Here is a 103,048-nt window from a genome sequence, read left to right on the forward strand (position 1 = left end):
CAGTTGGCCTTGGAAGAAAGGCTCTGTTTGCTAACAACAGATATTAAGAAACTAAACTTATTTGTGTCTTTAACAGCGTAACATTAGGAATTCAGAGAACTTGAACATTTACATGTGCACAATTTTGATGCAAAATAAAGTACACGCATGAAAAAGCAAAGCAAGTATACACACCTCTGCAAAATTCTCATCTTGCTCAGTAACCTGTGATATTGGCATGCAGTAAACTGCAACTGCCAGGCTGAGTAGAATGCTCAGGTTGAAAGTCTTCATGTTTCCTTTTTGAATGTAATTTGTCTGCGCTGGAGGCAGCGACTATATAAGCTGGGTACTGGCCATATTGAGCAACTAACACCTTGAGTCAATGATTTAGGAAATATCCCTTTTATGGATAATAGAGGAAGTCAGGCTCTGATTGCTCATCCAATGTAAATGTTTCACAAAACCAACACTGTAATCATTATGACAACACATTTGTTTGTTACTTGTAACAGATGATGCTGGTGATTGTCCCAGTTGTATTCGATGTGGGAAAATGGCTCAATTGCCACTTATAAATGAAAACAAAATGTTTTCCAAAGAAAAAAAAAGAAAAGTGTACCACATTTAACCACATAAAATAAACAATTTTGAGAAGTGCATCTGCATCCAAATGTGCATCAAAGTACTGAAAACAGTGATAGCACTGTAATGGTAGATATTTTCATTCTAGAAACTGCAGCTCATGTTATAATATGTCAGAAATATGCTCTACCATGCAATGTAAGGAAACCCAAAATCCATCTGTTGAGGAACATTGTATGATATGATTAAAAGCTCCAGAATCACTAAATGGACCTCATTGTGATCTTGTTTTTGATTTAAAAAATGTCTGGATTTGCAATAGATTTTTTTATTGTGATATTAACTAATTTAATTAAACAGGTTAAGTAGTTATTAAAATAACAAAGAAATAATCGAAAAACACGTAATCCTGACCTGAAATGTAACATTTTATGCAGCAGCAACAAACGAAAAAGCACATACTGTTTGTTACATTAAGTATCATGCACTTAAATACTGGAACACAGTGTAAAATGAATGATGACTTTGGTTCCAACAACGTTTTTCTTATTTAATATCATTCTTAGTCCAAGTCAGTCTGTCTTCAATAGTCCCACAAACTCTCTCCTCCAGCCCTCATGCCTCTGCTGACAGCAGTATGCCCTGTGAGCAAACAGACATGACGTGTCCCGTCATCATCAACAAAAGCCCTGTTATTGTACATTTAAAATTAAAAGTTCTGCCAGGTAAGGGAGTGTCTTATTGATGCCAGTGATTAGTCATCAAGATGCACAATATTATTCACAAACCACATCACAAAAATCTAGCAGCCTCTAGAATAATATTTATCAACATGAGATAAAAGTTATTGTTGAGACTGCTTGACTAATATGAGTCACTTGCAGGATATTATGAATATGGCTTCGTCATCTTTTCTGCTGCAACTTCCATTGATTTGATGAAAAAAATTAATAAGTTCAGTCTATCACCTGTTCCTGAGTCAACTGCAGGTGGTTAATGTCTGTAATATTCCATCACCTGATTATACATTAATGTTAATGGAAAGCTACATTGTGGTCAGTATTACCTAATATTGGACACTGAGAGGAACAGTAATGATGTTGTGCCATGTATTGTCTCAGGTAAATTAAGCAACACCCATAAATGAAGAAACTCAGACAGAATGAAAGTGTTGTGATAAAAAAGCAACGATTACGAAAAATGTGATGAAAAATATAAACCTTAACAAATTTTCCTCAATATCAGTAAACCAATGCATCACAGTGTCATAGTGGTGCAAAGGTAGAAGCACATTTAATATTTTGTGGAGTATATTTAGAAGAAGTGTAAATGCAGAAACACCGACAGAATAAATTTGTGATATTAAAAAAAGCAAGTGATGAAAAAGGATATCTTTCGAAGAAGTGTTGGTATCATTAAAGAAAACATCTAGCAGCAATATTTGAGTAGAGTTGAGATATTGAGAATTGAGTATAAATCCATATTTCAGATCAAACACAACAAAAACCTGTATTTTGATACAATGTACACATGCTTTTATTACAACATTGTATAAAACACTGAGGTAACACTTTCAACCACTTCCCTACATTATTCATCAGTAAGCCTATTAGGTACATTGTGGTTATTGCTGAATATACAGTTTTGTCACACATTATGTCACGACTTGAGGATGTGAGCCAATGAAGGGAGTAAGGCTGTCAGACAAGACGTCCAACTAACTTCAAGGTTAAGGAATGTATAGTCCACTTTAAAGGTGTCTGATATGGTAGTACACGATTATTGTAATTCTTTTACCTCCTTTGTGTGTGTGTGTGTGTGTGTGTGTGTGTGTGTGTGGGGGGGTAAACTTAATTTCACTGTAAGACCTGTGCGCAGCACATTAATTCATTCACTCAACCCCTCCTGCCCTGTTCACACACACTCTCTCTCTCTCTGTCACTCACTCTTTCTCACTCACACACACACACACACACACACACACACACACCTACACACACACACACACACACACACACACACACACACACAAACACACACACAAACACAAGCACATTGACAACAGACACATGTATCCATTGACTTAAAAACAAGGAGGCATGGAGGCACATTTTAAAGCCAGGTGTGAACTGACTTAGAGCTGACCACTTGTGATAGGATCAATGGAGATGCATGTCAATACCAGGTGTGAACAGTTCTTATGAGTGTGTCGGTGAGCTCTCCATCATCTTCTGCTGCTCATTACACAAAGAAAACAGGGTGGCTTAACTCAAACAGGAAATTTACATGGTGTTAGTATATCAAAACCGAAGAAGGGACTAGCCTGGCCTGGTCTGGTCTCTTACTGTATACACAGCAACATAGTTATAGAGCTAATGCATAGCAATATGAGAATCATTCAGAGCATTAAAGAACTGTGGCATTATGGTTATAGTTAATGCACCACTAAGTAAATAAACTTCATTAGAATAGACAATTTATTATTGGCTTAACTTTACTGGTGGGTAAGAGAGATTTCTGTTCTGTTTCCTGAATTAACTCATGTTTAACCTCACTGTTAATAGCTACAGTATGTTCCACTAAAGACTCACAGAGACAAAGTGTGGTTTACACAGTAGATCTACTAGTATTGAGAATAATTGGTAAGGTGGAAACCTGGTATTTGACACACATGTGTTAAATCAGTACTACCGTACAACTGGTCCACTTCAAACAAAAGGTGATGTAGCTGAAGCTTTTAATTACCATTTAATGACAGTTGGACACATTTGTGATAGGTTAAAAGTAAATGCATTTTTCTAGGGATACTCATATGTATATCACCACAACAGCTTACACCCCTGTGGCAGCAGGAGGAGCCTTTCCTGCTCTCCAGCTTTTTCTACTCAGGGCCATCACCAGTTCTGAAATATTTAAAGAGGACCTATTGTGGCCATTTTCAGTGTTCATTATTTAATTCTTGGTGTCTACTTAAATAGATTTACATGCTTTAATGTTCTGAAAATATTTAATTTTTCTTCTTCTGTACATCTTTTACTGTTCTCCATTCACCCTCTGTCTGAAACGCTCTGTCCCCTCTGAAGCTGAAGTTTGCTGGTAACTACCATGGCAACGATAGAGACGTTAAGCATGTCTTGTGCAAACAAACGGTTGTGACGGCTTATGACCTGTTTATAGTTTTGAGCAAGAGTCCCGATCTGAACCAGAAGATTACAGACCTGATCCACCTTCACAAGCTGGACTTGTGCAGAAAACAAGCATACCCACTGTCAGGCAGCTGGAAGGAGGGAGAAATATGAAGAGCACTGTGAATCAAGACGCTGGACAGTCTGCAAAGACTTCGGACGACATTATTCATAACTTGCAATACTTTTATGAGAAACCCTGTTGATTTTTTAAGTGTGGACACTTCCGGACTAAAGGAATATAAATAATGGAGAAACAGACAGACAGTGGACAGGTGGAGAATCTCCAACATTACTCCAACATTCATCACTGTTGAGATCCTTTCTATGAAAATCAACTCTGGTCATCATTTTGCGTAAAAGTAGCTCCATTGGTTAAAGTATATGAAGATCTCTCCCACCTTGCAAAGATAATTGTGTTCTCCAGACAACAGCAGTTTTAGGTGATGGTTTAGTGCTGTTACAGCGACTGACTTTTTATTACAGTAAATGATATACATTCTCTGAACAAGAAACATCGCTGTGCTGCCGTATTTTTGGACGGCCACTTCACTGGATGCAGCCGTCATGGTTCCAGTATCTAATGGAAGCACTTCAGAAGCAGAGCATCTTCATATTGTATGTTGCAAAGATTTTTCGTGTTTCACAAGCCAATTGTATACACATTTGCAGGTTGCTGGGGATTGATATTATAAAAGACACTTGTACTTGTTCTGATTATTGCATGCTTTCAAGTCTTTATTTGGTATCTGTACTTCCCCAGTAGTATATTTTAGTAGAAGAAAAACTGGCATTCCTTCATGAGCGAGATAAAAAACAAACAAGAAAAAATTATTTTGCTTTACTATCAAGTAACTTCTGAATAATTATTAATTAAATTAAATATTAAATATAAAATAAATGAAAAATAATAAAATAAATATTAAATTCATGTCTGTTGTCATTAAACATCGGGTTGAATTCTGTTTTATTTCAGTGTTTCCTGTTGATCCTGTTGCCGATCCCTCCAGGTTGATCGCCTGATTGACACACACCTGTGCTGACTAGTGTCTAAGTAAGCCATTCCTTTGTTTCAGCTCTCGCTCTCTCCCTCCTGCTGCAGCAGCACCTTTGTGGTGAAAGGTATCTGTTTTCTTTTCAGTTATACCCATCTATTCAATAAACTTTAATGTAGAAGACTTCCGTCTGGTGTTGTATCCATCATTATGTTCCGGGGGTGAAGGGGTGAACAGTGAAGTTATGGAATCAGAGCACTGACCATCACAACTCAGCTGTTATCACAAAAAATATTCAAAATAATCACAAACAATGACTGCTTAAAAATGCTAACATGTAACTTTTCCACATTAAAATGTTTGAAAATGACAACACCTATCTTATATATTTTTGGAGTTGTGTACTTACATTATCCCAAATGTTTCCATCAATTCTCAAACCTAGAGAAATCCATGGTTTTAATCATGGTAACGGTACATGTCATTTGGTTGCCTTTCAATGACATCATATCCCCTATACCCATGGGTTGGGGGTTTTTTAATCCCCTGATCTGTTTGATATGGTGAGGAGGGCACGTCTGCGGATAATTCGACTTCTGGAAAAAACCTGCCGATTGCCTGGGTCATAAGTTGTTAAAGAAACAGAGATAAGCAGTCTCAGTTTCCAGATACTCCCGTCTGCCGAAGAGCTTCGATCACTTGGAGTTAAAGTCAAGTCTCTGGATGTTCATGATGTGCTGCAAGTCCCGGGTCATATCGAAGATATTACAGTTCCCCTCATGATGAATTTTAATAACTTTTGTGATACATAGACATTTCACAGAGCGACATAATCAAGTCAGTACTTTGGTTTATGACTAAATAACTGCAAGAACGTATCACCAGCCTCAGCCGTACTATTATATATATATGTGTGAAACTATAATTAACAACTTATAGCATGCTAACACCATTGGAAATAATACGCTTCAGTACAGTTAGATATTAAGGTGCAGTGGTTCTTGACATCTGTATACTGTATACCAATTTCATATTTCTGTTGATGGAAAACTACTCTATTCAATTTTAAATAGCTAACATTTGACTGACCAGTTTTGTCAGCAATAAAGCAACATCCCAGCAAAGAGTACATTGTCTTTTTATCTACAATACTAATAGAAAATAACAACAAAGAATAATTAAAATGCACTTGAACTACCTTTTATTTGCTAATTCATGTAACAATTTCCTTTGACTGTGTCACATTTTTGTAAACAATTTGCATACATTCATATGTTACAATTAAGTTCCAAAGTTCAACTTCACTAAACACAAAATTAAAACAGCAACAAAATTAGCAACAACAATACTTAAACAGTGGACACTATGTCAATGAAATAAAATAATGTAGAGTTAAATTAACCTAAAGTAGCAATGGCTGACCTCACAAAATGCTATTCTAAAAAAGTTTAAAAAAATATATAAGGTGCTGTTTTCAGGAAAGGCAAAAATCCAGTGTATACCGCCATGAATGTGTACAATCCTATATTATAAACTATGAAATTATATATTATGGAACTTTGGTGCCTTCATTGTCATTCAGAGGAGCTACATAAACTGCCTGGGCAATGAACTGGTCTAGACATTGGTGCAGGGTAAGAAGTAGCTGTTCCTCAGCCAACGGAACAACCTCCCGCTCCCCAGGTCATACTCAAACATGTTGGGTCCGCTGTAGATGTAAGTAAAACCTGCAGGACACAGATGTCAGATGTTAGTCCCCATGTTGGGTTAAGGCTGGAAGGACTCAGAACTGTAAACATTTTGTCATGGAAGTGGTCTTGACTCGGAAAACTATGAAGAAACTTGAATGTTACTCACCTCTCAACTGGAAAGCTGCAGTCACCTGGCCAGTCAGTCTAGAGAAGGTCTCATCCACCCGTTTGGGGGATCCCTGGTCCATGGCCTTATTGACCTCATCATAACTAAAGAACAGACAGTAATTAGATAATAATTAGATAGTTCATCATCAAAACATACATCCACATCATACCGAAATCAGTCACCTAAATGAATTGTGGTTCAAGTGATTTAAACACACCTGTAGTAATTGCTGCCTACAAAGAACAGAGTCTTGCCACTGTCCACGTCATAGAGAGCAGCATCGACTTTCTCTACGGTTTCAGGCAGACCAAAACTGGAAATTGACTTAGGATAGCCAGGTACCAGATCGTAGCCACTGAAAGCCCACACTCGACGACCTGCAAAAATGAAGAAATTAAGGATTTAAAAGAAAAAATATTTTAGTGACTATGCGTACAGGCAAATAATCTAGACCTGAAAATAGAATGACTTTAGGAGCTTTGGGTGGACACACAGATCACGTACCCTTAAAGAGTAAGATCCTGTCTGTCTCTCGGCTCTCATAAGCAGCATCGATATTGACCGGGGCATCAGGCCAGAAGTTTGTGATGAAACTTTGCTGAGGTGTATTGCTCTGGGGGTAGCTACGCCAGAAGAAGCTGAGAAAAGACACAACACAAAAATCAGTTCAGAGGCCTGCTCTAGTGTAAAGGAAAAAGAAGAAGTAGAAAATAAAACTTTTTGGATTGGACATTTAGATATTTGAACATTGAACATGTCTGCAATACCTGTCCTTGAAGAAGTATATCTCTCCTCTGAGGGTGGTAACCGCATCCAAGACCATGGTTGAATCACAGGCGTCAGGCGTGGTGGGAGATGTGGGTCCAGGACCAGGGTTCAAAGTGTTTTCCCCTGTAGGTTAAATGAAACCAATGTCACATGTCATTGTAGTCATGTGGACTCACTGAAGTTTGTGCAGAAGTTATTCGTCAGATATTTTGACCAAGTGCTGTTTGTGCAAACAGGCAGTGATTTAGTTAGTTAGTTAGCACTAACCATAGAGAGACTGGATGCCGTTGACATCATCCTGGGGCAGAACAAAGGTGTCAGGGTCTCTGGATGAGTACACAGGGTACATGAGGGCACCAGGATCAGTAGAGTGAGACAAGCCCAGAGAGTGGCCAAATTCATGGGCAGCTACCATGAAGAGGATGTAGCCTACAAAAGAAAGGACAGACTTACTGGTAAGTTACAGCTCCCCTCAGGCAAATCAGGTCCAATCAGGTCACATACACTGAGAGACAAGACACTATTCTCTGTATAAATAAAGGACTTACCTGCATTTGAGCGGTAGGTGAAATTCTCATCATCATCAAAATGAGCATCTCCTCCAATGCCAGGAGCTGGGGCGAAGGCATGTGCAAGAGTGCCATGAGGGCCATCAAAGGGGTAATAATCTCCATGTTCTGTTGAGCAAGAGCATATTCATGTCAGGCTTTCTAAATCAAATACAGATACAAAGAAGTAGTTGAATTAATGTAAAAAGCAAATGAGCGCTGGGTTTTTAAAAAGCATCTTCCTGCTACGATTGATCAGCTGTCCAATGTGATTCAAGACTCAGAAAACATACATCTAAGGCTTAGATGTTTAATGGGACATCACAATGAAGTGAGTGAGAGTTTAGAACTGGCAAAGCGCTCTGTTTCTTTTGTAATCACCTCTGATGCCAAAGGAGATCATGATGTCAGCAATGCCACTGTAGATCCTTGTGAACCTCAGAGGAGTGACTTTGGCCCAGACCTGCAGCGCTTTCTCTATGGAGTCATCCACCTCTGCCTTGGTCATGTCAGGTGTGTAGTTCTCAATCCTGTAGGACAGAAAAACACAGAGTATACTTATATAATCACATGCTCTGCCTGTAGTTAGTCTCTCTAACACACTCTTCAGATCACTCACCTGTAGGTAAGGCTGTTTTTCTGCCACTTCAGGTGTTCTCCAGTTATGGCGTATAGGGAAACCTTGACGTCTGGAACGCCACAGCGAGGTTTCTTCATCATAGCCATGGTGTCAGCATCCAGCATCCCGGTGACCCGGAGTCTGAAGAATCTCTGCATCTCACTCACTTTCTTGCTCTTTGGGCTGAACTCCCGTCCGACAGTCGGACCGCTCTCCTCTGTTAGGTTGAAGAATTTCTTCAGGTAGCTCTGTAAGAGAAAACAAGAGTTAGATACATATGTATGTATCAGTTGGCCTTGGAAGAAAGGCTCTGTTTGCTAACAACAGATATTAAGAAACTAAACTTATTTGTGTCTTTAACAGCGTAACATTAGGAATTCAGAGAACTTGAACATTTACATGTGCACAATTTTGATGCAAAATAAAGTACACGCATGAAAAAGCAAAGCAAGTATACACACCTCTGCAAAATTCTCATCTTGCTCAGTAACCTGTGATATTGGCATGCAGTAAACTGCAACTGCCAGGCTGAGTAGAATGCTCAGGTTGAAAGTCTTCATGTTTCCTTGTTGAATGTAATTTGTCTGTGCTGGAGGCAGCGGCTATATAAGCTGGGTACTGGCCATATTGAGCAACTAACACCCTGAGTCAGGGAAATATCCCTTTTATGATTAATAGAGGAAGTCAGGCTCTGATTGCTCATCCAACTTATTTTTCCCAAAACTAACACTGTAATCATGATGATATCACATTTGTTTGTTACTTGTAATAGATGATGCTGGTGATTGTCCCAGTTGTATTCGATGTGGGAAAATGGCTCAATTGCCACTTATAAATGAAAACAAAATGTTTTCCAGAAAACATACCAAAACCTTTTTTAAAAGAAGAATAGAATTTTGAGAAGTGCATCTGCATCCAAATGTGCATCAAAGTACTGAAAACAGTGATAGCATTGTATAGGTAGATATTTTCATTCTAGAAACTGCAGTTCATATTATAATATGTCAGAAATATGCTCTACCATGCAATGTAAAGAAATCCTTTAAAAAGACCCAAATTCTATCCGTCGAGGAACATTCAGCAACAGATGGACCTCATTGTGATCTTGTTCTTGGTAGCCTTCAAAACATTTCTGGATCTACAAATTAATTGAGATTTGAAAGAGATTTGTTTTTTGTGATATGACCTAATTTTAAGTCAACGAAATTATACCGGTAAAATAGTTATTAAAATGAGAAGAAATAATAGAAAACACATAATCATGACTTGAAATGTACCATCATATGCAGCAGTAACAGCTGAAAATTCACATATTGTTATTAAATTAAACATTAGGCACTTGATGAAAAAAACTAAAATCAGTTCAGTCTATCATTTGTTTGTGAGTCAACTGCAGGTGGTTAATGTCTGTAATATTCCATCACCTCATTATACATTAATAGTAATGGAAAGCTACATTTTGGTCAGTGTTACCCAATATTGGACACTGAGTAATGACGTGGTATGTAATGTACTGCCTCAGGTAAATTAGCAACACCTGTAAATGCAGAAACACAGACAGAATAAATGTGTTGTAATATGAAAAAAGCAAGTGATAAAAAGAATATAGAATATCTTTAGAAAAAGTGTTGGTATCATTAAAGAAAACATCTAGCAGCAATATTTGAGCAAAGCACATATATTTCAAAACATGTAGAGTTATATTTCAAATCAAACACAACAAAACATTTTGATAAAATGTACACATGCCATTAATCCAAAATTGCATAAAACACTGAGGTAACACTTTCAACCACTTCCCTACATTAGTCATCAGTAAGCCTATTAGGTACATTGTGGTTATTGCTGAATTTACTGTTTTATCACACTTTTTCTACTGTATGCACGTAGAGTAGATACACAGCATCATTGTCATCAAGCTACATGAACTGCCTTCCTTCACTTATCTCTTCTCTGTCAGTATTTCATTGTTGTCCATCTTGCATTCCAGCAGGTCGTTAGCAGGGCTGGTGGAGACCACCCGTTTGAAGTTTGAGTCATATTTGTAGTGGGTATTTCCCTTGAAGAAGTGCACAAATCCTGTTGGGCATCAAGATTCATCATTGCTATTTATGAATCAAATGTATCAAATACATAATGCTATGTGTGGCATTTTTTGAACGTCAGTGTTCAAAGTAAGGTTTCTGGTTTACTGGACAGGAACTCACCATATTTAGCCTCGATTTTCTTCTATTTTTTTGTGCCAAAAGGTAACGTAGTAGAAAACCACCCAGTGTCAGTGAGAAATATACTGTATATTCTTTTGTTCACATTTCATTTAATGAGAGTGTATTGTTGAAATGCAACTTTTTCAGTAAAAACTGAAGACAGAAAAGGAAGGTTATGTAACTACCCTCATAAAAGACTGCTGCATCTATGGGAGCTGGAATCCCGGGCCACAGCTTCTCCATGAGTGTCGGTGATCCCTCCATCATCTTCTGCTGCTCATTGTACCTAGGTATGATACACAAAGAAAACAGGGTAGAACTTTGTCTGTGTTTGTCCTGCTGGCACTTTAAAAAAACCCACAATGTATGTGACATAGCCAACTCAGTGACAGCAAACAATTCTAGTTAACTCAAACAGGAAATTTACAAGCTGTAATTACATCAAAACCCAAGAAGGAAGTAGTCTGGCCTGGTCTGGTCTGTGTATACTGTATACACAGCAACATAGTTATGGAGCTAATGCATAGCAATATGAGAATTTTTCAAGAGCATTAAAGAACTGTGGCATTATGGTTATGGTTAATGCACCACTAAGTACATGAACTTCATTAGAATATGTGCGCCTCATAATAAATGGATTATTTTCAGCTTAATTTTAATGGTGGACTTTTGGAAAAGTCTATTTTTTTCTGTTTGATAGAAGAGCTTTTTCTCCTCAGGCACATCACCAGTTACAGAATATTTAATGTATTTGCTGGTTTAAACGTATAATGCAGCACTGCACTTGTATTAAATAATATCAGACATTCTCTGAACAGGAAACATCACTATGCTGCCCTATTTCTTGATTTCCAGTTCAATGGATGCAGGCATCATGGTTCCAGTGTCCATTGAAAGCATTTCAGAAGCAGAACATCTTCAAATTGTCTTTTGCAAAGATTTTTCATGTTTTACAAGTTATAAAATACACCTGTATCTGTACTTCTGTGGGTTGATTGCAGAAAACAGCAAGCTGTCATGTTTACAGTTGGCATTTGTACTTTCTGAATAGTGTATCTTAGCAGGAGAAAAATAGTGGTACTCCTTCAGGAAAAAGATTAAATGAGAAGTATTTTGCTGTACTAACTGTTAATCAATAATTAAATATTAAATGTTTATTGTAAATAAACAAAGGAATGTATATTAATTTAAAAGCTTATTTTATGCTATAGACCTAGAATATAGCTGCAACAGAGCCAGAAAGCAATGCAGATGCATACAGTGGTCCATTCCACTAGACTAAACAAAAGACACTGTCTTGATTCTATCATCTGTCTGGTGGAACACAGACAATCTCCACTGATGGTCTCAGATCACCCTGCCATGTTGCAATTATTGGGGGTACCCCAGGGATCTGTTCTTGGTCCTTTATTATTTCTTATCTGTAAAAGCAATAGTAATACTCTAACACAGAACTATATATCAATTTTTATAACAGTTATATAGGCTGAAAATAGACATCAAGTAGAACAATTCCCAAGTGGAAGCGATATCTCGCCTTACATCTGTACAGGGTTCTGTAGTTGGTTGTTTGACTCTGCTTGCCTATCTGTGAAAGTCACAGAACGCCACAGATTTATATTGATTTTTCTATGTAGATGATACAATCTTATATACATTTTAGGTCTTCTTCAAAAGAAGTCATGTCTACATTCTGCCCTAACATTCTTCAGACATCTCTGTAATCTTAAATTTGTCCTGAGGGGGAAATGCATTTTATTCTCAAGAAGCCATTATATTAAATCATACATCTCCCTGCTATCCATACACATTATGTCACTACGATTGAAGTTATTCAGTCTTGTCACCTGGTCTGTAAGACATTTCCACCATAATATGATGCACAAACTGCATGAACATTCACCAGAAAAGTGTTTGATTCTCAAAATAGTATTCAAATGAAACCTACACCATGGGTGGTTAGCTTAGCTTAACATAAAAACTGGAACCAAGGGGGAAACTGTAGGATCTTACATACTTCCAACACTCATGGCCAGTGAAGAACACAGTGTAGCGGTCAATTCGGAAATGAAGAGCAGCATCTACAGATTTTATTCTGGAGGGGAAGCCCAAGTCTGAGATGTTTCTAGGATAACCCTCCTCAAGTTTTAGCTGCCTCAGCACCCAGTGCTGATTACCTGAAACAAAAACACTGCTGTCACACATTTCATATGCACTACCCATTCAGGTATATCTGCTTTTTCATTATAAATTCAATTTTAAGTGCATATACTGTGCAACTCATAATGGTCTTTTGGGATATCATTTAATTTTACCTTTGAAAAACACAATTACATTCCTCTCCACATTCTCATAGACAGCATCTAAGTAAGGAGGTACCGTGTCTGGCCACAGACTGCTTATCAGAGTGATTCCAGTTTCATCAAAATGAGGATGTCTGCGCCACATAAATCTGAAAAGGCAGAAAGTTATCTCAAACATCATTTGAATAATTGTTTCTTCCAATATTACTGGACCAAGGTGACACCAGGTAAGAATCAAGTCTACCTGTCCCCCTACATTATGTAGGCATACTGTGAAAGTTTTCATACCTGTCTTTGAAAAAAACGACCTCCTGTTGTAATTCTGATACGGCATCAAAAGACAAATCTGGATCACATTTGTCAGGTGTTCTTGGAGGAGGCTTTTTTGAGAATAGTGAAGCAAAACTGGGACTGATACCTGCAGGCAAGTAAATAAGTCAATAAAAGTTGCAGACGAATGCAAGTGTAGTGTAATTTACTGGGCATTTCTGTGCTGTTTGTGTTATGCTCTTATCAAATTTATTATTGCACAACTTTGACAGAAACCTATTTTGATGCTTTCTGCCAACAGATTTCATTCTTCGTAATGAGCTGCTTTCGTCAGCTGTTTTATCAGCCTGCACATAACATGCAAAACTGAATGTCTAATGTAATAAACTGCATATATGTTGATGTGATTTAACCAACACGCATTTATTACATACTACAGCTATATATATATATATATATATATATATATATTTTTTTTTTTAGATAACAAGAAACCTTTCAACCTGAAATCAACTGAAATGCAAAAAATTAGTCAAATTCTGTCATACTCATGTAGACTGAGAATTTTGATTTTGAAATAAATCTCTGATGCTGGCAATATAAATAATGACTTCACTGTCACTGAACAAATTTCAGTAGTATTGTGTTGAAACATTAAAAAGAGGATGCTGTGGTTTGAAGCTGTTTGGCACTGGTTTCCCACACTACTGGTGTGTGAACAACGGACGTTGTTATCTGCAACAAATGACTGTGTAATTACTCACATACGTTCAAGTTCATGTTCAGTGGTACTGAAGTGATGTTTCAATATTTTACATGCAAAAACTATCCAATATACATGTGTACATTGAAAAATGTGAATACATTTTTGTTTGAGATCAAAGCTGAGGTTATTTTGAATCTCACATCTCACAATGCAATCACAGGGTTAGCATGTTTTTCATTTCTATTCGTCTGCTTTGGAAACGAATCAGCAACCTCTCTGAAACCAGTCATTGAAATAATGCCCCATCTTTTGAATCCAGCTCAACTCACCATACAGGTGTTGGACATCTTTGACGTCGCGAAAAGAGAGCTGCAGGTCATAAGTGGGGGCAAAGTTGTATACTGGGTACATGATGGCTCCCGGGTCAGATGAGTGGGGCAGGCCAAGTGCATGGCCAAATTCATGGACTGCCACAGCAAATAGGTTGAAACCTTGAGCAGGAACACAAGCCATGGGAGGTTAAGGTTAAGCTGCACAAAACAATTAGATAGATGTAAACATAAATGTAGTGTAAGGATTTGTGGTCACTCCAGGTGTGGTTAGTTTGTTGATCACATTTGGTTTCCCAAACAAAATATCATGCACAGTATATGTCAAATCTTAACATTTATATATATAACCCCCATATAACCCCTGTAAAACTGCAACTGGTCATTTTTACACTTCAGTATTTATATGGGTTGTATGATTTTAAGAAAAAAAGACATGTACGTAAAGATACCGTGTTTAGTGAGCTTTAGAGCTGTTTCCAATGTCAAACTGTTCTTTTAGCTACCACCAAAATTACACTAATCCTGTTTCCTGCAGGTTTTTCATACACCTACCATAGAGCCTACATGTTTGTATCGAAGAGGATTAGAGGGTTTTTTCAATTGTAGTACCAGTAGTATTAAAGCTCCAGTCTTCATCAGCATCAAAGTGCACATCTCCGCCAATACCAGCCCCAGGCATAAAGGCATGAGCCAGGATTCCGCCTGTGCCATCAAAAGGTGCGCCATCCTTATGGTCTGCAAGAAACAGCACAGTTAACCATTCCACTCAGTAAATCCTTAATGCCACATGTCAGAGACAGGACTTCTGTGCAATACTATTTGACTGAGGAGATCTTTATAGACCTCACCGCCATTATAGAAGGAGATGACAATGTCAGCCTCTTTCCTGCTCCGCTTGCGAAATTTAACAGCCGCGACACTGGACCAGAGTTTCCATGCCGCCCTGATGACTTTGTGAACATTTGAGGCTGATTTGGGGAGGTTGGAGCCAGCTATCCTGAGGAACAAATACAGAATTGTACTAATTAACGGTGGAAAGAAAGATAGCGTAGAAATTTCAAGCAGTGGCAGCGTGACAGCCGAATGTCATCCTCAACATAATTGCATCCTCAAGATGGAGATATCAGAGGAACAGCAAAAGAGGAGAAGGTAAGATGAACAAAAATTGAAGAAGAAGAGCAGTGATCAGGCTGCGTTAACATTGGTAAGGCTTTTCCAGTGGTGGAGACTACAAAGTCAAACTGGTAAAGAGGCCAAGAGTGAAGAGACTGGTAAAAACTAACTTTGCGGATGTTTCGACGGTACACTGGCCGACAGCGTGTTTGCCTACTGCTAACAGGGATTGGCGCAGAGTTTGCTCTGTTTCTGTTTGACAGGTGGGTAACATTAGTGTTGCCAACGGTTCAGTTTTGTTTTATCTTATTTACCCAACTGGTTAGTTAGCAAGTAGGTCCCGGTGCCACTTTTCTTTTTTTCTTTTTTTTTTTGGTTTCTTTAAATTACTTGCCCGCGGACATTCGGATGACTTTCAATTTCGCCAAAATATGCTGTTGTGATGTTAGATAGTAACAGGAGAGATGTGAGTATCACTGTCCATGCTGGCTACGAGAAACTGTCTCATCCTCTTTGTATGTTAGCTATGCAGTTTGCTATCTAGCTGTTGTCTCTGTATCATGTTATTTGTTTGTATAACGTGCAAAAGGTTTTACAGCCACAAAGACCTAAAAATACATGTTTGCTAGCACAGTGGAGTTTTCTGGTTTGGATGCATTGGTAACGATACCTTCCTTGTTAGCTTAGCTACAAACCTCTGGCCCTCTCCTCTGACACTGTAGGTATGTAAAAACAATCTAAACAACTAACTCTCTTTAGTTTTTATTCCACTGTGTTTATGGTGCTGTGTTTGTGTGCCTGTCAGTTGTTTGATGATGTTTTATATTATAAGATTTGTTTTGCTTCAGCTATGAGAAAGAGTATTCACTTCCCCCCTGTATAAGATGCTCGGGACTCTGGCAATGCCTGTTCATTCATTTTGGAGGTGGAGTTTCGAAAGAAGCACTGAGATGAGGGGCGTATATGTTTTGCTGTTGCGTTCAAATATCAACAGTCTTTCTCCAGCAGTGCTTACTCTACCTTTAATGTAAATTCATCTTTACTAATCTGACACATTTAATGCTTTTTGTCACATTTGTCACTTTTTTTTCTCAGCTGTTACAGCGTAGAATAACCTTTATAATGGCGGCGTATGGCTCTGTGGATGGTCATGACTGTTCCTGAAATATCTCAACAATTCATTTATTTTATATCATCATCAGAGGGATTGCCATGAACCTTTGTACAAAGATTCCAGGTACCAGGAAAATGAATCCTACTGACTACGGTGATCGTCTTTTCATATTGTGCCATCAGAGGGTCAGAGTCTTCCACTCGATACACTGAAACATTCATGGTTCCAGAGAATGAGTCTTTAAGAGTTTGGTGATTTTCTGACTGCACCGTCATGGGGTGGACATTTGGTACAGGCATTAATGTCCTCTTCAGGTCAAAGTTTCAGTTTGTCCAACACCTGGTTTATGACCAAATACCTGAAAAAATGAATGACATGTTCATCAGCCTCAGCTGTACTTTGTGTTAAGTGTTAGCTGTAATGTTAGTATGGAATATGTATATGTAATTTATATGTGTATATGTATTGTGGCCCTGAGAGCTCAACTCACTGCAGTTTTAGAAAGCACATGCAAGTAGACAAAACAAAAACCAATTCAGAAAACATCATCAATTTGACAACACATGCTGCAAATACTCACAACACAACGGACGTGTTTCCAGGGGGCACTAAAAAGTGATGAACACTGGCTGCAACAATGGTGCGTCTCATTTGGGCATTTCTCCTTTCCTTTTGTAAAAGAAGATCCAGTGTTTCCCACGCTAAAGGAGATAAGCTGGGAATCACTGAATCACCTTTCCTTATCATTTCAGAGAATGGGACCAGCTCTTATCATGGCTGCCGCTTAGAAACTTCCGGGTCATTTCACTCAGTTTCAACCTTCCTAAGCAAAAAAAAACCTTTTCTTCCACAGCAGTTGACGTGAGTTGTGTGAGATAGTCATGCATAGTCGGTACATTACCTGCATTAGATGTTCATTTTGAAATTGTTTTCTGAATTTGTTTTCCTTTTGCTGTTTGCCTGTGTGTTCTTAAGTTGCAGCTCTCAGTGCCGCCCTAGCAGTGATGGGATGTGCTTGCATCTCAGTAGAAAATCAGCACCATTTACCGCACTGCTTTCTGATCATTTTTCTAACCTGTAGCTGAGGGTGCTCCTCTTCCAGCGAATTCCGTTACCAAATCGTTCCACATCTGACAGACCACATCGCGGCCTCTTCATAACCGCCACAGTCTCTTCGGTCAGCTCTCCACTTGGCGGTAAACCAAAGAAGCGCTGCATGCCTTGCAGTTTATCACAGAGTCCGGTATCCCAGTCAGCATCACCAGCCGTGTCTGCATTCCTCTTCTCTCTCTCTGACTTGGGCTGGTAGCCGTAGAAGTGCTGTAGATATTCCTGAAGATGATAATTCAGTCAGTGCGCAAAATGGTGCGTTACTACAGTCAACTGAAAGGTGACACACGTTTGCTGAGATCTGACAGAAAAAAAAAAAAAAGCCAGATGCTGCCACACGCAGCTTGAAAACAATTTGTAGAAGGTAAACTCCTTATTTTCCAACAATGTCACGTCAGTTGAGGAGTAACACTAATGTTCAGCCATTCATGAAATGGCGTCAATCTTTACAGTAAACATTCCAAACATTTTCTCAAACCTTTAATAACAGTATGCGGCAGAAAATAACCATGTAATTTTAGGTGCAGACAACAGTCACACAAAGTCTAAAGACTCTGTAGCCTGCAGCTCTGCAAACATTTGTATAATAATCTTCAAGGCCAGATGTTCTTTCCTTTTTTTTTGACTCCAGCACCTCTGTAACGTGAGCGCTGATTGTTCCAGACGGATTTTGTACGTGAGCCCAAGTGAAAGAAAGTGTAATACAATCAGAGATTTGTGATGATATTTTTTAGAAGTATTATTGTTAATAGTCCATCTAAAGATTCTGATGGCCGTCCACTGATAAATCCTTCAGTTTAAAGCTGATTCCAGTTTGTTCACAAAATATATTAATGCAATTTGACTACTTTTGGGCCAACAAATAAAAACTGATCAAAGAACTTGCACCGGGGGCCGATAGTGAGGCCTATATGATATATTTGAGACACTGTAGATTTGATATATTTTAGAAATATTAACACATTTGACCTTTTTTTTTTATAAAAACATAAAATAAATATCAGATTTAAAAAAAACCTTTACCTGAATAAAATATACTCTTAAGTTGAAGAAGTTTTCTATTTTTTAATAAAGGAACTAATTGATCAAACAATACATAAAAAGACTAAGTATTAACAAGCATTTACTACCAACTTTCGACATTTCCAACACTTCATGCTGCAGACATATTCAGTCAGTATTCATAATGTATTAAGTTTCAATACCCAGACTTATAAGAGATTAGACTCAGTGACCAAAATGTTTGTCCTGGAAATGTTGGGCAACACAAAATTTACAGAACATATTATTTAACATCTTCCTGAACATAAGAAACATGAAGATAAAAATGCGTGATCTCAGTTAATAAAGTCAACATCATGATTTATCAGAAGGTATTTAAGTTAACTTTCTCTCCATCATCAAGCTGACATAATGACAGGACTGATATTAATAAAATATATTTTACTTGGTAAATGTTGTAATTAACACAGTGGCAGAAATGTCAAGCAGGTATCTGATTTGAACCTGTGCACTGGAATGTTTTCCAATGTGTTTACAACTCTCATCAAATCCAAGTCATTTAACTTGAACATAACTTTTTATAATGTAGTGGTGGAAAAAATAATAGGAATACCAGGCTTCCGTCAGTCACTATCATGAGAAAAAAAATGCCAATATAAAATAAAAATCAGTTACATGTCAAGAGAAATGTTTGTCTGTGTAACTGATAGTTTCCATATATGTTGAAGTATATCCCCACAGCAACAATTCTACAAGCAATTTCATGTTGCCATAAATTCGTGGACCGGTGGAAAAAGATCCCTGGAGCCATATACAGTATTTTTCTGGAAGCAAAAACTCAGATCCTATCAGTGGGTCAACAATGAGGTCATTAATGAAGCTTTTAGGGACACTTAGTTGACCTTACAAATCTCTACCTGAGCAGGGCTCCACTCACGCCGAGGTATTGGGGCTCTAAAGCTGTCCAGAGCAAATCTCCCATAAATACAACAACACAATCCGAGCACAGAGACCTGTAAATCCAGCAGCTGGTCTCTCAAACTTTTTTACATCACATGCCATGTATAAAGTGATAAATACCTTTGCAAACTCCTGGTCAGCTTCAGATGAACCAGCATGGGGTGGTGTGTGCAGGTCTGGGTTTCGGAGAGGCAAGCTCATGACGAGAGTTTGGCCGGGCACCAGAAGAGTCAGACGAATCAGCCAGAACATCTTCATGTTCGTCAGGTCTGGAGTCCCAGTCAGTCAGACTGTCTTTGGGAGCTGCAGATACACAGGGCTGTGTGCAAAGCTGCGGTGACCACCTGTTAATTATGTGTGGCTGCTCCTGTCCCAACAAGAACAGCAAGGGGGCTCAGCGCATAAATAGGGTCTTTTTTAATGTTGTGTCCAAGTGACATAAGACCCACATTTATACAGCGTCACAGAGTAGAAAATCAGTCATAACCTGCCCAAAATTCCAAGAAACAGTTTTGATCAGATTTAGAGATAAAAGTTATGGACCATATCTCATCCAGGGTTCATGCGAACTGCAGAGTTGCTATAGGCTGCAGATGACAGATGAAAAAGACAGTATGAATATGCTAATTCAGAATTCGAAGGAAGAATTCCTTCGGATGATTCTGCCAGGGATAATCCTATGTTGGGATCTACGTAACTGTCTACTTTGCCGAAAAACAACTCCTTTCATTTCACACACAAAAGAATTTCTGAGTCTTTTGTTCATCTGTGAAAACAACCCCTGAGAGGCAAGTGAAAAAAAAAAAAGAAGTCTACTTTTTTTTTTCATCCATGAAAACAACCCCTGAGGTACAAGTGAATTTTTTTTAAATTCTTTTTTTATTGTATTACTTCCTGATCCATTTAAAGACTTCTATGAGATTCAGCTGTGAACAAAACTAATTTAGGACCAGTGAAATAAATTAAATTATAGGCATCCAACAAGAAGAAAAAGGAAATTAGATTAAATGCAAAAACATAAATAAAAAAAATACCTAGTACACAAAACCCAAAAAGTTTGGATCTACCTGCCTGATACTCAAAACCACTTATAAAATAGGGTGTACAAGAGAAAGAAGGCATTTGATGAAAAAAATAGACATTTTACAACTGATGGACATACAGGTGTTATGTACCTTATCCATCTTTCCCATTTTTTCTTCATCCATTTTTCCGATGTTTCCTTTAGTCTGTCAGCCGTCTGTTGGAGAAGACATGAAAAGAACTGAGACTTCACATGATATAAGACCAGCACAGTCTCCAGACTGAAATGACATGGAGCTGGTTTGGGATGAACTGGACAGAAGATGAAAACAAAGCAACCTGCAAGTGCAACACATTAGTGGGACCTTCTGCAACAGTGTTGGGACCATCCCTCTGAACAATGTTTGATTTCCCTGCTAGAAAGAACACCATGACTGTGTTAGGCTGTTGACTAAAACAAATAAATAATATTGGTATAATAACGTTTTTGTTTCATCTTTTATTTGTTCGGTACCATAGTTGCAGTAACATGTAACATATTGGGACAGTTGGACCATGATGCAGTGGATTTGCATATTTGAACTGTTTAGTGTTATTTTTATGGTGGTGGATAATTTACGGGTTAAAAACCTAAATAGAATTATAGCCCAAAGGTGTAAATTAATTATAGTCTTTTCTTTTACTGAACTGTCTGCAGCACGTTCCCGTTGTTGTATTTGTTTTGTATTTTGGTATGTTTTTGTCAGCCCGTGTAGTAGACAGCCGACAGGATGGAATACTTAGTCTAACCTTGAAGATGGGCATAGAAGAGATCCATGACTGCTGGTCTGGCAACTCCAAAATCAGGACTGATCAACCAAAACAAACACTGTTAATTCACAGAAATGTGATTAGAAACCTTCTATTGTAAATATACAATACAATTTAGTTATGTTTACTTCATTTTATGAAGTTTTTCCAACTTAAAAATGGCAACTAAAGTTTACTTATCCCCTTATCCTCTTACCTATTTAACTATTCAGTATTTCACTATTCAGTTTTTTCAGCTGCCTCTGGAACCACAATAGGCTTTATACATTTTTTCACTTCACCTTTAACTATGCAACAAAAAAAAATTAATTTGCCCAATTAGTATTTGGTTTATCACCAAAATCCTGCAAAACTAATGGCATGTCCATCAGCTTCAGCTGTACTTTGTGTGTGCTATTTAGCAAATTTTAGCATGCTAACACAACAAACCGAGATGGTAAACATGGTCAACCTGTTAAATATGCTAAATATGTTAGCAATTAGCTCAATGCAGATGACTGCAGATGAAGTCTTGTTAATGTTTTTCAGTTTTCATTTAGAGTTAAGGAAGAAATGTGCTTTATGTGTGAACTGCTAAAAGTCTGGTGCAGTTCTTTTTTTTTAAGTATATTTTTTGGGCATTTATTGGACAGGATAGTAGAGACAGAGAGGAAATGGGGAGGAATGACATGCAGCAAAGGCCGTCTGATGCGGGACTCGAACCGGGGCCAACTGCAGCGAGGACTGTAGCCTCTACACATGGGGCGCCTGCTTAGACCACTATGCCCCAGTGCAGTTCTTTGATCAAATTTTCTTAATAGACAGTTGGAAGTGAACCATTGAAGTGAGTTGAGCATCATCACTTCAGGATGATGTGCAACAAAATCCCAACTCCTTTAAAAACCTGCATTAGTGAAAGACAATCTAAGTAGGCAGGAACTTAAGTAAAACTATAACGTTCTACATTGTTTGTCTTCACTCGTGATTACTGTTAAAACAAAATCTAAACTAAAGTTGGAACCTAAAGTGCATTTTGAAAAGAGAAAACAAATGAATATTTATGTACAGGCAAATTTAAGTGAAATACACTGAACAATGGATAGGCCTACCCATTCTACCTTAAAAAACTGTGCACTAAAATTTAAAGAACAAACAACTACTTAAAAGTAGTCCAAAAAAGTGTTTCAGCTGTAACATCAGAACCAGCAGCCTTTCAGCAGGTGCTTTCGCTCAGCCGATCAGCCTCTTCAGCAACTTGGGCATTACCCAGCATGAGTCATCTCTGCACTGAGGAGGCATCAGCCAGACTCAGTCTATTTTACAGTTGGTAACAACACCCGAGCCAGGACTGCAACCTCAGTGACTGAATACAAATCTAATCATATCTCAGACATAACAATCCTGCCTCGAAGGAAGTTGGAGCAATGCATGGGAAAACCCTGCTAATGACGCTCGTAAAGACAACACTTCACTCAGCTTGAAACTGACTCACAGTCGCTGTGCCTTGCGGCCAAGACTGGATTTTATGTTTCCTTTACAACCTGTAGCATTATATGAATGAGTGTGTGGGTAATGATTCATACTTTTCTCTTCCAGATACTGTGTGATGTTTTTCCAGTATACAGTATACACCATGGTTCATATTACATTGCACACTGCTCTGATCTTAAAATGAAAATCCTTTTGAAAGGATTTGAACACCAGTTAACCATTTGCCATTTTCTCCCTTTGTCAACATAAGGAGGAATTAATAAGTCATGTAAAACCACAGTGAGGAACAGGTATGTATCACCAAATATCAAAATCCAAACTGTTCCATTTCTGTTGTAACATTGGAAATAAAAACAGACGTTTATGTGCAGCCAACTGCGGGAGGAAGGGGATTTTTACAGATTGGTCAACACATTTAAGTGGTGTCTTCCTTCTTCTCTCAACAGTCATATTTTCACTATTGAAAATACAGCTGTGGCAGGGGAGTTATGTGTGTTTTTGCAAAAAAGAAACTGAAAGGTGTGTGTTTCAGGTAATGACAGTTCAGGATACCTCCCTCTGCTACATACTCTGATCGAGAGTGTGTGTGTGTGTGTGTGTGTGTGTGTGTGTGTGTGTGTGTGTGCGCGTGTGTGTGTGCGTACCTGTACTATGGTATTAATGCAAAGTCTGATTGATGTGTGTACAGCAAAATAACACAATCAGGGTCAATGACAGCCATGTTTTTATAGCATACCAAATACCAAGATCCTGTTGATAATGACTTGACAGTGACAAGATGTTTCCGTTGACAACTGACAAGAACATAACAGCATTTATATAACACTCAGCATCAACTGCCCTTACATAACATTGTTTTCTGTATGATGACCAGAGAGGTATGTGGTGTGGCCTATGAATGTTGTCAAAAAAGACGTCAAGACCCCGACTGTCAAGGATAATTGCAGCCAAATAATACACAGCAAATTTCTGGAGTTGAATAATCTAGATTGAGACAAAAAGTGTGGGGGAGTTAGATTTTTGGAGGGTTTCTTTGTCATTCATATTAGTGTTGGTGTTCTGTCTTTGGGGGGGTAATATTTAGGTGTTCATTCAACACTAGAGCTGGTGTTAATCCGTCTTTGTTGTCATCAGCAGTTTGACTTGAATTCAGTCGTGAGGCAGGAAAAGGTGCTCTGTGTTACACTGTGAGGGATTATCTGTCAGGTAGCTTCTGAAGTTAATGCTTGCCCTCATCTTGCTGAACGTGCTGAAAATAACTTGGTGGCTTTGCGCACTTTGCTCTGTGATTTGATCCATTAAAATTAACATTATACTCCTCATTACTTCTACTTTTGTGTGTATTGTTAACAACGTTAACAACGTGTTAATTGACATGTTGTTTACGCATTACTAAGCGGATGTATTTGAACTGTTTGGCATTCCTTACAGGGATGTTGACAATATAACACCTCATTGACACAACACACACACACACACACACACACACACACACAGGAAAAAAAACATTTTCAAGCAGATCATCACACAAGGCGTCCTGGTCCTTTTAATGTCATGGTTGCAGTAGAAGTGACGCCCTGCTTATCCAGGAGCACATAAAAAGCTCTATGTTATAAATCCATGAGGTTATAAGGTCTGCTCTATGTGTGATTAAAAAAAGAGCAGAGGAGCAGAACAGTATCACCTGCAAAGAAATACCAGTTTGCAGTAGCTTATCATTGGGAATGATTGACTTTAAAAGCTATTGAGTCTGGTCTCGTCAAAATGTGTTGAAACACTTGAAACACTAGAGCAAAGAGAAGATATATCTGCACACATACACCATCATTGACTCACAAGCCGCTGTCAGCGTGGTAAACTGGCTAAGGCTTGCTTTCCAGATAAGTGAAAACATCCCTAAGAAGATAAGATTCAGATCATTTCAAATGTTTTGATACCCACGTCCTATGGGTGTGATTAATAGTTTTATGTTGTATTATTTAATATGTCAACATTGTTGGCGTAATGGAATTGATCCTTGCTTTTATGTACATGTTTAGTAACATGTTTAAAATCAACAGTCAATCTAATGTTAACAAAATCCTGCATTGTGCAGAAGTTCTTTTTGTTATCTTATCAGGCTTCTGTACAAAGAACAAGGTTTTTTGTACAATGTTTGCACTTCCTGCATTTTCCTGAGAAATGTTTATGTAATACAAAGGAATACTGTTTTGTTGAAATATCCAAATTTTTATTGTCATTTGCATTTTGAAAATTTCATAAATGTTAAACTGCTTTATAGCAGTTTGTGTTAACTGTGAGACGCATTCAGAAAAAGTTTTAGTTTGAGAGATTCTGAAGTGTACTGAAAACAAGATGAAGATAATCTTTTATTCTCATGAAAATGTCCCTTTGTAACAACCACTGCAGTGCTGGACTGTATTCTGCTCTCTACACAGAAGCAACTGTTGATGATACATTGTGCATCATTGAAACACGTACGATACTAAATATCCAAATCCTGACCACCTCACAGAAAAAAGCTTAAAAGTCCCATATTTTACACCTTTGCTGTGTTTTAAGTTTTGATATCCATAAGAAGATTAATTAGTTTTAAGTACCAAAAACCATCTCGATCTGACTGTTTTCTGAGTGATCGAAATAAAATATAGCATCCCACCCACCATCCTGCAAGGCTGCATGGTGGGGCCCAGTGGGCCTTGCTGGGGGGCTTAGCTGAGGACAGTGACTATAGTTGTGGCGAAGTGAAGGAATTCCTGACGGCTCATTTTAAGGCTCAGTTTCTGAATACAGGCTGTGTGAATTTGTCTGTGGACTGAGCGCTCTGATATTTTCACAGTATTAATATAGAACCTAGACCTGCTTTATAATCAAAAAAAGACATGGAAATATCACTTTATCCAATACAGACCCTTTAAGTTTTCCCATTTAAAATATACTAAAAACAAAAGGATGTAATGTGGGGCCCTACCCCGTCACATGTATGTTCACTACTCATTCCTTGAGCGGAAGGTGGACTCTGTGAACAAACTGTGGCTGTGTGTTACAGATTAAGCACTTACCACAAGTGCACCACAAGCTTTATTTAGTAAAAAGTAAATATGTTGGCACTTACAATTTAGGCTTTTCATCCAGACATGAAGAAAGAAAACAGGCGGTGAATATTATGATAAGAAAGAACAGCAGAAAGGAGAAGATCAAAAGCATTAAAATAGCACTTCCTCAAAGTGCTGCCAGTTTCCTCAACGTCTGCAATGAGTGGGTTGCACTGTTTGTTGAGTGGGTTGCACAATAATGTGCCAGTAGTGTGACATTTGCGCCAGAAAACTATCCTTATCCATGAGAGTCAGAGTAATGGAACCATGCCAGTGTCTGTAGTGAGCTGTGCTTGTGACACTGCCAGTAACTGATTGCCACACCTTCAAGTTGTACGAGTCAATTCAAACCCCTAACAACATAACATCATCCACTATGAGATGCACAAAACTGCATAAAAGCAATTCATGAGTCATATATTACTATTTCAGTGGTCGTTGACACTGTAGTTTTCAGTGTCAAACTCAAATTCCATTAATCTGTAATTTGAAGTGAAATGCAGTCTATGGCTTCAACGAGAGGAAACACACAAACTGTCTGAAACATTTTCTTTTATTTGACAATACAGGGCATCGTTAAAGACTGGCACATGAACAAAGTTCAACAAAAACAATTGCTCTTCTGGCCTGAACATGTAATTATTACCACTTTGAGCTACAGTTAACACCATCAGAACAACCTGTAACTAATTTGTTGGACACATGAAATGAATGGAAGGCCAAAGAATCAGGCACAGACTTTGCATTAGAAGCTGTTATTGTTCGTCCTCCTGATGCCTTAACTGCTAATAATCAGCGGAAGGGCTCAATGCAAAAACACAAGGGACAACTTGAATGGTTTATCACAAACATCAAGGCAACTTGGGATTACACTGCAAGGATAACAATAAGGCACCCTCTTTGATACGTGCTCACCTCTACTGATGAGCAGTGATAACATACATTGAAGGTTCCACACAGACATTTGAAAAATGTTAATACATATCTTTCATACGTTATACTTATGTGCTTATGAACGTTTGTAATACTGGGTTTAAACAGCTGTTATACCCAAGCATATCAGAGTTAGTGATACAGCGTGTGTGTATAATGAAAAACGAATGTGCTGTCTCAGGAGATAATACAGCAAAAAGCAGCTAAGGAGGCCACACTAATACAGATATCTCCATACAACAATAATGTTGTGCATCTTCCAGTTTACCAGTTACTCCATCACATATCCACAAGTTCACAGTAGCAAAATAAATATTGTAAATAAAAAGCCCTTCATTTAACACCACATGAAAACTGAGGCCTAAACGTTTTACAGTAGGTAGGTAGTTTGTCAATGCACTATATGGCATGCTTGGCAATGTCTGAAATAAGCTGGAAATATCTGCCACCTAGTGGTTGTATCATAAACTTCACAACAAGGATTGTGCATGTGCCACTTGACTCTTCATCTTAATGTCATGGTGTGAATAAATTAAACAAAGACTAATAAATAATAGAGAAATAAATAAAATAGTGTTATTGTGGGGAAGCTTTAAGTACCTGTAGATAGAGGGAATCTAAATACTTTTGACATAAATCAAGTGGTTTTTTTTTTTCATAAGAAAGGGGAACATTAGTGTTTACTGTCATGACAGATGTCAATTCCTTAACAGCGTGAGACAAGAGCAACCCAGAACTGGCTGTGTCTAGTACCTGATTCCCTACAGTTTATGAAGAAGCAATTATTCAGATATGTCCCATTCATTCACTTGGTCCTTTGACTGAATATTAACAATTAAGATTCAGAAATGTATTTCTTTCGCAGGTAATCTTTGTTAGCTGGCTTAGTTAGCTGGGTTTCAACTCTTACTGCGCTCCATGTGAGCTGAACACATCAGTTGCAATAATCTGACCACTGATCATGGCTTGAGATAGAGTACAATCACACTGACATCGGGTCAGTGTGATTGTACTATATCTCAAGTCCATCTCAAGCCAAGCATTTCCATTGATGCTTCTGCATGTTTGCCTGATCATGTCCTCAAGATATTTGTAAAATCCAAACAAAGTGGTCTAACACACCCTAAAGGAGGGTCATTGTGATTCTGATATAAAACCAATACAAAACCCACGTGGGCCTGAAAGGTGGCTCTAAAGTCCTCGTCCTTCACGGTCTACAAATTTGTGTGGACTATCACTTTAACGATTGTGACAGCACTGTAAAAGTGTCCAGAGACCCGAGGTGTAAATAGTGGTCCAGCTTGCTCTGTGTAGCTGGGCAAAGTTTAACCTGGTCCTAAACACAATTATGAGTCAGTGTAATGATGTTTTGTAACAAAATTATATGTAGGTGCTGGATTTCTTGTTTGCTTTCAGTGAGGTAAAACATTAACATTTCTCACACAATCCTTGACTGTTTTAAATCCCAGAGGAACTTTGGCAACAACAACAACAACAAAAAAGAAATGTATAATTCCAGTCTTTCCATATTTTGATAGGAAAATTTCAAGGAAAAATGAAGCCTGTGGCCAAACAAATGAATAAGGATCTTCTGGTAAAGACAGCTGAGCTACAATAACACAGTACCACTTTCACTTTCTAGATGATAGTTACTATCCCATAAAATGCAATATGATACTCCTTGAAAAGGGATAGGACAGCACTGAGTTGTAAGAACAGCTCCCTCAGCTACTTGTAAAACTACACATAAGCGATAGTTATACTTAGTTATACTTTAGTTTAGGGATCTATTTAAATATTTTTAGGCTTAGGAGATTTAAACTTTGACAGAACCGAACATATGATGATAAATATGTTAATGTGAATTCTGAATTAATGACACTGTTTTCCCTTTTCCCAAACCCCAATCAAACTAATATCCATGATCCCTTCAACAGTTTCCACTGCAGTGGACTACGTATCATATTTGCATTGGAAATGAAGGAGAAAATAAAATTATTATATTTCAATATAATAATTAGTTAAAGAAAAGCTAGTCTAATAAATTATGACTGATGAAAAAATCTCCCATTTCTTAAAACTGGAATCAGTGCTATACTGTACCCACAGTGCAGAGCCAAAGGCTCCCTGGGGTGATGTCTTGGGGTCCACCTGCCCCCTGCCTGTGGGCTGTCGTGCCAGCAGTGGGTCCCTGTGCCGATGGTGTTTGGATATGGCAGTCACCATCCTTAAGCTGGTACCAATCCCTTCACTTCAGCTTGTCTTCTGTGGTTCAATGTGCAATGTGGGCCAGACTCCACACAGGAACTGAGCAAAGTTAAGATAGAACCGGATAAATAAATAATGATAAATGAATAAAAGAATGAATGACAATAAATGAAAGCTACAATATGTGCAAGTGCTAAAAGCGAGACATACCTTTACTTTTGGTCTGTACTTGAGGTAGGTTGACCTGATCTGAAGGCTAAAAGAAAACAAACATTCAATGTGCATGAACATATCTCACCACAACAAAACTCACTGCAGCTGTAATCTCCTGCGAATGAAGCAGAAGCTTACCTGAGAAGTATGTGCAGGTAGGACCCCAGGCCTGTGAAGATGTGCCACCATGCATGGAACTGTGTTACTACTCCAACACCAGGGGGCAGTGTTTGTCTACTGGCTCTGAGATACAAAGAAAGCGTTGACCCAACAAATTAAAAACATGACAAAAGAGGTACTAAACACTCATCACGCATTTTAAATTAAAAATTGACATTACTTTGATTTTGTCTGACCTTGCAATGAAAAACATGCATAACATTCATTATTTTGCCTCCACAGGTCCTCACCTTAATGAGTCACAGAAGATGTTGTCAATGTTCCACAGCAGGAACCCCAACATAAAGATAGATAAGGAGGTGTAACACAGCGGTCTGAGCCATGGGTACACCCTAAAGATGAAACATAAACAATAAAGAAAATCCTTTAGCAACAGTTCCTTTGTTATGGTAATGATTTCAATTTAAATGGTCCTTTTGCAAAACTTACCATGTAACAATGAAGATGGATCTCATCACTAGGCAAGCTACTAAAGCACCATACATGACCTAAAAGAAGAGGCAGTGATGTGGCTTTGAAACACTTCAGTAAAGAACTTGTGGAACATGACAGATAAAACATTCTACAACTATTCACAAATTTCCATCAAGTCACCAGAGCTCAAAGTGAGCCAGGCAGCCTCAGCTGCACACTGAGAGTAATGCTGATAGAGCCTGTTCATATAGTCTTAGACAGCTTTTCCAACAGAAGCAAAGTTGTCTCTAAAATGTTCTTCCAACTCACATTTTTGTTTCCTTGTAACTTACAGCCAGAGCTGTAGATCATGACTCTTTTTAAAGGATAAATGATTTTAACTGTCAACACATTTCTTGTGTCAGTGAACTGACTCATCTGCAAACTGATCAAACTAATAAAGAACCATTAACCCGGTTTTTTAAATTTTTATTTATTCTGCTACAGTACATCACTGTTTTCTGGGACCCCACAAAGGGTCCTAAAATGAATCTGAGCAGTCACCAGATAAATGAAGGAATAAGAAAATAATAATCCTGTAGCACAAATTATGTTTTCATTTTTCTGACTCTTCAGTTTTGTTTTTTCTTGCCTTTCAGATAGCCTGAAAATCAGACTTAACTGTCATCTCATTTTCACATCATTATTTTTTTGGTTTGGGGAAGCTAGAGATGTGATTGGTGTTTCAGAAATAATATATAAAGGAAAATCCACTCTTTGGTTGAACTACACACAACTCATGTCCACACAAGGTCATGAGCTACTCATACAGAAAGTGTTCACTTGGACCAAACTGTGTTTACTTGTGGGCTCACTGTACTACAACAGGAACAGTATCAGTCTTGTTATGAATCGCCATTGAGCAGTGTGGTTAGTAAACAAACCCAGCTCCAAAGGGCAAACAAAGGCAGCTTCGTCACATTGTCTGTACTGTTGTAAAGCAACAGACACAATGTGAGACTCTGAGCAGGTACAGACAAATACTGGGTACAAAAGAAGCTTTTTTTTTACTTCTCTTTCAAGATTTTATGAGATTATTCTTCTTCTTGGCAGGAAATTTGACCTATGTCTTGATCTCATGGTTAAGGTTTAAGTGCTTAGCTTTGTGTCGATATTCGCTCTACATGAAAGAACTTAAGCCTCCTGATTCATTTCAATGGGGAAGCGCACTGATCTGCAACGCTTGATAACGTCAATTCAAAAAGACCTTGTGCTGGCCAGTCACATACTGTACATGCAAGCGCACATTCCTGGTGCATTACTTTACCATTTACCTCGACATGCGACAAAAGATAACACGGTTGTTCCTGCGATAACTTTCCAGAGTTGTAAAATCCAAACAAAACTTAACTGATCATCAACTGACTATAAAATAAAATGTCATTAAATGCTGCATTTTGCATATCTGCTCTGATATGAATTGCTACTTTACTGTACATTTAACAAGCAGTGTGCAGCAAATTAAGTATTGCATACTGTGTTGGAAAGCCAAATGTTTACACAAGGTAAAATGACTTAAGACACACTGAGCCCTAATAGCAAACAATGAGCAAGGTGACATAACACAGAGCACGCCCTTACCTGGTGAAACACTGGCTCCTTCCACTGCAAGTATACCTACAAAACATACATAGAGAAACTACTGAAGAGGACATGAGGGATGTAATGTTTCCTTTACAATATGGTTCAAAGTAAATGATCATATTGTAGTGAAAGTGAATACTCACCACAGTGACTGAGACGCTGAAGATTAATAAAATTGCAATAGGAAATAAGCTAAGGCTGTTCTCCTGTTTGAAGCACTCATATCTGAGAAAAGAAACAAATGTTTATCTTACATTTTCAGTTTGAACAATCATAAAGAACAGAGAGCAAATGACAAGCTGAGATGGAGTGGAAATCCAGTTCAGAATCAATAGTTCCATTAAAATACAGTACACTCAATGGATCAAGTGATCGGCAGGGGAGTCACTGGTTCAGTTTACAGGCACAGTCACACTAAATTTGTTCTCAGTGCTTCAGCAGCAATAAATGGTTGGGCCACTTACAGACAGTAGACAAAGACGCATGTACTGTAAATCATAGGCAACTCGTCCAGTAGCTGCAAATGAGAATAGAGAGAAAACACACATGAATACATCACTATAGGATGATGTTACATTAGGCACCAAACATTTGACCACATATTTACAACAATAAGTCTGATTCATGCAGTTTCAGCAAGAAAAAAAAAAAATTCCCAATGTTAAAGTATTCAGATTTCACTGTAGCTCACCTGCATCTCATATAGCAGTGTCATGTGGAAGCACCAGGAGCCGACACCAACAGCTGGGTGACACACAACCCCAGTGAAAATTAAGACATTCTCACAGGTATGTATTATCATGTAAGGGCATCGGGAGTAAACACTGTACAACTGCAAGGGCTGTTGACAGTAACTATAATATGTAAACAAGAGCAGTGTTTGCTTAAGTATTGTCCCAAATGTAGATCCAGGTCATTTTCAGTTTCAAGAGACTAACCTGCCAGTCCGAGGAAGGAGCAGACGTAGCGAAACTCGAGGCCGTCTCGAAATGTCTGGATGGCCCCACAAATGGGAGGGAGAATCATAATGAGGTTGCTGACAGTGTTCCCTGTTCCAAAAGATACCAGAGATGAATTAGAGCCTGATGACATGAGCTGTGTGATATCTGAAAAGCTAAGAAATGCTCTGTGATTGGGTGACATGATGGCAGTGAAAGCTCAGTGAGGAGACAGCCTGGGTTAGACGTATAACAACAACATGAATGGTATCTTATTACAGAAACCTGATCATTGCACTAGGAGTTCATGCACACACGTCTGCTATTGTATTACTTAAACTGAAATCACAGCACTAAAATACTTGAAGTACTGTGCATCTGTCATTTGAACTATGTAATACTGGTAATACAGTAGTACGTTTTACTTTGCAGGTACAGGTAATGCGTATGTTGGCGGACAGTAAATGATGGATGGACCATTTTTCTATTGTTTTTGAGCTGCAATGAATGGATTAATAATTTACACAACTAACAGAATATTAATCAGTAACTCTGACTAATGACTAATTGAAAAAAAATAAATAAAATTGAATAATGTGTCAGTTCCAGATTCTCAGATGTGTAAATTAGCTGCTTTCCTTGCTCTTGTATTTCAGTAAACTGAATATCTGTGGGATTTGAACCGTTGGTTGGTTGGTTTACCATGTATTGTTCTACTATTTTTTTGTTTGTACTGTTGTCAGGATCTGTGGTTTCAAACCTGAAAACAGCTGAAAAGAAGTACCTGAGGGGTGGTGATGAATAAAGCTTCAACAAGCTATCTTGAGGTTTGCCTCAAAGCATTTAAGCCTTATCTGAAAAAGTGGCCTACGTTTGAACTGGTGTCAGAGATTGTGTTTGTAAACCGCCTTCCCCCAGGCCATCGTTACTGTATGTACTCACTGTTGGTACATCATCAGGCTCATGGGGAACCTGATAAAACAGCTCAACACCTAGATCCTAACTTTACTCATTATGGGTGTGGTGATGTACAAACTCATGTGTGGAAAACAATCAGACTTACCAGGATGTTAAGTACCTTGAAAACTAATACTGCTAACTGGCATTTTCATAAACAACACAACACATCCCTTTCACTGTGGATGTCTGGTACAAGCCAAAGAAAGCCCTTGGAGTGACCATTTTAAAATGTGTGGAGAGCACATGAATGTTTCGCATTCACATTTCAATGACAACTGCAGACAACATGATGAGACACCTGTCCCCAGTGTAACGGACACTTTATAACCTCACTCTGTCTGCTTGCACTGTCACCATGGGCTGATGTTTTAAAAAGAGAAATAGCAAGCATCAAGTGAGGATTAAAGTCATAGTGGTATCTCTTTTTCTCGTGAACAATGCCACATTCCCACCATTGTAACCTGAATCACTGTTTAAATGCCAAACAATTCTTCTGTGGCTGAAAACAACAATCTAGCTAGGCCAGCGTGGTGTCTAACAAAAGCTTCAACTGTCACTATCCTAGATATGCTGCATTCACACCAGTGCCAAATTTTACAAACATTTGAATGGAATTACATGGAAATACAGCAGCCCAGCAATATGGACTCGAAGCTAGTGGCTTACAGAAGGATTTTACACTTTATTGGGCAAGAAAATGTAGTGCATGTGTATGACACTACGAAGGGCTTAGCATGGACACAATATAAAGGAGATAAAAAAGTTCAGTAATCTAACTAAACTCTGGCCCACTCGGCTCAAGTTCACCTTTGACAAACTGTTGCATCACTGAGTACAATGAAAATCATGGATGACATGATAACAGCACATGGTAGGTGGATTTAGTGAAACTTAACTCCCAAGAGTTTATACAGTGAATCTCTAATGAATTTGTGAGGTATATAATTTTTTACACATTAGAAGATACTACAGGGTTGTTTTATATTATCAATTAATACATGTGCTGTAAAAAGGCCTGAAGTACAAATCATCTTAACATTCAGCCTAGTTCCCTTCTAAGAGCTTAAATTGGCTGCGCAATAATGAGGAACTTCAAAGTATTATTTTCAGTGGGAATGTGTGTCCATGTCTAGCTCTGCTAAAAGCTTCTGAAGGAATATGTCACTGCATGTCAGTAAAACACCCGTCATTTCTGGAAGTCCCGCTACCATAACAGCATCTAGTGACTCTAACTGTTAAAATCTAAGATAATGGTTCCTGAACAACCAGTTTTTATCGTTAGACAGGCTGTGAGGCGCCTGAAAGTATGAAGGAAATGTTTTTATCAAGTTTCAAGTTTAGCCTCAGAAACACTGAAGACCAGGTCCCCGAGCCGATTTCAAACACAAATGAGTGGTAAAATAATTATGTGTCTGACAACGTTAGCAAACACTTACTCCACCATGCAGAATAAAAGCCTACGGGAAAGCTATATGCAAAACAGCTCGACACGGACAGGTTGACTTTGTAACGTGAGCCTTTCTTTTTCCTCGTTACAGCTCTAACGTTAGTTAGTTAAATGCCGTATGGGGAAACATTTTGCTCAAACTAAGGGAAAGAAAATTCATCTCGGCCAAACACGGTAACACAAATCCACATCATCATTATTATTATTACAGCCGCTGCTCACGCTTCATGTTTACGTTATTAAGGGGCGACTACACGTACACAGTATGGCTGTCCTCTCTCAAACCAAACCCCCAAATTCAGCATTTTTTCTTAGCGTAAATGGTGCCACTATATTTAACTTACAAAATTCCGCGATGTAAAAAGAGACGACATAATTTTCTTCACACCAGTCCAGCGTTGAGGTCGGCCGCCCCCAGTATCCTTGCCTGTCTATCGTGGGAGCCATGATGGAAGAGGAGGAGGTTGTGGCCGCTAACGGATTTGTAGTCATCACGGCCGAGCTCCCAGAGCCCTCCTCCTCACGCGCCAGGGAGAGGCAGGTAACAAAGTCCAGGAATATAAGAACCGAACTGAGATTGCGGAGCATAAACTGCAAAACGCTGTTATGTAATTATCAGACTTTTATCATCACGCTAAGTGCAGAATACATATATACACATATATCATATGTGTGTGTGTGTGTGTATATATAATTAACTGTGTTACATATATATATATATATATATATATATATATATATATATATATTGTGATAATTTCTTTAGCTAATATTTTATGACACATTTCAGAATACTTTATTAGTTCATAATTAAAGTCATCAAACTTCACTCTGTTGTGTGGCACGACAGCAAAATTATCATAGTCATACCTTCACATGCACACCTGACCCTGTTATGTTTATCCTGGTTTTAGTCATATAGAACATAACCTAATTATTTATATTCATGTACGATTCTAACGTGTGTCTTTGGAGTCTCCACATCACAGACAGGCTCTGTCATTTCTGTGCTGAGGAGCAGGTGTTATTATTATGACTCCCCCATACAGAAATATAATATATGAGATACAGTTTATGTCCCTATATCAATAGTCATGTTGCCACAAATGTCACCTTAAAGGTGATATACTATTATCACATATACAGTAGACATCCTCTGGATATATGAAGCTATAAGTTTATAAAATATATGAAATACCCATTGTTAAATTTGTATATGTACATGTATTAGGAATATCTATGGTGACTTTTTATATGGTGCATCATATAAAAAGTCACCATAGATATTTTATATGTTATATTTGCAAGCAATATATATTTCCTTTATATGCATGTTCATTAACACAATGTAGGCTACATATAAAAATTATATCCCCGTTCTGGGAAAGTGGTGTCAGACTTTTGGACCCCTACTGTATAAAATATCATCATGTATTGACAGGCTTTTTACATATGTCTACAATATAAGCATACATACATAAACATACATATTTGAATGGGCTAGACATATATGTCATATGTCTTAGATAACATTTTTACATATGTTTTTTTATTCTATATGTACATGTATTTCATATAAGTAAATTCAATATACAGTAAATACATTTACATAGGGGCCTGAATGTTTCATGGTCCAATAATTATTTTAATTCTATAGGGTACATCAAAATTTGAAAAGCAATTTAAATCGGATTTATAGCTGAATAGCTCAGCATTAACAACATATGACACAATTGTTTCCTGTACTATTTTCTGTTGTGTGTGTCCTATAATACTTTCAATAGAGAAAGGATGTCAGTGTGAGTCTGATGTGTCAGGGAGGTCTGGACAGGATTCGGACACAAATTCCCTCAATAGATTATTGTTTATGATTATAGGCTTTCTTCTGTTAATTCCACTAACGCACTGACTACATAGCTTGAGTTGAGGACACACCTGCATACACAATGCACCCTTTATCTGTATCAGGATTAGGATTTATCTTGATGTAGATCATATTATAATGTTACTCAACCCCTCCCGCTTAAAAACCTCAACAGTTCGCTTCCTGTTTACATTAGAGTGTAAAGCAAGCCTTAGCAACAAATAAATAAAAGGGTTTCAGTTCAGTATTTTATTGCACATCAGCAATAATATGACAGAAACTTATGATGCAGCTCCGGCAAAAGAGGAACACAACAACCATATGACATCAGAGTACAGTAAAGATACACAATCCAGTAACACACGCAGAACAGGATGCAAACTGGTGTTAAAACAACAGAAAAAGAAAAAATGATTAGGAGATGTAGTTAACTTTTAAAATGCCTGATGGCTTTACAGTACATTTAGTATTCAGTAGGTGTGAGCTGCGAGACCTTAGGAGTGTGTCTTTCCAAATCATGTCTAATTAATTGAATTTACCACAGGTGGACTCCAATCAAGGTGTAGAAACATCTTAAAGTTGACCAAGAGAAATGAGAGGCACCTGAGCTAAATTTCAAGTGTCATAGGAAAGAGTCTGAATACTAATGTTAATGTGACATTTTAGTTTTTACTTTTTAATAAATTTGCAAAAAATTGTGTTTTCACTTTGTCATTAATATTGGATTTAGATTGATTTTTATTTTAGCATAAGTCTGCAACACGACAAAAAAGTAAAGGGGTCTGAATACTTTCAGATGGCACTGTAGTGTTGCCCTGCATTTCATGATCCTGCATCTCTGACTCCATGGCAGATGGTTTGTGAACTTGCTTGCTTCATTTTAGTGAGGTTAGGTATAAGACTGTATGCATCACACTGCATAACTAGAGCATTAAAGAGCATTTAATACCTACAACTTCTATGAATCTTTGTCAAAGTAAGCTGAAATGCAGTTTTGCTGCTCTGAAGCAGCCAGGCTTAAGAAGGTGACACAGTAATATTAATGGCTGAATGCTAGGAATTACTTACATTGCAATTATCCTGAATTATTGGTAATAAAGACATTCCTAACAAATACACTGGGTATAATTTCCAGGAAAGACTGCTGACTTATAAAATTCCAAACCATGTTCTGCCAGTAGCCCTCTAGGTGGTGTTATACACTAAAAAAAAAAGAAGAAAAAAAAAAAAGCAAAGACTGAAACTAGAAGAACACTCAGCGGGTGCAGCCCTTGGCCAAGGCCAATGTGAAACAACACACACCAGACTTCAGAGAAAAAAATTCCAATTCATAGTAAATGATCCAGATCTGTCCCAAAATGTAAGCTTCCTCAGCAGTGGATGTAACAATGACAATACAAAATCCACTCACGTCTACTGATGCCCCAATTTAATCCACCTTAAATTATGTTATTCTATTCTATTATTAAGCCTTCTTCTATTAAATACTTAATCATTGGCTCATTTTTGGCTGTTTTTGTTTTCGTGTCTTTGTGAACCTAATGCAAGCACTCACGTGGAGGTTGATGATGTGGCTTTTAACAAGTCATTTTCTCATTGGAGCAGCTGCAGCAAACATCTGGATATGCTCAAATATTTTGTTAAGGTTTAAATATTTACAGTTTATTATTAGGTGGTTTACCATATAGCGTTTACCATTGCAAAACTCCACGCTACAACAGAGCTGCCCAGGAGGTCCCACATCACCCTCACTGGTATTTGCTCATGTTATTCAGCTTGAAAACCGCGCTGGAGGCCTGACTTCAAAAGACCTGCCGAGGGCTAAACTGCTATTGCAAACAGACATTCAAACAGACAAACAAGGTGAAGAAGTCAGTGTCCTTACAAATGCAAGGGAAATGCCAGCACCAAATGTCAAAATTTAAGATGACACATGTTTCACATTTTTATTGCAAAAACAGGAAATTTGTAACAGACTAAAACTATGTGTGCACATGCTGTTGTACAGACAGTCCTTGTTAAATCTGCCATCATTTGGATTTGATGGCCAGTGCGGATCTGTGTAGCATTACAATACAGTGCAGAACAACACTGTAGCCTCTTGGTTAAAGACAAACAGAGAAGTGCAACGAATGGACAAAGTATTTGTGAAAACCAATGGAGTTTAAAATGAAACACAGCAATGCTTGACAAACTAATATTTTTGTTAAATTAAACAGCAAGAACCATAAAATCTCTTCAAAAGTAAGATTGTTGTTCACCTTTTACAAAGAGCTTTTGTGTTGTCACATACTGATGATAAAATCCCTCCTCCATTCAAGCAAACTGCATTTACATGTTAGGCATTAATCAGGGAAATAATACTTCAGTCCTCAGTCCAAAATGTGATCAATTCATAACAAAAAAAGCCATGTAGTGATGAGAAATATTCTCAAAGATAAAAATGAAGGTGCCTTTGCTATGTTTTGGGGAATGCTGTCAGCATGGGAGATAGGAATGCACTTATCAAACCCTCTATTTAATTTCACACTTCTCTCAGCATATTGCAGTAGAAAACCTACATTCACACACACAGTCAGACGTCTACCTAAGACATTTCTAGTCAACACGTGGTCACAGTTCATCTCTCATCTTTTCTCCCTTTGGTCTGACCATCCTGCCAATAAACAGGATGGAGTTTGTCTTCTGGTCCTTCACGAGGAAGATGAAGGGGTGATCAGCGTAGAACAGTTTAGGGCTTTTCAGCTTGTCAGTGCCAAAGATGCTGGTGTCAATTTCATTCCCAGCAGTGTCCCACTCCATGGCGGAGGCATGGAAAACACTGGACAGGTAGAGATCCTTCTTCCCGGAAATTTTGGAGAAGTCAGCTTTGGATTTGTCCACAGCCTCTGTCAGACCCAGCTCCCCGAGGTGTTTCTACAGAGAGGCAGAAAAATAAAGTGTGACAGGGAAAGACTGAGGTGTAGTCATTGTAATCAACCAGCATGCTCTTGATTTCTTGAATCTTTTACCTGCAGGTCGTGGCTGACTTCCATGCTGACTTTGGGCAGAGACACAGCCACTGCTTTTTCCTGCAGCTTGCCCATCCATGTATCCAGCTGCTTCTTGGTCAGTATCTTCTCCAGTCTCTCCAGAGGTTCCAAATGGTAGGGCATGATGAACACCACGCTGGACTTCTTATGAGCCAGAGGCATGCTCAGGATGGACAACTTGTTGGTGCTGTCATCGTAGAAGCCATAGAGACCTGAGGAAACAAATGACAGGTATTACAGATATTATCCTGTGTGTGATGTTCTGTTTTATACATGATCACAGAGAAGGTGGTTTCTCCTCGTCCTATACAGATATTCACCTACATTAAAACCAGCCTGTACGACTTTTATGAAGGTTTATTGTCTTGATGCATCACAAATAATATCATATCTCATGGTTAAAAGCAGCAGCCTTTTAGCTTAGCTTAGCTGACCGTAAACTGGCTCTGTGTTAAGATAACAAAATCCACCTACCAATTAACATTATATCTTCTTTGTTTCATTTGTTCAAAACTGCAGTGCTATGTCTGAAACCACTCACTCTCTCACTCTCTCACTCTCTCACTCATCCCCATATAATAGACAGTTATTTTTGGACACTTGTGAATGAATGTGTATCACACTGCATAGTAGGATTGTCTAGTCTACAGACCATGGACACTCATTTATGGGAATATTTATTCAATTAAATTAAATTTTATTTGTTCCAAATCACAACATCCATCATCTCAGTGCACTTTACAGGGTACGGTCAAGACCAGGAACAGCTGTATATACATCTGTGTAAATATTGGAGGGTATTCTCACTAATTTGTCCAGCTGTGATGTTTTTTGTGACCCACGAAGGTCTAGGGTGAAACATTAGATCATCAAAAATAATTACAATCCTTATTCAGACATGTGAAGTGAACCGCACAAAAGACTATCTATCGAGGGAAGTCATTTTACACGGATTTGTTTATGCTTTTATAAATGTCAGTGTGATTTTGAATGAGGTTTTCTGCAACAGAACCCTGAAGTTCCAGTTTTAGTTTGGCTCTCTATACAATTTGTACATACGAGATAAATAAATATATAAATACAGTTCACTATATAGTAACAGTAAGTGATTTTGGTCACAGGCCGTTAAGTTACTGCTCTGAGCCAAAAAACAGTTTGGCAGATAAACCACTGTAAAACTATGAATTGTTGTTTTTACACTTTCTGTACAGATAGTAGTAGCTCTCAGGCACAAAGCGAGGTATGGTAGGTGTATTTCTCCAAATGTTGAACTACTCCCTTAATTGTTAACATGTTTCTGAACATATTAACAGGCTCGTCTCCACCTACCTGTGCGGTGCATCATCTGCACTGAGACTGTGTAGCTGCGGGACACCATGAATCCACGGTTGTCCACCATCTGATGATGGAACTGCTCATCCCAGTGAGCTGTGACGAAACAAAATTAACTTTAAGATCATTTAAAAGAATAATATACTGAGGTACAGATTTCATGCAGACTCACGTTTGAAAAACATAGCATTGATGATCATCGCCCCATCAGTCTTCGCTACATCCTTGGTGACCTCAGGCAGTTTGCCGCCAGTGGACTTGGCTGCCCACTCATTGATGGAGTTCACAGCGCTCTTCTTATCTTTGAAGTTTATCTTGGACTGGTCACAGTTGTAGTGTTTTTTGCTGCTCTTGACAAAATCGTCCACAAAGTTGACAGAGTTGGGTCCATACAGACGGTTGCTGATCTTCCAGGTGACGTTGCGGGTCTTTGGGTCGCTCACCTCAGTCAGCAGCTCTGCCAGACCAGAGTGCAGCTGCTCATCTTTAACTTTAGATGCATTCAGAATGGTTTTCACCTGAGAGGCAGTGGAGGCCTTTCCCCCAAGGGCTACCAGACCCAGAGAGGAGGCCACCACGACAGGGGAAATGAGGATGTTTTCTACGTTCTTCTCCTTTGCCATGTTTTGGTAGAGCGTGAAAGCCAGGTTGGCGCTGTTGTCGGCCAGGATGGTAGCATGGTTACTGAGGACCTTGTCTGCTGTTGCAGAGGTGGCAGCTGAGGCTGAAGTGGCCAGGAGGGCCAGGGCTACCAGGTTTGTCACCCACATGTTGTAATGCTAATCAGAGAAAACATATAAGACGACATGAGGACAAATGTGACATGCTGCCATTGATGAACTATAACTGATTTAAGAAGTGAGATGACTAATTTTCTTGGTTAGGATTTGTTCTTTTTCAGTTCTGTTTTACTGAAATATCTTACTCAACTCAAAAAGCACAACTTGTGGTATATTCAGTATTTGCTCTGGAGTTTTAATATAACAGCAGGGGTAGATTTCTCCCAGTAAACCTCAAGGCAAGACTTACATAACAGCCACGTAGGCAGCCACAAGATGTATCTAAGACAAAACATTTGCCAAGTAGATCTGAATTACTCATGTCTTGACAACACAAGATCTAAGATTTCATAAATTCTCTTATAGGGGTATTTGTGTGGTCGATGCTGGTTGGTTCCTTGTGATGTGGCAGAAGGGACCACATGCAGACACACACACACAGGCGATGTATATAGAAACGCAAGACAAGATCATGTGCATATGGTCAGTTACAGTTATAGTTAGGATATTTTGCATCATAAAACACTGTTAGGTTACTGATAAATGATCCGTCTGGCTGAGCAACAGGCTTTTAATATAAATGTATTAAGGAAACAGCGGGCTACTTAACATTATATACATCAAGAATGTCTCTGCAGCAGCTTCCTAGACATGTTTGTTCAAGCTCACAAAGCCACAAAGCCAACACAGAGAGAGATGGACAGATATCTGACGTCTGCATGCAGTAATTCTCTACATTATTCTTAACAGTGTCTTTAATAGTGTTTTAAACAGTACTTTTGAAGGATGAATACATTTATTAAAAGATGATAATGTGATCAAAATAGCATCTGAAAAGTGACACTGCATTTGACATTTTCCTATGTCCCAAAGACTAACACGGAAAATTAGTTTGTTTTTTTGGTATTTTACACTTGAGTCTGTTTCATACGGCTGTTTCATCTCATGGGACCTGAGAGTTATCTATGAATGAATGAGAAGATGTTCTTTTGTGCAGTTTTAATGTAACAGAGAGCTTTTGTTTGTATAAATCATCAATAATGTTAATTTAGTTAGGGAAAACTAGCAGTGCAGTACGTAGACAGAGGAAATGAGAGACGTCCTTTGTCACAGATGAAATTAGGTCAAAGTTGCAGCCAACTCCCTAAAGTTTTGTGTGGTTTTTTTTTGTTTATGTGTGTGTACCTGAATTGTCTGTGCAATGTTGTTTGCAAGATCATATGCTTTAAATCGTCCCTTGAGGGACCAATAAAGTATTTTGAATTGAATTGAACCGAAGTTTAGTTGAATGTTTCAAGACTCATGCATTTCTGATTGTGTGCAGCATGCTTTTACATTTTCTTCTACATTTACTTTGTTCTTACTTTTCAAACCTCTCCAACAACCTGGGTGGCTCACGCTGCTTCAGTCTACAATGGAAGCTTTAACTGCATATCAGATCTGACTTTGTGGCCTCTTTTCACATGCCTGGGCATTTCCCACCATTTGAACACTGCTCAGGATACACTCCCTCCCCCAACTCCCACTGCTTTTATCTTACCTTATTAGGGTTCCTTAGGTTGTCCTCAAGCTGCTCACGAATAGATCCTCCAGCAGTGATCTGCTCTATATGAAGTTAATGTAGCTGACGGTCGAGGACAGAAGTTTAGGACACAGCTGCAGGATTTGTCATGCCTGGTTTTCAGAGCATGAAAATCTCTGCCCTGGAAACTTATTTCCAGGCCCGCCCATGGTATTTAGTGGCAGTGTGAGGAGAATCCTCCCGCTCCAGGTCCTAAAGCCTGAAATTACAGCTCAGTCTGAGGCCTCACACACTCACAACCCAGTGACCCATAATAAAGTGACCCCTCTTTACTTACTTGTAGTTTTCCCTTCAGTTTCTAAGACAGTTTCATCACTATAATAAACTTTGTGCAATATAAAAGCGGTTGTACTGATTTTTAATTATGTCTTTCCTAGATATGCTTTGTTCGCATTTATATCAAACTTATCGAAACAAAGGCGGTGTTTTGATGTGAAAACCAGCATCCATGCTTTTATATTCCTGTTTTTATGGCGGCTTCAGTTTGGCATCGATCTGCTGTGCCAAGCAAACTTGACATGGTCACAAAAAATGCAAGGAATTCATTGTTACTCAAAGACTGTTCGGTTTCTTGGGGCTGACAGTGTTATTTAATGATCTTTATTGTTGTCTAAGTACTTTAACTGCCTTTTTTTCTTTCCTCTCCCCACCCCATAGTTACACTTCTGCCACTGTGAAGACTGCTTAGGGGTTCTTGTTCAAAGTTTAAGTATCGGTATTAACCCAACATACAGCTTTTTAAAGGTTTACTCCTCAAAAACCTTTGCTTTATTTGTTTTCTTTCTTTCATCAGAGTCGCTGCAGGTGTAGGTTATTGCTGTAGCCTTACCTCCCACCCCATAGTCAAAGAGTTTAGTCATGTAACATTGATTTTTTTTGGACTCAGTGTTGATGATATGTGACTTTTTAATTCATTGTTTCTTTGTGTTATAGTTGAACTTCACAGTATTTCCACTTGCTGAGCTACCCTGTTTTTCTTGTGTTTAATTCAAACATATTAAAAACAAAAGATCTGTAGGTTCCTGTGAACCAAACAGATCAAGATGTATTTGGAGGACAGGGTTTTGGTGCCATGTGTTCTAAAATCAGCAAAAGAGAAGCAAATAATCTGTTTTTTATGACTAATAATAGAAGTCGAAGCCGAACTCAAAAAATAAAAAATAAAAAAATAAAAAATAAAAAATAAAAAATAACTGAACAGATTGACTCATAATCAGGGTTATTTTCTCAGATTCAGCCCCAGAGCCACATACTATACAACTGTTTTACATTCCATGAATGACCTTTACATGTAAAATCAGTGGACTGCTCCTTTATACATGAGCCCTCTGTAGGGAATTCAGGTCACGCTGTGTTAGTTACAGCCCTATCACAAGTGGAATGTACAGTAAACTGCAGGAGATAAAATCAAACCGAGTCCATCCAACAACATGAGCGAGTTGTAGACTCAACACGTCTGTTACATAACGAATGGGACAGATTTTCTCATGGATGTAGTTTGACTAGATTTAGCACATTAGGCTACTGACACAAATGTGGTGAACATGGCAGCGACACACTGTGTGATACTGTGAGTCTCGGGTCATTTATATAGTGATGTTTGTAACCAGCTCCATAAACAATGTAGACACACTTAAGAGGCGAGATCAGATACAGCTTCTGCCTGATTCCTCCTGATAACTACGTCACTGGAATGTATATGGTGACAATAATACAATAATGATTCAGTTGAATCTGATATGTGTATGGGAGTGTGGGAGTATGGGAACAGAATGCTCATTTTTTCCCATGAATGCTTCCCTGTCTTCCTCTCGGTGTCATGTGTATCCTCCCCCTTCTTGAGAGTCGCTCTGTGAGGCAGCAGGAAGTTACAGAAGGAGCGGATGTATGTCCGGTGTAACACTGCTCCTGTTCTCTTATAGATCTGTGCAGCTGTTGGATAGAAAAAACATACTTACATGTGCAATATTTCATCATACACACAACAGAATAATGTTAATGCAGTAGTAGTGTAGCATCTCTTATTGCCATGCACATGCTTTTACCTTGCTGATTCAAGAGAGTAAGAGGTAGAGTAAATCTTTCAGGCATCATATCCATGCAGTCAAAAATCTCATCCATACAAGTGAATGTGTTTATGTGTCTATAACTGCAAATCCCCCGTTCACAGATCTGTGCATGAAAACAGGAAGTTAAAAGCATGGATACTGGTTTCTACATCATTACATTATCATAGTATTGATTAAATTGATGTAAATACAAAAAAAGCATATGTAAATTTATTTAATTGGGAATTTAAAAATTTATAAATTGGTTTATCCCTAGTTAAAGGTGTGAGATATGTAGCACTTCCTGTTAGCTGCTTCCAGCCTTGTTTGTTTATGTTTCTATAAGATCATTTTTTGCATATCCTCTGTGCAACAGGACATGCAAATTAAAAATCTATGACCAGTTATTTTAATTCAGTGATGGAATATGTATAAGTATGCACCCGCCTATCTTTACACCAATTTCTGTGCTCCTCCAGTTGTATTTCAGTAACACTCCTGACGCAGATATTATAAGATACAACAGGTCAGAGGAAATTGCGGTTTCAGTTTTATTACTACATTTTCAATGAGATGAAGTTTGCTTTTGCCTCAGTTTCCAAGTTTGTTCCCCAGCTGCCACTCTTCTAGGAGAGTGTGCCAGGTCGATGAAATCAGATGTTCAGATGTTCCTATTGTGCTTTGACTGCAGTAGGTAGATCTAGCTTTCTTTAGCTCAAGCTCCCAAAACTCTACATTTCCCATAATGCAACCAATACAGCTTTCACTGAACTTCCACAGCCATGTCTTTCAAACTCCATGCCCTAATTTGTAATGGAGGCTTTCCCACAATCCCTGATGACATCATGAGGGTTATTTTCTCAGACCACAGAGCGCCGGTTCCTACAGGGGCACTGTGTATCATTTTAGTTTTCTTGTGAGGCTTCATCAATATTATAGAGGGGGTAAGCAGTAGGAAAGACATTATAAATGCATGTTTTCTTGTGTGGTTTGAGCCATAGCTTGCTTGAGTGGTGTAACAGCTTTTGATTTAATTCACGCTTTATTTCACTACAAATACCTGTTTTTGTGGTGTGGGGTTCAGTCTGTTGTTATTGATTCATTCATGTAATCACTGTTAGTACTTACTGAATCATTTTTTGGCTGCATCTAAGCCATCTATCAGCCCTTGTCTTTAAAAATCCTCTGAAAACCTCAGAGATTAATTTCACATGGTCCATATGCCAGGTGGCCATTAGTGTTAGTGGATACAGGTGCCCTCTGGTGGCACAAATAGTAACTTTCATTTGAGCAGTGGAATCAATTCCCATGACCACTAGAGGCCAACAAAGAGCCAGCTAGAAATACAGGAGGCAAAGTAACATTCATATTTATTACTGTTGGTACAAGTGCTACTGTTACTGCCACGACTGCTACCATCGTAATCATCATACTCGGCTAAAACGATAGACTGAAATGTTTTCGGTGACACTGTGTTGAACTGAATCACTACTGCAATATGAATTCAAACTAGTGATTCAGATTTGGAATTAAGCTACTAAATATTAGGGTTTACTAAAGTGCTTCTCTTGCTTCCACTTTCACTCAGAGACACCATCACAGGTGCATCACTAAGAGAACTTGTGGCTGCAGGACTGTCACTGCCACCGCTAAATTGTTTAGGATTAAAGGGATCTGACGTAATTATCCCAAGCCAAGGGTTAATCTCTGACTGCTGGGCCTGGAATAGATCTCTTAGAAAACGTTACTCATCTGCTCTACCTCTTTGCCAGGTGTTGGCAGTGCAAGGCCTGCTGGATTTTGTACAGTGATGTACAACCGAGTGTTACATAATCAATCCAACAATGAGGTTAATTGCTGAAATAGTTTATAGTTTAGTAGCTCTAAAGTGAAGAGAATAGTAGAGTAGAGCACGGCACAGCAAGTCTCTGCATGTAGAGAAGATTTCATGCTTCTATTTGTGCTGACAGAATTTTCTGACCCTTTCAAAATGACTAGATGAAAAGATTTCATATGAAACTTAACTTTGCATAAGGAGACAAAGAGACTGGAAAAGTAGTTCAACAAATGAAATCAATCTTTTCAGAGATGTTGGATTTACAGTCACTGTAAGTCGTAATTATTCTTGGAGCTCCTGCTGTAAAATAGTAGGAGTCCATGAAAATAACAGATGTGATTTGTGATGTCCCCCTACCTCTGGACCTACATCTGCACTTTGAGCCTTCAGGCTCATGTCTGCTCCATGGAAACAACCCTCCTCACTGTCTCGCCTGTACATCTGCTTGGCAAATTCCAGGAAACACCAACAATTCCTAGAGATGGGGCCGATGCCAACCCACCCTCCTTAGCGACTTCAGCCCCCCTACTGAGAAGTTTAATTAAATTATTTCGCTTTCTATCCCCCTTTGATCTCTCCTTCCTGACATTTCCACCCACACTGAAGACCTGCAACATACTTGATTTAACCCTCTGAAAGTGGCTCACAGCTCCCTGAGCACCATGACATTTTTGTCAACGGTTGTTTTCAAAATGGAACAAACAGCGAACAGGGAGTGCTACAAGTCTCAGAGGACTCCAGATAACTTCTCATTGTGTCTGTGTCTGTCGTCCCCCCTCCTCTCTACATCTCTCTCTTCTGTTTCCCGTGTCTTATCCCACTGAAATTTTAATTTCCATCATGTCAAATTCATGGCATAAGATTTATGTCTACTGGGAACAGTGAGACTGGATTTTGATGCTCCCACATGTTTGCAGTGATGTTTTCTTACAAACATTAATTGTACATGTTATCCAGGAGTAAGGATTAGAAGCTTCTGGAAAAACTAAAATATTATCAGAGGCGTAATCATTTCACATATCTGCATTATTTTTACAAGAAGAATAGCTTGCCCGTCAGACAGGAAGTCCTGTTTTACAACTTCAACTTGAATGCAACAGCAGTTCAGTTGTGATTTTCAAGTTAAATCACTTTAAAATACCATAATGCTGTAATTAAAGGCTTTTTCAAATGATTAATAATAATTTACTAAAGCTACTAAATACATGGTAAGTCGTTAAAAATTGATTTTATTCTAGAGGTTAAGTGATCATATATTTCATTCAAAGGGATCTTTTTCAGCCTTTACAACTTTAGTACAGGATTTATAAAGGCATATAAAGACAATTCATTAACCATTTAAAAAATGATGCTAAATCTGTTCCTGTCACGGCACACGTCACAACAATACATATCAACATTATTCCCTCCTGCTTCTCTTGTGGTAGTTGAACTACAGTTGCTGCTCAGCTTCATTTACCTGAGACAGTCACCGTGCACACTGTAAAAAAAGACACCAGTTTTAAACACACCAGCTCGTGCAGTGTGAAGTTTAAAGACAGCTCGGACTGGGGACTTTTTGCAGTGTGCCTCACAGCTCCGCCCACACCGTGCCGGACGGATTACAGATTTTAACTCTTCTGTGTGGACACTGATGGTGTGTTTTATTCAAGGAGAGACTTTGCTTCTGATTTAACAGGAACATTTATTATTTTTCATTACGCGCTGCGTTAGAACTGAGTTTGCTGTTCAGGTGTAGAGTCGGCTGATGTGCGCCTTCGCTTTGTGTCATACTGTCGCTAAAAGTAACTTCTCAGACTTGTCATATGAATCCGTAAAGTCCAGCACTAAAGACACGACATTATGGCAACATCAATGGAAATAACCGATTAACCGAGAGCTTGAGACGTTTTCTACACTGTGGGATAGAAAAGACTGTCGTGGAGGTGAGGTAAGTGTTTGTGCGCACTTTGTCGGATTATCTTGATAAAACCTAATCCATGTAACTGTCACTGGCACTTTTTTTTGCCTTCAGTAGCTGGAATTAAGAGTTCATCTTTACTCATTCTAAGTATGTGTCTATGCCTCACATCTTCTGAAGTTCATTCATATCAATTTTATTTAATTTTATTTCAGCATAGACTATCAGCAGCAACAGCATTATCTTCGTCTAATGTCACTATACTGTCTCCATAAGGATACATACATTATGGTAGTCATGAGAGATGAAAGGAGAGTAGATGGAGACAGATACAGATGAAGATTCTCCAACATACTATTTGTTTGCGTGTGTTCTTGTGCAGGATTGCAGTTGTGAAATAAGAGAAACTGCTTGTTTACTGAGCAGCTTCAGTAACACAACATTGCAGAACTTTATTGTAAATTACTTTGGTACAGAGACTGAAAGATGATGTCAGTGTTTGGAAGTCCACAAAAGTAAAAAAATGGTTACATGAACACACACATGCACTGAACTGAATTATTTTGGCTATGACTCCATTTCCCATCATGCATCCAGCATTTGGTAAATGGAGACCGTTTTTCTGACATGGTAAATTGAACTGGGGAGATAGATAGAGGCTCTTTGGTTAAATGTCATCCTTGTATACTATATATAATTCCGTTCCCATATAGTTCCTTCCTATGTTCACATGTATTGAGAACATTTAAAGGCTGATTTATTGACCTGTTGTAGGTTTTTTTGATCGAAATAAAGGTAAACATCTTTGAAAACTGAGTGGTGACATCATCATCTTTGCAAAGCAAATAAATCAAGCTTTAATTATATTGGTTTGTCCTTTTGTCCTCCCAGATGTCTGACCCAAATCATCTTTAATGAATCAGACACTGCCTCACAACTGACAGCTGTTGCTTGGCTGCTGAAGTGCAGGGCGGGACAATAGGTCTCACTTTAACTAGCAGGGGCCCATGTTTTGTGACCACCTGGTGAACACAGGTTGATAACAAAAGCTGAGCATAAATACAGCAGCAGACAAGCAGCTTTGTTTCTGGTCAGTGCTCTCATGCCTCCTCCCTCTGTGGATAATGAGCACATGGCGCTAATGGAAACTCTATTTTTGGCTAAATCCACTGAAAGATTAAGGATATTATTAATGCATGCATATATAAATTTAATGATGGAGTGAACAACGGAAGCCTGGAAAGAGGCGACAGTGACCGAGATAAAAGGCTAAGAATAGACAGATATGGCAGAGGCTCTGTGGCAGTTGGTTGGATGAGATTTAGTGGATTATTGTATTACTATTCAATGAGCACATAATTCTAACTCCACTGACCAGTGTGACAGAGTGAGGTGCCTGCAGCCTCAGGAGCATGGGGACAGTAACCAGGTTACTTCTGGAAGCTGTCAAGGAAGTGAGGAGTAGTAAAGTCCTCTCAGGTAAATGGCAGGTTTGTGAGAGGAACCTGGTCTGAAGCCAGCTGAACGAGAGCCCAGCAGAAAGCCCACAGGACGGAGCTTTGTCATACGTGCAGGTTGAGCACAGGTTTGTCCTGAAACAGCGGAGTTACTATACTGTACACAGTATGTAACAGAAGCTAAAAGAAACAATAGAATTCACATTAAAAATGTATATGGACATTAGAGCTGAGAGTCCAATCAGCAGCAGAGTTCCTACTATTGTAGGTACAGCAACAAATCAGCCAACACTGCTGACTCATTACAGCACATGTACTGTGGCAAAATAAACTACATTCAAAAGCTAACAATGAAATGAATGAAGTACACACTGGTGACAAATGAAGGGAAAAAAACAACATAATGTGTCTCAGTAAAGAGTTCATCCACCATAGCCTCAATCATACTTGGCTTTGACTCTATGGGGGGGGGGGGGGGGGGTATTTCCTCCTCTGGTGTTGTGATGATGGTCCTAGAGAGCGCTGTCTAACACGTTGGTCTAAAATCTCCCATTGGTATTCAACTGGGTTCAGATCTGGTGACTGTGAAGGCAACAGCATATGATTCACATGATTTTCTTACTCATTAAACCATTCAATGACCCCTCATGCCCTATGGATGGGGGCAGTATCATCCTGGTCTCCACTCATTTTTCAGGTTTCAGCATGAGACAGCTAAAGTGGATTTATATCAGGTAAATGCAGGTTCATCAAAAATGACATTTACTGACGTTAAAAGCTTTTGTTCTCAGAACTGTGTGTGTGCATTTACCGACAGTGGTTAAACTGTAAATAGAGGTTGTGTTGAAGACCTTCCTTTAAAGGAACTGTAGTTTATGATGGCAGATTCAAGTGTCAAGCGTCTACAATCCAGAAAAAAAAAGTATCACTTTGCAGTAACACTTCCATGTTTCCTTGGATCTCTGTAGTATTTTTGACTTGCAACAAGCACCGCCTTTGTTCCTTGCACAGCTTCATTTCATTAAAAATGTCTGACTACCAGAGCATTATCCCTGATGTCAGACAGAAACACTTACCTGTGCCTCTTGAGAAAACATTTCCATTTTATCCACATTAGGAAACGACCTCTGACTAAATCAATTTCATTTCCTTATGTTCCGTTTGTGTTTACTGGACAGGAGAATCAGATATGGGAAGACAAACTTTCCATATTTGCGCCATTTTAATGAAAACATACCAGACATAATTTATATGGAGTTAGTGTCTCAGACTTGACTGGTTCTATTTTACCTCATGCTGACCTCAGCTCTGTGACGACAGCACTGTGGTAGAAAGCTGCAGAGACAATAGGCCAACCTGGCTGGAATAAGGCCCCTGTGATTTCAGCTCCAGTTGGCCCTTGTTTGAGGATGGGGTCAGGACATGAATGCTGGGAGTCCGCCAACTCTTCTGAATACAGGAGAATGCTCGCTCAGGCCTGGAAGTTCCCATATAATAACCAGTCAACAGTGAAAGGATGAAGATCTGCAAGGTGTATGCTCAACAGTTTCCTCCTTTTGAAGACTGTTGTATAGATTAAGTTTAGCACTGGATCCTAAACAAACACTCACGCTTATCCCCTGAGAATTCCTGAATGGGACACACAATGCATTATACAATGCATGATACAAGTATTATAACATGTGACACTAAAAACCCAAAAACCTTGTATTGGGGTTTTGTTACTTTTTTAGATATTCTCATTTTATTTTAGTATGATAATGGAAGACATTGACATACAACATGTCCAGATCTGGCCTAGTTTGATCACAAAACAAGATTTGCTGCCAAGGTGTCAGCACTGACCAATTGAAGATAAGAACATTGGTTAGGACACATGTCGTCATAACAAGCCATTTTCCTGTCAGTGGTGGTTCAACAACAATAAGGCAATTCCCGTAAAACTAGTTACCTGTTGGATGCTATTTACAAGTTTAAATTAGTCTGTTATACCCACTGGGAAATTTAACATGGTACCCTCAATAAAATATACTACCTTTTGATTATGAAAGAGGAGGCCAAGATTGCATGTACCTGTGGTCTGGCAGTTCAGTTAGGTCAGTCCGCCACTTTGGTCCAGAAATATCTCCACAACTATTGGATGGATTAGTGTGATATTTTGTACATTTGTGGTCACTTACCTCTGACCTCTCCTCAAGTGACACTGTCCTCCTGTAAAAAAACCAGTCCATAGGTCATCTGTGCAGCAGGTTATTATGACCCATAGTTTCGTTTTGTTGGTAGGCGACATCTAGTGGCTGAAGTAATTACAGCAGGAGCAACGGGAGAAGTCAGGTGACGCAGTATACAGAGCGACAAACTTTACATCAGGAGGAGATTGGGGTGGATGGATGGATGGGTGAACAAAACACAGGATTATGATACAGGAGAGCGGTGTTCAATTCACATGTGAATTTATGTTGCTTCTATTATCCAAGACCATTCGACAAAGTTGAAAAACCACTTTATTATTACTGTAACCATGGCAACAAAGAGGAAGGAAGTAGTTGTAGTAGTTGTATTTAAGCCAAACCAAGTAGATTTTTGCCTAAACCTAAAAAAAGCCATAACCATCAATTTGTGTAACCATGGCAATAAAGGTCCAGTACGCCTGGCACCATAGAGGTGATATTTCAAATGACACTCCTATGGGTCGTATCAGAGGGTTGAAAAACACGACAGCTATTGAATGGATTTCCATTTTTGTGCACCTGTGACTTTCCCTCTGGCACCACCAGCAGGTCAAAGGTTTCACTGATTCAAGCTTAGGTTTGTTCCAGGTTTGTTTCCCCTGTTGAATTTCTGAAAATCTTGAAGTGACACGGAAACAGAGGGTGAACATTACACTACACAGATACAGCCAGACACCAATTTAGTCTGGTCCCACCTCCATGTTGTAATCGCTCTGCTCATATAGGACTCAGATAAGGACAAAGGAGCAGTTTGTTTTGTTATGGACCGTTCACTAGGAAACACATCCTTATCTACCCTTATCTATCTGGGAAATTGCCTTTCATTGCTACCTTTTATCAAAAAAAGATAAACAGGAAAATAGTAAACATTTTATTTCCTCTGGGTTTTGTTTTAGTTTTTATGCCAATGGACTTGTCCAGGGATTGGTAATCGTGGCTGTTGCTGTGGGTTCAACAGCACCAAATGGCTCCGTCTTAATAAGTGGTGTGAGGATCAGGATGGGTTGTTGTCATTTCCCCACAGACCCCTCTGCAGTTCCACCCCTGCTGTACCAACGGAGTGGTCTCATTGAAATGAATGAGGAAGGCTTGTTTTTCTGACACAGTGCTATTGTCCCTGTGACCGCAGCATCAAAGGTGTCTGCTTCATCCATCCTCTGTTGTCATGTGGGTAAAACACTGCCTGCAGGGGGACACATGATTGTGACCAGTGACACTTGCAGCTGCCCCTCTCTGAAGCCTTTCAAAGTCGTCGACAAAATCAGTCTGATGGCGATTTGTTTTAAGACGGTAACATCAGCCAGCGGTGTGAGTGACCTGGCACTCTCTGATCAGGTCCACTTTTGGCTTTGGTTCAGAACATTAGATCTACTGTCCATCAGTCTGCCCTCAGCCTTCCTTTTTAAACAGTGGCATCTGTAAACTGTTCCGCCATTGAGCATCAGGTGGAGACCAGTACTATCTGTCAGGGTTTGCTACTGGAATCTGATTTATGTGTGTGTACAGTATACATGACATACAAGGACTGGAAGAAATTCATTCATTTTATCCATCGCCCTTTGTGACTCATGTCTGTGAAGAGTGCTGTATAAATAAATTTTACTTCATTTCCATTCAACTGCATAGTCTGGTGTTCAGTCACAGTTTGGCTTAAAGAATATTATGTATCTTTACTTAGCCCTCTCTGCAGTAAGCCATGTCAGTCAGAAAAGAGAACTCCGAGCATTTAAAACACTGCGATGATCCTAATCCTTACTGATCGGACTTGAAGCTTTTAGTGTGAATATCAGAACTGATTTTATTTACCTGTATGATTACCAGTGGAAAACCAATACTAACATTTACCAGGTGCACCATTGTTCATTCGTTTGGTCAGAAGGCATGTTAGCATTTGCTAATCACAATAACACTAATCACTAAGTAGCTGAGGCTGGTGGGGATGCTATTAGTTTTTCAGGTATTTGGTCATAATCCAAAGTATTGTGCAAAAATTATTTTTTTATATGGAACTTTTCTGCTTTAAAATGTCTAAAAATGACTAGTAGTTACTTACATTATCCCAAATGTTTCCAGCAATTTTCAAACCTATCTGTAATTTGGATCAATGGGTTAGCATTCAGGTTGTCTGCCTGCAGCAGTCAAAAACTGACTTTTTATCCAGTTTTATGACACATTTTGACTACTGGTCATTTTTAACCATGAATTTGAACCAGATGAAGGATTTCAGTCATCAGATGTCTGGATCTTAAGTTATCAGAACAACTAGCTGAGCAAATGTTCGCAGCAGCTCGGTTCCCAGCTCCTCCGAAACTTCCTGCGTCCACCGAACAGCCTCGTAGAAACACTGATTTTTAAGGTGAAACTGCTTTATTAGGTTTTAATCACTGGGTCTGTTTGTTTTGGAGAGGAGGAGACATGGATATTTATTCTTAGACATTATATAAATAAGACATACATTACTGTCGGTTACATGAAGTAAAATTATGCAGTAAATGAGCCTTAAGAAAGAGACAAGGCACCGCAGCAGCAGCTCCTCCCGAGAACCATGAAAAACAACGCCTTCTGTGCCAAGACATTTTTACCTGACACCAAGGCAACAAGCTTTTCTCTGAGGCAGAAGTGAATTTGAGGGCAACATGCTGTCTCCATTTGGCACTTTTTTTATTGATGTTCCTCTTGTTGAAGGATTAAGTCATACCCATAGATAGGCTTTACCTCCTTACCAATGCCTAATTGCCACTTTTCCACTGTCATAAATCGTTAGATGAGTAAAGGCTGACCTACTGACAGTGAGACACAAACCATATTATTATGTCTGTCCCAGACATGACTCACTATTGAATCGTGTGTTGACGTCCTCTCACAGGTGTTGTTACTCTAAACAAGGCCCAGGGCTATGAACATATCCACGCTGTTTTGTGAAAATATACCTGTATGTAATTGTAAGTACAAAGACTGAGCTTGTTTTGTGAAAGCTTGTCCTGCGTAGTAACACTTTGTTCTCCTGCAGGATTCACAGTCCTGTGTGGGATGTTAACAGACTGGTGGTGCGTTGAGGCTGAAGGAGCATGGTGAAACACCAACCCTTACAGGTCTATGAGAAGCAGGTCTTTGTGTCCTTTGTCACTGGGATCTATGGTTGCCGCTGGAAACGCTACCAGCGTTCCCAAGACGACAGCTCCAGGGTAAGACAATACCTCTGATCACTGAGTGTGGATGCCATAATAACAAACAGGAAAAATACTAATATTATTTGCTTAGTATAGTGATCAAAATATAGCTATACCTTACTTTTACTGGTACAACCTTGTTGTGTTACAGCACCATTGTTATGGTATGTTGTTGCAGATGGATAATATCATAAACCTTTGATTAAAGCTGGTTATTTTTTGGAGTTTTTAAGTAATAATGCAAATACAGTGCAAACAAATGACAAACAAAAGGAGCCAAAGGCCTCAAATATTCTTAAATCTTGAAATGTCTGATTAGAGAATAAGTTAACATTACTATGAACTTGATCAGACATCTAATGCTTGTTGGAGTACTTGACAGTTTTCAATACCAGGTGCTGTGGACACATTTCAGTCAGAGGTTTGATACCCAGCCCTGTATTTGATCTTTCTCCCTTTAACCCACAGCTTGTATGTCAAACAGCGCTGTGTCCAACATGCTTTATTTATCTTCCTTCAGTAAGCTGAAACGAGCTGTTACTATAAAACTAAAGTAGCTACGCGGAATAACAGAAAGTAGACAAAGGCTTCGTACATCATCTTCCAACTATTTATCAAACTTTAGCAGCAGTAAGTGTAGCTATATTTGCTAAATGCTAATGCTATTAGACAACAGACAACAGACATTTACACCACTGCATGAATAAAATGTAAGTTAAGTCTGATCAAATACTAGGTTTAAATGATAAGATCAAGTGGCAGGATTGATTCGCTAAGAGAGATGTGTGTGAACATCTACTGTGTGTTTATCTAAAGACTTTAAGAAAGAACAAAGGCAGTTTGTATTCTGCATTTCCATGTTAGCATGTTTTCCATGTTTATTCTAGTTTCTTTACAAAGATCATTAGATAAGCTTTTATGTAAAGCAAGTAGATTGAGTAGAGTGTGTGTGTCCACTGGCGTAATATACAGCAGAACAAAACAGAGACACTGAGACTACACAATCCTGCTGAGGCTGCACTGAAACCTGACCATACCTCAGGAATAAATGAACTGTTTTCCATTTTGTGGTTCTGAAGGCCAGAAAAAAAAAATAGGTCATGCTTTGTGAAAGGCAACAGAAAACTACACAACAGCAAACCCAATATACACGCAGTCATTTTGATTGTGGCATCATAGGCTCCTTTTGTACCTTGTATTTCCCTTCAGTTTTTTATTTAGGTACGTTTTATTTTAACAAAAATTGCTTCATCATTTGACTATGTTATTTTGTTTGTTTGTTCTTTTTTTGCCTATTTTTTGGCCATTTTTTAAATTTAAAGAACAGTATATATTCTTCAAACCAGGAATACTGTAATCCACATAGTACATATTGTCGACCCCTAGGCCACTGTTAACATCCTAACTGGAAATATTTTAGATGCCCCGCATCGTATATCGCTCCATTGACACACTTCAGAAAAATAACCCTGCAAGAAGCTTATGAAAATAAATCCCTGCCAATTCAGATAAAGTCTGTCATCATCTTATGAGTTTAGAAAAGATGTTGGGCAGGCTTTGTTTTGATTAAGGACCAAAATCAAAACTAATTATTATACTTACTAGAACAAAATCCATGTCGATGTCGTCCTATGTTTTCTCTTGAATCCCTGAGGGACTTCCTGACCAGGGCCTGCTAACTGGGGAAAACAGTCCCTCCAGTACAGCGAGTAACAGAATCAGTGCAGTGTTTGAATGTGTAAAGCAGGGCCAGACACACAGCTGTGTTGGATGTCCACCAGGCAGACGGTGCTGCTGCTGCTGCTGCTGCTGGACGTCTTATCACAAAGAACCAGTGGCTCAGTCATAAATAAGACCATTATTGAGGGAGTGTATTGGCTACTGATGATATGCTCACTCTCTCTCTCCCCTCTCTCTCTCTTTCTCCGTTTACAAAGCTTCATGTGGTCACACAGGCTGTGCTTGTCACAGAGACATAAGAGAGGCTAGCATTCATGCTCTGAAATGCTGTCTGTGTACTCTGCAGCACAGTGATGTGTGACTGATTTTATTATTACACAGAGTCAGTGTCTTACTGCAGGGTGGATTTCAGCCTCAATGCTTCTATGTGTTTCCACTTAATGTTCTTTTAGAAGTCATCAGTGCTGAACCTCTGCCTGTGTGTCTAGGGACAACTGTGCACTTTGGCCTCATGGTCCACAGCAGTATTAGTCCAAGAAACTGTGTGCATGACCATTTAGAGCTGCAGTAATCAATAATTTAATATTAACAATGGGTGGAGTGTAGCCTATAACTTTAATGTGATGAGGTCACCCGTAGTGATAAACCCACACTCGGCCCTGAGGCGACTTTTCTCAACGTTTCTCAGCGAACTGTTGTGGCTCTACAACCCACAACTTCACTGTTCTGGTTCACTCTCACTGCTCTCACCAACCTCGTGTCCAGCTGCAGCAGGCAGCTGTGTTTGATGACTGTACGCTGCCTGACCTGCAGCAGACAGATAAAGTTAGCAACTGGCTGGTGAACATAGTGGAGCATCTAACAGTTAAAGAGCCTGATATTTTTTCTGAAGAGCTGGTAAAGGGCAAAACGTCCATGGACCCTGAGAGCTCAGTGCCCTGCAAAAACATGCAAATAGACATCTCCATCAATTTGAAAACACGTGCTGCAAATACTCACAACATAACCAAATAAACAAACGCTGTGCAAATACTCACAACTTGTACCATGAAGCTTTTGCTATTGCTATTGGAATTAAGGCAAAAATAACTTTAAAAAAAACTTTAAAAAGTGATGAACCCAGCTGGGACACATTTGTTGTTCAATGCTTTTAACTTCTAAAATCACAAGGAATTGAACAACACGTGTCGCAGCTGGGTTCATCACATTTTAATGTCCCCTGGAAACACTTCTGTTGTGTTGTGAGTTGCCAAACTGATGAAGATGTTTTCTGAATTTGTTTGTGTTTTGTCTATTTGCATGTGTTTTCTTAAGTTGCCGTTCGTTGCCGTGCGTTGCCGTGCGTTGCGCTCTCAGGCCCACCATGCGGGAGTGTATGTTCACTTCAATGAATGCTAATGTTGCTCCATGTCTGCTACATGTATAATGTTCGATGTAACATGTTCGCTAACTCCTATCAGCTTCTAAGGTAATGAAGTGGCAGTTCTGGCACACAGTAGCTATTTATCTATTAAACATTTTGATGATGCAACATATGATATACAACATTAATTAATTGCCGTAATCTAGTGAAGCAATGGTCCAATTCTAATATTCAGTTCCACTTTGTTCTAGTATTGCAAACATACATTTCCATAAAATAAAAATAGTAATGTAATATATCCACTGTCTATATTTGCATAACCACATGCTGCTTTATTTTAATTTGCCCTGGTCTGCTTTATCAGAGTCCATGTTCAGCTGACACTGACCTTGTCTGATCCAGGCCATTCTATACAGTATTTATCAGCAGAGGAAAGAAGGAAGGAGGTTCGTCATATGGTGAAGTCAGCACATAGATCAGGATTTATGAGCGCTGTCAGACGGGGGCTACCAGCAGTTCTAATTGGAGAGATGGAGGAACCACAAAGTTTCAGATATCACACAGCTCCTCTGAAAATGAAGTGTACTGCATAATGAGAGTTACCTGGGGGTAACTACACTTTGGATGAAAGGATGAAGTGAAGTATGACAGTATGACGAACCCCTAAAATGTTTTGTTTCTGGTATTTCTTGTGTTATACTTCAGGGATGATGTACTCTCTTATTACAAATCATTGAGTGGGGCTGCTTTTATGCCACTGGAGAGTTTTTGCACCAGTCATTTAACTATGTGGATTAGCCACACACAGATATTCCAGGATGGTTATTTTTGTCACTCACATTTCAAGGATTTACTGTCCATATTGTCAGAGCTAGTCCCTGCCGGTGGAGCAGTAATGATCTTAATGTCTTGCTAGTGGGAACTTTGACAGTGTTTACTGAGGGACAAGCTTCTTTTTGTCACCATTTTCTTCACCAAGGAGATTTTCTCAGCCAGGGATTACTGTAGTCACAACCGTCTTCTGACCCCACCTGTGACCCTCAACCTGAAACCTCATCTACCAAACAACCAGTCATAGACACAGACAACAGAGAATTTTCAAAATCTGGAAAATGAGGGTGTATCAGGGAATTTAATAACCTGATGACATTTTCATAAATGTGCTAGAATTTATCTTATAGCTTCTTTCACATACCCACTGCTTCACATAATGTCTTTCAGATGTTTTCATCTAATACAAGCCCACCAGAGATGGAGTAGATACCCGGATGTAGGAAACTTCCAAAGATGAATATTAGGGAGGAATTATATTTTAAAGTCACACATTTTGGGAAACATAAAAGTGACTGTTAGGACTAAGATTTCCATGGTTGTTTGGTTGCATGAGTTAAATTGACAATGTGACTCTGGCTCAGTGCCTCATAGCCATGGACAGTCACCTGACATTCAGGCAGCTGCTAAACCAATTAAAAATGCCAATTAAAAACAGCCCCTGGTACTTGTCATATCTTAGCCTGTGCTGTCATATTTCTACTGGCTGCATCAGATTAGGAGATATTCCCCGATGCATGTCTCCTCTCTCGACTAAGAGTGAGACCCTTCACAAGTCTCCGCAGCCTCATCAGTGCGGCCATTTGCTCTTTACCTGCACACACATCTAACTGACTCCCAGCCTCTTACATAAGCTGCTGGAAATGGTGAGTCCAGGCATGATGGGCGCAAAGCTGATCAGTCCTCAACAGGATCTGTTGACTGGCCTATCATACTCTGCACCTCCCCTCACATGGCATTAGCTGCTAATCCTGTTAACTACTGAAAGCAAGAGTCCTTGAGTGCTGCACAAACTCTCCTCTACACCTTTGCCCCACATGTGATGCCAGAAGACTGTTCGGTAAAAAACCTGGCAGTGAGAAAACATGTTTCAGTAATAACATGGAAACTTGACAAGGTTAATAAACTGGCTTTCTACAGAACTTCTTCACCTGCTGACATGAAATAATACTCCTCTAAGGATCAATACACTTTTTCTGTTGTAAACATTTGCTGTTGCAAGTCGTCAACAGCAGATTGTTACGAAAAAATAAAAGAAGCAGTGGGTAGTAGCCTGAGGAGCGACAGTCACCATGACTGCCCGAAATCACTCACTCATTCACTGCTCCCTACTCACTATCCAGGGAGTTCTATGTAAAGGACTATATAATGAGCTCATCGGTAAAATGGAAAAACACTTTCTGACACTACAATCTATGTAAATTTCCGTTTCAACACGAGCGCAACGCATAATGCTATATATTGCTTGGTTAGCGACCATCAGTTGTACACTACTTTTCACGATGCATTGTGGGATACTATGAGTCCACTATATAGGGTACAATGATTCTCACTATACATTCGGACAACTCTACAAAAGCGTGGACTATATAGGGAGTAGTGAGTCAGGTTCATAGTGTTGCAGTTTTGTCAGCCAAGCTAAACGTTACTTTCTGCGTGTGTAAAAATGCAAAAATTGGGGAATTAATAAAAAAGCAGTAACAGATGCTTTTGGCCACTAACGAGCAGCAGACGTAAACTACACAACATTCATTTTCTGTCACCTATAGTTCAGCATATAGTTCATAGAGGGATTTGAGAGATTAGAGAGAACAGCTGCATCTGGAAGAGAGCTGCTGGACTGAACCAAAACAGTGAAGTTGCCATAAAACCAAAAACAATGAAATAAAAGCTGCTGTGAGGCTCCATTGAGCTGAGGGAAACTTCAGTTCGGGTGATAATTATCTGTGCTTTTGTCACTACGACCGACACTTTCCACATTACACATAAGAACTTGATCCATTGTTGACATAAAAATATTGATCATAGGAGCTTAAATTTTTTTCCTCAGAGCTTGTTATTCCATTCCTCTTACGGAATAGAGGACTAAAGTGAAATGTGTTTTGTGTTTTCCTCCACAGTGGGAGTGTACATGGTTCATCATCTTGTGCAGTTCTTTCCTTCTGCTTCTCTTTTGGGCCTACTTCTGGTTGGTGGCTCAAAATGATTTCAATGAGTTCAACTGGTGAGTGAGTTTTCTCACTGTGTGACTGTGTTTTATGACCAGCATGTCTGATGAGGATGGGACTAGGGATCAGCATAGATCAGTCAGCCTTTATCTGTTCACACTGCAGGTCCGTATACAACCGCTCTGGAGAATGGAGCGATGAGACGATCCCCATCCTCGCATCCACCACCGTGGGATTCAGCTACATCACGTTCTTACTGGTAACAGTCTTGCTTTTTCTTTTATGCCATCAATTTTGCTGTTGCTTTGTTTTTGATTTCATATACAGTATACCAACTACCTGGGAACAGGAAACAGACAGAGGGTCAGTGGTATCCAAAGCAAAGATAGAAGAAATAATTTGTCATTTCAATTGAGGCCTGACTGCTTTCCCACATGGAGTCTGTTCATACTGGAAAGACAAATTCTATATTTTAATACGCTGGAGAAAAAAAAATCTGATCAATTTACAAAACAACAAAAACATCTCAACATGTTTAGCATAGAACAATTATCATTATGCAGATTCTGTAATGAGGAAGAAGAGGACCAGTCACATTTGTTCCTTTATTGTCTGTATGCTGCAAGATTGGGGATCAATATTCAGGGTTGGCTAACATTCATTTTTACCAACACTACATTATGTTTAGGGTCCTGGCCCTATTTCTGTTAGGTAAATATCATATCTAAAGCTCAAGCAAGTTTTTGAAGCAAGTGTCTTTTGGAAAAAATAATTACACCAAACCACTGCAATTAGCACATATGTGTCATATGTATATTTCAATTTCTAAATGGTACTGACAATCTAGTTATTTGAATTTTTTTTTTTTTTATTAGTACTTTTCATTCTTCCTTGTTGTGTTGCCATTATATTGCCACGTGTGTTATGTGTATTATTCACTTGTGTTTTCCCCTAAATGTTAGTGGACTGGCTTATTGATCCGTTAAGCTGTAACTCACTGAATCCTGCTTGTTTTGCAGATTTTAGCTCTCTTCCACATATCCCTGGGTCAGCAGCTGAACCTCTACTGGGTTCACAAGGTGCTGTGATTCACGTCTTAAATTGTCGCCATCAATTGATCCACAGACACAGTTTTGAAATAAAACCTGACTTCATCACTGTGCGTCTCACCTCCACAGATTGGAGTGCTGGCTACACTGCTCACCACTGTCTCTGGTGTCATCTCTGTTGATGACGTATGGGGAGACGAGTGGGACATCCTGCTGGTCTCACTGCAGGTCGGTCATCAGCTTACAGCATGTGACGGTTAAAGATGGGTGCAATAAATTACAACTGGAGTTTCTATAATGGGGCAATGGGGTGTGTTTGTTTCACTTTAAAGAAACAGGGATTTATGAAAGCTGCACATAATAATTTGGATAATTATAGGTTGAATAGTTTAATATCTCACAGTTTTAGTCACCACTGTCCAATCTTGTTTATGTTTTGACAAACCTAAATAAATTGTTGGACATTTTGGGAAATATTTTTTATTAACTTTCTTGGCAAAGGTTAGATGAGATAATTGATATCCCTCTTTTGTCTATCCATCAAATATGAATGAACAGCCAGTATCCAGTTAGCTTAGCTTAGCATAAAGAAACATAGCCATTGTTTCTTGCCAAGAAATAGTCTCACACATCTAAAAGTACTGGGAGGTGGATTTTATTACCTTCAGACAGAGCCAGCTAGCTGTTTCAACCAGTTTCCAGTCTTTATGCTAAGCTAAGCTAACAAGCTGCTGGCTTTTGAGCAGACAGATCTGAGAGTGGCATCAATCTTCTCGTCTAACTCTTTATAAGAATGCGAATCACTTCAATTCCCAAAACTATTCCTTTCAGGATTTTCCAGTTATGTGTCCAAATTGAAATCTTACACACACATATACCAGAATGTTGAGCAACTGCTGCATGGTGTATTCGCAATGTGGCTCCCTCTGTAAATATGGCTATTAAATCACAGGAAGTGAATCAGCAACATAGTCCTGATGAAAAACCATATCAGCCCCTAGTACATCTATATACATATATTAGTTTTATTCATATGTTAGTTTTTATGACACACTTGTTCACTCGAATGAACCCTGTTTATCTATTTCCGACACATATATTTATTATCTAAATGTCTTCAAATCTGCACTGTGCAGTATGAGTAACCACCAACTGACACCACTCTTCTATATTTATGTTCTGTTGCCAGTCCACAGCTCCATTCCTGCACATTGGAGCCTTGGCAACAGTCACAGCTATCAGCTGGTTGGTAGCTGGATATGTGGTCCGCAGAGAGAGATCCAGTAAGTGGCGACTTAACATCCCCAGTCATCCATCTCAGTTTCCATTTCTTTGGTTTATACATAAGGACTGATGAAGATCATTTCTATATTTACATCTTAAAGGTCACATATTTTACACTCTTCCAGTGTTACATTTGAAGTTGTTGCATTTTGATTTTGAATACCAAAAACCACCTCAGGGTAGTTTTACATCTCTCTGAACTTCTGTCAAGAACAGGGTGTTTTGTGTCGATGTCAGAGCCTCTCTTCTGATTGGCTGACTAAGATTCATTCAAACCCAAAACCAGTCTTCTACACAATATGCAGTGCACCTTAATAACCAGTAAATGTTATCCAATGTTGTGTACGCTTTAGCACCGATAGAATGTTCACTCCAGAATAAACAAGCTTTTCTTAAGCAGAGGGTTAGCCAACATCGCTGGCTGGGCTGATGACTTTTCAGGTTTGTGGCTTCTCTCTCCTGGTGGCATTGTATTTGAAGCGAGTCCCAGTGTCCCAATGTCATCCCTACTAAGTCCATGTAACCATGTTCTTTTCCTGTCACTACGTCGCCTGAGCTGTTGCAGTCGTAGCGTCTCTGTATGTACAGTTGCTAGGTCCAGGCTGGTACTGTTGGTGATAAGTTCACCGGTGTGCTGCTAGTGTGCAGATCACCAGGAAGTTGAGTCGCACGCACAGGAAGAGAAATGAGCAGCACAAAAATGGAAGAAGGACATTTGGATTAGGTCATTGTTTGAAACAACAGTCTATGTAATTCTGTATCCTCTTTTTTGTCAATGAAAATATAGAGAGATTTCATTCAAGCTTTTATTTTCAGACTCCTTTGAGTCTCATCTTTGTTCATCATCAAGATTGTGTGGAAATTTAGTCACAGATGTTATTAAATGATCATTTCTGTCTCTCCAACATCTCGTGTTCTTCAAAAAAGGTTGTTGACAAATATATTTCATCACAGTTATTGTGGATGACATTTACATTATAAAGGTGCTATCATGTAATAATTGCATAACCATGTGAACATATTTCAGATTCACACTGTGTTTGCTGATGCTAAATTGATTTTCCAGTGCTTTCCGGTAATTGTCTGAATTTTCCGGCGTTAGCCAATCATTCTCCCCTTTGAGGAACGCCCCTACCCTCTGCTACTGAAAACAGTTCTACCGACCAACACAGACAAAGCTTTTTGTCCTAATAAGTCGCTGACATGATCAGAAGATGAATAAAGTGACTCTTAAAACGCTCTCACTCCTCCCTCTTAGATTTCCAGATGATGGTGTTACTGATCTACATCATTATCCTCCTGGCTGTCTACGTAGCACCACTCACGTTCACCTGCCCCTGCATCATGGACCGAGACAGCCTCAGACATCGACCAGACATCATTGGTCGACGGGGAGCTCCTATGGTGAGTTGGTGCTTTGCCAGACTGACTAACAGATCAACGGCCAAGACCTGCCTGGATCTGGATAAAAGTGTAAAAAAAAAAAAAGTGGTGTTCAAATGTATTATTGTGTAATTGTGTACAGTACATGAGTCTGTTGTTGTTGAGCTCAGTAACTGACAGTCATCAACACACTGAACCGAGTAAATACTGAACACAGTGATGCTTAGAACTGTGTTTTCCTGCAATGCCCTAAAGGCACACACACACGCACACACACACACAGTAACACAAATCACCTTTTTGCTAACCTCAGGTTCTGAATAAATCACAGACCAATGTTTTGGATCATTTTCTTTTTTTTTAAAAACTAAAATCACTGACCTGCCACCTCCTGCTAGTATATTAATGAAGCTAAAAGAGCAATTAGACTATGCATTAACACAAATATGGAGATTAATTATTTTTCTTTTTTTGCCTGTTTTTGTATTTGCCCCATCTATAAGAATGGCCTCGTGATGTATTCTGCCCTGAAATGAAACATTTCTATTTTTTGAAATACTTTTTTATAGTCATTTAAAAAGATACTGTGTTTTGACTGTGTAGGGCAGTGTGTAGTCTGTTGGTAATTGGGATAATTATCTCTTTGATCAAACAAAAAAGAAAATTCCAGCTTCCCCTGCTTTCAGTTCAGGCCTGAATGTTCACTCGTTATCATTAGAATAAAAACTGCTCTGAGAATGTATTATTTTAGCCTCTGTATTGTTATGGGGCTGGATGTTGGCCGTTAACATTTTTGAGATTTTCAAGTGGGCCATGAGTTTGAAAAGGTTTGGAACAACTGAGTTAGAAGGTTAAACCATAAATAAAGACATTATGAAACAAAAAAAAATGTTTTGCATGAAATAATTTCAATAAATAAACCATGGGTGATGCATAGATGTGCGTGGCTTTTAATCATTTCACACAAATGTGATGTCAATAAATCATACACTCTGTTTATATGTTGTTTATAATTGTACCGCTCCCTGTTGACGTGTGTTTTCTACACACTGTGACTGACAGTAGTCCTCCTGTCTGTCTCCTCTCTGCTCCAGCTGGCTCCAGAAAACACCATGGTGTCCTTCAACAGAGCCCTGCAGCATGGAGCCACCTCCCTGGAGGCCGACGTCACTATCAGGTTATTAAATGCACATTAATAACATTGTAATCCTGAGTTATTTATATTTAATGAATGCTGCTCTGATGTTCCACATGCAGGTCCCTCAGCTCAGATATAAGTTGTTTAGTAGAAATTATTAGATTTAATGTGACAGATGCAACAAAATATGTGATTTAAAGTGCAATGTTTTCTGACCACTGTGTCCCTCCCAGTGTGGATGGGGTTCCGTTCCTCATGCGAGACCACACGCTGAGGCGAACCACAGACGTCAGTAAGGTCTTTCCAGCCAGACAGTTCGATGACACCTCTTTCTTCAACTGGACAGAGATTCGCTCTCTAAATGCAGGCCATTGGTTTTTGGAGGTATTGAAACCTACTTCACATCAGCTCACCTCCATGTCATTAATGCATTTACCATCACAGCTGTAAAATGTCATTTTCCCTGGGAGCACATCATTCCCTATACTCTGATATAGTGGTGAAAGTGTCATTTTAAAATATGATACAAGGAATATTTAGTATAAATAAGAAATAGTGAGCATAAATTGTTGTGAAAATGGACATTTTTACTGTTAAAACATGATAAATAGAAATAAATAAGTGCTTTATAGAAATTTGATTTTCCAATAATTAAAACTGACAACATTTTGCAGTTATGGAATATACTTGCAGAAGGAAAGTGAGTTATTTTAAAGGAGCTATTAATAAGTTTTGCAGTTTTTAGCCAGCATTAGCATTAATAGCTTTACACTTGGAAAGCAATCGCAATGTTCTTCTACTGAAGTTAGCACGCTAACAAGCTAAAATGTCTTGTCACTTTCTGATAGCAACTCACTGCGGCCTCCGATCTGGCCTGAAGACGTAAAACTGCTCTATAATCTCTCGTCTTGTACAGACAATAATGGCTGAAGCTCTTGTCAAGAAACAACATTCGGTGGCAGAGAAAACTTTCATGTAGCCCCTTTAAAGCTGAAGCAGACTGAGATCTAAGATTACAAACTGGGTATTTTCAATGGAAATAAATATGTGTATGCTGTCATTTACTGTGATTAAATTGGTGATGCAGAAAAGAAAGAAAAAAGGAAAATTCATATATCAACAATATAAAAATCTAATATCTAAAAGTCCTTCACAGTATGAAGAACAGGCAATGTGCTGTCTTTGTAAACACATAAAAACATGAGATATGAATGAGCAATGCACAAATGAGCTGTATAAGTTGTATACACCATCATTCTATCGTCATTCTACAGAGCATAGTGTATGTAGAGCCATTACGTCTCAGTGTCTGGATCTCTGTTGCTCTCCTTTGCGTCCAGAGCGACCCCTACTGGACAGTAAAGACCCTGACAGCGAGGGAGCGGAACAGAATAGGCAACCAGACAGTCTGCAGCCTGGTGGAGATGCTGCGTCTGGCAGCCAGGTCCAACAGCTCTGCACTGCTTAACATCCGCAAGCCTCCACCAGAGCATCCGCGCCACCGCAGCTGGTTCATGGATACGCTGTGGGCTGTGCAGAAAGCAGGCATTTCCCAGAAGCGGGTGAGGACTGTAGGTCCCTTCACAATCATTCTTTGATCACTTAAAGGTGCTGCTTGTAGTAGTCCAACCTGAGTAAACCATGAGTATATAAACAGCTGTGACTGAGCAGATAAGCTACTGGTATTGTCCTACAGTATACTTCATTTACATAGTGTTGCAGACTATTGCAAGGACTGAAAATCCTGCAAGGAGCACCTTTTTCCATAACATTGTAACATCTTCTGAATCTGAAGCCCATGCTGCATTCTGTCTGATCAGGTTATTTCCATGTCATATGTGTTTTTGCCAGGTGACGTGGACCCCAGACACCGACAGGGGGAAGGTGCGAGGGCTTCAGCAGACCACAAATGAGAAGCTGTCTGTGGAGGAGATAAGGCAGAGGGGAATTACAAGCCTGACCCTCCACTACGGCAAGGCCAACCACAGAGACATACAGTAAGAGCGAGCATCTGTTGCTAGGCAACAAGGATGGAGCGAAAAATGATGAAAGAGCCGACTGGGAGCTTTGTTTCAACCTCTGAAAAAAAATCAAATGATGAAAACAAATGATCACTCTGATGTAATTTCGGCGTCTCTCTCGTGAAAATTATATATTTACTTTTTAGCTAATTCAAGTATAACTATACTACAACCTGATATCAAATGTCTTTCATGTTCCAATTAATGTGTTTTGGCTACAAACCAATTAAGGCACTAAACAACCATGGGAACAATGTCAATTCAAATCTCTTCCAAAGTTTAAGAGAGTTGATATTAAAAGTTGTATAAACACTTCTTTTTGCTCCAGAGTGAGCTGTGTGATAAATGTCCTCAAGTGATGTCACTTGAGTCAGTGTTGGTTGGATCTAAAGACTACAAGTGTACAAATGTAAAAAAATAAATAAAATAAAAACCAGATGTGGAGTTAGGAAGGTAAGTGATCTTTTCTCTAAGTGAACCAGACCTCTGTAGCTCCTCGTCTCTGCTTATGGCTAGAAGTGCCAGGCTACATTAGCTGCTACTACTAGAACACACCCAAATTTCCATCCGAGCTGTTGGCGTGTGTGTTGCATTGTGGGTAATATATTTGCCAAGTTTTGAAAAGGATGTGTGGAATAAAACAAAGGATCCCTCTGGTTCTGCCGCATCAGTTCAGATCCTTTTGCAAAACTGTCCATCGTGAGTCCGACAACGTTACAGGAGCGAAATCTGTTTAAACACCTAAAAAAGAAATCTAAAGATAATATTTTTAAGTTTAATTGTCAGTGACTCTGACTTGTGAGTGTGAGTGTGAGTGTGGTCTGATGACATTGCACTGACTCTGCTGGAAACATCAGCAGACGAGCCAACAAGTATCATTGAACTTTGATTCAAACAGTGTAAAACTCTGATTGCTGCATGGAAATATACAATATCAGCTCTTTAAACTGGTGAGAAGAGCTCAGACAAACAACAAAAAGATCCAAAAATCACTCCTGTGTAAAAACCAAAACTTCTCTAATTGTGTGGTCAGTTAGGACCAGATCACTCACAGTAAGAAGCTGATTGAAAAAAATCAGCATCAATAATATCCAGGGCCTTTAATTCGTATATTAAAATGCATACACAGCCTATTATTCACATGGTTTGACAGTGCACGTCTTTCTAATGCACAGACAGGATTTAAAGTGGCAGTATTTCCTGCAAATGATCATGTAAGAGCAGAGTGTTGTGACTAGGGAGTAAGATGATCCAAGGAGTGGAAGGGAGAGGACCTTTATTTTCAGTGCTGACATGTATTTTTCCTTCCCCCAGGGAGTATCTGGCCAATAATGTTAGTGTGACCGTCTACCCAGTGAATGAGCCCTGGCTCTACTCCATCCTGTGGTGTAGCGGGGTGCCTTCTGTGTCCTCTGATGCCCCTCAAGTCCTCCGAAAGGTGCCTTACCCCATCTGGCTCATGGTAAACAGTTCTCCTCTCTCTATTGCACGCACACACACACACACACACACACACACACACACACACACAGAGACACACACAGACATACAAGGTCACACAGCAAGACAAGAGGACAGCAGGAGAGAGGACAGAGACTGACGAGGGCCCAGCAAGACCCGAGGGCGAGGATGCAGAGAAATATGAGGGAGCTCAGCGTGGCGTTAGACAACAACAGGACCCTGGGAAAGAGTTTGAGACAGGTTGAGACAAGGGCAAAGATCTGAACTCAAAAGCAGCTGTCTAGCAGGCTTTTGCCTTAGTCAGTGCCTTGTGTTAGCTTCAGGATACAAGCATGTTGATGGTGACCTCCAGTGGTGCTGACCGGAAACAACTTTTCTGTTTTTCCTTGTCTTGCAGAGCCAGAGCGCTTACAGCTTCATCTGGATCTCTTCAGATCTGGTCTCCCTCGCCGTAGTCATAGGGATTTTCTGTTTTCAGAAGTAAGTACAGTTTGGACTGTGAAGCCACCGACATACGACCACAGAACACTTAATGCCCCAGAGAAAACAATACAGAAATGTTTTCATATTACAGTCACCATATTTCTCATCTGGTTATTGTAAATCAGCATCTAAATGTTTTGCTTTTCTTCTTATGAATTACACAATAACCAGTAGAGACACACAACCTGTGACCAGGGCGCACAGGCTCCTGAAAGTGTCAGGTCACACAAATCACACAAACTTGTGGTGCTCACAGCATTTAAAAGGTCGTTCTTTTCATTTCAACTATTTCTTTGGTATAAATTAATTATTAGGTCTTTGTATCACCATGCAGCGTGATGTCTTTTTTTGTTATGGCTGAACATTGTTATTGATATAATTTCTTCTTTAGTGAACACATTTGGTGTTTTTCCTGCAGAAATACAATAAATGCTGTGTTCTTTGGCCTAGTTAAAAAAAAAAAAAAAAAAATCACGTTTGATCAAATATCATATGTTATAATCTAAATGTTGGCTGACGCTGTGCTGGAACAGCACGTATACACACAGTCAGTAGTAACAAATTTTCAAATGTAAAAAAAAGCTGAAGTTGCAAACACCAGCCTCTGAGTCTGATTGGACCTGAGCTGAGCTTTGGCCTTTTACTGTCTGCTGCTTCTACACTGACTGTTCATTCTGCTCTTCTCTTTCTTTTCCTTTTTTTTGTTTTTTTGTCTTTTTTCCTTCTTGTCCTTTGTCTTCTGGATGTTTCCGTGTTTTCTTCTGTGTGCTGTAACCTCTTACTGTCTCCCTGTCCTCTCTTTCTCCTCTGACATTCTTACTCTGCTCTGCCTGATCTGCATGCAACCTTCCTCTGCTGCCCCCTGGCATCTGTCAGCTATCATATGATCAGGTAACTGCTGCCACTGCCTTGGCCTTTGTTTCTGCCTCCTTGTCTGTCCTCCTTGTGCTTTTTCTGCCCAACACCCAAAGGCTGATTCCCTCCTCTCCGTCACTGCACTTGTTTACTTCTTGTTTTTCACTGTGCAACCATTAGATGTATATAATATTATGTGTATCACTACTACTGTATTAAATGGTGTAATGACACAGATGGAATCACTGCCTCATGTGGAATCATGCGCTTGCAATGCTGTAACAGGTGGAGGATGAGCGGGATGCAGAACTATAACCCAGAGCAGATCATGCTGAGCGCTGTGACGCGACGATCCAGTCGGGATGTCAATATCATGAAGGAGAAGCTCATATTCTCAGGTGCGGCTCTGACAACAGTCACATCTGGAAATACTGTGCAAACATCCATTTGTAAATACAGACAAATCAGCCCCTGTGGTGGCCACACATACATCCAGCTATTATTACAGTACATTATTAAGTTTGTAATACCATGTCACAACTGCATAATAAGGATTTGCATGCAACTCAGAAAAGTGGGAGAAGGCCTGAGTGCAGTTTTTGATCCCACCACACGGTGGTGCTTAAATAAAAACAATTCACACTTCAGAGCTGCATCTTAAGGTGGTGAACCTCTGTTATCCTTATTTACTAAAGGAGGCCTGGCCTATGCAGTATGAGCTCTTAGGCTTTTCTTTTCCTGTTCAGAGCCGTAATGGAAGCACTAAAGTACAACAGTGAAAGGTTGAAAATTTGTAGATGCTTTATAATGTTAGTTTGGAGTAGCTCTCCACGCAGCATAGCAACAGAACAATACAACAGCCTGTGATATTTCACATCTTCCTCTGCTTGGATGTGTACTCTTCCTCACAACAGCTCCAGCCAGTAATATTTATTAAGAAGGCCTTTTTTTATTATTCTCTCTCTATGTATGACAATAATTTATTCATTTATAATAAAAGTTTATTAATTTAGGCATTTTAAAGTTTTACCCCAAATCTCCCCCATTGAATTTTCATCATTCAGTCATTGATCTGTGACATCAGGCTACTTAACTAATGTATCCTCAGATGTAGACCTCCTGTGAGTGAACACGTTTGCTGTTCTACAAAATTATCTTAAACTCAGTAACACATACTTGCAACACATGTCAAAACAGGCAGTCATGGGATCTGTACTGGGCTTATCTACATTTGTTGTCTCGGTACAAACTCCAAATTACCCTGTAATTTGCAGTACACCTGGTAAATATCCACTTAAGTTACATGAGCAGTCCAAGTTAAAGAGATGTGCTTTGTCCTGCAGTCTGTGAAAGGCAGATGTAATGCTTTATATAGTATATAAAAACCTGCTGTTAGTGTAATCCAGCTGAATCACTGATGGCAAAATATGTGAATTCTGCTCAGTAGAGAGTTACAGCATCATTAAAACTTTTTCTGTCATATTTTTCAGAGCTTAACAATGGGCTCAGCAGCACAGAGGAGCTCTCTCTGTATCCCGAAAACGGTTATGCGACATACTCTCACGGAGGCCTCAGCCGATGAACAAAACAATCAGATGGGAAATCCTGGATGTTAGTTCGACAATGTTTGAATTGTATTTTATTGTGAGAAGAAAAAGCAATACGCAAACTGATCTGTTTGGCAAATTACCCAGGAAGGGATGACAGTATAATATACCTTTTCTAAAGTACAGACAATGAGTATTTCTGCTATAGTGCTATTGTGTAGATTTCTTCCATAATTCTGTATTAGACTGCCAGTCTAAGCCACAATACTCTAAGATAGTTCACCATTTACTTTTGAGGTTGTTGTAAAAAGTCACTTTGTCAATTTCAACACAAAATTTAGCCTGAAACATCAAAATCACCACTGTGAAGCTGACGAATGGGCAAATTACTCAAGATCATGTTGAGTCAGACGGAATCAGAATCGCTGATCAGGTGAAACTTGACTTTGTAATAGTTAAAAAAAAAAAAACTTCAACTCATATTTTAATGTAGAAACTTAGTTTTCTTGGAACAGAAAGTGAATGAAACACAGTGTGTTTGTCAGTAGAATAGCCACTCATTCAACATTAGGAGCTACATTTTAGTCATCTGTGTGGTTATTGGGCCAAAAATCCATCTGACCATGAAGAAGAATTTCCGTTTGTTCTGTTTGCTTCAGTGACCTTCTCAAAAGTTTTATTTGAGCTGATAAAGCTGTACTGTTGTATATTTTCCATGTCATTTACTTCACTGTTGTTTTATAACAGAGGAAATGAGCTGTGTAGTGTTCTGTATTATACACTGATGTAAATATGAGTCGTTTCACATGTTTTTATTTTTTCTCTCTGAGAGGTTTGGACATATGATCAGCATATTTTATGTTTGCATTTATCACCATTATGACTGACGTTCTCTTTGAGGTGTGACAGACAGATTAAGGCAGATGTTTTCCTGCAGTTTCATAGGGTGGTTTATCTTCCTTATCTTTCCTTTTTTTTTTTGGTGGGGGGTGGGGTTGGGGGTGTCAATGTTTTACTTCTTTTTCTGCCTTTTCTGTCATGCCATGATTGATTTACTTTATCGTCATATTAGTTATTACACCTTTCACATGGCTGCCTTTTTGTTAAATGAATGGACTGGTAGAATATTGTTCGTCTTTAGTTTAATCGTAGGGGTAGAAATTTCAGACTGCATCTACACTTTTAGCCGCGGACATGTCAACCGTTCAATAAAAGTGATCTTTCCTCGTTTTCCTCTATTGCTTTTTTCTGATCTAAAATACTTAATAATCTATATAATCGAAACTGACACAAAAATATTGAATTCACTCACAACAGGTCAGAAAACTTTGCTACTTTAACAGATGTGTGTTAAATATATTCATGCAGCGCCATGCGTTCTACTAGCATGAAACCATGTTTGCAGCGTAGCTGCGTGGACCGCCATGTTGGTTGTCCCAGACTGAAATATCTCTCTGATATTTTGCTCAGACTTTCGTGGTGTCCGTGCGAAGAATCCTGCTGTGATCTCGACTGTAACGGCATCATCAGGTCAAAATGATAATGTCTTCAATTCTTTGGTTGATGCACCCTCGCAGGAGCCAACTTTTCTTGTTTTGTGCAACGTAGCACGCTAACATGCTACATTAGGGTTTTGTTCGTGGTAACATTGTTAAGACATTTCCAAGCAGCATATATATGTTCTCTACTTGCTAATTTAAAAAAATCAGCGAGTATAATGTTTGCAGCTTCAGATGTAACTAAACTGAGAATGACTTTTATCACATTTAGCTTCTTCCTGTACAGCTGTGAAATTCTCATATAACTGTCCGTGTGGCTAAAACAGGAAGTTAGGATGCACAGCACTTCATTAATGTGATTACATTCATGTTAACTGCCCAGAGAATTTGCAGTAAATATATTATCTTACCCAGCATTTAAGACACTGCAGACCTGACTGCAACAACAGTATCCATATGGCTAATATTACAGCTTATTAAATAATCATCATTACTCATTACATTTGAGTAGTAAAATGAATCTAGAGCTGCAATTATTTATTATCGATTAATTCATGAGTTGATCAATAACTGGTTTTGTTTGGATAAAGCATCATTATCATTGATAACATCATCTTGGGCTCTGGGAAAATGCGATCAGCATTTTTACTAATTTCTGACATATTATAGACCAAACAATAAATCAATGAATTAAGAAAAGAATTGGCACATTAACTTATAATGAAAATAATGATTATTTTTAGCTCTAGATATTTGTACAATTTTAAAATGTATCATTTTTACTGGATAATGGACTGGATCCTGTTTACAGATGGTGAACATTTATACATTTAATGGGGAGATTCTGTCTGACGACTGTTGTAAGACACATTAAATATGTTATTATCTTATTAAAAAATTCACTGTTCGATTTCAGGAAACAAATGAACATATATCTTACATTTCACTGAGACACATCCAGTGGAGTTGGAGAATTAGCAGTGGGCATTTTATTGAACGTCAGTACAAATTACGATGTTGAAAAAACAGTTTACAAGTGTCAGCAGCACAATGAGGAATAAAACAGGCATTATAAAGAAAGGATTGTTCTCATGAAGCGGTCATCTCAGCTGGTAGAGGCTGTTCAGAGAGAAAGTGAAGGTGTGTGTCCTCTGTGCTGTTGTCAGGGCAGCCGGAGTCTCGCGAGCTGTTGTTCATATCTGCCTTCTTGTTCTTACTGGAGGTCTCAGACTCCTGACTGGCTTCATTCTCCAGCTGACTATCAGCTGTAAATCAGAGAGGACAGGCTGGTTGGATGCACTGTCACAGAGTTAAATATATGAGCAGTAAGTAATCCTTTACAGCTATTGTTCCTGTGCACTCAGGCTAAACAGCCTATCTGTCTGCAGCTACTGTCCTTGTGTGTCCTGCACTATTCTCAGAAACACTCTTTGGGGTTATCCTGTTATCCTTAACCTATTTAGCTCACCTCTTAAGTGGCCCGGATACTCTCCCAGTCTTATCTGCTTGAGCTGTAATGTCACTCGTCCCTTTTCCTTTCTGAATGCAAACGTCTCAGCGTATCTTTCTCCAGTTTTATCATGTTACAAAATGTGCATGATGACACTGTCCTTGGACGACCTTTTCTGTGTTTCCCATTACTCACAGCGCAGTTGCTGCAGGGAGTCGACAGCAGCGAGCAGGCGATGCCTGTGCTCCGGATCAGTCACATTCAGCTCCATCAGGTGATGCTCCCTCAGCCTCATCAAGTCATCTACTGTTTGGTAACCATTCAGCTGCAGAGACGAGGAGTACTCCTGATAAAGCAAGTGGAAAAAAACATCATTGAGACGCTGAAGAATTCGTCTGTATGGAAGATGATTGTTGCTACATCAGATCAGTGCAAAACACAAATAAAAAGAAAATACCTCCAAACTAAGGCGCTTTAACACTTCCTGGACAGCTGATTTGTGCCTCACTTTGTAGGGTTGTGTTTCTCTGTATGTCTCAAGACCCTCCTCTCTCAGCACATCCACATAAATGAATTTGAAATTTCCAAGTCTGCCATTCAGCATGCCTGTCCATATTCCCATGGGGGGCGTAGCGATGATGTCAATCATGTCTCCAACCTTATTGAAAGTTTAGTTTAATTTTATTTAATGTATTAATAGGGACCATGCACAAACACATCATACAAAGTTACTGTGTACCAGAACTAACTACTTGCTACTTTCTTAAGTTCAAAATACAGTAAATACAGAATGATTCACAGCTGATTCACAGTGATTTGAGCTAAATGCTAACGTCTGTATGCTAACAAGTTCACAAGGACAATGTTAAAATGCAGATGTTTTACAGGTATAAATGGTCACCATCTTAGTTTAGCATGTTAGCATGCTAACATCTGCTAATTGCCACCAAACAAAAAGTGAAGCTGAGGCTGATGGGAATGTCATAGTCTATTCAATATTGGACAAATTGAAATTTTGACTTGAGGATGATGCTATGTGAAACGTTAAGGCATCACCAAAGTTTTTATAATCCATTTTAAACTGTTACTCAGATAAATCATCTGGAGAACCATGAATGTGTTTACAAAATGTGATGGCAATCCAATTTCAGTTGAAACCACAAATGTCTAGAGAGGAGAAGGTGAAGGATCAGTAGGATTTAATCACTTGAGCATTGGGCATGAATTTCTGTGTAAAATTTTATGGCAATTCATCCGATAGTTCAGATATTTCATCCTGCATCAAAGTGTTGGATCAAGTAAACCAAATGATCCAACACTGCCATCGTTAGAGCAGTGCCACCACTGGGAAGGCAAAAAAAAATCCTCGAGATATTGGCCAAAGACTGTCATCCTAACTTATAACAGTCCCGTCTCAGTATGATACAGTCAGTAACAGTAATACAGTTCATTTTTTAAATTTCCATTCACTTTCCAGACATGTTTTACCTTGAGTTTAAGTGATTCTGTGTCATATGGACTTGGCACATAGGCTGTATGGACTCTAGCTCTGCCACAGAACTGTCTGCTGTACAACAGATCGTCCTCCAGCCTCAGACTGCCTCTGTTACTGGAGCAGTCTGACCCACTGGCGACTCCACCTGGGGAACAGCACACAAAGAAAAGGGCTCAATATTAGAATTCTACTGCTTTCTGATTGTCCATATGTCAGTAAAAAGATACACAGAGATAAGATAAGATAGGATGGAGGAGTCTGTCAATGGTTAGTGCAAATTAGTGCATCCAAACTGGAGTAACAGGGGTGTAGGGGGAGGGGTGTAAAAACAAGGGTTGCATAATTCATCAGGTTGTGGTGTGGGGAGTACACTTGGTTCTATGCTTACTTGAGGAGCTTTGTCCACTGTAGAGACTTTCCAGAGAGTTATTGGACCGCCTGAGCCCTTTAGTAAATGGCCGCCCTCCACCAGTCTCCCTCTTTGATGCTACGTTACTCTGTGTGTCCCCCTTCTGCACAGTAAAAACATCAAGTCACATTTTATTCTCTCATATGTTTTCTGTTCCCTGTCAGTGATTATCTTCCACTACAGGCAAACAAAAGAGAAACCTAACCAACCAGAAAGCTGAGTCAGAGCCCTGAGCTGCTGTGTTTGATTCCTCATGTGACGGAACAGCTCAGTATCCCAGTTTATGCTGTGACACGCTGTTCCTCTGGCAAAACACTTAATCCTGCAAGAGTTCCCTTGCTTTTTATAGCTGAGACTTTGTAGGTGTGTGGTGAGCATAATCCACAACTACCTGTGTTCAGCTTTGAACTTTCTGTTCTTGTACACGGATTTGCAGACCATGGACTACATTTAGCATCAGTCCCCCTAAGTGGAGTGTCTGTGTATGTATGCAGAAGTCTATGATTTTGAATGGCATGCACAAAACTGTATTGGTATGCAGATATAAAATGTGATATGATTTGATTGGTTTCTGAAGTTGTGTATGTATGTATACTGTACATTAATTCATGCATGAAATCATCATAAATTACATGTTAGTTATGCATTTGTTGAGTGTATGTTTTGTACCATTATTACAAAGTGTTTCAAAATTCTGATTCTGAATCGCATCAGCTGTTAGATGTTAAAACTGTCGCCATAACAAGACACTTCCTGATCCACATATCCACATACTGCATCAGGCTGTAACTGTAGCTGGTTCCTCTTGAGTGTTCAGGCAGTTTGACTATTTTGTTGTTGTTGTTGTTTTGTTTTGTTTTTTTGGCATTTTGCCTCTGTGTGACAGTTGACACTCTAGAGAGAGAGAGAGAGAGAGTAACAAGAGAGAGGGGTGTGGCATGCAACAAAGGTCCCCCGGCTGGGTATCCAACCATGAACGTTGCAGATGTGTGAGTTGCACCATTAGACCACCAGATGCCCCGTTTTTAGAAAAATACAGGTGACATGCAGTTGCATGTTTGTATTTATTATTAATGAGCAAAAGGAATTCATAATACATCCTGCATTAATTCATCATGAATCATGCATTAGTTATGCATTAGTTAAGCATATGTTCTGTACCATTATTATAAAAGGCTAATTAAGTGTGACACATATATTATTAATTATATGTAATATATAGAATGAATGTTGAACATATCAAAAATATGATAGATACGGTGATCAAACTTTTCACCCCATTGTCATACTGTCAGTTTAACTTATGATTTAGAGCTGTAGTGATTTTTAAACCAGGTCAACCAGACATGGTGGGCTGTGCTGTCAGTCCCTGCTGTACTCTCAGAGCTCTTTTCAACAGTGAAAAGCCCTTTCTGTAAAATGGTAAATGATAGTTTGATTGATAGTTCACAGCCTGGCAGAGCAGGTGTGGGGCTGACAGCTGCGTCTGGTTTCTAACAGATGTTATTTCATTAGGTGTGAACCACAGCAAATGCAGGGTGCCGTGAACTTCAAACTGGTTGTATTAACATAAGCTTTGTAGGGTGCATGACATACGATGATGACTGTCAGAGCCCTCTCCGGTGAGGCCTTGATGTGCTTCCTGTCACTCTGTGATGAGGCCTCCATTTGCTTCCCCTGCAGCCTTGATTTGCTTGGATCCCCACTCTGCTCCTGCTTTTGCTTTAAAAACAAAACACACTGTTAACGGAGGACTCCCCCGCAGCTGCCAAATAAACACAGTGTAAATGTTCTGTCTAAATGTCGGATTTGGTGCGGAGGATGTTTGAGGAAGCTGAATTCCTAGATGGACAAGCCGGCAGATTGAGGAGGTCGGTTCTCTTACCAAACAGCTTCTGTCATCCTGTGGGTTCATTAAAGGCGAGTGCTGTCTGAAGGCATCAAATCTGCCAGATCTGGTCAACTGTTTGGGTAAAAGAGAGATTAAACTCAGTGTTTTCTTTCTAGTGACAGATGGGCATATTATCTGGGTGCGTGTGTGTGTGTGTGTGTGTGTGTGTGTGTGTGTGCATTTGTATGAACCCACAACACAAACAGTTTGTGTTTATCCCTGTTTATGATTTGTGTTCTGAAATTAGGTTAACCCCTGGCAGCAATACAGCTAGATATGGTGCTGTCAAAATATTTTGTAAATTGTATTTGAATGATCATGATGCATTGATGTTGTATTACTGTATTCAATTAAAAAAAATATCATTTCAGTGTCATGTGGGGAGAGGTTCACTCTTATTTTTGCTGATGTATTTACAATCTGCTGATGTGCAGTTTTATATTTTGTCATTAAAAGAGAGACAGGATGAAATCAGTGACTCATTCCTCACTGGTCGGCCATTAGCTTCAGTTTAGCAGTCATTCAGCGCTGCTCCCAGAGCATCTGTTACACTGACTCTTGGATCATTTCCCAACATCGACCGTTACTGAACTGAGCCATCACTGTCACACACTGAGTGGTTGGATAAGCAACTATTAATACCATTATCCTTTGTACTACAGATTACAACCATGGATATATTTACTATTTGTAGTGCATAGTTCCCTATTCATACTGACAGCCATGCTAATGCTAATTCTGAGGCAGATGTTTTTGAAATGTAGCAGAACAGCTGGTCAAAGACCTGGTCGTTTATAGAAATCTGAAATCTGAACTCGACTTTATTGATAAATTCACCACTTCATGTGGCAAAGGTGAGAGAAGAGTCAGTCTGAGCTAAAGGGTCACTGGTTGAGATTTGTCAGCAGTGAGGTGATGAACAGGTGACAGGTACTGTTACAATCCCCAGGGATGCATAGTACAGTCAAAGACATACAACTGTCTGAAATCAGCTATTCTTTGCACTAATTCTGGAAACTGTTATTTACTAGATCTCATGTATGGAATTTTTCACGTAATGTAGGCTGCTTAAAGGAGCACTCCAGCTATCTACAGTTGTATTTCCATAACACTGGGACAAGACAGATTAAAACAGACTTGTCAAGAACAAAGCAGCGTTTCTGTATTCGGTTGTGTTGTATGTATTTGCAGCATGTTTTGTCAGATTGATGAAGATGTTTTCTGAATTTTGCTTTTGTTTGTCTATCTGCATGTGTTTTCTTAAGCTGCAGCGCATTGAGCTCTTAGGGCCACCGTAAATCCCCTCATGATCCTACACTTCCCATAATGCAAGTTAGATACAAACATATAAACTTGTAGCCTCCAAGCCCAGGCTGTGATGTGATTTGACTAGACAAAGCTCCACCAGAACCACAGAAGACACTGTTGTGCTCTAAATGACCAGTGAATTGACTGAAATAAGTGGATTGCCCCTTTAACTGGATCACGTCTTTATTCATGTGGAGCTCCCTGACGTTTAACTCTAAAGCTGCTGCTCCCTATGAACCAAATTTTATATGTAAACAGTAAGGGTTTTGGCATGATGATCTATACACTTCCAACACAGTCTTTCATAATGTCCTCCCATTTTTTTGTTTCCAAATTATTATGGTTATGATATTATTAAATAGCAGTTTGTGAAGTAGCTACCTGAAGCTGAAAATGACACAAAGCTGTAAAACCTTTGTTTCAGAAAACCATAAAAACAATAAAGAACATTTTTAAAAAGTACTGGCTCGACAGTTCAGTTACTGTTCAGTTAGTCTAAATGTTCCCTAAAGAGCTCTGAGGTGCAATGAGAAAGCCAGGCCCTTCAAAGCACAGTTTAATGACACTGTGCAGGTCTGGGAGCAGGTTTCAGATAAAAGTGCATCAACAGAAAGGGTAAGACCTCAGAGACTGTGGTCTTAATGTTGGTTTCTACTTTGGCACAAAAATAAACAAATACATTTAACAAACTTAAAGATCCTATGTATCACATTTTAACATGAAAAAATAAATAAATAAAGAGGACTCCACTCCTATATTTGAAAAAGGAAATAAGGTTTCAGGAAGCAGTGAAAGGCCGGTGGAGCAATCATCCAACATGTTCATCCTTCTCAATAAAGCCAAAGGAAAAGCCACTTACAAGATTCACAATTTTTCACGCAAGCAAAGCTAAATTGCTTTCAGTGTTAATATGGGCACCCCAATATAAATTGTGACCCCATCTTTTAAGATACAACATCTGCAAGTTTGGTCTCCTTAACTAATGGTAATAATACCGAGGTGTATCTTACTGTGTTCTGTGAGAGGTGCAGATCTGTGATGGAGCGGATCATCTGTGGGGGAGACAGATTCGATTGTTTCTTGTCCAGTTCCTGAATCAAACTCTCGAAACGATCCCATTCTGTGGTCCGAGGCAGCGACAGGTTGCCCCCGCAGACCCACAGCTCGTGTTGAGGTTGGTGGCAGGTGTGGTAGAAGGGAGTCCAGGGCTGGGGACCCTGAAAGGGGCTCCAGGGAGGATCTTCATGGTCTTTGCTCTGCTGCCGCTGTGGTGATGAAGCCGTCTTAGGCGACTTCTCTGTTCTCTTCCCCAGGCCGATGCAGGTCAGCACTGGATTGCTGTTACTCAACACATCTGCCAAATCATCTGAAGATGAGCAGAAATTATTTTTCCATAATCGTTTAATAATGCAGCTTCTCTGACAGGTTGAAGAACATCACCCACAACAGCTCACCATTATTCTCAGGTGTGTTCTTCCCTTTCCCAGCTCCGCTCTGATGTCCCTTCTTTGTTTGCACCAGACTCTGTAACTTCTTCAGTCTTCTCTTGCTGTGCACTGATTGTGCTGCGTCAGCCGCAGCTTCATTGCCCTGTAATGAAGAAACATTACGTGCAGTCAAAGCAGTCTGCACACATCCAGCATCAACCCCTTCAAATCCCTGCACCACAAAAACTTTTCACACCGCTGTGACTTTTGTTTGTGAACGCTCTTCCATTGGCCAGAAACCTTTAGGGTGTCTTGTTGTTGCTGCCTCTTCATATTTTATTTAAAATGTGCCAATCCCCCGCCTCCAAACGTATCTATATATAATATCAGATTTATTAATAATGTATGAACTTCCACAAGTTCTTTTACTCAGTTTGAAAAATAGGTGGAAATTAGGTACATTTTCAAGTGCAATTTCAGGGTATTGGTATTTTACTTTTTCCATTTTTTTTGGCTTTATCCTTGAACTTATCCCTGACTGTGCTTGTGTTACAGCACAAATAGCATTCGGGGTTAATACAGCACTGATGGAGAATAAAGCAACCATCATTAGCTTACATCAGAAAAGAGAACAAAATCATAACAACAACAGCAATACAAATATTGAGATAAAACAAAATAAAAATGGTTGTCTCTGATTTTTCTTTTCCTCCTTCCCTCCTTCTTTATAGTAACAGCAGTCACTTTTCCACTGGAGCATACGTTAAATTATATTCTGGCACATTATCCTAGTCTAAATGCTACCTTTTCAAATTCATTCCATTCATTTCTGTTGCTTCCAGTTGTTCATAATTACCTTCTTTGTGACCGTACATAACGAGAGAAATATATTTTCATTCTTTGAAGGAACGCTGCTGAAGTGATGTGAATCTCCAAGAATACAATGTTTGAGGTGCGAGTGGAGTGGCTGTATTAGTGTTGGTCATCACTTCATTTTCATGCAGTCCCACAGCAGATGGACCAGAGTCCCTTCAGCAGCACCACACTTTATGCATTTACTATCCCATATTCCCATGTTGTACGTCTGTGATGGAGTGTAATATAGTCTGTTTAGTATTTTAAATTGTATTAGTTTTTGTAAAACGGAAGAGTTGTCTTGAGTACTTTACTTTATTTAACCAGGTAAATTAAAACAGGACTAAAAACCAGTTGACAATGTATGAAAGCTCAATTAAGCTAAGAACAAAGACAATTACAAATCAACTGTCAACATTATGAAATCAGAATGAGCTCAAAACAGAGACAACAGTCTAGAGCTTACAACAATAGCTATATTTTTCTGAAATAGTTAATAGTAGTAAAGAAGTAGTTCAGCATTCAAAATCCTACTGCAGAAGTATACTGTAAGCTTTGTGTACTTTGTGTGTCAAAAGTAAAAGTACTCGTTCTGCAGTAAAATGACTCTGATATATTCTGATAAATGACATCATCACACTGTTGCCTCTGTCAGTGTGTAAGCAGCATCCTGATGTTATAGCTTGTAAAGGGGGAGCTGTGTTTTACTATTTTACAATATAGCCTTTAACAATGTGCTGTATTTTTTATGAGCTTATCATATATTTGCAATATATCATACCTACAATATGTCCATCTGAATGTAATGGAAGATTGAAGAAACATAAACCGGACGGACTTGAGTAAATGTGCTCAGTTACTTCCTGCCACCGCTTCTTACTCCACCACATTTCAAAGGCTAATATTGCACTTTTTACAACAATATATTTATGAATATGTTTATTTGACAGACATAGTCACTAGTTATGTTTCAGATTAAGATTTTACTTATACGATAATCTTTTCATTTTGGCAGTGTATAGATTTTTGTTTAGAGGTTCACCAAACACTGATTTCACCACCAAACCTCTCACATGCTTTCATTTACTGTTTGAGGCTCCGAGAGGTAAATTTATTCAAAATTCAAATTTGTGTGGCAGAGCCTCAGATTTATCTTGTGACCAACAGGAGGGTGCCTGATCCCTCAGTTAGGAACCATGAGACTAAACTGATTCTATATACTCTGACTCCATGTAGAATAGTTAAAAATAGCTCAACCTCAACCAGTAAAATTCTACTTGTACATTTATGAATCATATCTAATGATGTCACATATAGTAGTAAATCAGTCACATCAGCCATTTTTCTGCAGAATGTTAATTACTTTTGATACTACATTTTTCATAGTTCATTTAGCTGATAATACTTCTGTACTTTTGCTTCAGTAAGATTTTGAATGCATGACCTGTATTTGTAAAGTATTATCTCAGTGTGGTAAAGGATCTGAATACATTGTCTGCATTAAATGACTCCACATGACCCTGCTTTAAAAAAGTAATTTTTCATTCAGGCGCTGCACTATCACTTGTTCCTCTCTGTCCTTGCTGCTCATTGTGATGTTCCCATCTCAACTATCAGCTTCTGGCATGAAAAGCATCAAACTGTACAAAATCCAGATGTCCCAAAGAACCCTGGGCAGATATAAAAGGGCCTTATAAAGGAGATTAAAGATTATAAAACAGATTAAAGTGAACATTAGATCTGATTTGGCTGACCTACCTCACGTTTACTTCACATTCACTTTTTACCCCCTGTAACTCCCCTGCAAACCACAGAAATAGTTCACTTGAAACATCAACCAGATTTAAGCGCCAGCTGATAAAATAATAAACTACAGTAAAAGTGCCTAATATGGTATTTTTACAAGCACCTTGCTGATACTTTACTGTCAAATAATCTATTCAGTGTTTTTTTCTTGTTGCATTAAGTTACTGTGGAAAACAAGCAAAGATAAACAGCCACCGTGATTTCCCTCACATGCACTAACATGTGCACGAACGTCCAGGTATACCAGGTATCTGCGTGTCCGTCTGACACACACGGTCATGTGGGTACAGGATTACAAAAGACTAACCTCTGCCATCTGCACAGCTTTGCAAATAATTATCATTTGTTACGCTAATGTGATTGTGTCCACGTGTGAGTGACAGGAGCTTGATCTTGATTTGAAGTGTGAAAAATACTATTCACCATATTGTTCTGTGTGAGGTATTTAGAAAACAGGGTTAGGTTTACTTTCAACATGGATACTTGTATATAGTCATCATGATGTGGCTCTTCTGGAGGCTGAAACCTGCTGTCAGGTGATAGTAATGTGGTTTTACCTGAGCTGGTAGATGTGTCTGTGTTCTGTCAGAGTTCAGCTCCTTCACTCTGTCATCTCTTGTCAGCGTGCTGCTCTGGCAGGGAGCCTTACACGTCTCTGCAGGATCAGTCCACACATGTCGGATAATGTCAGATAAACATACAAATAAATAATGCAGTTTGTGATTTTCCATGTATCCTACATAGCAGGTAAATAAAACCAACTTCCTTTCATTATTTTATGCCTGTCTTTACCACCATACCCTCGCTCTAAGTCCACAGAAACTGTTTTTTAGTTCAAACCCTAACCTCACTGGACCGTAGTTTCCTAGTATAAGTGCTCTGGTTCTGCTCATTTCTTTACCTCTGCTCTGGACTTTCTTGGGATCATGGGAGGAGTCCTTCTTGTCACCAGATGACATCCAGCACAAATGATTAATGTCTTTTTCTGCATCAGATAAGGTGAAGGGGAAGAAGAAGCAGGTGATGAGCTGTCACACTGCATATGTTTATAGACAGGTTTTAAAATGTAATAATACAAGATCTAGATGAGCAGAGCGAGTCTGAAGTTAGTTTGCATTAGTCATAAATGTGTAAAAAAAAAAAAGAAATATTAAGATCTGTGATAATTTTGTACCAACCTAATGTTTCATCGTCCAAGGATGATGATGCTACACACGACCTAAAATAACAAATGGAAACGACAAAAACTTCAATTTCCTAATGGGATCTAAGTTGCTCTAATGAGTGAAAGAAAAGCAAAGAAAAACACAACTACAGAAAATCAATTGAAATTGTCATTAAGAAATGCAGTGTGTGCTCACTTGAAAAAAAAAAAGGATATTACTGAGCAAAATGAGCCAAGAAAACTCACTCACCCTTTACTGTTCGTTTTCAATTTCATTACATTCTGAGGTTGGACCTTAGGGAAACAAAGTCAGACATAGCTGTCAGCAAAATTAGAAAGGAGAGAATAAAAAAGAGAAATAAAAAGCAGATAGGATACGCTGGACAACAGGCAACATCATTCTTGCAGAGTAATGTTACAGAGCTGCTAGCCTGACTGTAGACTCTTAGTACTGTTGTATTCTTAATTATACTGTTGCACAGCTCTGCATGTGACACACATGGGAACAGGTTCATTTCCTGTCCTAACAAAAGAGCTGATCAACAACAATGTGACACCTTGGTTGTGCAGGGACCAGTCGCCAATCGCAGCTGATTTGAATGTTTGGCCCAGTATACCCAACACCAACGTTTGATCAGGTCTGGATCTGAGAGACAGCAAACTTACGGAGCTGATGATGGATGGATCTGAGCCGCCCCACTCAGGCTTACACCTCAGAAGACCAGGGCTGCACTGGTACTTGGGCAGGACGTCCTTGAATGTTTGGCTGTAGGCTGGTTCATATATACTTTCTGTGGAGCCCTCCTGAAAACAGTTTGCATAGTGACAGCAGCCTTTAAATACCACAGTATTCTGATTCACTCTGTTCAAATTTACAGACTAAATATATCCTATCATTGAGATTCATCAAGGAGGAATTGACTGAAAATCAATGTAAAAGCTTACATCAGGGGCAGGTGAACATGTCTCCTATCTGAGCCTTTGGCATTTAAACTGGTGTAATTTTTGTACAGCATGTCACTCAAACATTTATAATTAATATCAATCACTCTTTGCTTTACTTCTTTGTGCTTGATTTTCTCAGTTTTCAGCTGATCAGCAGTCTGCCATAAACATACTGATTTAGTCAAAATGTTTGAAAAGATAAAGCTGGATTATGGTCTTTGTGAGATGTACTATATGCAACATGTAAAAAGTCCTTAGAAACTTATAATGGTCAATCATTTGAAGGGAAAAAATAGAATCTCCAGTAAGCATGGTTGTAAAAAACTTTGATATATCCATTGTGTTCATGAGTCAAATTTCAATTAGGAAGTTCCAACATTTCACAGCCAGAGTCATAGGAATTCAACATGGCATGAAAAGGAGTTTATATTCATGCATTACATCTTACTTGTAAAACCAAAATTGCCTCTATTGTTTCTATTGATGACAATGTTTCACATCCCACCCTGCTACTCTTTGGAGGGCCCCAAGGGTCCACCCTGGGGCCAATTCTATTCTCACTGATGCTCCCACTAATGCTCCTAGCCAGATGAACAAAACATAAGAAGAGTAGATATGTCATATAACTCCACTTAAAATGTTTTAACACTGGCAACCAGTAAATTACTTAATACCTTTGAAAATGGCCTGGCCCCAGACTCTGAATCACTCGCCTCTTACCACCTGCATGCAGTTTGAAGAGAAACCTGTTGCCTGTTCTCATGTCAAGGTGCAACATCTTTGCTAATGAGCACAGAGCTTCTTCTGTTAGAGCACCACAACTATGGAATGACCCAGATGAGCAACTCAGACCTGACAAATCAGTCTCCCCTTTTAAAAACTCCCTTTGGTGGGATATATCTTGCATTTAATCACTGGTAAGTATAAGTTCTTTATAAATAAGTTTAAATTGTTATTATTATTAACATATTATACATGTTGGTTTTTAATTTTAATTAATTCTGATATGGTAAATTTGATTGACTGAGAAAACACAAAATAAAAAGAAATGGACTTCTCCAGCAATATTGACATTGTACATAAGAAAACATCTCCCGCTGGGGGAGTTTGGACTCACAGCCTCTATATTTCTAAGATCCTGGCTGTAGCCTCCACAGGTCCACATGCTTTACCTCGTGCTGCTCATCCTCTTGTGAGTTGGACCCTCATGTCAGGGTCTGTGGAATCAGCTACATTACAGCAGCCACTGTTTGTCTCTGTGCAGAACAGCCACTGATCTCAACAGTTTTCATGTTTTTGCAGTTTTTCAATTTTGTCAACTTTTAGATCCTTACTATGACCGTATATTATATTACACATATTTATATAATTTTGCAACTGTAATTAATGGCATCAGTTGTGTAACCGCTGACATAAATCTGGTTCGTTCAGGTGAGCAGGAAATCTTGTTGTTACTGTGGTTTTGAGCACATGAGGCTGATGACATCTTGCCTTTCATTATATTATTAGTCAAACTATTCCTTTATCTAATCTAATTTTAATCCTACTTTTTGATTTTAATTTACATGTTTTATAAATTTTTACTGCTCAGTTGTTGGTCTTCATTATTTTATTTTGTATTATGTATTTGTTTTAATTTGTATTTATTTGTGTGTAATGTTCTATCTTTACACTATCCACATGGTTTTTGTGGTTCACGCTTTGTGCAGCACATTGTACCTCCACCTGGGCTGTATAAATAAAGCTTTGCTTGCTTTGTCTTGTACTGTGTTGCTAAATTTTGGATTTTAAGTGAGAACAAAACCTCAATTCTGGCACTGAGTGCAAGAGCCAGCATGGTATTAATATCTTCAACTATAAATTTTTACTCATCATCCAGTTCAACCTATGCCAGCCATGTTACAACTGCAGATATAAATAACTAAAAATCAACATCATTGTAATTAATTGCAGCCACTATATTACAGTTTGTAGTCATCACCTTCACTCATCATTGATCTCTTGTTATAATAATTATCACATTATTGACTTTTGTCATGAATAGAGCAAGAAGATGCACATTCATCCTTATTCACACAAGAAACAGCGTCTATGCACTAAATGTGGCTGTGGTAACATTATAGGAACAGTAAGTTAGATTGTTGGAAAATGTGTCATGTTAAAAACATTATTATACCATCTATGCTGATAAAAGAAGATACTACACTTACAGTTATACATGACCAACACAATCCAGCAAACTAAGCACAGCAAAGGAAGGATCTAAGCATCTAAGGAATCTCATGAGTCTTAGAAGAAGGAAAGTTGTTTGCAGTTTTGTCTCGTTCCCCAGAGAGCCCATTTCAGATCCTTGTCAGCAACAATAACATCACCAGAGTCTCCCACAGTGGCACACCAGAGTCTCCTCTCCCTCTGAGGCTGCTGGGACTAAGCAAGTGCTCCTGACAGACAAACCTATAACAGTTCAGAAGATGGCGTCTCTTACCAGTGTGAAGCAGAACAGGTTCATGTTTGAAGGTCCGTGCCAAAGACAATGGAGCCAAATGGAGACGAGCCTCTGGGATGCACAAACACACTTTCACACGCCAGCCTCCCATTCACACACATGCACCCTAACACGCCCCTGTGATGTAAAGGCTCATTCAGCCCCCATGCTGTCCACAGCCCAATGGCCTAATCCTAGTTTCAAATCCCTCACATAATCCAATAGATGCAGTGAGCCATCACTGTCCAACACTGGCCTCAGAAAGCGCCAGGACACCCGTAACAACAAGGGCTGCCTTTGTTTGGCATGATGATTATGATAATGACCTGATAGACATGAAGTAATCACTAAGTGAGGTTCAACCTCCAGAGACTCTCCTCACTGAGAGAAAGATTCATTTGTTGATTAATCTTTTGTGTTATCATTCATGCAGAATACACAGATCCCATTAGGGTTCGTCACATGTTATCAAATGTGTTTCATGTGTTTCCAAGTCTGGACACAAGTTGAAGCTGAGGTTTCAGTCCTAGAAAACTTCTAATCCTGTGTCTGCCAGTGTTTCTACATGTGTGTAGGGAAATAAGCGTAAAGGCGTTAAATTATATCTATGATTAAAAAAAAGTAAAACATCTAGACTATAGCATGACTGCGCCATTGTCATCCAGCAGTACTACAGTGACTGAGGTGCAGTGGTTAGCACTCACAGCAAGAAAGTTTGAACCCCAGTTCTGTGTGGATTTCATATATTCTCCTCACACCTGTGTGGGTTTCCTCCGGACCCTCCAGCTTCCTCCCACAATCCAAAGACATGCAGGTTAGGCAAGCTGATGACAGGCCTGTGAGAGACTGGCGACCTGTGTACCCCGCCCTCGCCCAGTGTCAGCTTGGATCGGCTCCAGCCGCCCAGCAACGCTCACAACAGTAAGCAGTATAGCTAATGGATGGAGTATTACAGTGATTGAGCCCATTTAAAACAGCGGTGGTTCCCACTAGGAAGCTGCACAGACATAGAGATACTTGAGGAAATATTTATGTTTCACTCTGACAAATTCCATAAATCTCTAAACACAAACTTCCTATTACAGCCAATTCTTTTTATCTTCTGAGAGGATAAACATGAGTTAAAATCTTTAGGTTCCAGCTATCATCCCCCCCGGGGGGTGGTCCCGGTGAAGAGGTTGAAAATGAAAATAACATTATCATAATTATTACCGGTCACGCTCAATGTTAATCTCCTCTTGAAAGCCCCCTCCACTCATTCCTCTCCAGTACAGTTGTCTACACCTTCTCCTGCCCTGCTGCCTTTAGTCTCATCCAGAGATAAAGACGACCTGTCATCTTGTTGTGATCCGGGCTCCACTGCAGAATTAGGTCAGAGAATGAGGACAATGAGCATCAACAAAGATGCTATGCTTCTATTTTACTCGCTCAGAGGGAAAATTCAAGAGTCTCACTGTTTATCCATCCAAAATATCTTGTGTAGCTTCATTACTGCAGCAAAGATTTACATATGTGATCAAAGGGACTTCAGAGATATAACATTGCTCCCCTGAGGACTCACAAGGGATGGATTTTATAAAAAGAAAGATCTAAATTGAAGCAGCAGAAGCTGGGATACCCAGACTTTTAATCCCTGTTTAGGTCAATTCAAAAAGCCCAGATATTACTATTCCCATAATTCAACTCAATAGCATCTGATGTTGATGACATCAGCTTCCAGAGCCATCAAAGGCCTGATTCAACAGTTTTCACAGGCTCATTATTAGTACATAGGCTCATCATTTTTTTTTATTGTAGAATACATTTTAAATTTATTCACTGTGTGCATTGCAAATTATACTTTTTAATAATTATTTTATATTCTGAGATTTCCTTACTGTCAAATAAGACTTTACTCAACTTTATTGATGAATACTAGTGTCAGTGTTGTTTATTGCGAATGATGAGCACTGGTGTAATTCTTTAATTTCATGGTTTCATGTTTCACTGAGCACCAAAGCTCGTTTTCAGGACCAACCTGGGTCACACTCACCCAGTTACACACATTCACCACTGGAAGCAGCCCAGTTCAACCACACACTGATCTCTTGGCTGGTGAGCAGTTGGGGATTAAGTGTCTTGTTGAAGGGAGCCTCAGCGGTGGTGTTGGCTCTTCCTCTTCCAAGCTCATTGTAGCTCAGCTGCCTCCGTAACCCTCTAAAACCCCCTCTAAAAACGTTATGGCTGCATATTTAATATGCAATGTCTGCTGCTGCTGCTGCTGCTGCTGCTGCTGCTGCTGCTGCTGGATTCTGACCCCTGCTACGGAACATCTGCTGCAGTCAGAGGTGCTGTGTGACAACAACGCTTTTGGGGCATTATTATATTTCGAGTTGTGATATCTTCCTTGAAAATTAGTTACTAATTAGTACTTAACCTAACCTGACTGAGCCATTTGAATTGTCTCAGGCTGCAAAATATTCCCAGGGTGCACTGTTGCCACTGTGGTTTTCAGAACCAGACCTTTTCAGTTGGCAAGTCCGTGCCATGAAAATCAATCTTGGCTTATGGTGAGTTCAGAGGTGATTGTATTGTGTTGATTTAGTTTTAGAAGGTTGACTGAACACTAAAATGTAAAGGAGTACCCTGATTTCAGGGCAAAGGGCTGCCCTGAAATCAGGGTACTCCTTGTGTTTACATTTGAATCACATATTGTGATTTTGGACGTAAACCAGGAAAAAAAGGAGTGGAAGAAGAAATGGAAAGCTCCAATTCAAAGTTAACGTCATGGGTATAATTCCATTCTATGTGTATTGATAAATTGACAGGCAGCAGGTCTCCAAACAGCCACATCACTTCAAACCTTTGGTGACACACCACTGTGAGTAAGAGAACAGTTCAGTTCATTACACAGGCAGATCACTGAGTCAGACATCTGTTCAGAGACAAACTGCAGAAAGATTAATCATCCCAAAACAATTACTGATTTCTGCCACCTGAAAAGATGGCAACTTCTACCTTCAAACGCCCAAACAGGATCAAGACCACTGGATGGAGGTCCAAGAACTTCATCAAGAAATTTGGAAGCTTGAAGACCTGTTGGGTAAGGAGAGGGCCAACTGCTCAAGAGAACAAACCAGGAGGATCCAACATTGCCAAGAGTTGGATCAACAGCAGTTGGCCAAGCAGAAATCGCTGAAGGAGATGTACATCAACAGGGAGAAGGAGACCAGAAGAGAGCTGGACAGGCTCCAAAAATTTGCTGATGCAGAAACCCTAAACACCACAAAGATTGCCACTCCGGTGCGAAATGACATCAAGAAGAAGAGGAAACTTCCGCAAAAAGACTATGAGGAACTGCAGGTGGCACGTTTAATCAGCCAGGAGAAGTTCGCGGTTGAGCTCCAGGTGGAGAAGAACAAAAACAAGGCTCTCCGAGAAGAACTGGAGAGACTGAGTGCTTCATACCAAGAGGTCACCCAGAGGTATGAAGCCGATGTTCTCACAGTCAGACAGCAGGCTGAAAACCTTCAGCTTAAGCTTGAGAAGGAAATCAAAGAACAGAACACTCTCCGTGGAAGAGTTCAGACTTGTGCAGCAGGTGGAGGAGAGGCGGAGGAGCTGACAACTCTGTTCAACACTCAGCTCAACCGTGAGCTCTGCACAGAGCCCATGGAGAACAACCAGCTTCCCCAAGAGATCATCAACAGCCATCAGAGAATCAGGAAGACCCTGAACCCATGGAGACTGATGTATCTGAGGAGATCCTAGGTGGGAAAATGCTGAAGGCTTCAGTCTGGAAGAAAACCTGCCACTTTTCCTTCATTTCACTTCATCAATTGTTTTTAGATAGATAGATACTTTCAACATTTAAGGAATGAATATTTAAATGTGTACGATTTCCTGTGATGTTAGCATTTTTGTTAACGTGAAAGAAAAACCAAACATCTCAGCACTAAATAAACTAGAGTTCCCGCCTTGTGGTTGTATGCTTCCGCCACTTAGACTAGTTTCAGATTACATCCGTTTATCCAGTGTCATATAAAATATGAACCATTTGTGCGAAATTGTCATTTTGTCATTGCTGTGTGAAGTCTAGAGTTATGGCTAAAAGTGTTTTCTGAGGTCACCGTGACCTGTTAGTTTGCAAAAGATATGCAAAAAACTATTTGTCCATTGCTTTTTTTCTGGGTGTGACCATTCACGCATGTCTGAAATGCCAGCTCTCCCCCACATGAAACAGCAGAGCATGACTGTTGGTACCTGAGTGCCGGTGTGCTGCCCTCTACTGGGACGTGTCAGGAGTACAGGTTTGTGAAGTCACAGACTCAGCAGGCCTCAATTTAATCACAGAATGATCCACCATAATAATCAATGATGCAATGATTAAACTAGTCTGTGTTGTCTTTAATTCCCATACTCTGAATGAGGTGAGCCTCACAGTAAAACATCACACTATCACGAGATATTGTAACTGTTTGGAACTTTACATGCAGAGACAGACACAGCACCTGAGTCTGTGACCTTTAATACACAAACAATCACCAGTTGACACTAACGTCAGTCACTTTTGTTCTGCACGTATTCACCTTTAACACAGCCTCTTCATAATGTGAGGAAACACCAGTCTTCCTGCTCTGATCTTGAGCCTCACACTGAACCACATCCTCTCCTGGAGCTGTCGCCTTCACAGTCGTCCAGTGTATAGCAATGCTGACATTACTCTGGCTGTTTCACATCGCTCCTGTAGGTGGCAGTGTCACACCTACTGATTGTAAAGTGGCTCCCAGCTCATCTCATCTGCTATAATAAGCTGAATCCTGTGCTGTTACCAATAATACTTGTGTCTGAGAAATGTATGGACATTTTTAGATGCATCTCCCATAATGTTAAATCCTCTACATGTGCTTAATAGATTATTGAACATCCCTCAGTCTTGTGCTAAGTTAAAACACATTCTATTTTGAAGAATAGCTGTCATGGAATCTTATATTAGATGCATAAATTTTATCCAGTGCAGCAACAGTTATTCCTGAAAATTAAAATTAAATGCTGTAATTCTTCTTGTGTCAGTCTGAATATAATACGATCCATCACATTCCTTCCTGTATGTGATTACAACATCAAATGAGTTAAACCTTTAGCCCAAACCTGCTGCTGCTGCTGCTGCTGTAGGTAAAGTTTGACCTCCAGTCTCAGGCAAAAGTACAATTCTCATTCATTCTGAACGGGGGATGGACACTACACCTTTGACCCTTCTCCCAACCTCCCATTTACCCAGCATTCCTGCGCTGACCTCTGACCCCAGGACGCATAGAATCTCAGCCCAGAGGCTATGACCTGATGCCCTTTACTGCAACCTTTTGAACTTTTGACACCCCACAGTCAAAAAGTGAAACAGTTTGTCCCCTTGGAATAAATGACCTCTCGTCCCCTTGTCTGCCAAAGGTATGTGAGTACGTTGACCTCGCTCGACCTTTCATTAGCGCTTCCTTTTATTACACCGCTTCTTCCCTGCTGCCTCGTCAGCACGTCACAGAGCGGGGGATGGTGGAGGGAGGGAGAGGTGAGGTGAGGGGTGGGAGCAAAATGAAAAAGAGGAAGAAAGCAGAAGAAAGCCAAAAGAGAGAACAAGATAGAGAGGCAGGGAGAGGGGAAGAGATAGGGATGTAAACGAGGGCAGGAGATAGAACCGAGGAAAGATAGATTGGCAGCATCTGCTGCGTTGACTGAAATGTCACCTTTAAATGGCTTCCCTGTCCTTGATGCCAGACCTCCCTATCTGATCTCTGTTCTCCTTGGGAGTTGTAGTTCTGATGACTTATGCAGGAGACAAAACAGATCTCTTATAAAATACAGCCCCAGTTCAAGATAAGCTTTCAGCAAAGGGAAAAACAATTTCTCGTGCCTCCTGTGGCTCTGTGAGTTCTGCTGAAATTGACCATTTGAATGTTAAGTCAAAGGTCATTGTGCCATGTATGAATAAGATAATTGGATTTTGTAGCTTGCTGATACTGAGAGCTTACTGGGCGATGCAGCTACTCGCCTCAACAACTGTAATTCTTTTTTTCCCCGTTTAGCTCTCAAATGATATGAAATCTATTTTCTTGCTGGTACGGTAAGACACCTCGGCTCATCCTAAGCACATTTAGCTCAGACATAGCTGAATACCTCAATCGGATAGACATGATTTAAATGTAGCAGTGAGGATTTAGCTTTTATGCTCCCTATGCTAAAAAAAAAAACCCCAGAATATCCCCCCAAAAAAAGCCCCAAAATAGAAGAACGTTCATTGTGTATTTCATATAAATCTCATGCAGCTAAATCTGCCCCAAGGTGAGAACAGCACATCCACATCTGGAAGGTGGCAGATCGTGTTATCTGTCACTTGACATGAGATGCAGTTGACATGTGTAAGGGATATACTGTATGTGTGTATGTGTGTGGGAATGTGTGGTGTTGGGGGGGGGGATCCACAGCATTTTGGGGCGAAGTCAGATCATGCTGACATTGTCTCCATGTGGTGGCTTGCCACAGGGCACAGCGGTGCCACACTTGATGTCATTTCTATCTTAAATGTCACTCTCAGTAAGCCCATCACCATCCACTGGCTCGTGTCCCCAGGGCCACATTCACCCTTCAACCTTACAGTAATCTAGGGAAGAGGAGAGGGCGGCCAGACCTCGTCTCCGGCTCTCTGTTTATTCCTCTTTTACATAATCTATTGTGTCACTGTCGGCCGTTAAACTCTAAGATATACTGAAAAGCATAATGAGCCTGAGCTGACCTGTGAGAGCTGCACACTTGATGTGTGTTCACCAGTCTTACTGCTGGCCCTGAAGTGACCTTTGACCTCACGCGGCCCAGAGGTCGCGAGGGGCCCTTTCATTCCCACTGGTGTGGTGACAGTCAGGCTAATTACCAACACTGTCTCTCTGTGAGAGCCATAAAAGGAGTTATTGCTGTAGGATGACAAAGTACTGTAATGCTTGTATGCACTACTGCATTCATTAGTGAGTAAGGTAGGGGCAGCAGTGGGAGTTGACCAACATGTCATCATGATGTTAACATTGTGGAAATAGAACTGTAGCAAACAGAACTTTGGTGAATGTAAAGAAGTCACTCATTTAGAAAACTACACAGCCACTGAACAGCAGGGGATTTATACACTTTACACATGAATTATTCAACTTATCAATAAACAGATCACAGCCATTAAAAGGGATGTAGAGTTGAATAAAGCAATGAGTGAGCAGATGATGTCAAAATAAATTAGGCAGCGTTAAAAATAAAGAATAGATTCAACAATACATGTGATAAAATCATTTCTAAAGGGGAAATAAAGCAGCTGGTTGGTTTAACACATTTACTTTTCCATTTCATCAGTTTCAGGCAACAGTGTGTGCAGATACTACATGTCCATGTGGTGGATTATTCTTTAATATATTCCTCCTCAATTAAATCTAATTATAGGTCAGACTGATTTTTTTATTTTTTAAATTTTTCATTCAGTTCACATTGTATTCACTAATAACATATGAATATGAATCGTTATTTATTAATTAATCTATTCATTTGTAGTCCTCTAGTGGTTTAACCTGTCAAAGTAATAAATTTGTGTTATTTCTAACTATTTGCAAGTCTCTCTTTCAAATTAAATGTTAATTTGCATGCAAGGTCAGATAAACCGATGTGTTTACAGTCAGCGGATACAGAGAATTAGCAAGTGTCTGTTCTCCTCAGCTCTGCAGAGCCTCATAACAACTTTAAACTCATTGTTTTTTGTTTACTGGCAACTTTACTGCTTCTGTGAACTGTCAACTCTCTATAACGTCGTTTTCAGCCACAGCAGGCAGCTGTTTTCAGCAAAAACAAAACATCTCCTAAAAAACCCACTGTTCACTAACTGTGTCAAACAGCAGACAGACCAAGTTACTCACTTGACAGTGAAGATACTGGAGCATTTAGCAGTTAAAGAGCCAGGAAGCTCCCTCATGACTATGTTGAGACCAAAAGCAGTGGAAAGTGTATCTTGTGTTTAAATTTATCAAATTATTTTGCCAGTTATGCTGCGATGGCAAACGTTGTCTCTGGCCGCTCGAGGCTGGGTCCAAAAGTGAGTCAGTCCCCATTGACTCTCCATAGTCAGTCCCCATAGATGTTAAAGGATGATACAGCAGAAACAAACATGTTTACAGCCTGGTGCAAAAAACTGTTTTAGTCGCTAGCTAATTTCCCAAGTCATGACAACCGTATGGGGAGTAATTTTTTATATAACACACCAGTTTAAATTTTATTGAAGCTTAAAGTTATGCATGATCAAGGGTGTTCTGCTTTGAGTGACAGGTGGGTGAGCGTATGCTTGCACCGAAGTCTCAGCTCCACACATGCCCCACCTCTTTGCTCATTTTTGGATCAGCCAGGCGTTAGAGTCAGGCAATGCCAAGATGGCGATAGCAGAACAGCTCACTCTGAGCATCAAAACCGCTCTTCAGAAACCTATGAGTGACATCACAGAGGCCACCTCCATCTTTATTAACAGTCCATGGTCTAAATTCAACCATGAAAAAGTTTAGTAATGCTGTTGTCATGTAGATATTGTACTGCAGGACTGGATTGTTCTGTAGAAAAGAAATATTTTATCAATGAACATCTTACTCATTCATACAGCAGCATTTTGGCACTCGCCAAAAAACGATATTAAAGCTACAGGTTATTGAAGGTTTAATTAAGCTTCCACTATACATGAGATCATTTTATGTAATATTTAGCTGCTTTAACTTAACCCATTATGTACAGTCATGAAGAATATACAGTGGAAGTCAGAAGTTTACACACACTTAGGTTGAAGTAATTAAAACATTTTTTAACCGCTCCTCAGATTTCATGTTTGCATGCTATAGTTTTGGCACGTCAGTAACGGCTTCTATTTCGTGCAAGACACAAGTAATCATACAAATAATTGTTTACAGACAGATTGTTTTGCTTTTAATTTAATTTAATCACAATTCCAGTGGGTCAGAATTTTACAAACACTAAAGCTGTATCTCAATTCAGGGGCCGCATCTTTCAGGGGACGCAGCTTGTGAAGATGCGAATACATCATAGACTTCAAAGGCTAAACCGAAAAGAGACGATCTGACCTTTGAAGGCTTTTCGCTTTGTGTCACCAGCTATGCCTAGAAACTTTGTCAATATGTTGCTTTTTGTCACATAACCATGAGGTTTTAAGGGCCTTGGTTTTCTAACAGTTGTACCATTAGCTGCTGAATTGAACTGAAACCCAATACTTTTATTTAAACTCAGGCTCTCTGTTGGTGTTGTTTGCTGCCATATCATTTTCATTAATGGCATACGATGACTCTTGGGATTGTTGCTGTTGGATCTTTTGTTGCCCAGGAAAAGAAAGAGGCATTTCTCGGCCGCATTTCTCGGCCGCATTTGAAGGAGCCTTTGAAATAGGACGGCCTAGCCGCGCTGCTGTGATGCCGTGGGTCAAGGAAACAGCTGACTGTGCCTTTGAAACAGCTTGTAAAATTCCAGCAAATAATGTCATGGGTTTAGAAGAGTCTAACTGACATGATCTGAGTTCAGTGGAGGTGTACCTATGCGTATTTTAAGACCCGCAGTAATATATTTACAACTTGTCAGTTTTCTAATATGGTGCTAAATGATGAGCTACAGAATCTGTATTCTCTATGTGTGTGATTTAAACTAGAACAAAATGTGACATTAAAGTCTCTCACTCATTTTCTTACCTCCTGTGTGACTGGGTGGCCCACGGGTGCATCGGCTCCAACTGGCTGAATAGAGCATCTTCACACATGTTCACAGTTTCCTAAACATCTAGTGTGGAAATGCATCTTCATTGTGAAAGCCCCTTCATGAGCAGATTACCCAGCGCTCTTTATGGCAGAATGGCAGTAAGCACTGAATGTTTCCTTAATCATCAGCTCAGATAGACATAGTTGTGTTTTTCTTCACTCAGTATCTTTCCCTCAGCAGGCTGAAATGAATTGAGGGAGTTTACTTTTCACAGTAAAAGTCAGCTGCAGATCACAACCGTTTCTGTGTTTTCATTTTTCCTAACTTAAAGCAGTGCTTTTTTTTTTTTGCACAGCAGCTGCACAACCCAGCCACCACTTTATCAAAGACACAATAATGAAACGCTTCCTTACAACATCTAAATATAGAACGCAATGAAAGTGGTGTCAAAAAACAAACAAACACAAAATAGATAATCCATTTGTGACCCATTTCTGTCCCTGTGTGAGCTCCATTGTTTGGAATAATAATAATAATAAAAAAATTCTCTTCCCCAGGCACAGAAATATCTACAAAGCCCTCGTCTCTGACAAAGGGTTTGTCAATGTGGGACCATGAAGAAATTAGGACTCCTGAGCAAAAGGATTGTACAATAACCAACACCCTACTCAGAAAAAAAAAAAATTTAAAAAAGAGAGGGAGGAACTGTCGCTTGTTATACCACCGGTGTGATCCCACTTGTAATTTTGAGATTCCCACCCCCATGTGCGCATTCAAGTGTGTAAAGCCGAGAGCATTAGTGCTGCCTCTCTGATCGCACGGCAGCACAGGAAGGACATTGTCACCATGTGTTTTTAATAGGATAGCATAATAAACCTGTTTTCTGGTGAGCAATTAGCCTTTCTTCTAGCTCGATGTAAATTAGGAAAAGCTGCAGAAAAGAGGCTTTAAAGGCCTGAAGAAGGGGGGGGGTGGGCATAGACAGGATCTCAAATTAAGGTGTGGTAAAAATTTATTTATTTTAATACTGTGACTTACACTTCAGGGCCTATGTTCACAAAGCATTTTATCTTACCACTAAGACTAAGTCACGCTAAAAGTTTTTTAACTGAAAGTTTTCTCCTAAGACCTGTTCACAAAGCTGCTGAGACCAACTTCAAGTAAGGAGAAGCAGAAACTCCTAAAGCTAAGAGTGTGACTCCGTTGCTACGGCTGACATCAATTTTCATGGACGAGCTCCCTTGCAGGAACCGCAGTGATCGGTTGATGAAACACCGTCATTGGTTGTGGAAACGCATGCGCTACATCTCGCACTCATAATAAAAAATACACTGAAAAAATTAAACAAATACTTACGGATTAGTTGCTGTTCACAGAAGTAGTGCATTCTCCAAAATGCATCTGTATGATCAGGTTTGTGTCGACCTGGAAGAATTTAATTTTAATATAAAAACTTTGAGCAATTCTCTCAATGGAAATTAAAAAAAAAAAAAACTAACCTGTCCTAGACTACCTAACCAAATCTAACTAGCAGCCTATTAGCCGCAGTGTGTTGTAGCTGTACCTGTTGTAAGGTAGCTGTGGTCCAAGCTGTGGGTTGAGGTGTGTGAAGATTTCCCCTCTTCTTCACCAGGTGACATCCAGCTGCCTCGGGTCACTGCTCTCCATTAAGATCCATATGAATCGTGTGTAGATCCTGGACACTGTACAACAGTGTCTACAACTGCACAGGCAGCATCCAATACATCCTGTGTTGATGCTGTGATTTTGTCTTCCTTTACAAATACTTCTTCTTCCTCTGGTGGTGCAATACTTTTTACATGCTTCCATCTCTGGCACCGATCACAGCGGGTAGACCGGCTATTGCCATGAAGCTGCTTTATTGTTCTGTAGTTGTTGAACGTCTAAGATAAATCGTATGATTATCGGCTTTTCTCTCTCAAACACTTCATTTCTGCACTGATCGGGTTGCTTCAGTTGTGATTGAGTCAGTGTCTTTTAAGTAATTCAGCATCGTTTAAGGTTTCCGGAACACCGTGACGTGGAATGACAGCAGCCCTTTACGATTCTTTGTGATTTGGTCTTAGTGAGTTAGGAGTCCTCTCGACTACTTCTAACTTCTCCCGGACTAAGGAGCTACTTTTAGCGCTAAGTGGCTTTCTGAACCCCTGTGTGAACTGTACCGCAGCCGCTCATGCTCCCTGCACATCCTCCATGTTTTGGCTCTCATCCCTTCATTCCATGTGATGGTGTGTTATCAAATGTGTTTGCTGGCTTTGTGTTTTCTAAAGTGGTTATGCTGCAGGCGGGGAGGGAAATCAAACACCTTTTCTATCATGGCAGAGCCACAGAACCCAGGAAACACCTCCCCTGCTCTGAACCACAGCGCTGACTGTCGGGAGAGCTCAGATGAAACACAGGATTACGGCTACAGTCAAGTGGAGTGGATGATGGTTTCACTCTTTGGCTCTCAAGTCTTCAAAGAGACTTAATCTTTAGGTTGATGATGCTGCAGTTAAGGAAGGAAAAGGTTTTCGATCACATGCCAAATGAGGACATTGCTCAAAGGCTGATGGCAACTGTATGCATGCAATGGATGCGATGTTTGTCACTCGTACAGTGTCCGGACGGAGGTTGTTCATAAAAGTGAAGGCCGAGTGCATGGAGAGGCCTCGGGGACTGGTGATGTGCTGCCGTGATGCCGCCTGACATCTTCCTCAGAGGTGTTTCAGGCAACAAATAGCAGGTCTGTCTGCTGTCAGCCTGTAGGCCACCTGGGGGGTCAGGCCTGACACTCTGCACCATGACAGCACAAGCCCACCCCCTCACCCCCCTCCTCCCAGAATGCACAGGGAGCCGTCACGGCCGATGAGGAGTGACGCCGGTGAGGACGGAGAAAAATCCCTCTTTCCTTAAGGTGCAATGAAAGGTCAGGAGCCTGGTATCACTGGGAGAATTACTCACCGTGCTGCCTACCTTGACATCAACAAGCGAGCCGACCTGCGGGGAGCGAGCGAGAATGAGACGAAGGGAGAGAACAGGTGGAGGGCTGGAGAGCGACAGCAGATAGGTGGTGAGGGAGTAATGAGTTGGGGGGGGGGGGG

The 103,048-nt window shown here is 39.5% G+C and overlaps 8 protein-coding genes across 12 annotated transcripts in view; 2 read left to right on the forward strand and 6 right to left on the reverse strand.

The window, feature by feature from the left end:
• Positions 1–294, reverse strand: part of LOC111663530 (collagenase 3-like) — a 10,746-nt gene extending 10,452 nt beyond the window's left edge. The window contains exon 1 of the mRNA XM_023417751.2: positions 175–294. Coding sequence (XP_023273519.1) covers positions 175–273 — 99 coding nt within the window. The 5' untranslated portion in view covers positions 274–294. The remainder of the gene's footprint in view (positions 1–174) is intronic.
• Positions 295–5,928: 5,634 nt separating this feature from the next.
• On the reverse strand, positions 5,929–9,410 carry LOC111663531 (collagenase 3-like). Its single transcript, XM_023417752.2, has 10 exons — positions 9,001–9,410; positions 8,540–8,787; positions 8,302–8,450; positions 7,921–8,049; positions 7,640–7,801; positions 7,372–7,495; positions 7,109–7,242; positions 6,822–6,981; positions 6,602–6,705; positions 5,929–6,471 (listed from the first exon to the last, which is right to left on the reverse strand). The coding sequence occupies exons 1-10, from the start codon at positions 9,097–9,099 to the stop codon at positions 6,362–6,364; spliced, it is 1,419 nt and encodes a 472-aa protein (XP_023273520.1). The 5' UTR covers positions 9,100–9,410; the 3' UTR covers positions 5,929–6,361.
• A 791-nt stretch (positions 9,411–10,201) lies between these two features.
• LOC111663528 (neutrophil collagenase) lies at positions 10,202–20,279 on the reverse strand. The gene is made up of 10 exons (XM_023417749.2): positions 19,777–20,279; positions 17,660–17,916; positions 15,206–15,354; positions 14,967–15,092; positions 14,355–14,516; positions 13,338–13,467; positions 13,062–13,198; positions 12,764–12,923; positions 10,932–11,032; positions 10,202–10,618 (listed from the first exon to the last, which is right to left on the reverse strand). Exons 1-10 carry the CDS (start codon positions 19,912–19,914, stop codon positions 10,482–10,484), a joined length of 1,497 nt encoding a protein of 498 aa, XP_023273517.1. The 5' UTR covers positions 19,915–20,279; the 3' UTR covers positions 10,202–10,481.
• A 6,310-nt stretch (positions 20,280–26,589) lies between these two features.
• acer3 (alkaline ceramidase 3) lies at positions 26,590–35,462 on the reverse strand. Its single transcript, XM_023417779.2, has 11 exons — positions 35,315–35,462; positions 32,564–32,674; positions 32,317–32,369; positions 32,090–32,142; positions 31,769–31,850; positions 31,623–31,658; positions 30,018–30,076; positions 29,819–29,920; positions 29,547–29,651; positions 29,406–29,451; positions 26,590–29,294 (listed from the first exon to the last, which is right to left on the reverse strand). The coding sequence occupies exons 1-11, from the start codon at positions 35,460–35,462 to the stop codon at positions 29,241–29,243; spliced, it is 849 nt and encodes a 282-aa protein (XP_023273547.2). The 3' UTR covers positions 26,590–29,240.
• Positions 35,463–38,754: 3,292 nt separating this feature from the next.
• serpinh1a (serpin peptidase inhibitor, clade H (heat shock protein 47), member 1a) lies at positions 38,755–43,685 on the reverse strand. The gene is made up of 5 exons (XM_023417775.2): positions 43,518–43,685; positions 41,371–41,977; positions 41,196–41,294; positions 39,846–40,078; positions 38,755–39,750 (listed from the first exon to the last, which is right to left on the reverse strand). The coding sequence occupies exons 2-5, from the start codon at positions 41,966–41,968 to the stop codon at positions 39,448–39,450; spliced, it is 1,233 nt and encodes a 410-aa protein (XP_023273543.1). The 5' UTR covers positions 41,969–41,977; positions 43,518–43,685; the 3' UTR covers positions 38,755–39,447.
• Positions 43,686–49,055: 5,370 nt separating this feature from the next.
• On the forward strand, positions 49,056–74,695 carry gdpd5a (glycerophosphodiester phosphodiesterase domain containing 5a). 5 transcript variants are annotated; one of them, XM_023417771.2, is made up of 17 exons: positions 49,056–49,374; positions 56,043–56,217; positions 62,197–62,300; positions 62,410–62,503; positions 63,264–63,323; positions 63,423–63,521; positions 64,483–64,576; positions 65,836–65,981; positions 67,055–67,137; positions 67,332–67,482; positions 68,439–68,669; positions 68,950–69,095; positions 70,434–70,581; positions 70,978–71,060; positions 71,940–71,954; positions 72,204–72,316; positions 73,409–74,695. In XM_023417771.2, exons 2-17 carry the CDS (start codon positions 56,101–56,103, stop codon positions 73,498–73,500), a joined length of 1,776 nt encoding a protein of 591 aa, XP_023273539.1. In that variant the 5' UTR covers positions 49,056–49,374; positions 56,043–56,100; the 3' UTR covers positions 73,501–74,695. The 5 variants fall into 5 exon arrangements, with proteins under 5 accessions (XP_023273539.1, XP_023273541.1, XP_023273540.1 ...); XM_023417773.2 differs by having other exon boundaries at positions 68,439–68,660; XM_023417772.2 differs by having other exon boundaries at positions 49,056–49,369.
• A 1,294-nt stretch (positions 74,696–75,989) lies between these two features.
• Positions 75,990–90,304, reverse strand: samsn1b (SAM domain, SH3 domain and nuclear localisation signals 1b). The gene is made up of 15 exons (XM_023417701.2): positions 90,201–90,304; positions 87,437–87,574; positions 87,021–87,064; positions 86,784–86,824; positions 86,507–86,590; positions 86,163–86,260; positions 82,972–83,107; positions 82,528–82,883; positions 80,204–80,281; positions 79,915–80,040; positions 78,298–78,421; positions 77,903–78,054; positions 76,872–77,072; positions 76,610–76,760; positions 75,990–76,229 (listed from the first exon to the last, which is right to left on the reverse strand). The coding sequence occupies exons 1-15, from the start codon at positions 90,222–90,224 to the stop codon at positions 76,054–76,056; spliced, it is 1,929 nt and encodes a 642-aa protein (XP_023273469.1). The 5' UTR covers positions 90,225–90,304; the 3' UTR covers positions 75,990–76,053.
• Positions 90,305–92,966: 2,662 nt separating this feature from the next.
• LOC147818478 (uncharacterized) lies at positions 92,967–94,951 on the forward strand. Its single transcript, XM_087177018.1, has 5 exons — positions 92,967–92,970; positions 93,184–93,831; positions 93,879–94,020; positions 94,403–94,489; positions 94,930–94,951. The coding sequence occupies exons 1-5, from the start codon at positions 92,967–92,969 to the stop codon at positions 94,949–94,951; spliced, it is 903 nt and encodes a 300-aa protein (XP_087033144.1).
• Positions 94,952–103,048: the final 8,097 nt, after the last annotated feature.

This window comes from Seriola lalandi, unplaced genomic scaffold (assembly GCF_002814215.2).
Source record: "Seriola lalandi dorsalis isolate HSWRI2012SDOR001 ecotype SW California unplaced genomic scaffold, Sedor1 jcf7180002054577, whole genome shotgun sequence".
NCBI lineage: Eukaryota > Metazoa > Chordata > Actinopteri > Carangiformes > Carangidae > Seriola > Seriola lalandi.

Excerpts from the sequence above, each read along its gene's own strand:
- LOC111663531 (XM_023417752.2), bottom strand. The coding sequence starts at position 9,099 with ATGAAGACTTTCAACCTGAGCATTCTACTCAGCCTGGCAGTTGCAGTT. Across the intron at positions 8,788-9,000 it reads AAGATGAGAATTTTGCAGAG|AGCTACCTGAAGAAATTCTT; the intron begins GTGTGTATACTT and ends TTTCTCTTACAG. Across the intron at positions 7,802-7,920 it reads CACCTACCGCTCAAATGCAG|GCTACATCCTCTTCATGGTA; the intron begins GTAAGTCCTTTA and ends TTTCTTTTGTAG.
- LOC111663528 (XM_023417749.2), bottom strand. The coding sequence starts at position 19,914 with ATGAAGATGTTCTGGCTGATTCGTCTGACTCTTCTGGTGCCCGGCCAA. Across the intron at positions 15,093-15,205 it reads CATCTCCTTCTATAATGGCG|ACCATAAGGATGGCGCACCT; the intron begins GTGAGGTCTATA and ends TGTTTCTTGCAG. Across the intron at positions 14,517-14,966 it reads CTGGAGCTTTAATACTACTG|GTTTCAACCTATTTGCTGTG; the intron begins GTACTACAATTG and ends TTCCTGCTCAAG.
- acer3 (XM_023417779.2), bottom strand. The coding sequence starts at position 35,462 with ATGACTACAAATCCGTTAGCGGCCACAACCTCCTCCTCTTCCATCATG. Across the intron at positions 30,077-31,622 it reads AGGAGCCAGTGTTTCACCAG|GTCATGTATGGTGCTTTAGT; the intron begins GTAAGGGCGTGC and ends CTCTTCTTTTAG. Across the intron at positions 29,652-29,818 it reads ATCTTCTGTGACTCATTAAG|AGCCAGTAGACAAACACTGC; the intron begins GTGAGGACCTGT and ends TTTGTATCTCAG.
- serpinh1a (XM_023417775.2), bottom strand. The coding sequence starts at position 41,968 with ATGTGGGTGACAAACCTGGTAGCCCTGGCCCTCCTGGCCACTTCAGCC. Across the intron at positions 41,295-41,370 it reads CAATGCTATGTTTTTCAAAC|CTCACTGGGATGAGCAGTTC; the intron begins GTGAGTCTGCAT and ends GTTTCGTCACAG. Across the intron at positions 39,751-39,845 it reads AAGTCAGCCACGACCTGCAG|AAACACCTCGGGGAGCTGGG; the intron begins GTAAAAGATTCA and ends GCCTCTCTGTAG.
- gdpd5a (XM_023417771.2), top strand. The coding sequence starts at position 56,101 with ATGGTGAAACACCAACCCTTACAGGTCTATGAGAAGCAGGTCTTTGTG. Across the intron at positions 62,301-62,409 it reads GATTTCAATGAGTTCAACTG|GTCCGTATACAACCGCTCTG; the intron begins GTGAGTGAGTTT and ends TTCACACTGCAG. Across the intron at positions 63,324-63,422 it reads ACCTCTACTGGGTTCACAAG|ATTGGAGTGCTGGCTACACT; the intron begins GTGCTGTGATTC and ends TCACCTCCACAG.
- samsn1b (XM_023417701.2), bottom strand. The coding sequence starts at position 90,224 with ATGAACCTGTTCTGCTTCACACTG. Across the intron at positions 87,065-87,436 it reads ATCCATCCATCATCAGCTCC|GTCCAACCTCAGAATGTAAT; the intron begins GTAAGTTTGCTG and ends TGTTTCCCTAAG. Across the intron at positions 83,108-86,162 it reads AGACACATCTACCAGCTCAG|GGCAATGAAGCTGCGGCTGA; the intron begins GTAAAACCACAT and ends TCTTCATTACAG.
- LOC147818478 (XM_087177018.1), top strand. Across the intron at positions 93,832-93,878 it reads GTTCAACACTCAGCTCAACC|ATCATCAACAGCCATCAGAG; the intron begins GTGAGCTCTGCA and ends CTTCCCCAAGAG. Across the intron at positions 94,021-94,402 it reads TTCATTTCACTTCATCAATT|CTCTCCCCCACATGAAACAG; the intron begins GTTTTTAGATAG and ends CTGAAATGCCAG.